We start from the raw sequence: 144179 nt of genomic DNA, 5'->3' as shown, positions 1-144179 counted from the left end.
GCACAGAGCCCTGGCACTACACCAAACACCATGTGTATGGCGCCAGGAGAGTGCAAATGAATGAAGAAGACATGACCTATGGGCTCAGAAAACACAAAGTCTACACAGAGAGTCAGACCGTACCACATGAGTACACTCAAAATTGGAAAGAAAATGCAGAATTCTACGTAGAGATGTGATCATGACTGCAAAGCACTTAGTTCCAGGCAAGGAGACCTGCAGTGAACACTGAGCAAAGGGGTAGCTATCATTATTATTTTATTAGAAAGCTTAATTCCATTAATACTGAGAAAGAGCATGCTCAGGTTGAAGGGGAGTGAGTTCTCAGTCACATTATAAAGGACTGGGAGTCAGGTTGGAGCAGAGAAAACATGGGGCCCATTCCCACCAGACAGAGCAGCTTAAGCCACAACACAGTTGCGGAAGTGGGTGAAATTTGTGCAAGGGCAGCAGGTCTGGCTAACCTCGAAGATCCCATCAGAGAGAGGTTGAAATGAGGGGTTAGCAGTCTCTTTCATGGGTGAGGATTCTCTCTGGTGAGTAGGCAGAAGAAGAGTTTAGATTTAATAGGGTCAAAAGGAACAATCTACCATTGGTTCTTTAAGCAGGCCAGCCACATAATTTTCAGGGCCCAGTGCAAAACAAAACTTTGGGGGCCCTTGTTCAAACCTTATTAAAAATTTCAAGACCATAATATGAGAGAATTAAATCAAGTGAGGACCCCTTCTGAGCCTGGAGCCCCACATGAATGCACCGGTCATGAAACCAGACAATCGTTCAGGGTGTGATGGTGAAAATACTTCCCAAAGCCTAAGATTCTAGCATCTGCTCATGAGATGCATTGGAAAAGAAAAATATTTGAGGTGGAGATACCCACAAGGTGACTCTTCCCTGTAGTTTGTCAAGAGATATTGCAGAGAAAAATTTGGGAGAAATTGACAACAAAAAAGATGTAAGGCATAAAGGACAGAGAGTTTGAAATCACCTCAAGTTAAGCAGGAGGATTAGAACAAGGGAAAATACAGTGGGGGTGCTTTGAACCGACCAACTTATTTCATCAGCCAATGGTGTTATTCCCTCGGTAAAATGTGCTGACTGATGGTCCAGCACATCATGCGTGCTAGCACTAGATGGACACTCCAGAAGGGCAAAGTTTTTGTCAGTTTTGTTCCTTCTATGTTCCCAGGTGTCTGACATATAATAGTCAGTGCCTGGCAAGGAGCAGTCACTAAACAAATATTGAATGAATGAATGAATGAATGAATGAATGAATGAAACTGTGTTAGTAGATTCCTCTCTAAGACACTCCACTATAAATTAATCCCCTTTTTTAAAAATTTTAGACAGAGAGAGAGATAGCAAGTGGGGGAAAGGGACAGAGGGAGAGAGAGAGAAAGAGAGTGAGAGAGAGAGAGAGAGAGAATCTTCAGCAGGCTTCATGCTCAGTACAGAGATTGCTGTGGGGCTCAATCCCTGGGATCTAAGACAAAACCAAGAGCCAGATGTTCAACTCACTGAGCTTCCCAAACTCCCTAAATTGAACTCCTTTATCCTTATGTAAAGACCATTACTTTCCCAAACCTGTTAATGCCACTTGCATTTGTTATTGTAATCACGTGCTTTAATCAATTATGGAAAGCAATGAAGTGTGTATGTGAAGAGAGTTGTTTTTACAAAAGCAAAGTTTTTAAATCACTAGAAAGACTCGGTGAAGGCTGCCAATTGGAGGACATTGTATCAATTAGTTGTGGAAAATGCAACCATGAAAGAATAGGGGAAAATAAATAAAATTCTAGAATTCTGGACCTACGTTGCTTTGCAAGTGGCTCTACATTCTCACTCCACTTTAAACAGATAAAAACTGGAAACTATAGGGGCACCTGGGTGGCTCAGCCGGTTAAGCGTCCGACTTCAGCTCAGGTCATGATCTCATGTTTCGTGGGTTCCAGCCCTGCATCGGGCTCTGTGCTGACAGCTAGCTCAGAGCCTGGAGCCTGTCTTCGGATTCTGTAACTCCCTCTCTCTCTGACCCTCCCCTGCTCACGCTATCTCTAGCTCTCTCTCAAAAATAAATAAAACATTAAAAATTTTAAAAAAAAGAAAGAAAATAAAATGGCAAACTCTAGCCCATTAGAGATGCCTTTCATGCAAGGGAGATCAGGCAGATGGCAGGCAGCAGATTCATGCTCAACAAAGAAGTCTCAGCCCTACATCAAAAGACAGGTGAAGACTCTAATGTATGTGCCACACGTTTATACGATGTATTTATTATTTTTTTTGTGTAATTTCTGCTTTAACTGAGGTTTCTTTGTCTGTTAGTTGTTGGTACCATTTATTGAGTACCCACAATGTGCTGGGCATAGTAATTCCTGCTCTGCTCACCTTCTCATTGATTTGGATGACAACCCAGCCAGGTAGTATGCTTATGCTTAGTCCTGTTTTCTAGACAAAGAATCTAACGCTCCGTTGCTTAGTGAAATTTGTACTTGCCTCAGGGCTACACAGAAAGTGCCAGGGCTGGATATAAACCCAGGATACTCCGGTTTCAAATCCCAGCGTCTTCCTACCACATCACAATTAAGTGATTTGCGCAAAGTAACTGAGGTCTTCCTACTGTAAACCTAATTTACTTTCCGTTACATCAAGTTAACTGAATATTTTAATGAGCTGGCCAACCACTGTGTCTGAGTGCATCAGATAAGAATAAACAAAGGTAAAATTGAATAAATAAGTGAATACATAAGCAAACTCACTTAAGGGAAATAAACCAAAATGTCAGCATAGTATGCCAATGCCCTAATTATAGATCATAATGATGTGTTGTATAATTATCGTTATAGATAATAGATTTATATTTATAATTTAATTTCTTTATTATTTTCCATTTATATTTAACATATATTTTAATTTCTACTGACCCAATTATTTGCATTCCCTATCCTGGGAAGTCCCTTCCTGGTATCAAGTTACCTACAAGGTGAATTTTAATCAGAATGCTGATTGGTGAACATAGAATAAAAGTTGCTTTGGGAGGATATTTTATGCAAACTCTAGAAAAGCCTGATGAAATATGCCTACTCCGTAACCAAATACACTGCTCTGATGACCAGATAATAAAAATCCCAAATTCAGTTTGCTTTTACAACAAAAGTATGAGTTCCTTTGGCCTGGAAAAAGTGATAAGGAACAAAATTGATAAGCTAGATGCAATAGACAGAATGGCCCCAAAGATGTCCAAGCCCTGCTCTGGGGAGTCTGCTGAGTGTGTTTCCCCCATGGTAACAGGGACTTCACAGATGTCATTAAGGTCATGGACAGGGACTACCCAGGTAAGCCCAACCTAATCACGTAAAACCTTAAAAGCAGTGAATTGTATTTTTTTGTCACTCCTGTTTATATTTTCTACATCTCCATTGAATGTTTATTTCTTGTATAATTAGGGGAAATGTTGTGAATTTAGATGAAAAGAGGAAAAGGGAAACAGAAAATATTTCACCAAACTGAAGGACCTGAGAATGAGCAGGTTGGTTGGAGGGAGGCCCAGGAGACGTCAGAACTTTTACTCGTCAGGACTATTTAGGCTGCAAGTGACAGAAGCCAGCTTGGCTCACATGCCCATCCGGGGACCATTGATAGTGTCCAGAGAGTGATGCCCCAACTTTGGTGGTAGAGGAGCCACCAAATCTCCCCACTTCTCCCAAAATATGGGAGAAACAGATACCTAAAGAAGGGGAGGGCCGTTCACAGAAGAAAGAAGAAAGAAGCACTTACTATCAACCATGTCTCCAACCCTAACAGAAAAAGAGGTAAGGTCAGGTGCATGGGGGGGAGGGATCATAATGAATAGTAGGAAGAAGAGTAAAGGTGATGATTAGTTCAAGGACATCTAGGTGGCTCAGTCAATTACGTGTCTGACTTCAGCTCAGGTCATGACCTCACGGGTCGTGAGCTCAACCCCCAATGAAGGGGATGCTCGGAGGTAGGGCTTGGTGCTGACAGCTCGGAGCCTGGAGACTGGAGATTCTGTGTCTCCATCTCTCTCCGCCCTTCGCCTGTTTGCGCTCTGACTCTCTCTCAAAAATAAATAAACATTTTTTTAAAAAGGTCGTGTTTAGTTCAGTTTAAACACATTCAAGTCTGCATGTCAGAAATTGTCTCCAGCATAGATGCTCTAAAGGCAAGTAGAGAAGTAGCGAGATTTGCAAGTCATCTGCACTGACACGGTCACTGAGACACTTGTTACGACTCTTTCTATATCGAGAGACAAAAATGACTTTACTTTTTTTCAGATCACTTTAAACCAAGTGACTGAGAAAGTGAGTACAATGCAGAGACTCGACTGGATTAAGATGGGGACAAGTGTGTGCCTTGTTCCATTTTTCCATTCCATTCTGTCCGTGCTGCCTTCACTCCCAGATATGCCCTCCTCAGGTGGGGGCCAGAGGACCACCAGCAATCTGAGAGTCTATTCCACCAGGTTAGTGACAGCAGTGTTCAGCACTGCCTTCACATCAGTCCCAGAGAAGGTCCTGATGCTCTTTGGACTACCTTTTAGTCACCTCTAGAACCATCTCTATGGCAAGATAGGAAACAATACGTGGATGAGACAGCCCTGTTTCAGATGTCCAAGCCTGGAGCCAACAGGAAGGGCCGGCAGAAGTATGTCAACTGAAAGTGACTGATGAACATGAAAAGTGGGCCCAGAGGAAAGTCCTTCTCTCTTCCCTCTTTCTTTTGACTTCACCCTGGTGTCCATGCAGTATGTGGATCAAGGTGACCATTACCTTCCTTTTTCTTAAATTTACTTATTCATTTTGAGAGGGAAGGGGCAGAGAGGGAGAGAGAGAATCCCAAGCAGACTCCACGCTCAGTGCAGAACCTAATACGGGACCCAACCTCACGACGGTGAGATCATGACCTGATCCGAAATCAAGAGTCAGACACTCAACTGACTGAGCCACCCAGGCGCCCGGAGGTGGCCTATTCCTTCCACTGGGCACTCCATGACTGCTCACTTACTTGCCCAAATTAGATTAGTACATTCACCTCCTTGTCATCATAATACAGGAAGAGGTACTTCATCCTGGGTTCCGGTTTGACACTAGTTCTTCCCTGATGAAAATCTTAATGCAGCCTGTTTTCCTCCAAATGTGTGCAAAACATATTATGTTCCTTTGAACAAAATTATGCAAAGAACCAGATGTTTGCTTTTCATTATCTTACAGATACCAGTTGGTATTTGAATGACCTTACCTGGTTTTTTACTGTCCTTGTCCTTTGAATTCTGTTTGGGGCTGTGTGTTCACACACACAACTGTGTTATTTTTCTCAGATTATTGTCTTAGATTGAACTTGAACATACTTAGTGTTTTGGTTTTCTATTGCTACAGTAACAAACTGCCACACATTCACAGGATTAAAACAACATTCATTTATTATTTTGTAACTTCCCGTGGGTCAGAAGTGTGGGCAGAGCAGGGCTCAAGGGTTTTCTCTGCTTCAGCTCTCACAAGGCAGAATTAAGAGTTGCCTTCTTTTCTGGAGGCTCTGGGGAAGAATTTGCTTCCAAGCTTTTTCAGTTGTCAGAACGTCATTCTTAGCAGTTGTAGGATTGAAGTCCCTGTTTGCTTGCCGCTGTCAGCCAGGAACTGCCATCAACTCTTAGAGACCTCTCTTCACTCTTTGCAGGTGGGTCCCTGTGCTCAGAGCAAGTAACAGCATTTGACATCCTTCTCACACTTGGAGCCTCTCTCTTGGATTCCCTCTTCTGTCTCCTATTTCACAGCATATCTTTGATTCCAACTAGAGACAATTCTCTGCCCCGAAGGGCCCACCGGGATTATCCACATCCATAACCATAATTGCAGATGCAAAGCCTCTTTTCTTGTGCAAGGAAACACATTCCAGGGAGCAGGGCTTGGACATCTTTGTTGCCATTCTGCCCATCACATATAGCTTTTCAGATTCGTTCATCATCACTTTCTCCACTCCGAAGGAACTCCTACTTTTGATAGAAACAGTACTGAATTTGGGGATTCCATTCTATGGTGTCAGAGTGATGTATTCAGTTTGAAGCAGGGATATTTCATCTGGCTTTTCAGAGTTTACATAAAATATCTTCCCAAGGCCAATTTTACTCTGTGCTCACCAATCAGCATTCTGAATAAAATGTGACCTCCCAGGTAACTAGGTATCATGAAGGAACTCCTTAGGATAGGGAATGTAAATAATTAAGTCAATAAAGATAGAAATAAATAAGTATAGGTAAAAAATAATACATAAATGTAAATTAGAAATATATATTAAGTTAAAACAAAATGATGACATTCTGGTATCAACTGGAATTGGTAATATCAGTCAAAAACCAAAAGAATAATCATGTGTAAAAAAAAAAAAAGGATAATGTCTAGGACTTCAAACTTCTAGAATCCTCACTCTGATAGAGTGGCTTAACTGAGGTGAACACATAAGACAGATTGTGTCACCAGGGCCAGATAACAGCCTCATCATCTCTCTCTTCACAAAATTACCACTGAAGAGAGATATTGGAAGATAATTTTTATATAGATGCTGACTGCTAGAAGCATGGAAGCTTCTTCAAGAGTGTCTATCAAGACAGAAACTCAGTAGCCCAGGACCTTGTGAGAAGACACTGGTTATTACTAGGTAGGGATGAAGAGAGGGGTAATGGATGTCCTGACTTGGAGGAATGAGCCTTTCTTATGTAAGAGGTGCTACTATCCTAGCCTTCCGATCTCAGTATCTTGACTGTAATTGCTAATGAGGCCCACTTGGCATCTCAAGCAATTCCTAGGGATGTACTTTATCAATGAGTTTTCACATAAAACTAAAGAATTCCACCCTGCAGACTGGAAACCAAACCCACACACATAATACATGCATATACATTATATGCATACCCATACTTGTGTGCGTATATATATAGATACATATATATTTAAATAGAATATAAGATTCTATGTGGGGGTGTTGTTAATTTACAATTCTTCAGATCTCTGTTGCATCTTTGTGGGCCAATGGGTCTGCATCAGAGTCTTAAATCCCGCCCCTTTTGTATCCATATTATTTTGGTTTTCAAGCAGCCATACTTCTATATTATCATTGATGCTATAGTCCTGGTTCTTTGGCTGGTCTAATAATTAAATTGACATAAGGCAAGTTAATAAGAAAAAAGCTAAATGTAATTTTGCACATAGAAACCCCTCCAAAGATATGAAAGTCCATGGCAGCCAGAGAATTGAGGCTCACATGCCATCCTGAGGTAAGGAATGCGATATGGGTCTGGGGCTTCCAAGTGTGTATGGGGTGGGGTGGGGGTTGTGTGTGGCAATTCGTGGGAAGATAACAAGGGCCAATGTTTAGTAATCAGATGCTTGTCTTGCTGTGCAGGTAATAGCTCTCTTTCTGAGCCAGGCCCCCTTATCTAAATTCTTTAAGGCCAAGTAGTATTCCATTGTATATGTATATGCATGTATATGCTATATATATATATACACTACATCTTCTTTATGCTCACCACTGAAAAAGAATGAAATCTTGCCATTTGCAACAATACAGATGGAACTAGAGGGCACTTTGCTATTCAAAATAAGTCAAGAAAGACAGATATCACATGATTTCACTCATATGTGGAATTTGAGAAACACAACAGGTGAACATACAGGAAGGGAAGAAAAAATAAGATTAAAACAGAGAGGGAGGTAAACCATAAGAGAATCTTGACTACAGAGAATAAACTGAGGGTTGGGGGGGGTGGAGGTGTGGGAATGGGTTAAATGGGTAATGGGCATGGAGGAGAACACTTTTCAGAATGAGTGCTGGGTGTGATATGTAAGCAAGGAATCACTGGGTTCTACTTCTGAAGCCAAGACTATACTGTATGTTAACTAACTTGAATAAAAATATAAATAAATAAATAAATAAATAAATAAATAAATAAATTCCTCAAGGCTATTAAGGGATAGGTAAAAGTTTTTCCTGAGCTTGCTGGCTCTTGATGGCCTTCAGCTCAAAGCAATCCACATACTAAAGGGGTCCATTCTGAGGTGGCATACTCTACTCCCCTTCAACACCAAATACTACTTTTCCTTATTAATCACAACTAAACTTATAGAATGAGTGTTCCCCATCCACTGCTTCTTCGCCTCACATCAGAATTCTTGCAGTACTACTTTTTTTTAAGTTATTTGTTTTGAGAGGGAAAGCCAAAGAACAAGCATGAGCAGGGGAGGGGCAGGAAGAGAGAGAGAGAGAGAGAGAGAGAATCCCAGGCAGACTCCATGCTCTGCATTGAGTCCAACAGAGGGCTCGATCTCACAAATGCTGAGATCATGACCTGAGCGAAAGTCAAGAGTCTGATGCTCAACAGACTGAGCCTTCCTGGCACCCTGTCGTAGTACTGCTTTTATTCCTGTATTTCTCTCTTCAGTATTTCTTTTTACTTTTTCTGTACTTGTTTGTTTATTGTTATTTAGTATTGTATTACTTTTATCACTTGGTAAAAATTTGTGTGTTCTCTGTAGACCCTTAAATCACCAGCTTAGGAAGAGGACCAGCAGGTCAAAGAGGAAAGAAGAGCCACTTGCCAAACTCCAAATGCAGCCAAACACCATGAATATATCATAAAACAGGTCGACTGCCTAGGACTTTCATAAAGCTTGATTTTCATTAGATTCCCCTCCAACTTGTTCATAATCTAGGCTTCCTGCCCTGTGTTAATTATATTTCTGACCCAAAACCAACAAACTAAGAGGCTGCATGTTGTGATGGAGAGTGCGGCTGGACCAGGCGCCAAAAACTGTGAGGTTTCGGGCCAATTCCGGAGCTAACCAGCTGTGTGACCTTGAACAAGTCACTTCTTCTCTCTGAACTGTTGTCCCCTCACTTCTTCAGTGAACAGTTAATAAAATGATGTCTATAATTTCTTCCCAAAATTATGTCGTTCTTTGATTCTGGTTCCCTTTATTCTTAGTATTAATATACCATTAGAACAACATAGTCTACAATTCTTATACCCCATCCTAAGTCCTTATTACTAGTTTTTTTACTAAACATAAATTATTACTCATGAGCTATATAACACTAAAAATGAGCACTACATGCAATTTCAAAAACAATTTTGTTAAATTTATTTGAGGTATGATTCAGCAAACGAGGTATTTAACGTGCCATGGTGAAAGCAAACCTTGCCTTTAAAACCCAGCAAATAAAAACTGGATCTGAAAAGCTGGAGCTAAGACTGGCTGGGGTCCATCATCTTTATGAGAATAGAAGGATTGAGAACATAGCATTTGCCTAAGAACTGGTCAGATAATCTGGATCAAGAGGGCAGGGGGTGGTAAATTGGTGGGAAAATTAAAGATGCATTTTTCCCCAGCTGTTTGATTTTTCACACTGTTGAGTTCTGAGGTTACAGTATGTAACTCAAATATGAAACATCACTGGGAGGAAGGGAACTCATTTAATGTTATGTTAGTTGTAGAATTATAACTAGGTGTAAAGCAAAGAAAGTAGTTATCTATTATTCATTCCTTCTGAATAGACATTTCCTGTCTGTGAATACAAAGCATGACTAGAATTCACTTGCTGAAACTCAGGAATGCTGTGAGAGAACATTTCATTTTCATCTGATCTGACCTTGTGTATGATAATGGAGCTTTTTAAAAATACTGACGCTTGTCTGTTCTCCTTATATTGCACCCCTGCGAATTATTCCTACCCCTGGCCTCACAGGACAGGAAATGAACCTTAGAAGTTTTCGATGACTTGTTCAAGTCATGCCAAACACCATCTCTTTAGGCAATCCTGAAGAGATCTGGCCACAAAACCAGTCAAGTTAGTTATCTGTGTAGCTACATGTGACTGCCTATGTGATATGAAGCATTTCTCTCACTGACATCTGAACCCACTAACTGGCATGTCAGATTGACCAGAAATTAACATACCTCCTTGCTTGATCCAAGCATCTTTAAACCCAAGAAAGTGGCTTCTCTTTAGAGTGGTGGTAGGAAAGAATCCCAGTTAGAGACATTGTACAGGACACAGGTGACATAGGTGCATGGGGCAGAAACATTGGACGTAGGTGGGCCGGCCACAGATCAATCAGACACACAAGGTCTCAGGCTCAACTGCTCAATCGACTGCTCTGTTTCCTCACCATGGCCTTGATCTGAACCAAAGCATAAAACCCGAAGCTGCAAAGAACCTCAATGAACAGAGATAAGACTCCTCTGGGTTTCCGTGTTTTGTTTTTGTTTTCCCCAATTCAGTTATGCAATAAATCAACTTTAAAATTCAGTTTTGACCTAGAATCTAATCTACTCATTTGCTAAAAATTATTAAATCAGAACATAATCTCATTGAATTGATGTGTCATCCAGTTTAGGCCCTCCATAAGTTGATGGCTAGATGGATGGCTACATGGGTGGAAAGATGAATGGATGGATGAATGGATGGATGGATGGATCGATGGATGGATGGATGATAGATGGATATGAAATGAATGAATTCCCTTTCCCGGTCTATAGTTACAGGCTCCAGCTTCTAAAAATGCATAATGTATATCTTCATGTAGATACCCCCTTGCTAAAATCTTGCACTGATTAAAAAGTGCATGTAAATTTTCTCTGATGAGCTTTTTATCATGTTCATAAGAAGGAGAAGTCTGATATAAAGTAGTAAAACAAGAATAAACAAACCTATAATTTGGAGCAGCAGCTCTGGGGACAATAACAAGGTTTTCCAATCTCCCAGATCATAATTAACAGTGTAAAGAATTAAAGGGAAGTTCAGGAAGGAGTGCTTAAACCTTTTTGTAAATTTAAAAACAAGTAATGATCTCCATTGCTGTTCTCCAGGTTTATTCAAATTTGGACAATTAGGACAATTAAACATAAAACAGAGACAGTTCTAAAGAGGGAGCTGCAACAAAGCAGAATAATTGCTGGTACGGGCTATCAAATTTACATAAAAAAAGATTAAAAAGCTGTTTTACATTTAAAAAACAAGATCAGGCAACATCTAAAATAGATAACACAACCCGCTGAGAAAAGCTCTTTTCATCAATAAAGGAGAAGCAAAGGTGATTATACATAACAAAACTAATCTTCTATATTGCTTTAATCACCTAAAACCACTTTAACTGTTTATTTGGGAACTGTTATGTGAAAAAAAATATTGCATGTAGAAGTGTCTAATTTCCAGGTTGCAATAAAACATAGACACCATCAGGATCCTGTTTATCACCTGCTCTCTTCTCCGATTCCTGTCTTCTCTTGGTTATCAAAATTTTCACCAATTACAAACCTACCCATTCTAGAACTTGAAAATTTGCCATGTAATTGGTTTAACAGATGCTTCCAGACTAGCAGTTCTGTTTATTGTTACAGCATCTCATGAACAAAGTAGATTGTAAAACCTTTTCCTTCCTGGACTGAGCATCTATGTGGCATTTTGAACTTTTTTTCAAAATAAAGAACATAATTACCTAAATTTTAATATGTGCTGTAACCAGATCCTTTGCTAATATTTACTCTTATGTGGGGTTTTCTTTCAAGAACAGTTATTTATTCATTAGTTCAGTACCTTCATGATTTGAGCTTAAAGAATCAAAAACACTTAAACAGATCTCAAAACTGGGGGCTCATTTGCCATTAATACATATCATTGTTCCGAAAGCTTCTTGTTAAATCACCCTAGAAGTTAAGAAAAAAATTACAATTATCCTGGCCATAATTTCAGGCTGATTAAGAAAAACAGACAGAAGCTAGAAATTGGGATAAATCCCCATTTCAGTCCATTTATAAAGAAGTAAAGAAATACTGATGATATCAAGAGATTTTAATATACCAAATGATGGGGTTCAGGATGTACTATCCCCAAAATATGGCACCTCGGCATATTGCATAGCTGAAGCTGAAGGAGTCTGAGAAAGCAGATGTAAGAAGGGCTCACTAACTTCCCCCTTCTCCCCTGAAGCAGGTTATAAGACCCTCATTTGGGGGCACCTCGGGGGCTCAGTCAGTTGAATATCCAACTCTTGATTTTGGCTCAGGTCATGATCCCTGAGTTGTGGGATTGAGCCCCATGTCGGACTCCAGGCTGAGCATGAAGCCTGCCTAAGATTCTCTCCCTCTTAAATACAGAGAACAAACTAATTGTAGCTGGAGGGGAGGTGAGAGAGGGGTGGGATAAATGGGTGATGGGCATTAAGGAGGGCACTTTCTGGGATGAGCTCTGGGTGCTATATGTAAGTGATGCATCACTAAATTCTACTCCTCAAATCATAATTACATTACATGTTAACTAACTTGGATTTAAATAAGATTTTAAAATTAAAAAAAAAAAAAGAATCTCTCTCCCTCTGCCCCTCCCCCATCTAAAAAAATTAACAAAAATTTAAAAACCAAAAAGACTCTCAGTTGAGAGGCACCCTCCCTCTCCCCAGAGGGAAGGAGCAACCTTGTCTTCCAAGACCTGGAATCTGAACAAACAGGCCTTGCTAAGCTTTCCTCAGTTTACTACTTTTAGCTCACCTTTATCCTATCATATTTCCCCAGAACATTCAATTCTTTATCAAACGTAGTTTTTAAAAAAACACTCAGGGGGGCGCCTGGGTGGCTTAGTCGGTTAAGCGTCCGGCTTTCGCTTAGGTCATGATCTCGCGGTTCGTGGGTTCCAGCCCCGCGTCGGGCTCTGTGCTGACTGCCAGCTCAGAGCCTGGAGCCCGTTTCAGTCTGTGACTCTCTCTCTCTCTGACCCTCCCCTGCTCACGCTGTCTCTCTCTCTCTCCTAGAAATAAATAAAACATTAAAAAAAATTTAAAAAAAAGATTTATTAATGCATTTAATCGATGGAGAGCCTAGGGGTCAGAGAGTGTAAATACTTTTGCAAAATCACAGAATGTTGGGATGAACCTATGCCTGCCTAACTTTCAAGCCTGTGTACTTTCCCCACTATTTAGGGGTTGAATTACAAGCATAAGCACATTTAAGAAATTATCTGTCATCGATTTTTCCAAAGGTTGAGTTCTATAGTGTCTGTATCCAATATTTAGAAATGTGGAGTATAGTACTTTTGTGGTAATTGATGTGGATTATTTCAGTTCAGAAAAACATGTTTTAAGATTTGTGACAAGATAGCTTTTATAAAATATTTCACAGAAACACCGTCAGATACTATTAGAGGGAGCTTCGGGAGAGTTCTCTCAACCTTTAAATAAAACAAAAACAAAATAAAAGCTCAGTAAGAAGTTTATAATGGTTAACTTTGATTGGGTGTTAACTCTGCCAAGTATCATGTTAAGCAACTTAAAGTGTTTCAACTTTCACAACAAAATCAAGATGAACATTGGGTGATTTGACTCCAAAGCCACACTTCTAAGCCACTAGGCTTCAATGCTGTAAAAACCTACTAAGTGAAAATAATGGGGGAATGAAGTAAAAAGGGATTTTAAATGAAAGTTTAGGGGCACCTGGGTGGCTTAGTCAGTTAAGCGTCCAACTTTCGCTTAGGTCATGATCTCGCGGTTCGTGGGTTCCAGCCCCGCGTCGGGCTCTGTGCTGACTGCCAGCTCAGAGCCTGGAGCCTGTTTCAGTCTGTGACTCCCTCTCTCTCTGACCACCCCTCCCGCTCACGCTGTCTCTCTCTCTCCTAGAAATTTAAAAAATAAATAAATAAATAAATAAATAAATAAATAAATAAATAATAAAAAATAAAAATAAAAAACACTCAGGGCCAGCTGTTTCTTTGGGTCTTCATTTCCTTATGAAGGCTCCCATGTCACATAAAACTTATAGTAATACTAAACATTCATCTCTCTTTGTTACAGGGCCCCCAGCTGGAAACCTAGAAAGGTAGAAGGAAAAAAATGTTTTTCGTCCTTCCACAGCAAACCACAGATAGAACAACATGAATAAAAATAAAATTGAAATTTAAAACAAGACAAGAGAGATTTGACTTTAGTCCTACAAGTTCTCTGAAAACTCTCAAATCTCTCTAGCTCCTGCGGCAAGTGTCTACCGGATTGTACTACTGCATGTGTTTGTGGATCAAATAGCAAGTGTTTGTATGTTATAAAAGACTTCAAATATCTAGCCAAGGTGGGCATCACTCTTTTTCTTATCGAATGAATCCTATTCCCCCACTCATTTCTATTATAAATAGGACACGTGATCCCACAGGAAACAAAGAAAGATTGTGGTTAAAAAAAAAAGATCAGTAAGAAACTGGCCAGCACTGTGGCGTCTCCTGAACTGAGTGGTCCCCCGTGGATCGAATTCCCCAGAAACAGAAAACATCAGGTACCTTTACTATGGAAAGTCGTCGGTTAACACCTCCCCTTATTAGGTCGGTAAATTTGTAACTTCCTACATCGGATTTATTTTAAAGCAACACCTTTAGGGGCGCCTGGGTGGCTCAGTTGGTTAAGCGTCCAACTTCGGCTCAGGTCATGATCTCACGGTTCGTGGGTTCCAGCACCGCGTCGGGCTCTGTGCTGACAGCCAGCTCAGAGCCTGGAGCCTGTCTTCAGATTCTGTGTCTCCCTCTCTCCCTGACCCTCCCCTGCTCACGCTCTCTCAGTCTCTCTCTCAAAAATAAATAAAAGACATTTAAAAAATTTTTTAAATACAAATATAAAGCAACACCTTTAAAGGGTATCACAAAAGCTAGAGGACAAAATAAATTTAATTTTTTTATGTTTTTTATTTATTTTTTGAGAGTCAGAGAGAGAGAGAGAGAGCAAAAGCAGGGGAGGGTCAGAGAGAAAAGGAGATACAGAATCTGAAGCAGGCTCCAGGCTCTGAGCTAGCAGTCAGCACAGAGCCGGACGCGGGGCTCGAACCCACGAACCGCGAGATCATGACCTGAGCCGAAGTTGGATCCTTAACTGACTGAGCCTCCCAGGCACCCCCAAAATAAATTTAAAGACAAGCCAGTAACCCACACACACATAGAATGAAACACTTAGCATAACCAGAACTCCTATAATAACAAGATTCCAAAACTTGAAACCTCTGCTAATATGCGTGGTTGTACTAATGCGTCTCTTTCCTTGGGAATAGTCCTGAAGCACTTCCTAGGGATGAGAGAAACGTGGGATTGAATCCAAGAGAGAGGATAAGCTAAAACTAGATTAGACCCTCAGTTTTGCCACTAATGTTTGCGAGGACTCAGGGTCAGAGACTTCACCTCAGCACGTCTTAGCCTCCCCTTCAGCAGAAGGACCTCGGTGGCTTTCCTGCCAAGCTCTCTGAGAAAATGAAAAGATGAACTAGAAACTGCAAGTCACTCTAGATGCCTTGGATAAAGGTCCTATAAATATTTATTACTCTTGTTACTTTACAGTGAAACATGCTGCAGCCCCAGACACCACTATTTCAACTACACATACAGCACAAACAGGGAGCGAAGACAAAAGCTTGCTTTCACTAAGTACCACATGAACAGGAACCAGTCAGCATCACCCGGGTAATATTTTTAAATGTGCACAATATGCTCATATATGAAATACATAGAAGATACAGCCTGTACTCTAAGAAGTATGCAATATAAAAAGGGAAACGGGGCAAAAACTTACAGAATATTAAAACATATAACAAGAAAAGCTGTAAACAAAAGAACAAACAGTAGATGGCTCTCATAGGCTTAACAATGAGTGAAGGAGGCCAGACACAAAGGAATACATACCGCACGATTCCATTTTGTATGAAGTTCAAGAATGCCGCACCTAGCCTGTAATTAGAAGTCAGAAGAGTGCTTACCTCTTACTGGTGGGTGGATGATAATAGACTGAAAAGGAGCACGGGGTGCTGGGAATGTTCTAGATCTTGATCCAGGTGGCAGTTTCTGGGGAAAATACATATGTAAAAATTCACCAGCCTGCACGCTTAAGATGTATGCCCTTTATGTATGTTATACTACAAAATTTATTTTTTAAAAAAAAAAGAAAAATACAGGTGCCTTCAATTTGAGTACAGCTCTGTGGAATTATGATGCATGAATGTCAGAGGGATGCAGCAGTGACCAGAGTGGCCAGAGAAACAGGGTCCCTCAGAAATTCACTTAGGCTTGTGTGTGTTAAGGGCTTGATTTGGCAAAAAGAAAGGGAGAAGGCACTTTCCAAAAAGGAAGAGCAAGAGGTTCCCAGATAGTTGAAGACAATGTTTGCAAATCATCAAAAATACCACAGACTTAGGACCACAACCCAAGGCTCATGGATGAAAGATCTGGCCAAATGCTCTGAGCAGAGCAAATGGCATCCAGTTTCTATGACTCAAGAATTTTGGTGACATAAGCTACCCGGAGACCGTTGAGGGTCAGAATATTTAAAGTCTTCTCACGCCTGGCCAAAGTCAGAACTCAAACAACTGTTTAGTCCACTGACATATCAGATGCAGTCATTAAAATGACGTCTGTTTATTCCAAGAGCATCTGAGAAGCAGCGGCTGCCAAATCCACTGGGTGCACAAAAGAAGACAAGCACCTTTCTCTCTCCACCTCTCACACTTACCATTTCTCCAGCTGTAAGATCAGGAGAAGGGTGGCCTGAAGCAGAGCCTGAGATGGGAATTGGGGGGGGGGGGGGGGCACGATTTACTGAGGATGTACTCAAAAGAGAAAACTGTCAGAGGTGAAAGGGGCAGAGTGGGGAAGGAGGGTGTCAGAGAAGAGGAAGGGAGGCTGCAGTGCAGCCCTTCAGGCAAGGAGTTTTGCTTCTCTGCCATCATGTCAATCATTTACTATAGGATGGCTGGGGAGGACAGTAAGTAGCCTCCTATAACGAGGCTCCTGTTGGCCTAGGGCTATTCTTTGGAGAAAGGGTTGCTGGGGATAATGTGCCAGCCTGGTAGAAGGATGCAGGCTGGGCAGTGGCCAGTACAGAAGCTACCAGAGCCCTACGCTCATCCTTAAATTATTTCCTATTGGTTGGAGCATCTGGGCAGCTCAGTGGGTTGAGCATCCAACTTCAGCTCAGGTCATGATCTCACGGTTCGTGGGTTCGAACCCCGTGTCGGGCTCTGTGCTGACAGCTCAGAGCCTGGAACCTGTTTCAGATTCTGTGTCTCCCCCTCTCTCTGCCCCTCCGTTGCTTGGACTGTGTGGGTGTGTGTTCTTTCTCTCAAAAATAAATAAACATTAAAAAAATAAAAATCTATAAAAAAAATTAGTTCATGTTGGCAACCAGACCAGCCATTACTCTGTCCTCATGATTTGCACAGTCCCCTTCTCAAGAAATGTGTTTGTTTGTCCTAGCAAAAAATTTCATCTCAATAGCAGAGATGCATGCTGGTTTTGGTGATACTTCACATCCCCTGTGTTAACAGCAAGAGAAAACCAAAATGACAATCATTAGCACTAGGCTGTGGTAATAGGCTCCAGTTTACCTTCAGAAATGAATTCCCTTCATATCCCAGGAAATTTGGGAATGAGAGAAACAAAATGAAAGTTCGGGAGGGGGACAGAGAGTGTCTTCTCTCAAGCTATAAATCATAGAAATTGAATTAGATCATCTCAAATTGAGGGACAAAAAGCCAGTTATAGATCCATTTCACGACACTGGCTGACATGGATTCCATTTGTGACTCACTGAGTAGTATTACTTATTCTGAGTGCTCCTCTGACAATGCAAGCACTTAACATGAAGACATGGGTAATATTACTGGAGGACAGAGGGAAGAGCAAAATCCCACGGTTTGCCTAGAAAGCAAACTCAGCGTCAGGCATATGCATTTCTGAAGGCTGCTCTCAGTGTGTCTGTGAAATTCTACTTTTTTGCATAGCTCAAAATTTATAAGATCCTATTCTCTTTCCAGACGGAGTCAGCACCGTCAAATCATTTTAATCTCAACCTTAGGGCTAAAATAGGCCAAAACTGGAAACTAACTATGTATATGGAAACCGGATCAGTCAGGGATCCAGCCAGGGTAACTGAATGAGGAGCGAGTTAATGAAGAGTTTATTTGTGGGTGTGGGTAGGGTTGAAAGAAACTAACAAGCATGGTGAAGCACCTTGGGGCTTGCACTGCTGAACTGTCACCAACCCTCGGTGAGAGGGGGAGGGAGCTGCCCAGTAGGGCTGAGGCCTGACAGATGTGGCCTCTGGGAGAAGGCTGCACCTTCTGGGAAAACAAGTTGGGCAAATGAATACCCCAGCCACTCTCCTCTCCCACCTACCGATTACTTGTCAATGCCACCCTCGTCTAAATCCATCCGGAAGCCAGGGAACCTAGGTCTGCCCAGTGCAGTCCACACAGGATACAGAGCAGGTTGGGAAAAAGTAGAGAGCAGATCTGGGGCAGCAAGCAGACCGTACCCGACTATTCTGAGCTTGGAGTTGATATCTTTTATAAACATGTTGGAAGTTACAGTTTTAAGGGGAAAAAAAAGTAGTTCCCTTCACTGTATTCCTTTTGGGAAGTGTGTCATTTATTATTGATAATAACAACTACCATATGCCAGGCACTGTACCAGATGCTTTACTGTTAGTTATTTTATGTTATTTAACCCTCATAATAAGTCTGTGTGATAGATAAAATTAGCTTCATTTTGCAAATGATCAACTTGAGCATATAGGGGGCCGAGTACCCGGCTTCACGGACAGGAATCCAGGTGAGACCCAGGACACTCTGACATCAAAGCCTTCGTGCTGTCTGTTCTGCTTCCCTATAGCAGAGACGCTGCCAGCGCTGAAAACATGTTAGAAGCCCTCCTCTGAGTTGCTTCTCAAGTCCTTTTAAAAGCCTTAACCCCGACCCCAAAATCAGTCGGGTTACTTTATAGGCACACGTTTTTAAAAACAAAAGAAGATGGTGATGATTCATCCTCGCCACGCTCACCAGATGTAGGGCCAGATGACGCTTGACTATTTCTAAAAGTCAAATTAGATTCACCCTCAAAGGACTGAGGATATTAAAAGTAAGCTTTGAAAAATAACTCCAAGAAAGAAGTCTCAAAAACAACATCTGTAAGGCCGGACATCTCGATTCAGAAAGGGATGACTTTAAAACCAATACCGGTTTTCCCACAGAAGAATCCTAGACCTCCAAAAGGGGCCCATTGCTTATTCAGGGGAGCCAGAAAATTGTAAACAACCTAAATCTCCCAAAATAGTAATTAAAGAGGTTTGTGCACCACCTGCCTCTACACCACCCCCTTCACCAGATGGAAACCAACAACGGGCAGGGACTGGCTACCTTGTTCAACTGCTCTCCCCAGCTCTGTGCACCGAGCTAGGCATGTGGTAGACCCTCAGTAGATATTTACTGAATGAATGAATGAGTGAATGAATGAATGAATGAATGAACGAACGAATGGAATTCTTCTTCCATCCTAGAACATAACCTTTGTGTAAATATCCTATACCTCAGTGTCATTCTGCATGAAGAAGAACTAATAATGATGAACATAAAGTGTTTTGTTCCTTTGCATATGAGTGCAGCAAATCATCTACAGACTCATCTATGGGAAAGTAAGAAATAAATAACTCCCTACCCATCTCATCCTCTACACTACACCCCCACGCCAGCTTCCCTCTCTCCCTCACACCCTCAAGTGTCAAAACAATCACCAGTTCTGTTTGGCAGACATCAAGCATCCCTTTCTTGCGAGGCCATCCAAAAAAATAATGAGTATTATTACATCTCCTCCACGGCCATATAATCGGGCAATATTAAAAGCGCTAAGAGAGATAGCGTTTTGCTGGTTCACATCTAAAATTTAGACAATCAACCATGAATGCCTCAGGCTGATCACATGCTGGGAGAAGCAATAATAATACGTCTGGCCAGATTTCCCTGCCAACTGGAAAGCCCAGGTTGGGGAGCAGATGTGCTGTGGAGGTGATACATTTGGTTTTCAGTGGGGAGGGTCTGTGGGTCTCATCTGTCTTCCGCACCCCTACTGGTCAGCGCAGAGCTCAGCGCTAGTGCCAGCTGCTTAAGGACCTGCTCTTGTGTGTGTTCTCCAGTCGTGGGGAAGGAGGAGAGCCCCACAGAGGACACGGCCCCACAGTGTTCTGTGACCTGCTGGCACTGCGAGATTTTGCTCACAGGCTCCTTTTTGATGTAGAGTCAACCCTTCCTTTCCCCACAGCCAGGGTTTGGTGACATTCTCTTGGGTGATTTCGGCGCCCCCTGCTATGCTGGGGAAGTCTAGCTCCCGCATGCATTCGGAGTCAGCCTGCAGCAGATCCCATGTCAGCTGGAAGCCACGGATGACCAGCTGCAGAATCAATAGGCCTCTGTCACTGTCACATGAGGGAGACCCCAAGCTTATCAGCGGCATCATGATAAGTACCTATTTGCCTGACATCTCTTCAATCAATAACTTTGTTATTGTTTGCATTATCTGACTATAAGTTTGGTCAATATACCCAGCTAATGGGTAACACGAGCCAGGATTGCATTTCCATTTTTTGGCTTAAGTTTAACTCTCTGTGCGCCAGGTAGGAGTCGCTAAGGGAGCCTTTCCAGCTCTACTTTGCCTTTTCTGAGTTTTATAGAACCTCTCCAAGATGTGAGCTGTCTTGAGGCAAGGAAATTAACGTTGCCCACATGTAACCCAAATTAAATAAACCCTGCCTTTCTTTGCTATTATTTTTATTAGGTTTCACAAGGACGGGCAGATGTGTGTGTGTGTGTGTGTGTGTGTGTGTGTGTTTCCTTTACTTAATGCATTGGAGAGAAGAGAATAAATCTGCTAGCAGGTGGATCTAAATGCACAAAGCAAATGGTATTAGCTGGGTGGAAAGTGTGTATGGGTATAAAGAGGTTTTGAACCCTTCCCCATTATCAGCTCAAAATATATATGATAACACCACAACAAAAATAAATATTCTTGGATTGTGTCACAAATCTGCTCCATGCAACATATTGGAGGCACCTGACCACCATCACGTGAATTGCTGGCAGATGGCCCAGCACATGGCACTAGCTTTAGCTGGCCTCTGACCTTTCTTGGGGTTGCACGCGGCTCTTGGTTGAGATCAGCCCCAAAAGGTTATGGCTAATCATAAAAATAAAATAAAACTTGGAATAACAAAATGTGCCTCACACAGAATGCTTTGACATTCTTGTCACATTAAAAACTATTTACTGGTTTCTCTGGTCCAGATTTAGTGGCAACCCCAAGTACGGAGGGAATAAACAAATTACTCACTTACCAGAATACTGGTAGTATCATCGCCTGTTTCATTTTTCTGCCTCTTGGTGCTTTTTTTTTTTTTTTCTTTTTTAGATGGGTTCAAATAAGCCATTCATACAGAACTGCATTGATAATGGGGTAGGAATACACAGATCACAGGCAGCTTTCTATCTTAATAAATTAATTTTAAAACTGTGCTACAGGAGTTTCACGTTGCTAACTACAGCTTCCTGGGTCGCACCGGGCGGACCTAGAGCGCATCGAGGTTGGCCCCTGAGTTTACAGCTCAGGCCAGAGAGGTGGGCGGCTGCTCAAGCCAAACCTGGCGTCATCCCCGCGCTAGGTCTTAAATCCCTGCCTTCAGCTCCTCTGCTCTCCAGGCCTCCCACACGCCTTTGGACTTTTCCATCCTTATTTCTCCACTTCTGATCTTTCGTCTGTTCATTTCTCTGCTGTTCAATAGTGAGGACGTGGAGAGAAGGGGTAGCATGAGGCAAACATTTGTCCTCTTTTCTCCCTGGCTGTGTCATTCAGACCCCCTTTGCGGGTTGTAAGGGACAGGAAAACAGGAGGAGGGGCATGGGAAACAAGGACAGTGCCAGAGAGTGAAGAATGACATAGGCAATGTGAGGTGGGTGATGCGTCCATCTAGTCAACCACAGGAGGTGTGAACAAACTCCCTGCCCCAACGCTCTCCTTCCCTCCTGCTCTGGCTGTTAACCTAAAGTTCTAACAAGAATTGATCCAGCTAACAAATAGATTCAAAGGGGCTAACAGGATGAATATGGATGTATCATGGGAAATAACGAGTCATGGAAAATTATGAATGGAAAACAAGGGTAATCAATACATGGCTATAGATGTGAGGGAGCAGGTAATGATTCCAAGGACTCACTCCTTTGTTTCACATCATGACTGACAGAGTCCTGGGCTTGCTACCCTAAAATACGCACCTTGGTCTGTTCAATATATTTAAGCTGTAGGAGTTCAAGATACAGCAGGTGTAGGAGGGACTTTCTGACCTCCTCTCCCCCCCGGAAGAAGGCGATACATAAGAGCATCATGTGAGAGGTGCCCTCCCTATAAGAGGAGGAAATGACCATCCTTATCTCCCAAGATGGAGGGACACTGAAAAGAATCCAAACCAACAGACCTTGCCACGTTTCCCACAGCTTACGACACTGAGCTCCCACTCTTTGCCTTATCTGTCTTTCCATGATGCGCCACTCTTCATCCAACCTAGCATAGAAACCCACTCAATTTCAACCATTTCTTCAGCCTTTCATCTCCTTATCAAGACTCTTGTGTTGCATAACATTGATATTAAATAAATATATTTGCTTTCCTCCCATTTATCTGTCTTTGTCACTTTAATTTTCAGACCCAACCAGGGACCCTAAGAGAGGAGAGGAAACTTTCTTCCTTCCCTATAGGACATTTATCACTGGAACATGTGTTTTCTAGATTGGGGCATACGACCATGACCAAAGTTCTAGCATCCCATGCTGAATGAATGGCTTGACTGAACCCAAGTTACTTCTCTCTTTTTTAATTTTTATGTTTATTTATTTTTGTGTGTGTGAGAGAGAGAGAGTAAGTGGGGGAGGGGCAGGTAGAGAGGGAGACACAGAATACAAAGCAAGCTCAAGGCTCTGAGCTGTCAGCACAGAGTCCAACGCAGGGCTCGAACCCACAAACTGTGAGATCATGACAAAAGCCAAAGTTGGATGCTTAACTGACTGAGCCACCCAGGCATCTGAACCCAAGTTACTTCTTTAACCTTCTTATCTCCTGGCTAAAACCAAATGCCAAGATTCCACATTTATGTCTTGCTCTTTTTCTTTTGGTCACGTGATCCTATCTTTAAAGGAGAGGAGACATGCAGAGAGAAGGGTATTGACAGGTGCCACATGATCTCATGTGCCCATGAACCTCAGAGAGAGCTCAAGGAGAAGGAGGGACCAGCTGGATTGTGTGGAATCTTCCTGCACACGGCAAGCTGTGTCAGTAACATAGTCAGTCGGTACTCCAGCCTAAATGCAGCCTGTTCCTTTCCCCTTCTGTGCAGACATGCTTTCCTTTGTTGCCCACCCCACAGTCTACTATCCCAAATTCTAACTAGGTTTCCCCAGTTGTGAACTGGTAGGTTTTAGTTAATGATTTACCCTTTCCAGCACAGAGTTCTGATATCGGACTGACTCAAGGCTTCCCAAGTCCTGGCCAGCAAATAACAGGATGCTGTAGCAATTAAGTTCATTTAAGAAAGTGTGTCCTTGGAGCTATAAACTGAAACACAGCCATTCAGCCTGTCCAGTCATCGTTATACCTATGTTTCTTGCACATAGAATGAATTTGGAAGGTCAAAGCCTCAGTCGTCCGTCTCTGCATCCTATCTCTCGCTTTGTGAGGCTGACAGGGCAGTGCCTGATTCTGGTATATTTGCACTAGTCCTACTAACACATTTCCAAGTTCTCTTGCGCTGCCACATTACTTGAACCAGGTCAACTCTGGGAGGAGAGGTTTGCTTTTCCTTCCTATAACCTCAGCACTGATTTAATTAAGCATCTCCTCCAGCCTCGATTTATAGGCTGGAAAGAGTTCTCGCAGCAGCCCCTCGATGTGCTGTGTTTTTCAATGAGCAGAAATGCAGTACGGTCAATAGAAACACCATTCCGAGTGTCTGCTGCCACCTTGAGAGCAGGTGCCAGCAAGCACATTCATCTCCGAACATTTCATGGCAAAGGGTTAGATAAATGAGCAGCTTTCCTTTGGTAACTTAGCTCAGTGCTAGAAGTTGGATGAGAATCACTAAATCCTTCCCCACCCCCGGGATCCTGGGGAGGGCAAAGCTTTCTCCCAGCCTCCTGCCATGAGGAAATAACCTTTATATCTTATTTTATAAATCACACAGTTTTCTTTCAAGGTTAGAATGAACACTAAGAAAACCCGAACACACGAGGGGAGGAGGGCTGAAGAAAGCCAAGGGGCAAAGAGCGTACTGTCTGCCGAGCCCGTCCCTAGCGACATTTGGTTCTCCCAGCTGACTCCGGAGGCCCTCCCCCAGTTTGACAATCCCAGCCCTGCAACCTGCTACCCGGGAAAGAAAGAAACCACATTTCTCATAGGAAATGCCCTCTCCTGGTCTTTCAAAAGCTTCAACATCCAAATGAAATCTGACAAAAGGAACAAATTAGATAAATTACAGCGCTAAGGGTTTGGGAGTGCTCAGATTAAAGAATTGGCAGCTTTGTTAGGCCAGGGCGCAAGCATATTCTGCAGCCTCGGGCAAAAATAGTTTGCCTCCCTTCGGCTGTCCTCACTGGCTGGGGTGCATTTTCTGAAGATAATGAATGGACAGAGGGAAGTCAACGGGCCCAGGGACCTGAAGAAACCTGAGTGTCCACGGAAGCCAGGCAAGTAACATGCGTGAACGAGACCGGATTGGTAAGAAATTGTATGCAATCTCTCCAGATTTTCAAATGATAACAACTCATTCAATTAAAAGAAAACACACTGTTCCTTTCATGTTTATTGAGCATTTTCTATGTTTCAGGCATTTATAAATCCATTAGAAAGTACATCCTCACAACAGCTCTGCAAGGCAGACACCGATCATGGATGGGGAAAGGTGGGTGTCTAAGAGGCAGGACCAACATCTGCTCACAGCAGATTCTGCATTTTATCCACCACCCCAGACTGCCCCCCGGGGAGTGGGGGGATGTTTCACAGACAGAGAAGCTGAGGTTCCCTGGGGTTAAATAATGTGGCCAGGATCATAAAAGAGCAGGGTGATTTTTAAGAAGAAGTCATCAAGCCACAGAAACAGAACAGAATGTGAAAGAGACCCGCTGGAAAAGAAAAAAGAAAGAAACATAAGAAAAAAGATATATGCCGTTGTTAGACCCAGACTGTCTTGACCTAATGGCCTTGGCCCAAACCACAAGATAAAGATGTTTTATTTAAAAAAAAAAAACTGTGATATTTCTAGCATAAGTAACATTGTTTCTATTATTATTCCTTGTGTTTGAAACCAAATGGTGAAGACCCTCAAAACAGTATCTGTGAAGTTCAAATTTAGGAGCCATTCTGTGATTTGTGTGGGCAATGCTGCCCTCTCATGGCCAACCTCTTCATAACATGACTCTGTGAAGAAAATCAGGACATTTTCTTGTTCTTTATTCTCCCAAAGTACTTTGAAGAATTTTTGCATCCCTTTAGCATCACATATGTACATATAATATATTATTTACATAACAAAATACCCTCTGCACATTTTTATATCTATATGTGGAACAGGCTTATACCATTTTTACATATGTTTTATAGGGCACTGGAGGAAATGAATGGAAAAGAAATCATGGTTCTCCTGGGCTCCTGAATTCAGTTCTCTCAGAATTCAATTCTTCAGGGAAAAAATGTTTTTCTCATAACAGAAAACTTAGAAGAACCTCAGAAACGAAAAATTTTTGGAATGTCTCTAATCTGAACACGATCTAACGGAAATGACTCTCCCTTTCTATTCCAGGGAGAAGGTTTTGTTATATTTGAAGGAAACACATCAGTTCATGAATATATTTTTAGGTGAACACAACTGTTCACGGATGTGAATGGAAAATCACCTTCTAGCTTCCTGCAGGGACAGATCACCTGAGATTACCGAGAAACTGCAGACCAGGAGGACCCTGTCAGGTAAAACCAAGTGTAGACATTGCAATCTTCTTAGACCAAGGGACAGGTCTCAGACCTACTAACCAGAAGCCTGCTGTCTCCAGGCCTCCCCGAGAGGCCACACCTACGCGGGAGCCGTGACGCTGACGGTGGGTAGACAGCAGCCCTAGGGGAGATGTCTTTTTTTTTTAAATGTTTTTATTTATTTCTAGGACAGAGAGAGAGACAGCGTGAGCAGGGGAGGGTCAGAGAGAGAGGGAGTCACAGACTGAAACAGGCTCCAGGCTCTGAGCTGGCAGTCAGCGCAGAGTCTGACGCGGGGCTCGAACCCACGAACCGCGAGATCATGACCTAAGCGAAAGTCGGACGTTCAACCGACTAAGCCACCCAGGCGCCCCAGGAGAGATGTTTTTAATGGAAACAAAATCGGGGAGAATTTTGTAAAGAGGAAGAAATCGGGCCATCATCAGGTTCCCTCTTAGGAACATTTCCAAGTTGAAAGGAAGATTCTCACCCACCAGATCTATTGTTATTCCTGATGGAACTTTAAAAATATTTGAGGCCAACCATGAAGTGTGCCAAGAATACACTGAGGTCTGCAAGGCACCCTTGACTTGCTAATCTACTGGTGTGGACGGCGCTGTGTTTGTTTTTAATCAAGATACTTTCCATTAAAATCCTAGGTTTGATTTTTCCATAAAATCAGGAGGCCTCACAGCACTGGGTGCGTTTTCCCCCTAGAGGTGAGGGGTGACTATCCCCTTTAGAGGGACCATGCACACTGCCATTTGTCACAGGCACCACCTCTCCCTAACGCATACCCAGCCCATTTTATTGATTTATAATACGTGTCTGTGCCTTGCAGTCCTTGTGGTTATATCTACCGTTTTGCTCTGGTTCAGAGAATTGCAATGCACACACTTATTCTCTAACAGCCTCAAGGCTCAGCCTCATGGCAATCCAGCTTGAGGGAGGGAAGGGCCAAGTTTATGAGCATTAATCCTGATGTATCTCTTTTCATCTCATGTCTGCTTTTCCTCCACTATTTCCCTTTATCATTACAACTTCCCGTAAGGGGTTCCAGCATTGTTTGAGTTAAAAATTATCCCTAAAGGACCTGAAGTTTTGGTAAAGAAAGTTTTTATATAAATCTATATTTAAAATAATTAAAACAGACTAATGGAAAGCACATTGAATTAGGAAGTAGAAAACCTGGGATCTTATTCAAACTTCTTTCCCTGATAAACTCTGTGGCATTAAGTAATCCACTTAAACCCTCTTTACCTTTTCATACTTCATAAATAAAAGATAATAATACTTGTTCCTTCTACCTCGCTAGGATTTTGCAACAATAACCATAAATCAGAAGACATCTAAGTCTACAGAAGAAACGTATCTTATATGGACCAAGATACCCTTACCATGATGCAACAGTAGGTATCAAGTAAATCTTAAAGTGTTATTCAGGGTAGACTTGATGAAAAAGGAAGATATATAATCAAATCTTTGGAGAATATACATCAAAATGTTAATATCGGTTCTCTCTAACTGTTAGGATTTGAGATGGCTTTCCCCCCTTCAGCTTAAATTTGCTTTTTACTGTCTTCATTACAAATGTGTGTTAGCTGTGTAATAAAAAAGTATGTAACAAACAATAACAAAAAAGACAGCGGTTGGGAGCAAGAAAATAAAACTTCTTACATTTTTAATTGTAATGGACTTGCGCAGTCATTGATTTCTACTAAAACCATTTGTAAATTTCTTTTTTTTATAGTTTGTGTGTGTATAATGTTAGAACCTTCTCCATCCTAGTACTCGTCTGATCAGAAAAAATCAGGCAGACTGAGCCAAGCACTACGGAAATTTAATCTCTGAGTCCCCCTTTTGCCGCAAAGAGCACGTAAACTTCTGTGTCTGTGCTTCCACATCAACAATGTGGGGTTTCTAATTCTTCCCATGCTCTAATAATTTTGCCCTTTGTGGAGAAACCATCACTAAACACCCAGGTTGAAGATCACTGTACACCGGCGCTTCTTCGCTCAGGGTGATATGGTGCCCCCCTCGCTCCAACAGGGGACGTCTGGCCATATCTGGACATGTTTTTGATAGTAGCACCGGAGGAGGGACACTACTGGCATCTAGTGGGTAGAGGCCAGCGAGGCTCCTACATACCCTGTAGCTCACAAGACAGACCCTCACAGCGAAGAATGAGTGCTGGGGTCGAGAAGTCTTGCTTCAATGAACTGAGTTCATATAGAAGCGTCTTGCTGGACTTACAAGGATGAAGGTTATCAACTTTGTGCCTAATAATTAAACGGGACAGGGACATCTAGCAAGTGTAAATTACCTGCTAGTTTGGTATTTCGTAAAATATTTGCTATGCCTTTTCATAATACCAACTGCTCCCTATCAAATGAGATTATTCCTTCTTAATACCCCATGTATTTGAACTCCGTGGACAGTGACACCACAGGAAAAAAAAATCTGGGAAAGACTCATGAAGAGCTTGATTTGTCACTGTTTACATTTCTCTCTGCTCCGGGAGATGAGAATGAGCTAAATGCTTTGCTGGAATAAAATAAAACCCACACCCACAGCATCAGATAATGCTGTGACAAGACATCACTCCCTTGAAATTCAGAAAGATACATGCTCACCAAGAAATGTGGAAGCTCAGGGTTGCATAAATAAAAAAGAATTAAAAAAAAAACCTTACTCCGAAAAACAGTGTTCCTAACAAAGGAACATCAGCCCTGCACAAGAATTTTTAAAACTCTCAGGTTGGAGTAGAACAAAAGCAAGAAGATATATTTAGACACAAATGCCATAACGGTTTTCCTTTGAAAATCATTCTCCAGAAATTTCTCTAATTAGGCAAATAAAGGGGTTTTAAATGCATCCTCAGATTTGTTTATTAGTGTGGATTATTGTTTCTCTTTTGTTTGCAAACCGTAAGAGACAAAACAGGGTTTCATCAGTCAAGGATTTTATTCAGGATAAAAACTAGCAAGTTATTTTTTGGGGGGTGAAAATTTATACTTGCTTTTAAAAGCCCTATCACCACCTACAGATGAGTTATGAAATAAGAACCAGGAAAAGGGAGAGAGAGAGAAAACTCATGGAAATTTTGCCTTTGACATCTTTGAGTTGAATCCTTGATATTCATTATTAATGTATTATGTTCATAATAGTCATTATAGTCAAAATTTATTTGCCCGATTATTCCCTTCTTAACCCATGGGTCACAGAGCATCTTATTTACAATTCTGGTTCAAAGGAATTTGAAGAAGGGGAACAACACAAAATAGCCTCATTGCTCTATTGATTAACAAGCTGAGTTGGGCCTCCAAACCCTTGACCTCACTTTTTGGATTTGGTGCAACAGTGAGATGAAGATGCATGTTCAAGGAAGGGCTGGGCAGAATGTTGGCCAAGTACGTGGCACTGGCTCTCACATAGTAGCTTAGATACCAGATACCAAGAAAAAAAATAGATATGAGGGTTAATGAAAGCCTGGTAAAATCTATTTCAAACCACCGCGGGTAGGGTCAAGAGACCTAGGGAGAATCCAAAAGGGGACATGAGTGACAGCTGAAGTCAGCATCTTTCCTGGCAGGTCCCATTGCCTTACTTTGACTGGCACCCAGCTCAAGAGCCCATGACACTGGCTCAGGGCATTCAGCCTGCAGGCCTGCTTCTCCAGCCTTCAAGGCCATCTTAGCTGCCCCCGATGTCCCCTCATGCCCAGTCAAAGATGTCAAAGCAGACACAGGCTAAATATGCACAGAGGAGGAAGAGGAGGAGGAGGGAGAGGAAATGACCAGGAAGCACCCATGAAAACATGCATGGGAGAAAAACAAGCCCATACTTCCAGGTGGATTCTATTTTACTTCTAAATCAATGATCGGAAATATTATATAACATGAGTGCCTGGGTGGCTTAGTCAGTTGAGCGTCTGAGTCTTGATATTGTCTCAGGTCATAATCTCATGGTTGATGAGTTCGAGCCCCACGTCAGGTTCCATGCTGACCGTCCAGAGCCAGCTTGGCATTCTCTCTGCTCCTCCCTTGCTCACATGCTCATTCTCTCTCTAAATAAATAAATAAACTTTGAAAAAAGAAATATTATATAATAGTAGATAACTTTTATTGTTTTCTATGTACCAAGTGCTTTCTAAATACTCAGCATATATTAACTCACCTAATCTCCGCAGCAGTTCTCTGTAGTTTGGACCACCATCACCCACTTTACAGATAGGGAAACTGAGGCATATATCTCTGGTTCCAAGCTAGTAAATGACAGACCTGGAAAAAGAAACTGGATAGTCTGAATTATGAACCCATGCATATTCTTCACTGTCTTACGTAGGCACTCACCTACCCAATACCTATACCAAATGGCTATTACTACGTTCTGTATTTTTATACAGAGACTGAGAAGCAGAAAGGCTGTGTGACCATCTCACAAGTGATGAAACAGTGAGAATCCAAGTGTCTAAGGCTTCTATTATGTTTTTCAGCAGGACTGATCATATGTAACCAAACAATTTGATGTAAACACCACTGGAACCAAGTCCTATTCAACAGATACATTAACATTATAAACAAACAAACACAAATGAAGATAATATACCCTTCGTACCAGCGAGATTATTCTCTAATTATTTTATGTACAAGAATGCCTGAAATTGCACCTCTAAGCCCCTCGAGCGCAGAAACATATATTTTGTTTCTAAATATCCTAGTATGCTGACATGAAGTATGCTTGGTAATTACTAGTATAATGAGTCTATCAATCTATCAATCAACCTCCATTTATTTGTTGAACGTCTGCTATTAGATGCATCAGAAGATGGAAGGTCATAAGAGAAATAACCCTAACTTCCATTTAATGGCAAATGGGATAAAGTAAATACTTTAAAAACCAGTAATAGAAGCATACTCCCCCTTCTTCCTTGTATCAAAAGAACTCAAATCTTGGGGACCCCCGGCAGCTCAGTCAGTTAAGTGTCTGACCTCGGCTCAGGTCATGATCTCACCATTCACAAGTTGGAGCCCCATGTAGGGCTCTGTGGTGACAGCTCAGAGCCTGGAGCCTATTTTGGGCTCTGTGTCTCCCTCTCTCTCTGCCCCTCCGCTGCTCATTCTCTGTCTCTCTCTCTCAAAAACGTTTTTAAAATATATTTAAAAAAAAAAACCTCCATTCTATTTGTGGTGGTAAAGTACCTGGTTAAAAGTCCTCCCCTCTCCCGGATTCTCGTATGGATGGAGGTGACCATGCAAGTCAGTGCTGGCTGATTGCTAATGAAAGCAAAAATCACAGGATGGGGCTTCCAGGGGCTGTCTCCCCAGGCCTCTGCCTTTCGATTTGCGATTTGCGATTTGCACTTCCTCCTTGTCTCACTCGCAGGAGCATAAACACAGTGCCTGGTGAGGGAGCCTGGCGACTGGAAGGAGCCCAGGTCCTCGGTGACTTCCTCAGGCACCAGCACGTGCTCCGGACAGCCTGCCCAGATTCTTTGTCAGGTGAGGACATCACCAGTGTTCCTTGTGTAAGCCGAGGAAACCGGGTCTCTCTGCCATGCAGGTGAACTAAATCCTAACTGATGGGGACAGCTTACCGGGTCTGCGCTTTCTCTCCCCTTCCTCGTTTTGAGGAGTACATGTCTTCCCCTTCCACCTTCATGGTCACAGGTAGACATATGAAAAAAAGGAAAAGAAAAACCAAAAGAGGTACAATGAAGCATTCCTAATTGTGCATTATGTAACTTTTACAGGTTTGGCTATTTGGGGAAAGTATCTGGAAAGAAAAACAGATTTGTTATAACATTTTCTTTCCTGCAACGTCCCCCCATCTGTTTATTTTTTACACCTCATTTTGATGAAATCACTGTTCATGCTATTTTCCTCCTAAAGTCTCTTTGATATGAGGCTTTTTTTGACTGATTTCCTACTTGGCTTTTCCAGTTGATTTTAGCTTCCATTTTTTGCTCCAAAACGAACCCCTGCATGACATATAGGATCTTATAGGCCATAACGGGTATGAAACATTATGTAATTTATTCTTAGCATTGATATCTTTATCACTCCTGAATCGTAGCTGTTCCACTAAAAAGTCTTCATAGAACTTCTAAGGAGGTCATTAAAATGACTGCTCAAAAGTATTGCTAAAGGAATCAGCATGCTCTTTCCGGCGTTCAAATAGTATTCTGCTCATGGTTCAGCCTTAAACTCAAATAACAAAGGAAAAATATTTAAGTCAAGCTCAGTATTTGTTAAAATGGTATATATATATAAATATATATATATTTAACTTCACAAAAATTAAAAAATTAGAAAGTTAAAGATAATTTTTAAAGGCGCCAGGGTGGCTCAGTCAGTTAAGTGTCCAAGTTGGGCTTGGGTCATGATCTCACAGTTCGTGGGTTCGAGCCCTACGTCAGGCTCTGTGCTGATGGCTAGCTCAGAGCTTGGAGTCTGTTTCAGATTCTGTATCTCCCTCTCTCTCTGACCCTCCCCTGTTCATGCTGTCTCTCTCTCTCAGAAATAAATAAAGCATATAAAAAAGATAATTTTTAAAAAATTTTACAAAGTTATTATGTCAATATATCCTCAGGCAAACTCTAAAGTCACGATTATATATCTCAAGTAAAAACACCATCCCACTGTATTTAAGTGCCTCATTGTTAAGAGAAAACTTGGTTTGTGATTAGGAATTTATCAGAATGGCTGCTTTATTAACCGCAAGCATGAGGCCTCTTCACCTTTTAATTAGTGCGTCAACCTAACTTTGAATCAGAATTTCTGATTCAAGTAGGCTTGGGTTGGGGCTGAAGGATCTGTAATTTTGACAGGTGCCCAACGTGACCCAGTGGTCGGGGCCAGTTTGGATGATGAGTCCATTCACAACTGGACATTAGCCAGCAGCTATGGGCTCAGAAAATAAGAGCCTTTGTTTTTTTTTGAGAAAGTCATTGACAGTTGGGGCTTATCCTAAGCTGGCTAGAGTTTAGGGAAATACTTCAGTTCCAGAAAGAATATTCCAGGGGAAAAAATATTAAGAAATTAAGAACCTGAGAAATTGAGTCAGAAAACCAAACCATATAAACTGGGCTGTCATGGCAGAGGGGAAGTGTGTGTGGAGTACAGTGGGTCCCCGCCGGGCAGCCTCCTTTCCATATTGGCTTCCCACGGTTCCTGGATACAGTTGCCTGCTGGCTCACTGTGAGGACTGACAATTTGTATCTTAGGTCTCACAATAGTGTGTAAGCTCCTGATGGGGGAGGGCTACCCAGCCCAGCAGAAAGCAGGGGCTCAGTAATTGTCGGTTGAATAAGCGAATCAATAAAAGGTAAACATTTGTCAGGATTCGCTGGTCGACATTCTCTCGGTCTGAACCTCTCTGAACCTCTCTGAAAACACTGAGAGAAGTTCTCCTCTGTCTCTCAACAAGCTCCTTCTATTGAACTGAGTCCAATCTATAGTGAGATTATAGCTAACAAGGGGCCCAATTTAGCGAAACTCTTTTATTTCCAAGCCAAGAACAAATCAAGTGCCTCCAACGGCCTGGGTTGAAAATGCAAAGCTCTAATTTGTCAATGAGAAAGAAATCCTTTTGGTTTTTGAATTTCACATTCTGGAACATATTTTCCCAACCAAGGGGAAATTTCTAGTAACTAACAGGTGCAGAAAGCCTCCATTGTAGGCAAACTTGGGTTTTATCATTACAGGATCATGTTTGAAAATAGAAGAGAATTTTAAGGGGCGCCTGGGTGGCACAGTCGGTTGAGCATCCGACTTCGGCTCAGGTCATGATCTCACAGTTCATGGATTCGAGCCCCGTGTCAGGCTCTGTGCTGACAGCTAGCTCAGAGCCTGGAGACTGTCTTTGGATTCTGTGTCTCCCTCTCTCTCTGACCCTCCCCTGCTCACTCTGTCTCTCTTTCTCTCTCAGAAATAAATAAAACATTAAAAAAAAAAAGAAGAGAATTTTAAGCAGTCTGATACAAATGCTGATTGCTACAAAGCTTTGTGATTAAAAGAACATGAGATTTATCAAACCGTGTGCTTTAATATTGTGTAGTCTCTTGTTTGTTAATCATTTCTCCATAAAGCCATAAAACCAAAAAGACATGATGTGTAGGACACATCTGCGTTATGAAGTCCTGTTTAGGGTAAGTCTTCGCTTCCCTTAATATATATTTGGGTCAGTTAATTCATATAGTTTTTGGTCCTATCTCTGTTTAACACACAACATTGGTTTGGTTTAATAACCCAAGAGAGCCTTTAAATATTTCACAGCTGATGGTCCTGATGAAAACTTAACTCATACCAAAGTTATTTTTTATTTATGTGCTTCCGAGGGTACCCATGGTACTCCAAGAAGCATGGGAAAGACAAGTTTATGCTCTGGGCCTTCTGTGAGTACTTAGCATTTAGAAAGCTGTGACAAGTATGAGCGTGAGTGGCTTTGTGAGTTATTTGGGGTGATAGCCTCCAGGGAAGAATGACACGCTGTCCTGCTTGGAGCAAAATGATTATACAGGTATGGTCACCAGCCATTGCATTTGGAATCAGTTTTCTACAAGTGGTGATGAGCATGTAGGGCACAGAAGAATTGGAGAGGGTAGATGGGGAAAAGAAAGGTGTTTGAACGGCATGACCAGGGCACAAAGGTGCTATATCTGGTCTATTTATGGATGTACTTGGGGAACAGAACCTAATGAGGCGGGTAACATGGTGAGCCTAGATTATGAAGGCTCTGGAAAGGCAGGCCATGGGATTTTAGCAAATGGAAATAGAAGGTTTTCTATCGAAGGTTTCTGAGTACACAAGTGCTGTAATAGTAATCCATGTTTTAATTGAAGGATTACTGTATGTAGATAATGGTGTAAGTGCTCTTGTATACATTGACTCATAGCAACCCAGTGATGTAAGCACTCTTTTCGGTGTCTCATTTTTTAAGTGAGGAAATTGGGCATAGGAAAGCGGTTGACATAGGATTTCAACCCAGGCTATTTGGCTCTAGAGCAAATGCATTTAGTCAGTAGGCTGTCTAGGACTCCTCAGTGTGATAAGTGGTGTTTAAGGAAGGTGAATCTGGGAGTGATATTCAGGGTTACTTGGAAGGAAAAGATGCTTGGTGGTGAGCAGTCCAGTTAGTGTGCTATGGCAATAATTCAAGGCGTACCAGAAGTCGTTCGCATCTTTGCCTCTGGCCGCCTCTCCATCCCTGGACTTCATCCCGCTCTACTAGTCCTCGGCCGATTCCAGACACCGTTATCTTCTGCCTCCTCTTTGCTCTTCTTCAATGCATTCTCCGCTCTGCAACCAGACGATCTTTGTAAAGAGCAAGCCCGAGCAGGCTGGTCCCTAGATTTGAAATCTCATCCTTTCAGGAGCTGGCTCTCATTTTCTTCTCCAGGCCCATTTCCAGGCACCTGTGTCCTTTCGCACCAGTAAATGTCAGCTGTTATTATTACCCCACCACAACCCACTTATCACACCATTGTATTTGCTGAATGAAGAAAGTTAGTGAGTGGGAAGACAGATTAAGAGATGGATATGAGTAAGAGGCAGATGCCTGACTTTAACACTTCCTCCCCACCCATGGGCTTGAGGCAAAGAAATCCAGAGGAAAAGGATCTACCTTTCTATTCCGAGCCCTTGGCAATCTGGCCTTCCAGATCTCGTCTGGCAAATCCTGTCGTTTTTAGCAGCGCCCTTTTGGGGGGGAGGGTCTGTCTCCAGGCCTGTGTCCTGTGCATCTCCCTGGGCCCCTGGCTCCGCTCTCCAGACGCTTGGGGCCTGGCCGCGCTCAGTGCATGTTGCTCCAGCTGTAAGAAGCTGGCCTCAGAGCCCCCGCCCTGCTGCTGCCCTGGGAAGGGAATTCAGATCATTTCAAGGGAAAAGGAGAGGATGATTCAAAGATGAGCAGATAGTTTCAAGATGGTTGACTCAGAGAATGATTCAGAGGAGAAAGCTGGAGGAAGACAGAGGCTGGGCTAGTGAAAGGTAGGGGGGCCCCACAAGGCTGGGCTTCAGCCCCTGTGCCTGACCTCAGGCAAACCACCCAGCCACCCTCAGCCTCAGCTCGCTGTCTCCCTCACTGGGGCCAATCATAGTACCTGCTTTACAGGAGTATCAAGGAGATAAAAGAAAAAGTGGCCCTCAGGCACTTGGCACTATGGCCCAGGGCACCAGGCACCCTCTAAAAGTCAGCTGGCATTGCCTTAAGTGGGAAGTGAGAACAAAAGTGTGTACTCTGTACAAGGGCGCCTGGGTGGCTCAGTTGGTTGAGCATCCGACTTCGGCTCAGGTCATGATCTCACGGTTCGTGGGTTCGAGCCCCACGTCCGGCTCTGTGCTAACAGCTGGCTCAGAGCCTGGAGACTGTTTCAGATTCTGTGTCTCCCTCTCTTTCTGACCCTCCCCTCTCACGCTATCTCTCTCTCTCTCTCTCTCAGAAATAAATAAAAACATTTAAAAAGATTAAAAATAAATAAATAAATGTTAGTGTCTCAGGAGGGCCCCTTTGCACTCTTAAATATTACTGAGGACTTAAAAGAGCTTTTGTTGATATGTATATCTTGTGATATTTATTTACATTACAAAGCAATACCAGAATAAAGTATTTATTAATTCATATAGAACAATAACAAACCCATTATATGTTACCGTATTTTTTAGAAATGAGAAATAATCATTTTTGCCAAGGTAAAAGTCCTTAGAAGAGTGGCATTGCTTTAGACTGTTGCCAGCCTCTTTAATGTCTGGCTTCAGAGAAGATTGTGACTACACAATCAGCGGCACCTGTGCATGTCATGGTGCTTCTGGAGAATTCCATGTGCACTTGTGAGAGTGTGAGAGTGAACAAGGCAAATGACGTCTTGGTGCTCTTAGGAAATACTTGTGGCCCCAACGACTGTCTGAAGGGGTTTCAGGGGTCTTCCAGGGTTCCCAGAAGACACTTTGAGAACCACTGACCTAAAAGAGCATTTTGAAAAAAATCCTTTTTCAATTTGTGAATAAAGATCGTGGCAAAAAATGAGATTACATGTCATTTCCATCACATGGGCAAAAATGAAGGAGTCTGGGAATATCAGGTGTGTCTGAGGATGCGGAACATCAGGAGCTTCCAGCCACTGCTGGGATGTTCATTGTTCAGCCACAATTAGACATTATCAGCTTCTGCTCTGTTCATACTCTACCACTCAGCTATCCCACTTCTGAGGAGAATTGAGGGACAGAATATGGTATCTTTATGTAATGGAATGGTATAATTAAATACGACAAGGAAAGTAACAGGAATAGAACACAGTTGACCCTTGAACAATATAGTTTTGGGCTGTGCAGATCCACTTATATGCAGATTTGTTTCAATAAATACAGTACAGCACTATAAGTGTATTTTCTCTTCCTTATGGTTTTCTTAGTAACATTTTTTTCTTAGTGCACTTTATTGCACAAATATGAATATAATGAATATAGCATACAAAATATGTGTTAATCTACTGTTTGTGTTAGGAAAATCTTCTGGTCCATGGTAAGTTATTAGCAGTTATGTTTTGGGGGAGTCAAATTTATACACAGATTTTCAATGGTGCAGGCCATCCACACTCCTGTGTTGTTTGAGGGTCAACTCTGTTATAATAATAGTAATGTGTTATATTCACATAATAGAATGATACAATTGAAGATAAATCCAGTAGATTGGGGCACTTGGGTAGCTTGGTCAGTTAAGTGTCTTACTCTTGATTTTGGTTCAGGTCATGATCTCATAGTTTGCAAATTCAAGCCCCAGGTCAGCTTATAGTGCTTATAGTGTGGAGTCAGCTTGGGATCCTCTCTCTCTCTCTCTCTCCCCCTCTCATTCTTTCTCTCTCCCCCACCCCTGATCATGCTCTGGCTCTCTCTCAAAATGAGTAAATAAACTTAAAAAAATAAATTCATGCACCCCAATGTTTATAGTAGCACTGTTGACAATAGTCAATGTATGGAAAAGCCCAAATGTTCATCAACAGATGAATGGATAAAGAATATATGTATATATGTACACACCCACACACAATGGAGTGTTACACAGCAATCAAAGAGAATGAAATCTTGTCATTTGCCACAATGTGGTTAGAACTAGAGTGTATTATGCTAAGTGAAGTTAGTCAGTCAGAGAAAGACAAATATCATATGACTTCACTCATGTGTGGAATTTAAGATACAAAACAGAAGAACAGAAGGGAAAGGAAGCAAAAATAATATAAATACATGGAGGGGGACAAAACGTTAGAGACTCTTAAATATAGAGAACAAACTGAGGGCTGCTGGAGGGGCTGTGGGAGGAGAGATGGGCTAAATGGACGAGGGGAAGACACTCGTTGGGATGAGCACTGGGTTTTATACATAGGGGATAAATCACTGGATTCTACTCCCGAAATCATTATTGCACTATGTGCTAAGTAACATGGATGTAAATTTAAAAAATAATAATAAGTAAAAAAGATAAATTCACTGGAGCCATGCTAATATTAATAAATCTCAAAAACAACGTTGAGCAAAAACTGAGTAACCAGGAGGCAAACCCAGAGTACCATTTGTGTCCAGTTTCAAAATATGCAAACAAACGTATATGTTACCGATGGGTACATATGTACGTATGTAGTGAAGCTATCAAATCATGCATAGGATGAGAAACACCGAATTCAGGGAAATGGTCACCCCTGAAGAATAAAGGATAGGCAATGAAATCAAGCAGGAGTTTCGGGAGGATTTAACTATATCTGTAGTGTCTTATTTATCTATTTTTAAAATCTGAATGAAAAAAATAAAGTTCTGTTTAAGCAATTATTTGCTGGGAAAGAGTATGGCAAGAAAAACAAGCCATGACAATAAAAATCAAAACCATCTGGCAAAAGCCTGGAGGCAATGACCGACAAATCCTTCATGCTGACTGCGCCGGCATGGTCCAGGTAGGGTCAGTGGAGTTCCAAAGGCTCATTTGTAGCTGGTTCTTTGACATTTAGCATGGATTTCCCCATAGAAACAGTGAAGCACGTTGCCTAAAGGTCTAGAAGAGGCTGGTCTGCCCGGCGCACAGAGACCCATCAACTTCACAACCTGCCCAACCCACGGAAGGAGCTGAGCAGGGCCGAGAGGCAGTTCCCTCAGAAAGTTAGCTGTGGCCTGGACAGCTGGGAACTGATCCTCCCTGGCAGCCTTGGCCTGACCTTCCTCTACTTCCCTTCCAGCCCAGTTTGGGGGTGGCGGATTCTCACATTTCTGAGCCAGTCAAGGTTGGCGAAGTTAGGATCCCTATTGGGCAGGACAATCTGGGGGGTATATGTTTCTGTGGGTGGATGGTTTGGGGGCCAGAAGCCACAGGGAGGCAGACCTGCCAGCCCAACTGCTGAGTTGAGACTGCTCTTTGTCCTTGTCAGCTTAGAGTCATCTATCACTGACTTTCTGCCCAGACCTTTTTAATTTCCTCTTTTACTGCCACCCTGGTTGTTTCGGGCCTGAGCTTCTCTCCTCTGTTCCATGGAGGAGAAAGCCTCCTGGGGCCTGTCGTACAGTAGACACTCTGCTGCTGGGGACTCCAGAATTTCCTTATAGGAGGGCTTGGGGGTGCTGGTTTGGTTGGAAGGAAAGGTTTGAAGCTGTGTTTATGTACCATTTTACACAAGATGGAGGCAACACCAGTTGTCCCTAGTCAATGGGGGGTGGGGGCTGATGGAGAGATGAAGGTTGAGGCCAAGATACCACCCCTAGCCCCTAGTCTTCTTACCTAACTCAATGAAAGTCAGTTCTCTTTCTTCCTCTCCTCCCTCTTTTCAGGGCCTAAAGTGAGAACTCTGCTTGGGGGTTTGGGGGGGGGGGGGAAGGGAGAGACTAAAAATAAAAGGTGATGGGAAAGTCAAGAATTCTCAAAGAGGAGTGCCTGGCTGGTTCAGTCAGTTGGGCTGAGTCACGACTCTTGATCTCAGGATTGTGCATTTGAGTCCCATGTTGGGAGCCTACTTAATAAAAAAACACCACCACCACCAAAAACCCCCAAAGAACCTATTTAGATTAAAAGAGAAAAAAAAAGAATTCTCTGATAGAGTCCTATATATTGGCCTTGATATTCTCTGAAACATATGTCTAGTTTATCGAAACTACATCTCTATATTACAAGCTTTTATCAATAGCAATAACATATAAAAATAGATACTATTCATCATTTCAACCTAAGTGTTCTCATTTTTGGACATTCCCTTTCAGTCCTTATTACATGTTTGTGTGGCTATAGATTAAAGGGGCACAGACTTATTATCTTAGAATTCCTACTAGTGAATACACTTTTCTCTATGCTCCTACCTACCTGTCACATTTATTTATTTACAGTAAACCTTGGATTGCGAGTAACTTGTTCTGTGAGTGTTCTGCAAGTGGAGCAAACATTTCTAATAAATTTTAACTAGATAAATGAGTGATGGTTTGCAATACTAGTAGAACGTGATGCCAAACAACACATGGTCACAACTGAGCCAATGGTTCTCTCTCTCTCTCTCTCTCGCTGTGGGATTGTGGGTGATTGTCTCCCAAGCTCAGATGCTTGGTCTCAGGCCACGGTGTTTGGCAGAAATCAGTGATTTTTCAGAACGTTGGGAGGTGCCCACAATTGACCCTAGTGTACTTTTTTTCACTTCAAAGCACCTATGGACAGTCCTTTGCTTTTCCATATAAGAGGAAGCATAGGAATGCTTTGCTCCATTCTAGGTCAGGCTGCCTGCAGATATAGGCTCTTTTCTCTGCTGCCTTATTGCTAGGTACATTCAATACAGTATATGACAAGTTTATTAATACTGTGCTGCAAAAAAAGATTCCATTGAGTCAACAGATAGCAGTGATTCCATTAGTGATAGTGAAAGTTGTCCTACACAATAACGCTCCTCTCTCTTGTCTCCCTCACACCAGCCACGAAGGTTTTCAAAGGTAAGTGTGGGTTGATTTACTTTTCTTTATATCTTGTATTTTCCTTATTATTTTATATTATGTTACAGTATTGTAACTATTTTTATATGAATATTTTTGGGTTGTGGAACAAATCATCTGAGTTTCCATTATTTCTTATGGGGAAGTTCGCTTTGATGTGCAAGTGCTTTGGATTACAAGCATGTTTCTGGAACAAATTCTGTTTGCAAACCAAGGTTTTGCTGTATTTTTCTTTTGGAAGTGGCTTCATTCTCCTGCCTACCCCAGATTTATTGAGGTAGAATTGACACATAACATTGTATAAGTTTTAGGCGTTACCATGATGACTTGATATACACATATATATTGGGAAATGATCACCACAATATGTTTGGTTATATATTTTTCTTGTGATGAGGACTTGTAAGATCTCCTCTCTTAGAAACTTTCAAATACACAATATAGTAGTCCCCCTGCTGTGCATTACATCCCCAGGACTTGCATATCTTATAACTGGAAGTTTGTACCTTTTGGCCACGTTCATCCATTCCCCCCACCCCCACTCCATGACTCTGGTAACCACCAATCTGTTTTTCTCTGAGTTTCTCGGTTTTGTTTGTTTGTTTGTTTGTTTTTTAAGATTCCACATCCACACACCTTTTTTCTTAATGCCTAGTAATACTTTGTTGAGTGGATATTAATGGATTAGAAAAGGATACCTGAGTTCTAACTCAGGGAGAACATTAAGATCTCATAGAGTTAATTGAAGTAGTAAAGGCTACAATAGATGTAGCATATTTACAATAGCGTCTTGAGAGAACAAAGGCTAACTTCATGTTAGCTGTTTTTATCTATAACCATATCTTCACCTTTATTCTTGTAAAAAGCCCCACCCATTTAAGGAAAGTCAGCTTCTCCAGGGCCACCTCCCTACCTCTCCGGCCCCCCCTCCCCCCCGCCTCCTACCTCACATTTAGAGACCAAGGTTCACATAGTTGGTAATTCTGGATCTCAGCCTAGCAAAAAAGGACCTAAGTAGCTTCATTCTCATTTCAAGAAAGCAGCTCAATTCACTTCACCTTCTTTCTTTACCACGTAAGAGTTACTTTGGTGACTGGGGTGGAGACCAGAGCAGGTGCTCTGGGATGCGGCAGTTGGAAAAATCTTGGGGCCATGCACTCATGCTACAACAAATATTTTTTAGGCACCAACTAGTTTTTTGAGCCAGGCTGGTAGGCCCTGGAAATATAGATGAAAGATGTTTTCTGCTCTTGAGCTGCTCACTGCGTAGAAAGATGTGAAATGGGGAAAGAGCACAGGTGACGGAATGAACGCACAGCCTCGGAGGTCAAGGAGTTGCCTCGCCCACACTGGGCTGACGCTCTAGCTGAGCTGGGTTTGGCTCCTCAAGGAACTGGTCCATTTAGGCAATTACATTACATTAGAAAACACAGGAGCCAGACTATGAAGGACTCGAGCGCTGTGGTAGGAGGCTTCTCTTCCCTCTCCGAGCAGGCCACGTAAGAAGTTATAAGGCACAGAAGTGAAGGATGAAAAGGGGGGGGATTTTCAGATGAGGAAACTGAGGCTCAAAAAGACTGAATCACAGGCTGGAATCCATACATGTGAGTACAGAGCCAGGAATGGCCCCCAGATTTGTTCAGTCCCATCTTCCTGGTCTTATAATTAGACAGATGAGGGGGTGTGGAGCCATGTTTGATTTAGCCCCACCTCCTGTCTTCAGTCACAGCCTCCTTATTCCATTTCCCAGAGTCATACATGTCCTCGGCCTCTTTAGAAGGTAATCCTGGGTCATAAACTCAAAAGCCCACAATAGACAGGAGGGCACAGGGAAGGAAGAGAACACAGGTTATGGTGGTGTGTGTGCCACATCGGTGGAAGGTGCGGACTGTGAGAAACAAGTCCCTCCATGTCCAAGCGGGCAGCTGCTACTCACCAACCAGCTGTCTCCTGGTGAGAATGTGGGCACAGCAAGATCCAGATTTTCAGGTGAACTCTCAAAATGCCACTCCCATGATGGCATTACACTGTGTAACACTCTGTCTCAGGGACTCAAGAGAAAATCAGTGGTTGGTCCTGAAGCAAGTCACTGTGCTGTAAACTGCCTGGGGGGGAGGAAGGGGAGCACGGGACAGGGCACAACAGGTGGTCTCTAGGAGCTGAGGGGCTCCGTCTTAGTCCAAGGAACCGAACTTCGCCAACAAACCATGTGAGCTTGGACAAAGATCCTGAATTCCAGAAAAGAATGCAGCCCAACCAGCAGTTTGCTCATACTTTTCTGAGACCCTACACAGAGGACCCAGCTAAGCCATGCCCTGACTCCTAACTTACAGAAACTGTGAGGTGATAAATGTGTGTTATTTTAAGCTACCAAGTTGTGGTAATTCTTATACAGCAATAGAAAACCAATACACTCTCTAAGGTCTGCTCTTCTCAGACAGCACTGCCAACTCCAGAGGTTCCTTCTCCCCGGCTGCCATCGACATTTCATCCCTAACCACCCTGATCTCAGCAGGCTGCCAAGAAAGAAATTAGTTGGATGAACTGATTTGCCATTTATGACTTCTCTCCCCCTACTTGGGTGTCTTTGCATTTTGAAAGAGAGGGCTTGGAGAGATACTGGCTAAATCAAATCTACGATTGATTTAGAAGGGGCTGTTAAGTAGGGCAAGACCTCCCCCCGCCTGCCTCAGAAGGTTGTTATCAGGATCATGCCAGTTGGTGTATGCATGTAAGATAATGGAAGATATATATTGGTCTCTGCCCCCCAATTACTGGCACAGAGGTCCTTTGTAATTTCCTAGGTGATCGGAATGTCTTGTGCTCTAATAACATGAATTCGGGTGGACTCCTGGAAGTCTCCTGGGTGAAAGGTAGTCACAGGAAAGTCCAAACCATGATTAGAAACTTGGAGTTTTCAGCTCCACACCCACACCCTCCATTCTCTTGAGGAGGAAGAAGGGCTAGAGATGGAGTTAATCACTGATCATGTCACATGAAACCATCATAAAATCTTCATGTAATGGGGTTCACGCTAGTGAACGCATCCATGTCCTAGAGGGTGACACACCCCAACTCCTTGGAACCCTCCCAGACTGTGCCCTACGTATCTCTTCACTCAGCTCTTCCATCTGTTTCCTTCATCATATGTTTTAATAAACTGGTAAGCAGAAGTGTTTCCCTGAGTTCTGTGAACTGCTCTAGCAAGCTAATTGAACCTCAGGAGGGATCATGGGAATTTCCAATAGCCAATTAGATAAAAGTGGTGGGTACCCTGGGGACCTATGGTCTACGTTTCTTGACTGAGCTGTTGACCTGTGAGATCTGACCCTAATTCCAGGTAGGTAATGTCAGAATTAAGTTAAACTATAGGACAGCCACTAGATGTCAGAGAATTGCTTGGTAGGGATCACGTGTCTGGTGATCAAAGTGTCAGAGGCATTGCAAATGTGATAGCCATGTAACAGTAAAGAAAAACACAGGGAGGAAAAGACTGCATTTTTCTCCTCAATGCGAAATCACTCTGTAAATAAGGAAATATATTTGTAAAAACAAAATGAAGTGATATAGCAACCACAGGTCATTTAAGTCAAAAAGATCCTGGTGCACACGTTCTGATTTCAGCCTTGAAGCTTCACTCCTGACCTTGCCCACATCTGTTGTCAGACCTCTGGTTCCTGGCCACCTCTCAGTTTCAGCCAGAGGCTCCCAGCATCCACGCAGCTGACAAAGGCCAGGGAGGACCGAGATGACACTCACCTCACACCCCAGCACGTGCTTAACGAGGGAGGAAGGGACCTTCGGGGAGGTCACACAGATGTCTGCAGTGTCCTGCAGTGTCCTGACACCAGACCAAAAACAGCCCATCAAAATCTCCAGGCTCCAAAAATGAAATCACGTGTAGAAATACCCAGAGCCTGAGTCCTTCAAACCCAAACAGTCAGAGCCCTGAGACTTCTAGAACTCTCTCTCATTAGCAGGAATTCACTACTAATTCACCTGCAATAGGCAAGGTGTTTTATTATATTCATATGGATAAGAAAAAGCGTGGGAAGGAAGGACAGAGGATGACTTATCCTCTTTATCATCAAACAAACAGGAAAAAAACAAAACAAAAACAAAAACAAAAACACGAGCAGAAATAAGCCATGCCTGTTTTAAAGCCAGGGGTGGAAATCAAGGATCACACAACTGACTGGAGGAGGGAAAACAACCCTCATTCCTCACTTAAATTCCTAAATTGTAGAATGTAGTAAGGATAATAACATAATAGTGATTCTAAAAAAAGCCATGACAATACTAAACATTTACTGAGTTCAACACGTACCTGATGCAGTGTTAAATGGTTTCCATGCTGGCTTGCTCTCAATCCTCAGCACAGCCCTGAAGGACCACTATTGCTTTGATTCAACTGATGAAGAGGGGCGCCTGGGTGGCTCAGTTGGTTAAGTGTCCGATTCTTGTTTTCAGCTCAGGTCATGATCTCATGGTCTGTGAGTTCAAGGTTCGAGCACCATGTCGGGCTCTGTACTGACGGTGAGGAGCCTGCTTGGGTTTCTCTCTCTCTCTCTCTCAAAATAAATACAATAAAACTTTTTAAAAAACAAATAAGTAATTTAAAAAAAAACAAAATAACTGATGAAGAAACCAAAGCTTGGTGAAGTTGGGCAATTATACTAGATCATACAACTAACAAAGGATAGAGCTGGCTCTTGAAGCTGGCTGGGTCTGCGTTCAGAGCCTGTGCTCTGCCCAATTATGGCATCTTGACCCCGGAAAATGGATGTACGCAACTCTGCCTCCTTGACCACAAGTCTGCCCCTGCTCCTCCCAACCTTGCTCTCCCAAGAGCCTTGTCAGACGTGCTTGGAGAAAGAATCCCCTCCCCAGTTACCTGAACCTCACGCTGACCCTCCCCTCTTCAGAGGGAAGGTAACAAGCTCCACACAATAGCTGTCAATATTAACAGCAGCACCAACACCATTGGTACTTGGTCCCCTCCAGAAATAAAACATACCATTTTCAGAAAGTGAGAATCTTCTTTATTGGAGACAATCTAGATAACTCAACTTCCCCTGCAGTTTGGTGCCAAATAAACAAATGAATATAGTCTTGGAAACCGAGGAAGAAATTGTTGGCTTTGCCTGGAATGCTTACCTGGCGTGGCCAGGACTTGACCCAAAAGCAATACTGTTTTATATTGCTGAGGTACTTTTCGAGACTAGATTCAATTGTGTCATCTTCTTTGAAGACTTAAAATTAGCAAGCAAGAGACAATTGAGAGCCAATACGTTTACAGTAGCATCAAAGAAAGAAGTATAGGTTAAAAATTATTTGGTGTTTGCAGCCTGAAATTAACAGTGCGTTGGAAGAATGTGAAGTTTAGGCAGAAATGAGAGCAAAAGCCATAGAAGACATAGTAGCCTCTTTGTGGCAGAGTAGATGATCATTAAATGGACATATGGTACCCAAGAAGGTCAGTGTTGGTTTGATGTTGCTTTCTCAGTGTTGCATGTTGCTGTTTCTCAGAACAGATCTAGTCCTTCGTGTTAAAGGGACTTTCCAGGATTATAGTGGGGAGGTCTCTCTAATTATAAAGAAGGAAGGGAAGAAGCCAAGGATGGAGGATCAGAAGAAAACAGGGGAAAAGGAAGGAAAGAGAAAAAAGAGGAAAAGCTAAAAAACGTGGACTCCAAGTGAAACCCAGTGGGGACAAGTCAAATCTCTGTAACGGCAACAAAAAGACTTTTAAGTTTCCAAGTATGAAACTTCATGAAATGTAGGTGTTAAAACATATAAAACCAAAAAAATATCAGATAGTATATTGGAATTCTTGGTATCAGAATCTGACCAATAATTCATAAAATAATAATTGTGACATTTAATGCCATAGGAAGGAATGGAAGGTCATGGTAACAGGAAATATTATTTTGAATGATATCTGTGCTATGTAGGTAAACTAAATAGCAGTATTTCTAGTTTTTGGTTTTCATAATAATAAATATCATTTGCTGAGTACCTTGTGCACCCATCTCTGTGCTACACACTATTTATAATACTCTATTTGACTTCACCTTCCCAACGGGTGTACCAGATAACTATAATCATCTTACGTGAGAACATGGAAGATGTGAGAGGGTACCTTCCTCAAAGATACCCAGGTAATAAGAGGCAGAGCTGCTCATGAGTGCCAGCCCCATATGACTGGACTACTCTCCAACCTGCTCGGTCACAAGCATCACCACACCACCACCAGCACCCACAAGAGCACCTACTGAGCACTTTACCATGGAGCCTCTAACCCCCACCGTAACCCCTTGAGGTGGTAACTATTGTTGCTCCCACTTTACAGAAAGGAAACTGAATCTCAGGGAGGTTTAGTAATGCCCACTTTCACCTAGCTAGTAAGGTGGTAGAGTTAAGATCTGAACTCAGACAAGCTAACTTCATATGCCAACCCCCTGCATGCTTCAATATTCCATACATTTCAGAAATGTACTTCCAAAAATAATAGGGGACTAGCGTTTCAACGGATGTGAATGAATGGCTTGTTCTATTGCACTCTGCACATGAGAATTAGCATTGAAATCAGATCAAATTCAGTTACAAGTCGTTTAATGCAGAGTCCTGTCTGTTGTGTTTTATTTCCATTTTCCCATTTTGGTGAAAAATGCTGTAATGAGTTCATTGTGATAAATCACGTTAATAGTCTTTCGGAGTTAGAAATTAAAAAAAAGAGCTGATGGTGAGTCATGCTATCTTTCTAGAGCAACAGTACATTGACAAATTAAAAGCAATATTCTAAACAGAAGACAGCGAAGAAGGTGTCTGGAAACGCTTTCCTCCTGCAGGCATTGCAGCATATGCGCATGTGTGGACTCAACCTGGGCCAGTAGGTCTCAGTAACTGATTGGGACTTTGGGTATATTTGTCTGGCAACGAAGAGGAAAAATAACAAACTCTGAAGAGTTCAGCTTCTTCTTCCTTTTCCACTCTCCTCCTGCACCTACACTTTCACAATACATTGGCTAAGATGTAGGAATTTATTTCTCTAACGACCGAGAGGTACTTGAGAACGCGCACATTTTGTGAAACATGGCTTAGTCAGGATGAGGCAGGCTGTGCTACATTAAAACGTGAGCCAGTGACTTAACTCAGGAAGAGTTCCGAGTGCTCCCATGGAGTGCTTTGTCAATTGAGCCACTCCCCAGAGTATCCATCCTCCTTTGGGGACACAGTCATCCAGGCTGCTTCCATGGAATGGAGGTCATCCAGGCTGCTTCACTCTCTCAGCACCAGGCCTGAAAGCTCACACGGGCACGGGGTGGGGGATGGAGCTGCAGGATCCCACCTCCACCGAGGCTCTTATGGGTGCACCGGCTACTCTGCTGACAGTTCAATGGCCGACATTTGACTCATGGATAAGAGGGACCAGAAATGTAGGGAAGCACACCCATGCCTAGCGGGGAATAAATGTCTCACACAGAGCATCATATACATATTTCCTTATTACTACTACCACCGTCACTACTACTACCACTAATACTATCTCTTTATTATAACCAAAGTTTGTTTTATTCATTTTTTTAAAAGAACAAATTTTGGGTCTTATTAATCACTTCCATTAAGACCATTTTGCTTCAATAATTTTGCTTCTATATTTAATCTTCTGCAAACTCATCCATTCTTTAGGATTTTTGTTGCTGTTTCCTTTGTATCTTCTTAAGCTGGGTACTTTATGTTTTCTATTAACCTTTAGGCTATAAATTTCCCTCTGAGTGCCACTTTGGCTGCTTTCTGTGGTTTGGATACATGCTACTTTCACTGTGGTTTCATTCTGAATATTTTGCAATTTTACCCTGACTCCTTCTTTATCCAACAAAATGAATTATTTAGGAATGTGCTTTGTCAATTCTCAAATGTGTAGATTTTGAGTGACTCTCTTGTTATTAATTTATAATTGTATTACATTGTAGTTAATTAACATGATACCACCTATATGATAATAAGAAAACAAGGGGCGCCTGGGTGGGTCAGTCAGTTAGAGTCCGACTTTGGCTCAGGTCATGATCTCACAATTCATGAGTTCGGGCCCCACATCAAGCTCTCTGCTGTCAGCACAGCGCCCACTTTGGATTCTCTGTCTTCCTCTCTCTCTGTCCTCTCCTTCTCACTCTCTCTTTCTCTCTTTCTCAAAAATAAATAAATAAACATTAAAAAAACATTTAGCATGTAATTTCTTTTGTAACCTATTAGTGCTATATTTATCTCACTCTCTAAAGCAAGGTAAATAATTACATTGGGAGCTTTTACCAAAAAAACCTATCACCCAATGCTTCTTCAGACTACTGAGTCTGAATTTCCAAGGGCAGGTCCAGGCATTGTATTTTCACCTGCCCTTCACATCCACCACAGCAACCACATTCACCACTGGTTGAAAACCTCTTCCCCCACGATTTTGTAGATCTGGAGATTGAGGAATTGGGAGATTAGAAAGAGATTGAAGGAGAAGCAGACCAGGTTGTGGTAGAAATGAACAATTCCTCCTGGTCACATTAAGTAACTGTATCTGCTCATCATTGTATCTCCCTTATTGAGTACACAGTGCTTGGCACAGAAAAGGCACTAATAAATGTGGATGATTAGATTAATCATGTTGCCTATGCAATGAGCATTACATAGTGATAGCTAAAGGTCTGTGTAACAGAAATAAGCCTTATTCCATCTTCTAAAATACTAATCAATTGTGAGAAGGTGTGACATCATCTTCATTACTTTTGTATCTTCTTCCCATGCACAATGTTGAGCACATAGTAAACACTTCATAAATATGTCTTAAATGTAATTTATAAACACATGTATGCATTTTTTTTCTATTGCCGCTGGAATAAATTATCACAAATTCGGTGGCTTCAGACCACAGAAATTTACTATCTCAGGGTTCGGAAAGTCAGAAGTTCAAAATGGGTCTCCCTGGACTAACCAAGTTATCAGCAAGGCTACATTCCTTTCTGGAGGCTCTGTTTTCTTTGCCTTTTCCAGCTTCTGGAGGCTGCACATTCCTTAGCCTGTGACTCCTTTCCATCTTCACAGTTATCAAAGGCAGGCCTTTCTCACAGTGCCATTTCTGTTTCTGACCTTTTTTTTTTTTTGCCTCTGCCTTGCTCAGTGAAGGAATGTCGGGATTACATTTGGTCCACTAGATAATCCAGGATAATCTCATTATGTTAAGGCCAGCTGATGAGCAACTTTAATTCCATCTGCAACCGTCATTGTTCTTGCCACGTGATGAAACATACACACCATTTCTGGGCAGGCATAACTTTGTAGGGGGCCCTTATTTTGCCTACCATAACCTGTAAAACAAAACAAAACAAAACCAGGAAGAACAGAGGAAGAAATAATGGGCAACACATGAGGGCAAAATGAAGTGGTAACATTAATAACAATAATAAGTAACAAGATTCTGGAACAAAGCAAAAAAAAATTCTCTATTCAATGCTGCTAATTAAATTTCAAGGGAGCACGTGCACACACATGCACACACACTCACAAAGACACTAATATCCTGGTTAGCTGATGCCACAGGTGGGATAGAATCATTTCCTGATTAGACAAACTGAACAAGAAATGAATGACATTTTGTTATATACAGAACTTTTGCAGGAAAAGTTCCCAAATTCCTTTCTTCCTGGAGAGAGATTATTTCCCTTCCCCCTCATTCCGGCTCACCTCTAACATTTCTGGAAATTTTCTAGGAGGATGGATGAAAGTCTCAACACTTACCTATCTGCCTTAACCCCTCACTGTGCACAGATGGCTGGAATGGAGCACTGGTGGCCTGAATTGCAGGCGAAGGCTGGTCAATATCACCCCCTCATGCAGGGAGGCAGAGAAACCATTCTCTATGGTTACCTAGCCAGTTTGCTGGAGGAAACTTCTCTGCTAAAACTCCATGGAAACTAGTTGTTTGGACAGTGACATTCCCTGGAGATTTTAGAATCAACTTTTTCATCATCCGAAACCTACATCTTGGGAAATCTCTCCGAAATACTGCGCAATGAGAATGATCATACTGAATCAATACTGCGTGAAAAGATAGAACAGCACAAAATAAGTCCTTCATTTCCATGCCTTGGAAAGAGCACTCCGAATGTGACTGTGACAATTGTTCCTGGCTGGGAACCTCTGTTCTTTCCCTGTCCCATGGAGTAGGTAGAATACCAGAATTCTTTTGTATGTTTGGGACATTTTTTAAAAAGGTTTTGGGTGGTTGTTTCTGCTGTGTTGTTTTTGTGGCTGTCTGTGGTCCCTCTTTTGGTTTGAGCTGCAGTGTGGCTTCCTTGAGGAGCTTCCTTCCCCTTGTCATTTGTGGAAATAGTGACTAGGATACCAAGCGAGTTAGAACCGTAAGTAAAGTGAGATTGACCAGGCTAACAAAGCTCTCTCTTACAAGTACATGAAATTTAAGCCCAAGCCTGAGTGTTATTGCATACAGGACTGCCCTTTCCAGCTGGAATGCGTGACTCTTTGACATCTATTTGGCTACTTAGAAGCTATTTTTACCTCTTTTCTATCTTTGCCCTGAATAGGTTAGTGTGAAATAGTTATATTTTGGCAAGATGAAATATTGCCATATCTTTTCAATGTGCCAAAGTCTTGAAACAAGATAAAAGTTCCTTGGTCCTGGGACCAGAGCAGGGAGGATGAGCCCCTTTCAATGTTTCTGACAACTTGATATAAAACCACTGCTGCAGTGTTAACACCCATTAATAGAATAGGTAAGTGTGGTTCACCTGTATGCTGATGTGGCTAGGGACTGGGTACAACACATACACTCACACTGCCTGGAAAATATGGTCATTGTCAGGTTGCTTTGTTAGGGGAGGAGGGAGAGTGTGGATAGAAAAATGTTTCCCTCGGTCTCCCTGCAGCTAGTCTTGAGATATATTTCATAAGCCCCTTCAGGAGGCTTGAGATTCTCTGTCTCTCCCTCTCTCTCTGCCCCTCCCCAACTCGCAGTGTCTCTGTCTCTCTCAAAATAAATAATTAAACTTAAAAATATATACAAAGACACCGTCGAGTGAGAATGTGATGTTTAGAGGTGCTGTACCCACCTTGCAACCCCGAGGGGAAGACTAAGGGAATTGCCAAGAAACTGACCCAGACCTGTGGCATCACAGGGCCACGAGAACAACCGTGTACCTCTAGACATCTTGTTCCATGAACAGAATAAACCCTATTAAGTCACTCACTGTTGGCGTTTCTGTTATTTGCAGCCAAAAGCACTTTAAACAATATTTGACATGTCAACATCCTTCTTGGGAGTGCTTTATTTAGAGCTGAAGGCAAGAAATAAGCCCTCTGAGTAGGAAGTCTGGAGTGTGGAGCTGGGTGGCTTCTGGGGACCAGAGTTCCAGTTTGTGAAAAACGCTGGTCTGAGAGAAGCAGAGACAAAAGACTGAGACACTGAGTCTTGTGGTTTAAATTCTTCTGCCAGTGAATTCCTCTTTTTGCCAAAAATGGTTAAGGTAGAGTTTCTGTCACTTGCAAACAGAAGTCCCACCTGATTGAAGTGTGAGCTCATTGTTGTTTTGTTGTTAAAACAAAACAAAACAAAAAAAAAGAAGAGAAATGGGAGTGTGTTGTGTGAGCATGCGTTCATCTAAGCATGCAAAAAAAAAAATGCGGATAGATGTACTGACAGTGACCAGTAAGACTGGTCATTTCCCTGGGGCAGTTGGAACAGAGTAGGATAAGGCCATATGGATCATTTTTACCTTATGATTTTCTCAATCTTTAAACTTGTTCTTAGCAGCTTGTATCATGTATGTAATTTTAAAAGACTAAAAACTTCAGAAACTCTGAGACAACATGTGTGTGTTGGTTTGTGCCGTTAAATTGGAGATACACGGTAATTGGAAACTAATAGATACGTTTCATTACGAACTGAGAACCACTGCCTACGAAGGACCCAACAAACCTCAGACAGACAACCACACATCCCAATACCACATAAAACTAGCCACAGTGTGCCCCGTAAGGGACTGAGGCTGGGAAGCTGTATCCAATCTGCCTGTTACCATGGCCCCTGACCCTTCCCCCACATACATCATTTCCATTATTTTCCCTAAAATCCAACCCAGATAAGCCCACAATGTAAGTTAAAACAAACAAACAATATAAAACAGCGTGTTTGCTATACAAATAAAAGCAAGTTCTTCCGCTCACCCCTCTCCAGCCCAGTTCATTTCTAGACAGAAAAATTTGGAGCCGCCACAGCCCTGTGAGTCTGTGCGAGTAGCCTGGATTACTGAAGGAGGTGAGAAGTATGCTGAGCCAACCTAAGCACCCAGGCTGCTGGGGTGGGGCCAGGCCTAGAAAGGATGGTATCATGGGAAACTGATACAGCTGGCTCAGCCTCAAGCCTCTAGGTAAATGGACCAAAGCACACATGTAGGACATGACATTCTCAGGGTGGAGATGGTGTCACCAGGGTGAGCACAGACAGCTAAAAGAAAGGTAGGGGACAGCTCTGAGCAATGCCAGCAGGATCCCAAGTGTTGACTGGAGGATGCCAGGAACAGGAGGCAGGGAGAAGACCAGCAAGATCTTGTGTGAGGCCAGGGGGCTGCAAAGAGCATCTGCTGATAAGTGAGACTCGGAATTCCAGGCAGGGACACTGAGGCAGAAGTTCAAAGGTATGAACAGCAAGAGCCATCGGTGCACACTTACTATATGCTGAATGCTTGTATTTCACTTAATTCTCCCAAAACCCCTGTGAGAAGGGAATTAAAAAAAAAAAATTTAATGTTTATTTATTTTTGAAAGAGAGACAGAGTGAGAGTGGGGGTGGGGCAGAGAGCGAGGGAGACATAGAATCCGAAGCAGGTTCTGGGCTCTGAGCTGTCAGCACTGAGCCTGATGCGGGGCTCGGACTCATGATCATGACCCCAGCAGAAGTCGGACACTTAACCGACTGAGCCACCCAGGCACCCTGGGAATTTTTATTATCTCCATTTTTCAGATGAAGAAACTAAGGTAGACAGAAGATGCGTGATTTGCTCAAAGTCACGCAGTCTAGTATATCAGTTAGCTCAGACTGCTGCAGCACAAGACCACAGCCTGGGCGATTTAAAAACAAACATTTTTTTCTCAGCCTTCTAGAGGCTCAAAGAGCAAGATCGCAGTGCTTGGCAAGGTTATTCTCTAGTGGAGCCTGATTGCAGATGGCTGCCTTCTTGTCATCCTCATACAGCCATTCTTCTGTGTGGGAAAAAGAAAGATCTCTGGCTTCTCTTTCTCTTCTTTTTTTTTTTTTTTCATTTAAAAAAATTTTTAATGTTTGTTTATTTTTGAGAGAGAGACACACACACAGAGCGCAGAGGGGGAGAGAGAGAGGGAGACACAGAATCCAAAGCGGGCTCCAGGCTCTGAGCTGTCAGCACAGAGCCTGACATGGAGCTCCAACCCACCAACTGTGAGATCATGACCTGAGTTGAAGTCAGATGCTTAACCGACTGAGCCACCCAGGCGCCCTTCTTTCTCTTCTTATAAGGACACCCATCCTATCGATTAGGGACTCACCCTTATAACCTCATTTAACCTTAGTGACCTTCTTAAAGGCCCTATCTCCAAGTACAGTCACATTGGGAGTTAGGGCTTCAACATATGAACTTGGAGTGGGGAGGAAGAGACACAATTCAGTCTGGAAGAGCTAGCTAGTAGCAAACAGACAGTATGACTCCACAGCCAGTGTGACTCCATGTTCTTTATGTGGGTATATTTTTGTGTCTTAGTGAGATATAATTTAAGTAATATAGTTCAGTGATTTTTTGGAATAAATGCATACATCCATGTGACCCACACTCCTAGCAAGAACTATATACAGTAGTTATCTTGGCCACTACCCTTCTCCCATACTAGCTGCTGGCAGGAGATGCTGCTGTTGGGAGATTCCATGGCAGCCAGGAGGCATTTCTGGTACCGCACACACAAGCTTTGCTCCCAGTAAGACTTGATTCTGAGAGCTCTGTCACGTGATCCTTCCCCCCACCCACAAGGCTCCTTGTCTGGGCCAGCCCTTATCTCTGCTGCTCTGAGCAGAATCCCAGGAGACTGACCCTTGTGAGCTGCGTTTCCCAGGGTATTTGCCCCCGGCCCCCCCCCCCCCCCCCTTCCGCCAAAGGCGGTGTCTCTGGCATCTCCTCTCTGGCTCCAGCTTTCACCAGACAGACCCAACAGACCCAAGGTGGTGCTCCACCATGTGGCCCTAATGCCTCCTCCGCTTTAGTAAACAAGTGTCTCCCCACTATGGCTTCCCGCTGTCACTGTTCTTTGGGTTATCTCTCACCATCCATTGTTTGGCTTCTCAGCTCTTCCACCTCCTGTACAAACAGTTAACCGGCATTAAATGCCCTCTGTTTCCATTGCCGCATGGCCTCTCTTTTCCTGGTTACACTTTTATGGAACACTGATACACTCTCTACTTGTCAGGACTGGCTCAGAACCTGGGGTTTCCATCTAGAGGGTTGGATGGAGCCCACACACAGAGGCTGGAGGCTGGAGGTTCATCACCATAGGCTTCCCCAAGCGGATACGGGGGACGGTATTTACATTTGTTCTGCCCTTGTTGACATCGGGTGGGGCCATCTTGTTAGCAAATCAGCGCTCTCCTCCAATTTATTCATTGCCCATGGCTCCCCTGTTTTTCAGGGGGACCTCTGCAAGCGGTCAAGACCAGAGAGGCTTTTATCACCTGGCTCTTCAGCTATGGTCAAGACACTAAGCCACTAATTGGATTTGCCCGACTGCCACTCATTTTCAAAAACACATGCTCATCTGGGGCGCCTGGGTGGCTTAGTCGGTTAAGCGTCCGACTTTCGCTTAGGTCATGATCTCGCGGTTGGTGGGTTCGAGCCCCGCGTTGGGCTCTGTGCTGACTGCCAGCTCAGAGCCTGGAGCCTGTTTCAGTCTGTGACTCCCTCTCTCTCTGACCCTCCCCTGCTCACGCTGTCTCTCTCTCCTAGAAATAAATAAAACATTTAAAAAAAACAAAAACAAAAACAAAAACACATGCTCATCTCTATGAAGCGGTTGGGAAGAAAAGAGTGACTGAGGAGAGCAAGACAGGACTAGAAGAGCCTTCAACAGCCTCTGGGTATCCCCTGGGGTCCTGCCAACCAGCTTACGGGGTCGGGGAGGAGGCTTAAGAGAGAGAGAATGCCTGGCCGCTCTAATTCCAGTTCCAGTAGCTTCTGGCGAACTCTAAACTCCGCATGGAGTAGATCCCCACGACCACAGCAGAAGGACCTCCATCTTTACTTTGGCTGCAAAACGAAGTCTCATCTTCCAAGAGCCTTTGGCTCTAGGAGGGAGAACCAGGAGGCAGATTGCAGCCCACCTGGCTCACCGCCCCATATCCCGGGACTTCTCCAGATCGGTCACCGCTGTAGGTCAAGTTTCCTTTTCTCGGCTCACCCCACCTAAGTAAGGGGCCGCTGGCCTGGCCCGACTGCAGGGCCAGGAGCCCGGCTGGCAAGGGCGAGGAGGAGAGCAGACAGTCCCCACTTCTCTTTCCCCCTGCGTGATAAATCACTTCAGCCCGGAGAAATGTTGTGAAACAACCTGGCAGCTAATGGGAGAAATGTAACCCAAAAAAAGAAAGAAACGAAGAAAGAATCCTGTTAGTCACAGAGCTTTTCATCTGAACCACCAGGCAGGCCCCGGCTTTCTGCGGGAATAATAAAATCACACTGTATTAGCTCCCTGAACAAAGGCAGCTCCCTCGAATGTAACAATTTGGGGCTTGGGCGTTGGATTAGTTTCCCCTGGGCCATGGCACACATGAAGAGGAGAGACCACGTGCCCTTAAGAAAATCAAAGAGGGAAATAAGCTTGCTATTCAAACGAGGGAAACACAGGCTGTGGGGCAGCTCCCCTCCGCCTTCGGTTCAACACCTGGTGAACAAATAGCACGGTCCCTGCCCAAGCTGGAATTTTCCCACGGTGGGCCGGCAGCTTCAGAGGCCCAGGAGAGCACCAGAGCTGTCTGCTGGATCTTGGAAAATAGGGGCAGAAGGAAGGCCTGGAAGAGATGCTCCATGCTAAGGGAAAATCATGAAAGCTAAAAGTTATTACAAGAGGAAGACCTCAAAGCAGGAGGCTGGAGTTATTTTAGGGGTAAAGAAATACTCTTTGTGGCGATGTGTTTAGAAACACACACACATACACGCGCACACACACATGCACATGCACACACACACACACAGATTGTATGATATCATATTACAGGAACAAAATGTTCTCTCCACAATAAGAAGCCGGTATGGAATTGGTTATTTTAACATCACATAAGCCTAATGCATGTCACCTAGACAGCAGTCCCTTTGAGGTAGGGAAATTGGGGCTTGGTAACTCTATCTTTCCATTCTTTGCCCTCCCACCCTACCTTGCCAAGCGTCTACCTTCAGCACCCCCTTCCTCCAAAGGCATCCAGGACTCTCAGAATTCTCTGAGAAGACTGTTCCTCTAAATTATTCATAATCCAGTGTTACTTACTTCCACCCTTCCTTTCCCGGAAGTATTTGCTACATAAGAATCCGGTGAAAATGAGCAATGCCTGAACACATAATCACTCCTGGTAAAATTTCAAACATTTGTAGAGAGAGATTGCATTGGGGGTGAGGGGAGGGGAGTCTCTTACTCTCAGCCCAAGTAATACGACAAATAAAAATATACTATAAACTTGACCTCATTTAGAGCATTCATTCACAGTGAATGGGTGTGAGAACATTACTTTTTCAATGCTTACTTTCAAAACTTGAGATCACAACTTTCCATCAAAATAGCCATGTGCCTAAAGGCCAGCAGGAAAATATTTATGAATTTATTTCCAAATTGTGTTCTCCTCATGTTTGAACTTTTATATCTACAAAGTCATGGGAAAGCTTTTTATAATAACCAATAAGACTTTCTAAAACCCTGTTTGACCATTCCACACTTCCTTTCTAGCAGTGCACCAAAAAAAATTTTGGAAGTGCCTGGTCCTGGTAAGGATAAAATACAATGAGTGGTCTATGACCATAGTTACAATTATAAGGGATTCCAATTATAAAATTGACATTCTCATTCCTGATTATGTCAGACTATTACCAGACAGCTACAATAATCCCTCTCAAACACATGCTTCTTTTTTTGATGTGACTTTGCCACTTTTTTGTCCCCAGCAGTAGTCAGAGTCTACTTTCTCTCCCCTTGAATCTGGCCTGGCTTTGTGACTTGCTCTGACCAAAAGAATCTGGCAGGAGGGACTCAGTGTGATTTCTAGGCTCAGGACTTAAGAAGCCTTATGGGGGTCCCGGGTGCTCAATCGCTTGGGTGGCCAACTTCAGCTCAGGTCGTGATCTCACAGTTCATGAGTTTGAGCCCTGTGTTGCGTTCTGGGTTCTATGCTGACAGCTCAGAGCCTGGAGCCTGCTTTGGATTCTGTGTCTCCCTCTCTCTCTGCCCCTCCCCTGCTCATGCTCTCTCTCTCTCTCTCTCTTTCTTTATCAAAAATAAATAAACGTTAAAAAAATTTATTTTAAAGAAGCCTTAGAATCTCCATCTCACCTTCTTGGAGCCCCGAGCCTCCAAGAAAGGAAGTCCAGGCTATACTGCTAGAAAGAGTCCCTTGGAGAAGCACCAAGAAGCACCAAGGCGCCCAGCCCCAGCTGTGTGAGTGAAGTTATGCTGCACCTTCCAGCTCTAGTCACAACTCACCAGCATATGGAGAAGACTGGCAAGCCATCTCCATGAGTCGTGCTCAAATTGCAGACCTACAAAATCGCAAGTGAATTAATGCTTTCAGTTTGTTTGGGGGGGGTAGTTTGTTACATAGCAGTAGATGACTAAAACACCAAGCTCTTACAAAAATGACTAAATAGTGTATCGCTATCCAGATTTGACACATTAATGATATTTGACCTCAGGAAGTATAATCTCTCAGTACAAACACGTAAGTGATCAAAGTCCAAATTATGCTCCGAATCAGAGACTGCTCCCCAAATATTCATGCTCTGCATCTTCTAGGATAGTGGTTCTCAGAGGATGGTCCTTGACCAGCAGTAACAGCAACACATGGGAATTTGCTGGAAATGCAAATTCTTGCCTCTTACTAGAAGAAACTTGTGTTTCAACAAGTCATGTAGGTGATTCTGAGGCATTTACAACTGCTATTCTATAAAATAACATTTCTTTGGAGTTTTTAAAAAATATTTATTTTTGAGAGAGAGAGAGAGAGAGAGAGAGAAAGCACATGAACAGAGGAGAAGCAGAGAGAGAGGGAGACCCGAAATCTGAAGCAGGCTCCAGGCTCTGAGCTGTTGGCACAAAGCCCAACATAGAGTTTGAACTCCCAAACCACAAGATCATGACTGAGCCAAAATCGCTTAACTGACTGAGCCACCCAGGCGCCTATATAGTGAAAACACTTCTGATGTTTCACTGCTATATCTGGCCATCTGGATAAAGACTAGGTAAAATGAATGGGTAAGGCCACAACTAAGTTCTGGTCAAGAAGGAGTAAGCAAAAACGGGAAGGGGGCTGTTTCCTTGTCTGTGTCTTTTACCTTCATGCTGACTGGAATTCAGACGTGATGGTTGGAGCCCCAGAAACTGTTGTAGACTATGAGGCGATCCTTGAGAATGAAGCCATGCACAGCAGAACCGAAGGAGGGAGAGAGTGTCCTGATACTAGGGAGCAGCCACATTAGCTCTGGACTCACTCCCTGACTTCCTGAACATGACCAAGAAATTCTCATTTTGCTTAAGCCTCTGTTTTTTAAAGTTTTCTATTCCTCCTAATCAAATCTGACTCTAACTAATACACCATCGTAACAAAGAAGTCCTCCTTCCTCTCCCCTACTGAGATATTCTTTAATATAAAAATGTCTTATTTTCCTTGCTTATCATAAGCTATCTTTTAGATTATTCCTTTAGTTGCTCATTAACTGTCTCCCTATTTGGCCAGAAACTCCATGAAAAGAGTTTTGTTTTCTTTGTCATCGAATCCTCAACATCTAACACACTTCTACCCTCACAATAGACTTGGTGAATATTTACTGAATTGAATAGACATCTAGATGGAAGGATAGAGATAGGCAAACCAGAAATGTCCAGTTTTACAGCACTATATAATGACCAAGCCTCAAAAAAAATCTTTCTTTTAAACACTGAACATCCACCCAAACTACCTTCGCCCGACATCCCACCTCGGCTTCACATCGTAATCTGAATCTGAGTATGAAGTATAATAAATAACCATCACTTTTGTAAGCCTTCAAATGTGCCAAAGGGAAATTTCAAGAGAGGGGCATTTTACATATCCTTCAAAGCTGCCAAGGTCATCAAAAACAAGAAGGCCAGAGAAATTGTCACAGCAAAAGGAGCCTAAAGAGACACAATTACTGGATGTCATATAGTATCCTGGCTGGGTCCTAATACCGAAAAGGATATTACCTACAAACTAAGGAAATCCAAATAAACTATGGACTTTAATTAATAATAGTGTATTGATATGGGTTCTTAGATTGTAACAAATGTACCCACTACTGCAGAATGTGAATAATGAGAAACTGAGCTTGAGGCAGGGCGAGAGGAGGATATATAGGTATATCTATTCTGTACTGTTTACTTTTTTGTGGATCTAAAATTGTTCTAGAAAAATAAAATCTCCTAACAAAAACAAAGACTTCCATATATTAACTCCTGTTATGTGTATTAATTCTCATAAATAGGTACTATGAGGAGTCCTATTTTGTAGACACAAGAGTTCTCTAAATTCAGGGGCACCTGGGTGGCTCAGTTGGTGGAGTATCCAACTTGGGCTCAGGCCATGATCTCCCCGTTCATGACTTCGAGCCCTGCATTGGGCTCGCTGCTGTTAGGGCAGAGCGCGCTTTGGATCCTCTGTTCCCTGTCTCTCTCTCTGCCCCTTCCTCACTCTTACTCTCTCAATAAAACATTAAAAACAAAAGAGTACACTAAGTTTGGTTTCCCCAACACCTTGAGGCCTAAGCTATATGTTTCTTCTGGATCAAAATGTAGTTGATGAAGTTATTTAAATAATGCATATTGATTAATGTGTGTCATCCAGGGATTGAGCTTAGGTAATTCTAAGAAAAGAGTCAAAACTAAGAAGGCAGAAAGGAAAAAAAAAAAAAGAAAGAAGGCAGAAAGCGCTTTGTATCTGCCTACTGAAACTCAGAGGGTGAAGGTAAGCACTGTAAAGAGTGTACAATTCTAATACGTGTTATACTCACATGTTGACAGCACATACACTCCTCCAATGGCTAGAAACAACTGAGCTTGACATCTAATTATCAAGAATAATTATTTAATATGAGGCCACACATGGCACAGAGTGTAAAGAACACATAAATCATACATCGTAAGTTACAAAGCTGATTTGAGAGTGGATTTGTGTCCCAAGTACTGAATAGCTAGGGCTCTATATCTGACGGCAACCCTGGTCTACACTAAAAGAACACCTCAAATGAGAAAGAGCTCTCTGCCACTGCATTCCTTTCTAAAGATAATCACTACAAACTTCCTTAACTACTACTTTGGCTAGCAGAACCTTATCATTTCATTACTGGCTACTCCACTGACCCAAACAAAGATTGGGGCTGGTCAGACTGAAATTCCTGGCTAATGCAGTTTGACCATGAAATGTTATCTGTGCAGACAATGATAAGGAGGTATATCCAGACAGAATAGCGCTTTATTGAAACATTTGTTTACAAAGGTCATTTCCAATGGACTTGGCTTCCTTACTCAGGACCGTAATATAGGTCGAGTCCAATCTAAATGTCCACCTGAAACAATACCCAAGCGACTACTTTGCAGCTGTGATTTCACTGCTTCCCATGGTTCCTTTGGTCTCCTCACTCTGTTTATTCAGTGGAGACATTAGCTCCTTCACAAAGTCTGTCTTAACCTGCTCAGTGCAGGCCATTTCCCATATGCTCCGGTGGAGCCCTGTGGTGATCTCAGTCATGGAGTTTATCAGAGTTTGGTACAATTCAACAAGTATTGAACAGATGCCTTTGAGGCACTGTTCGAGGCACTTGGGAGTCATAGTGAACAAATCAAGGATGGCTGCCCTTGTGAGAAATCTAACAAGCAATCAACTATAATCAATAAGTACATTTTATTTAGTATGTTATATTGCTAAGAGCTGTGGAAAAAGAAAATGTGGAGTGTGTTAAAGGGGGCAGGATGGACTGGGATACAGAGGGAGGTCCAGATTGCTATACTAATTCAGGTGGCCAAGGGAGGCTTGCTTCAGTGAGAACATTAGCAAAGATCCGAAGGAGGTGAGGGAGTTAAGTCTGCAGATCCTGGAGGCGGTTTCCTGGCAGAGGAAAGAGATAGGGCAGAGACGCTTAGGCAGGAGCATGTCTGGTGAGATTAAGAAACAGCCAGGAGGCTAGTGAATCTGGAGGAAGTGCCCAGAAGGGAGTAGGAGGGGAAGAGAAAGGGTGAAGCGGAGAGCATCAATTATGCAGGGCCTGGGGAGGAGGGGCTCATTGCAAAGACTTTGGGTTTCACTTTGAGGGAAACCCGCAGCTAATGCTGGGTTTCAGGTAGAGGAGGGACAGAGAGCTGACTTAGTTTCGCAAGGTTTGTTCAGGCCACTGCGATGACGATAGAACTGTAGTAGGGCCAAGACAAAAGCAGAAAAACCTGTTGGAGGTGATTATAGGTGAAAGATGATGATGATGCCTTAGGCTAGAAAGCAGCAGTGGAAGAAGGCAGATGGGAGCCAGATTCTGGATTTAGAGTCTCGGTGGGGGTGCATGTGGGGTGTAAGAAACAGAGGAGACCCAAAGATGACTCCGGGGATTGTGTTCTGAGCGATTCCTACAATGGGGAAGACCACGGAAGAAGCAGGCTAGGATGTGACATGCAGGAATTCAGGAAACGTGAATTTGACTGCCTGGGAATGCTTTGCGGACACTTCCTGGAAAGAAAGAACAGTGGTTGGCAGGGAAAGCTGGGATTCAGCAGATGAGACATTTTAGGAGTGCCGCATTTGTAATTTCCAACACTTGATATCACAGAAAACATTGCGAGAAAAAACCACGGAAATCAACATCTCTGAGTCAAAAAGAAATTCCAACGAACTAGACTCTGATCATGCGAAAGTTCTACTTTATCAATGGCCTGAGAATGAAACATGATATTTAACAGCTGTCTAAATAAGTCTAAAATTTTTCAATCGGTAGAAAATAATTTTGATGGTAAGAAATTATCATGTAATAGTTTAATTGGCGGGTTTTTTTCTTAGTGACACAAAACTATCTTTTAATTCGATGCAGTGAATGTGGTGATAAGAATATCTGATACTAATTATTCACAATGGGTCAGGGACCCAGGGCTAAGAGACATGCGTGGGTCTTCTCATTCTACCTCACAACAGCCCAGGGACGGAGTTATCATCCTCCACCCCACCCTTTGTAGAGAATGCTCAAAACAGTGGAGAAAACGACTGTTTCCTGTATGCCCCATACGGTCTTTGTGCTTTGCCATTGCTTTCTTGGAAAAAAGTCCTCAGTCTCTTATTTAATAAATCCTCACCTTTGAGAATTTTAAGAATGCAATCTTGAGCATGAATCTTCCATGTCTCCCTCTCTATTTCCCTCAGCCCTCCGATTCTAGTCTCTTGTGTCCTGTGTTTTGGGTATTGAGTTTGGTTCCCTCTGTTCAGGTCAGTAAACAGGCACAGAAGGGGGTGCTGGACGAAGGCAATGAGTAAGACTTTGTGCCCTGCCTAGAGGCACTCAGAGTCTATCTGATTGGGCAGATGGCTACCTGAATGGGTGATAAACTTCCTAACACATGCGAGGAGCTCTGTCTGTATGTGTGCAGCGAGCTCTGCCTACGGTGAAGCCACAGCTCAGGACAAGCCCTCATGGAAAGCAAGGGAGGGTGTTTTTTAAGCTCCTTTGGCTTCATGCCATGCTACGAGTAAGTCCAGTAAACATTCCTGCGCTGCAGCAAGCCACTTAAGGAGTGTTTTGATTATAAGTCTTTTCACATCTTGCATCACGAAGACCACAAGAGCAAACACTATCTGTTTAATCTGGGACTAACAATGACAGGCTAGGTCGTATAAAAGTGAAACTAATAGTATGTCGATTACAGTTCAATTGAAAAAAAAAAAGTCCTGAAACGGATTCAGTTCTGCCTTCCTGGAAGAAGTATGAGAAACTCTGACCCACAAATAGAAAAGCATCCTACTTGTTCATCTCAAAAACCACAGTTACAAAAACGATTTAGCAACTGTGCCATGGAATAGAAATGAGTAACATTTACAGGGTGTTAGACAGTAACATATCAGATGATAACATTTACAGATTCATCCCTTGAAGCTACACAAGATAACTGTACTGGGAGGCAGGGGGATGGCGTCCATCCTGGAAGAAAATCAGTCTAGATAGGGAAACTCCATGAGCCTAGAACAAGAAGTCACCCTGTCAAGAGCCAGCGCTGTGAGCATACAAAATTCTAGCAAGTTCAATTCCATTTCACTGATGTTTATAGCCCTCATCTGTAGTTTGAGAATAGATTACTAAGGGACTTCTTATTTTATTGTTATTTTTAAGTTTATTTTTGAGAGAGAGCGCGAGCTGGAGAAGGGCAGAGAGAGAGGGGGATGGAGGATTCAAAGCAGGCTCCACACTGTCACTGCAGAGCCCAACGTGGGACTTGAACCCATAAACTGTGAGAATCACAACCTGAGCAGAAGTCAGATGCTTAACCAACTGAGCCACTCAGGTACCCCGAAGGGACCTCCAACTTTAAGAGGATCTCAGAACTGTGAAGATATTCATTCCAACCAATGGATCAGGATGAAACAAAGTTGTTTTTTCTGATCTGCAAATGCACGGCCCTAACGATATAAAATCTGCTTTAGCAGAGGATGCATGGGCATAGGTCTCCTCCTCAAAGTTCTGTTGGCAAGAAGATATTTCCTGGAAAAATCAACACTGTGGTTAATGCAGCATGCAGAAACATACACTAAGTCACCATTGACAAGTCCCTTTAAAAAAAGTATGTCTAATACTGAAATACAAGAATTTAGCTGACAGGACCAGGTTCCTTGCTAAGAAAAAGCTACACAGAGAGGGGACACTGGCAATTATGACATTGAAATTTTTAAGGGTTCTTATTCTCATTTGGTGCCTGGTAATGTGTACGGGTGAAAAGATTTAGTCCCTCCTTCCCCATCATCCTTACACACTCAAACAAACAAAAAACTCTCTAAATTCTTCGTAGAAAGGAGGAGAGTCGGGAGAGATTTCAAACATGGGTGGGAGGGCTTTTGAAAATGGAGAGCACCCCTTCCCCCATACCAGCTTTGGATGTTAGTGGTAGAAATACGTTGTGTGAGAAAAAGGAAACTTGAGAACCACTCATTAAGTACCAGACCACAAAGGTCAAATACCTTAATACGGTTAGTTTTAGGATACACAGTGACTCTTACCTCAGAAGCTAACCAGGTTTTGACAGCCTTTCCCTGCTCAGAGATGCGGTGCCCCTCGGGGCAGGGTTTCAACCTCTATATCCTGTACCTGAGTGTAGGTAGTAACAATTCCTGTCTGGACAGGAGTTGGCTGTGTTGTTTTCTAGTGTCACCAAGACAACAGTCATGACTAAACCACAACTAACAGAGCCCAGAAGTGTTTTTATGAAGATACATGTGAACTTCAGCATTAAAATCAACAGAATTACTGACCACTTCATCATTTTTGCTCATATATTGAAAAGAAGTGTCACTATTCTGGAGAAGAAATGTGCTCTGGTGCTTTTGAAGTGCGTCCTGTGATAAACTGTATTTTACTTTATCACAGTAGAGCATCAGTTTTTGAAGCCCCCAAAGACATTTAGTATGGACATTTTCTTTGTTTCCTGTTAATAAGTATCAGGTAGCATGAGCATAAAAACTAAGAAAGAAGCAAGAATCTAATGAACAAGTTAAAAGGACAAGAGAACCTCCATCTTTTTACATTATTATTACTAATGCCTAAGATATTTGACTATTAACATGAGAGCATTGGAGACAAAAATGCAGGATTTGGACAAAACTGCATAAAGTAAGCTTGTTATCCTTGGAAAGTCAAGTGTCTTCATCTCAGGGCTGCTAATGCTGTTTTCCCATGGTTTCTTGGAAAACACAACTGTTTTCTTTGGGTTCTTTCCAGGTGCTTTGTTGAGGGGCCAAGATGGATGAGGAGGAGGATGTCGTAAATAACTTGGCCATAGAAGGATAGGGAGTGCTGACCTCAATATGCTTCCGTTCTTTCTACACAAAATTCTCTGGGTATAATGTGGAGGGGGCAGTAGAGTGAGAAGTATAGCATGGTCATTTGCTGATTGTCCTAGGGCAATAATTCTGAATATTTTCATCCTTAGAGCTTTACTTTTATTCCCTAAATCAGTGCTTCTAACACTGTGGTGAAGGACCAAATTTTTAAAATTTCCAACCTAATGCGGATGTTTGTAAAAATGAATTACTAGAAAAAATTTAAAAACAAAGAATATAAGATACAACTTCCGCACGTTGTATTATTGATTTCATAAGACATATACTACTCTGTTGAATTGCTCTTAAAGTATTTTTTAAATTTATTTTGAGAGAGAGAGAGAGAGTGTGTGTGTGTGTGTGAGAGAGAGAGAGAGAGAGAGAGAGTGTGGAAGGGGCAGGGAGAGAGAGGGAGAGAGAATCTCAAGTAGGCTCCACACTGTCGGCACAGAGCCTGGAATGGGGCTCTATCCCACGAACTATAAGATCATGACCTCAGCCAAAATCAAAGGTCAGTCACTTAAACTGACTGAGCCACCCAGATGCTCCACTATTAAAGTTTATAATAGCTTACTCTCAATTTCTTTACTGGCCTTGTGGCAGACAGGTTAACAAAATTCCCAAACTACAGTTTGAGAAGAACTGCCTAATCACACACATATACACAAACACAGGACCCATGCACATCAGAGACGCAAATATGTAAGGCACAGTTTAGGTAAACTATCCACCTGACAATTTAAATCTGTATTAAATTATTGCATTACATAGTTTTTTTGGGGGAAAAAATAAGCCTCACTTCGTACAAAAAAAGCTAATGAGGAACCGGCAGTCTCTTACCTCACCACTCTGTCTTCTCGTGCCCACTCAGAGAGGCCGGCATCCAACAGGCAAACCTGTCACAAAGCTATCAGTGCCAATTCCTCCCCCTCCCCTAACCTGACCTTCAGCCTGAAGCTCTCTTCCTCCTTCTCACAGCTGCTGTCCTTGGTATTCCCTTCGACTCTCTCCTATCCAGGGGTTCCCTTTCGGATAGATTCTATTACTGTTCAAAATATCTGCTAATCCTGCACTGGGGTGAATTATACTACCTTACCCCCTTCATGGCCTAGGCCATGACTTGTGACATTCCTCTCTATGGAAGGATTGTACATCTCTGCCATGTTAAACTCAGAAGTGACCATGTGAGTTGCTCTGGCCAATGGCATATGTCACTCGAAGGGGGAAGTGTAAGTTCTATTATCTCTCTCTCTTTTCTGTCTGCTGCAAGACTAGTCATAATGTCCCAGGTAGACGATGCTCCATCAGCCTTCACCCCACTGAGATGACAACAGAAATACTTGATGAACACATTGGGTGAGTGCAAGTTAAACTGTTCTGGGAGATTTTTTATGTTCGTTATGACTGTGTCATAATGTAAGCTGACAGATACTCACTTGTTTCCTGGATATTCTTTCTTGGTTTACATGTGGATAATGCATATTTTCTAATAGTTTCCTAAGAAAGTGTTCATGATAGGTAAAAACCTGGCATGTTTAAAAACAGAATACCATATTTGAAGTAATTTTCCCTCAAGATTAGAAAGTATTGATACATTGTCTTTGAGCTTCCAGTGATGCTGTTAAGAAGTCAGGTGCCATTCTCATTTCTAGTCCTCTGTAGTTACCTTCAGTCCCTCCTGGAGCCTTTTATGACCTCTTTTGTTTTTATAACTGGTATTCTAAAATTGTATGGTCGATGTGGCTCAGTTGGTTAAGTGTCTGACTTAGGCTTAGGTCACGATCCCATGTTTCATGAGTTTGAGTCCTGAGTTCGAGCCCCGCGTCAGTCTCTGTGCTGACAGCTCAGAGCCTGGAACCTGCTTTGGATTCTGTGTCTCCCTCTCTCTCTGCCCCTCACTCACTCACACTCTGTCTCACCCTGTCTCTCAAAAATAAATAAAAAATGTTAAATTTTTAAAAATTGTATGGTCATGTGCTCAGACGTGGGCTTTTTGCATCTTGTTCAATCTTCATGCTCATGTTTTTCAAATTCAGGAAAGTGTCTTCAGTAATTTTTCCCCTTAATCTTTTATCCCTCCCCTTTTCTTAAAGAATCTAGTTTTGTTGGGGCAGCTGGGTGACTCAGTTAGTTAATCAGCCGGCTCTTGATTTCAGCTCAGGTCCTGATCTCCTTGTTTGTGAAATTGAGCCCCACATCAGCTTGGGCTCACACTGACATTCAAAGCTTACTTGGGATTTTCTCTCTGCCTCTCTACCTGCTAGCTCTCTCTCTCTCTCTCTCTCTCAAAATAAATAAGTATACAAAAAAAAGCATCTAGTTCTATAAAAGCTATACATGTTCATAGTTTGAATAGTCCACATCACTCTCACTGAATATTTAGCTTTCCCTAGAGATAGCCACTGTGAATTTTTTTAGGTAATTCTTTGGAATTGACCTTCATATCTACACACACACACACATACACACACACACACACACACACACACACACAATTTTAGAAAGACAGACAGAGAGTGCAAGCAAGGAAAAGGGGCAATGGGAGACAATCTTAAGCAGACTCCACACTCAGCCTGGAGCCCAATGCAGGGCTCAAACCCATGACCCTGGGATCATGACCTGAGCTGAAATCAAGAGTCAGACGCTCAACCAACTTAGCCACACAGGTGCCCCTCTATACATATTTTAATTGTGGCAACTTGGTATTGCTGCTTTAGGCATTACTTATGCACTTTACATTATGGAAATAAGGGTTTATTTTCCTCCCTCTCTGCATGCCACCACAAACATGTTCTGTTTCATTATATATCATAATTTTGATTATATTATTAATTGGTGGTTACAGTTTTAGAGCCTTGTATTCTAGATCTACTCGAGCTGTATAACAGTTAATTTTCCTCTCCTGCCCAACTTTTTGCCTTTCCTGGAGTTAATAATTGCATTGTTCTTTTCATTTACGTGGTTGTCTTAAGCACATATCACTCATTCAAAACTCTCCATCTCTTTAACTCTAAGCTCAGTATATCAGACATAGTAGGCTTTCTGTTTGGTTGGTTAGTTGGTTGAGTAGTTTGTTTGTTTCTCTCTTTTGTGCTGCATAATTTCTTTAAATTCACTGGCATACCCCAAAATGGAGGTCCCTTCTCTGCATTTCTCAAGATAGGACAGAATATACTTTCGATAGCAGTTTGTTAGCTGGATTTATAACTTAAATATTTAGCCAAATGTTCTATAGGCCTTCTTTGGTACTCTTTTCCTGGCTTCTGTAAACAGGACGTATTAGGTATGACCTCTAATTCCTGAAACCTTCTGGATTTCTATAGGACAAATAACTTCCTTCTTATTGATATCCCTCCTCCCTCCTGTGGGCACTCAGATATCAGCTTCTTCAATCTTCCATCTGTTACTTTTCTTCCATCCATCCCATCTTCTAAACATGTGTGAATTCTCTCAACTTCTATGGTTTCCTTTCCTGTTCTTTTCTGTCCTTAGGAAGCTGAATTAATTTCTTGCCAATATAACAAATTACCACAAACTTAAGGCTTAAAATGCAAATGTATTATCTTACAATTCTGAAGGTCTGAAGTCTAAAAGCAGTCTTAGTGGGCTAAAATCAAGGTGGTGGCAGAGCTACGTTCCTTCTGAACACTATAGGGGAGGATCTGTTTCTTTGCCTTTTCTAGTTCCCAGAGGCTTCCATATTCCTTGGCTCGTGACCTCATCATCTATCTTCAAAACAGAACCTCTTTTAATTTTTTTTTCTCCCTCTGACTCAAACTCTCCTGCCTTTCTTTTTCCCTTATAAGGATCTTTGTGATTACACCCATATAATCCAAAATAATCTCCCCATTCTCAAAATCTTTAACTTAATTACATCTGCAAAGTCCTTGTCATGTAAGCGACTATATTCATAGGTTTCAGGAAGTAAGACATGGGTATCTGGGGGTGGGTGGCATTATTCTGTCTATACCATAAGGGTTCATACTTTTCTTATTCCTACTGTGGAGTGTCAGGAAAGAACAGAGCAAAAAGCATGTGTTTAATCATCTTGTTTGATCAGGAGCCCAGATAGTATGTGTCCTGGTTCAAATCTCTGAAACTCCCTTCATATCTCTTTCTGAGACAGATGATACATATAAGTAATGAAAGCATATAATAGAAATAACCAAATATCACTAGAGCCCTCAATCCATATTTATGGATTATAATCTTATAATTATAAGATTAGGACAGGCTTGAGAATGCTTTCATAAACCCGAAGTGCCACTGTTTGGGAGAGAAGCTAGCAGAGTGGAAATGCAAAGGAAATGAATACAATGTAAAAAAACAGAACAAAGGGGAAGGAAAAAAAGGTTTCTGGAGAAGGTACATATGATAGGATCATGAAATATGGTTGTTGCTCAGTAATATGGGTGCTGCCCTGGGCCTAGTAGACACAGATCAGAGATGGGAATAGGAAGACAACATTATATATGAAAAAAGAAATCTAAATTTATAATTGGAAGCTCGAGGGGCACCTGGATGGCTTAGTGGTTGAGCATCCGACTTGGGCTCAGGTCATGATCTCAGGATTGGTGAGTTCAAGCCCCATGTCAGGTGCTGTACGGTCAGCCTGGAACCTGCTTTGGATTCTATGTCTCCCTCTCTTTCTGCACCTACCCTGCTAGCTCTCTCTCTCAAAAATAAACATTTAAAAAAATTAGAATTGGAAGCTCTAAATCCAAGCTTCATCTTCAAATTTACAGTTTTATCTTGCTCAAGTAAACCAAGTACTTGGATATACAGGTGAGGAAACTGAAACTCAGAGAAGTTATCTCAGCTTAAATTAGCACACATATGTGAAAGACATAGCATAGTGGTTGAATGATAGTTGAATCTGAGTCATAAAGAAACACCAATTGAAAACTAGCATTATGGCATAGGCACTGATAACATGAAAACCCAAAAGCTAAAAGGCAGATGAAAAGAAAATTATCTTTTCCATTTTAAGCTTACAGTGAACTTGCTTCACCGTAAGAAAATTCACTTTGATGCATGGATATAGTATTCTACAGAAAACCCACTTTTATTCATTCAGCACAATTTTACTGAACTCCTCCAATGTGAAAAACATCATGCTAGATGTATCGCAATGAATAAGGCAGATCTAATCTCTACCCTCATAGAGATTACAGTGCAGCAAGGAACTAGACAATTAAATCATGACAAATAAGTATTATAGGCACCTGGATGGAAACAAAAACGGAGGCACCTAAACCAGACTAGGGTGTTGGTATGGTGGGGAGAACGGTTAGGAAGGGCTTGCAGCTAATGATATACCCTTCCCAGCTCAGCTAAAAAGTAGGAGGTAGTAAAGCAAAGAGGGAAGGGAGTGGTTTGGCAGGTTGTTTCAAGGAGCCTAGTCTGTGCCTAGGAAGCATGATATTGTGGAAGCTGCTTGGCCTGATACTTGTGGCATGTATGAAAATGGCAATAGGCTGACGCTGGGGGGGCGGGAAAAGTGTTTGGGTTACGACGGTACTTTCAGAATGGCAGACTTACACTGAGGAAATCATAATTACTTTGCATTCCTTTCGATGCAAGTTCCCTCCCCAGTGTTCCCTCTACAGTCAGGCTGTGGAGCACAGTGATTAAGAGTGAAACTCTAGAGCCAGACTGTCTGGGTTCACATTCTGACCTTGCCACTCACTAGCTCTAAGAGAGATATTTCTTCACCCTTCTGTGCTTCAGCTCACTCATCTATAAAATCTCCCTAATGTTGATATTCTCCTCATTGGGTTATTGTGAGGATTAAATTAATTCATACAGCCAGTGTTTAGAACAGCACTTGGCACAAAGTAAGCACTCAATAAATCTTCACCTCTTACCACTACTGATTTCAAATGCCAACCACTGGTCCTTTTGCAATTTCTAGGAGGAGAAGAGGCCATTTGACTTTGTTCATGTGGCATTGCGTTCAGTCATAGGAAGCTGAGAATGTAGCAGTACTGGTAGCTCACCACTGAGTCCTCAAAATAGAAATGAAAAGTAGCCAGAATCTTGCTGGTCAGTCCCAGTTCTGACTCTGGGACATGAGAAAATCAGAAAGCTTCAAAGAGGTCCTCATCTCTTTCAGGTTATATAGAACCAAGACAGATAGCGTAGCCATGCTGAAACCAAGGCCCAAAGGAAGGCGGTAGCTTGGGGGAACCATCATGATTCAGGCTGCAACACCGAAACTCAAAATCTTTAATTTATTTTTATTTATTTATTTATTTATTTCTGAGAAAGAGAGAGAGAGACAGAGAGAGAGAGAGACTGAGCAGGGGAGGGTCAGAGAGAGGGAGACACAGAATCTGAAACAGGCTCCAGGTTCTGAGCTGGCTGTCAGCACACATCCCAATGTGGGGCTCGAACCCACTAACTATGAGATCATGACCTGAGCCGAAGTCGGACGCTCAACCGACTGAGCCACCCAGGGACCCCAATTCAAAATCTTTAGATACATCCAGAGGTGATCACGCTGAGGGGGATCTGTTTTGCCAACCAAACGCCTGGAGATTAATATTAAATCCAGAATTTCTGCTGCACTCAGTCAAATATTTGAACACCAGCTGTGTATAAGACACTGTTACAGAGGTTAAGGACACAGCAGTGAAAAAAGAGACAAAAGCCCCTGCCCTAGAGGGATTAGACGGACAATAAACACAATCAGTGAGTTAAGTAGATAGCACACCAGAAAATGGTAGGTGCTTTGGAGAAACATAAAGTAGCTAAGGGAGATAAGAACAGCAAAAGAAAAAAGAAAGGTCAGGTGTAGGGTAAACAATTTGTATCAGGGTAGTAAGGGAAGGCCTCACAGAAATGGGGACATCTGAGCAAAGATCTAAGGCGATAAGGAAGACATGGAAATGTCTGAGAGGAACATGCCAACCAAGTGCACATAGCAACTGTACAGTCCCTGAGGAGAGAGTGTATCCAAGATATTTGAGGAATAGCAAGGTGGCCAACATGACCAAACGGAAAAGTGAAGGGAAGAGTATCAGGAAGTGAAAGCAGAGAGGTAATGGGGCTTGTAGGCTAATGGTAAGAATCATGGCTTCCACTCTGAGTGAGGTGGGGACCTGTGGGATACTTTGGGACAGTGATGGCATGGTCTGCTTTATGTTTTAAAAGGATCCCTCTGGCTGCTATGCTGAAAATAGAAGGAAGATTAAGCGTGACTGATACAAAATCATAGTCAAAGCTGACAGCGGTGGTATCAAAGGAGATGGGAAGAGTGGTCATATATTTTGAAGAGAGCACAACAGGATTTAACGAGAGGATTTGGACATGGGGTGTAAAAGTTACTGAGTCAGCCTCTGCAATGGGCATGACGCCATTGCCATCAACTGAGATGGAGAAGGTTGTAGGGAGAGGTTTTTGAGAGGAGAGGAGATCTGGAGTTCAGTTTTAATATAATAAAATGGAAAGGTCCATTGAACATCCATCCAAGTAGAGATGCTGAGGCATTTGGCTATACAAGTCTGGGTCTGAAACTAGGGAGTTGAGCTTACTTATATCTGATGCCATAAGGATGAAGGAGATCACTAAGGGAGAGAGTACAAGAACAAAAGTTCAAGGACAGAGTCCTGAGATATTCCAATACTAAGAGGTCAGTGAGCAAAGGAAACTGAGAACAGTGACCAGTAGTGTAGGACAAAAACCAGAAGAACATAGTGTCCTGGAAGCCAAGTGAAGAAAATGTTACAGGGATGGGGAAGGGATCACCTGTGTTAAATGCTGCTGACAGGTCAAGTGAGATGAAGACTTAGAAACAGGTCACTGGATTAAGTAACATGGAGAGCAGTCGGGCAGAATGCTGGGGGCAAGAGGTAGTTGGAGTGGATTTAACAGAAAATAAGAGAAAAGGAAACTGGGACAGTGAACATAGAACTCTTTCAAGGGTATTTACCGTAGAGAGAGAGAGAAAAAAAAGAAAAAATAAGACATTCGCTGGAGGAGGAAATGGGAGAGTTGCTTTTTGTCATTGTTTAAGATTAATTTTAGGGGCACCTGAGTCAGTTAAGTGTCTGACTTCAGCTCAGGTCATGATCTCACCACTCATGAGTTTGAGCCGCGAGTCGGGCTCTCTGCCGACAGCTCAGAGCCTGGAGCCTGCTTCTGATTCTCTTTCTCTGCCCCTCCCCCGCTCTGTCTCTTGCTCTCTCTCCCTCTCTTTCTCTCTCTCAAAAATAAATAAACGTTAAAAAATTTTTTAAAGATTAATTTTAAGAGGCAATGTATTAATTTACATGCGGAGCTGTAACTGGTAAACAGACCAGGAACAGATGTTAACAGGACAGCGCTTTCTTTTCTTTGTTGGAAAACTATCTGGAAAGTACGATGAAAACCACAAGATGACTTCATGAGCATTGATAACTTGCACTGATTCCAACTATGAATAGCCTCAAGCATCCCTCTACACTGCAGGGGAAGAACTCAGTAGTTCATAAGCTTGCATTTACTGGGCAAGGGACCTCTCCCTTGACCAGTGCTTGAGAAACTCTAACCAGGCCTTCATTCTTTTATCCAAGAAACATTACTAAGCACCTATTATATGCCAGTTACTAGAGATACAAGTTCAACAAAACAAAACTTTGCCTTTAGGGAGCTCATGGTTCAATGAAGGATGCAGACAAGCATATGAATAGTTACAATATAATCAGTATTAAAAGAGGTACATGGGTACCTGGGTGGCTTAGTCATTAAGCATCTTACTTTGGCTCAGGTTATCATCTCACGGTTTGTGAATTTAAGCCCCACTTTGGGTGAACACAAGCCCTACTTCTCTCACTGTCCCTCTCCCTCCCTGCCCTTCCTGAAATTCTCTCTCTTTCTGTCCCTCACTCACTTGTGCCCTCTCTCTCTTAAAAAAAAAAAAAAAAAAAAAGGAGGTACATGTACATTTAAGGGATAAAAAATGAATTAAAGAATTAACTATTTGGTAGTGGGGATATTTGGGCCATTCAGCTTTTTACCTTTATGCTGTTTTAAAGAGGGATGTTAAAGATTTTAATTGCTTCCTGATATAGAAATATTTATTACATTAAGAGTATGAGACGGGGTGCTTGGGTGGCTCAGTCGGTTGAGCATCCGACTTAGGCTCAGGTCATGATCTCACAGTTCGTGGGTTCGAGCCCCACATTGGGCTCTGTGCTGACAGCTAGCTCAGAGCCTGGAGCCTATTTCAGATTCTGTGTGTGTCTCTCTCTCTGACCCTCCCCTGCTCACGCTGTCTCTATCTCTCTCTCAGAAATAAATAAAAACATTAAAAAAAAGAGCATGAGAAAATTACCAAATAAGAAAACCTTTTATATACCTCTCCATTTAAGTGCAAAAACAACCACGAAAATAAATCTGAAGGGTTGAACCATCTAAGACCATGGCAGACAAGTTGGAAATTCATTCAACAAATATATATTGAACACCTATTATATATTAGGACATGGTTCCAATATTTGAGATCTATCAATGAACAAAGATACTGCTTTTTAAAACTTGTATTTTAGTTGAGGAGCCAGTCAACAGGAAACATAAAAAGTAGTAAAATAGTGTATTTGGAGGCAATAAGTGCCACAGAAAAAAACCTTAACTGGGCATGGAGATTCCAGAAAAATGGGGTGGCAATGGGGGGTGGTTGAGGTGGATGTCAATTTGCAGTTTTTAACAGTATGGTCAAAAAACCCACAAAACTCACAATGAGATGTCCTCTTTCACCCATAAATAAGGAATCGGAGTAAAGGTGGACTGAGGTGGATACTTCAATATACTGCTTAAAGGAGTGTAAACTGCTGTCACCCTTCTGAATAGCAATTTGAAGGAGTTGAGAATGCTTCATTACTTTTGCTCCAGTAATTTTACATCCAGCATGAGGAAGTAACTCTAAGTAAAACCTCATGAATAAAGGCAAAATATAGATAGATGATAGATAGATAGATAGATTGATTGATTGATAGACAGATCATGGCCTCAGTGAGAAAGTGACATTTCAGCAAAGACTTGAAGGAAGTGAGGGAGTTAGCTCTCTCCATATTTAGATAAAGAACATTCTAGGCACTGAAACAGCCCTAAGGTGCTAAGGCAGCAGTGTGGCTGGTGTATGGCAAGGCAAGAAGTAAGGTAACTTCTTTAGAAGCAATTGCAGTCATCCAGGCTAGAGATGAGGCTCTTGTAGACTCGGCTGACTTGCAGTGGAGGTGGTAAGCAGTCAGGTTTGGATACATTTTGGAGGGATAGACAATAAAATTTCCTAAAGGAATAGATGTGGGGGTTAGGGAAAGGGGTGCACGAAGAATTATGCCAAGACTTTTAATCTCGGCTACAAGGATGGGAAGGATGTCACATATAGATGTGAGGGGGAAATTCAGTTCAGATTTGGATACACTAAGTTTGAGGTGTCTGTCAGATATCTACAGATCTCAGATCCTTTTAGTCTCCTTGCCTGTGGGGCCTATGGCCTTATTCTGTCTCTATTGCCACGGCCATCATACCTCAGGCTGTAACCATTCAACAGTGCTTTGCTTCATGTTCGGGCCCACACAAAATGGAAGTATCTGTATTTTGGGAAGGACAGTAGCATTATCACTGCATTGACTGAATCTTGACCAATTCCCTGGAGTCACTTCTTTTCCCTACTCTTTTCCAAGAAATCATATTCCCAAATAAAATAATAGCACAGAGTCTTATGCCTCAGGTCTGCCTTCTGGGGGAACCCAGGCTAAGTCAGCAATCAAGTGGAAGTGTAAGTAGGCACTTGTTTAGATGAGCCTGGAGTTTGGGAGAGTGATTTGGGGGGAAGGTATAATTTTGAAAGTTGTAGCACAGACCTAGTATTTGTACCAACCTAGTATTTGAGAGCACAAAGGAGCGGACAAAAAGAAATGTCTGAAAGAGGAGAGGTTCAAGACTTTAGTACCTTTGAGACAGAAGCAATGTTTTGTTCAGTACTACAGCCCCAGTTGCTAAAAAAGTACATGGCACAAAGCAGGTGTTTAAGATACTTTTAGAATAAATGAAATGGATCACCATGGCCTTGGAGTTATGTAGGAAAGCAAATTAAGTCATGAAAGGTGTTGAAATAGAATAGGCAGGGTTCATGGAACTTGAGTTTGTGGTGAAAGTGAAAATTAGGTTCGACAGCAGAAATAAGAGAGAAAAATAACAGGAAAAGGAAGCAGTGGTTAGAGAGAAGCTCTCAGATATCACTTTCTCCTTGAAGCCTTTTATAATCATCTCATGAGACCTTCCCCCTTTTCTGGATCTCTATCAGGGCACTTCTTTATCTTATCTATATTAAGTCAAGTTATATCCATGTGCTCTTCTCTACTTTCCCCAATATTGACATTTTCAATATTAATTGAGTCAAAAATAAGGGTAGCTTCTAAGTCCCAGAGACAGAAAATGAATGCTGAAAGTTTGACATTCCCAGTTCATTTTTATGGTTCATGGAGATGCCAGGGAAGAACAGATGAAATTGGGAGACTCGATTTCAAGTCTGGATGTACACCCAAAATGTTTAGTAAAATAACTTGCACTTGGATGGAGGATTGAATGAACAACCTTAAGTGAGAACAGAGGCCAAGAGAGCAGAACTCAAGGGGAATCCACGGTTTGAGGCCTGGAGGTCTACAGCAGGGCACAAGCCAATACGGGAAGAAGGCCTGCAGTCAGAAGGCACCTACAAAGTTAGCAAAGTTTGATACGAAGAAAGCACACCTACATGAAGGTCAATGTGAACAGACAGGAAAATTATGAGGAAATTTCTACAAATTATAAAAAAATTACCATTTTGCTGCGTGATAAAAATAAGCCATGAGGCAATAATTCCAAGAATCTGCTATTATTGTAGGGTAAAAAGAGCATGAGCTCCATTTTGAAAATGTCTTTGACACAAGGATGAGCTATGCAAGGAACAGCTACTAAGAGGCAACATTTTAATCAACAATGGCTATCTGCCAAGCATTGTTCCAAGTACACATTCCATCAACGATCTCCTTTAATTAACACAATAACACTGTGACGTAGGTGTTATGATCGTCTTTATTTTACAGATGGGAAAACTGAGGCACAAGAATGAACACTTTGCCCAATGTCACATAGCTAGTAAGTGGCTGAGCAAAGATCTGAAGACTGAAATATTAAAAAACATTGCCCGGGAGTGCACATATTATTTATTCAATAAATATTTAACAAGCACCACTACATTCTAGACATGGTGATGGTGCTAGGGATGCGAAAGGAGGGAAGAAGCCGGTGGTGAACAAGACAGACATAATCCTTACCTTACATGGATATTAGATATAAAGTATGTATGGTGAGTCAGAAAAGAAAGCGAGAAGATAGTTTGGTAGGGGGAGTGGGCAGTAGAAAAGAATTCCAGAGGAGGGGGAACAACATCTGTGTACCTTGAAATGAGAGCCTAGGGTAGGGAAAAAGAAAAGAGCCTGGAAATGAGAAGAATGAGAAGAATAATATGGCTGGAGGGCTGAGAGCTAGGGAGACAGCTGGGGAAGCTGGGGAGAATGAGAAGCCCATATGGTGGAGGGTCTGGTGTTCACGATAAGGAGCTTAGACTGTGTTCAGTAAGCAAAGGGAAACTATTAAAGGAATTCAAGCAGAGTAGTGACTTGATCAGATTTAGTTTTAAAAATATTCCTATGGCTACAGTATGACAAATGGATTGGAATACACCAAAAACAGTTCTGTAGGACCTAGATGGTAGTTATTCCAGAAACTTCAAAGAATGAAGACTGCTTATACTAGAGTGTGAAAAGTGACTATAGAAAAGGAGAGAGGCCACAAATCCAATTTTTAAAAGTAGACAAGTCTAGATGGTTCCAATGTACGTGAGAAGGATCTTAAGTTTCTAGCCTGAACTGAGCAGATGGATAAGATGCCCTTTACTAATCCAAGGGCTATGGGAAGAGGATTTTGGAAAGAATATGACATACAGGTTGAGTTGGACACGGCACAGTCATCCAAACCAAAGTGTAGCAAATCCAGTTAGACCACCTAGAAAAGTGCACATAAGGGCTCAGCTCAGCAGGATCCCAATATTTGGATAATGGAGAAGCTGGCTGTCAAAGCACAATCGGAAAAACAAGAAGAAAATGACTTAAGAGCAGGCAGAGCATATTTGAGTGAGGGTGTGGTCACTAGTGTCAAATGCTAGAATGAGGTGACGTAAGATGAGGACAGAAGCTTGTATGTGACAATTCAGAGCTGCTTCAGGTGAGTGGTAGGGACGGAAGCTAGAATGGAGAGGGCTGAGGAATGCAACACGTGAGAATGTCCACTGGGGAGGAGACAGCAGCAGTCACGGCTGGAGAAAGATTTAAGGAGAGGAATATTTTAAATACATGAGAGAGATAAGTATGGTCAAGTAACAGAAAAGCCAGCAGTGAAAGAAGGGTTGAAAATAAAAGAAGGAGGGGCGCCTGGGTGGCTTAGTCGGTTAAGCGTCCGACTTTCGCTTAGGTCATGATCTCATGGTTCATGGGTTCGAGCCCCGCGTCGGGCACTGTGCTGACTGCCAGCTCAGAGCCTGGAGCCTGTTTCAGTCTGTGACTCCCTCTCTCTGACCGTCCCCTGCTCACGCTGTCTCTCTCCTAGAAATAAATAAAACATTAAAAAAAAAAAAAGAAAATAACAGAAGGAAAGGAGGCCCCTCTTCAGCCCAAAGTCCCTGAGAAAGCAGAAGGGGACCTAGAGTACTAAGAGCAACTCTTTGTAACAGGAAGCCAATAAGGGGTAGGGCTCAGATTTGAACCCTCTGGCTCCGCTTCCTAAAGACAGAGGACAGAAGGAGAATTATAATAGACATGAGCCCTGGGAGAGGACTGCAGAGTTCAATAAAAAGAATAGAGTCAGAAGCGTGGCCCTGAGCGACCTCTGAGAAAGCAGTTTCAGTAGTCGAGGGAACGTTAGTCACACAGTCGGGTTTAGAGTGGGAGTGTGTGGTGAAGAAAAGGGCACAATGGGTGTAAACAGCTGCGGTGGAAAATGGCTATGAAAAGCAGCGACCAGGAAGGTGCCAGAAAAAAAAAAAAAAAAGGCGGGCCGGTGGGGGAGGGGAGGTCATATTTCGTCCAAGAGCAACCTCGGTCTGGACAGGTGGTTACTCAGAGGCGCCCCGAGGACCGAACAGATCACCCGCGGGCCTGGCTCCCCGGCTGCACCCTGCGAGGTGCCCCCCCCCCCACCCCCCGAGACAGAACCGCAGGGCGCGCGGTCGCCAGGTTTCTCCGCTGACTCTCGCCGAGGAGAGGCCGCCGGCCGGGCCAACCCCTCCCACCCGGCCACCACAACGCCTGGGCGGCGAGGGGACCCCGCGTCCCAGCACCTGTCCCCCTCCCCACCCCCATCCCCGTCCCCCGGGCCCCAGGCTTGGCAGCGTTTGCAGAGCCTCCGCCGCGCTTCCTCCCGGCTCGCGCTACTCCGGCCCTGAGCCGCGTTCCACACCCGGCGGCGCGTCGGCCCCGTCTCCGCGGCGTTCGAAAGTTCCCGGGGTCGACGGCGCTTGGGGACCAGGGCCCCGGCCGGCCTTGCCGCAGCAGCCCTGGAACCCGCCGCTTACCGCCGCAGGGGCCGGCCCGCGCGGGGGTTTCCACCGAGCCGTCGACACCCCTAGGGAATTCCCCACGGGGCCACATACATAGACACACACACAGACACACACGCACGCACACACACCTTCCTCCTGCAAATTTCCGCCTCCGGGTTTTTATCCGCCAAAACGGCGCGGATGGGCTCAGACCACTCCTCCCTGCGCCCGTCCCTTCCCACCTTCACCGCCTCCCCACTCCCCGCGGAACGCCTTCGTCTTGGCCGAAGGAGCCCGAAGGCCTTCGGCAAGTTCCGCCTCCAGCGCGGGGGGGCGGGGCCGCTCGAGCTCCTCCGGGCCGAGCTCGGCTGTTTCCGTGCGCGGCCGCTGCGCACTCGGCACTGGGCGGCGCTGGCTGGCTCCCTGGCTGCGGCTCCTCAGTCGGCGGCGGCTGCTGCTGCCTGTGGCCCGGGCGGCTGGGAGAAGCGGAGTGTTGGTGAGTGACGCGGCGGAGGTGTAGTTTGACGCGGTGTGTTACGTGGGGGAGAGAATAAAACTCCAGCGAGATCCGGGCCGCGAACGAAAGCAGTGACGGAGGAGCTTGTACCACCGGTAAGAGGAGCAGGAGGAGGAGGCAGGAGCCGGAGAGAGCCGGGGGGACGGAGGGGGGACGGGGAGGCGCCGGACACCCGCGCTCGGGGCCTTCCCCTCGCAGGAGGGGCCGCGGTAAAGATGGAGCCTCCGCCCGAGCCCCACAACATCGCCGCCGCTCGCAGCGAACAAAGAATAATGGCGGCGGACTGGAGCCAGCGGCGGCCGGGGCGGCAGCGACTCTGCCTGCAGCCAGCGGCGGCGCTCATGGCGGGGGGCGGCGGGCGGCGGGCGGGGTGGGAGCCGGCGGCCGGGGGTGTGTGCGGGCGGCCGGCCGCGGCGAGCTGGCGCCCGCGTTCCCGCCGCCGCCGCCGCCGGGCCGGGCCGGGCCGGGCCGGGCGCGGAGCCGGGAGCCGGGAGCCGCCCCGGGGGAGGCCGCCAGCCGCCTGCCCGGCCCGCCGCTGCCCCCCGCGCCGCCCCGGCCCCCGCCGCCCGCCTCGCCCCCGGCCCGGCCCGATCGGGCCCGGCGGTCCGCCGGGGCCGCGCCGCCGGGGTTCCCGCGGGGGGTGGAGGAGGAAGAAGGCGACAGTTGAGGGCAGAGGAGGTGAAGGTGCCTGCCTTCCCGGTAGCCTCGGTGTCTGCCATGCCCGCTTCGCGAGGGGAAGCGCTGCAACGTCTGACCTACTCTTCTCCCCACTCTCTTTGTGCAATAAAGTTCGAAACCAAAGGTTTCCTCTCGTGCTGTATTTTATTCATGCCCTTTCCCCCCCGCTCGCACCCCATAGGGGACATACTGTTTTCTGTTCGTTTCTGCTTAGTTGAGATGGTGAGAGCCGTGCTTTTTAATATAATTTTTGACTCTTTTCCCTCACACTTTTTTTTTTAAGGAAATGCATTCTTTCGGGGAGGAAAGGGGGGCTAAGAAAAACATATTTGTAAAACTTAAAAAACTGTTGAGATCTTGTAAAAGGGAAGCTGGTGTTTGAAAACAGTTTCGGTTTTAACCCTTTTCAATAAGGTAATAATCACTTGAGATCTATCATTCTGAAACACTTCGTTGAAACGAGTATTGGCCGATGCACTTTTGTTTTACATCACTTTTTTTTTGTATTTTGGGGGCCACCCATGCCAACCGAGTTTGGGTCCTCCAGATCTCTCCCCGCGCCTCCCCCCTCCCACCAAGTTTCCCACATGTCTCTGTCTGAACTTAAGTAAGAGATTGATTAATACTGAATCTAAAAATAAGCATTTAAAAGTATCCAGTGTTTGCCTCCCAGGCTGTAAGTAACCCCTGCAGGAGACCGGCAACAGTTTAAGCCACAAGGCTTGTTTTTCCTTTGCCTGTTGGTAAAAGGAACCGCAGAAAAGTCATTGATACGTTAAAGATTAAAAGACAGTTTTTAAGGGACCTGGAATGTGACCTATTAAAGTTTGTCATACCTTCTTAAGAAGTTAGAATTTCATGCTAGCCTTCGTTTGCATCAGTTCTGCCTTTAAAGGTTTTGGTTTAAAAGATAACTTCGGTTGCCAGCTATTGAAATCTTTTTACACTCGGCTCATTTCCTGATTTAAAAGTAAAGCCAAAAGCGGTTATTTTAGGTGATACAAAAAATGAACAAGTTATTTGTCTTGAAAATACTCACTATCATAGTATGATAGCATTGTGATTGGTACATATAAGGTTTCTCATTAAACATAAATACTTAAACATAAATACTGATCGGTAATAGAAGCACTTGTCTTTTGATTTTTCTGTATCCAAGTCACTTTTCCAAAACCTACTTTACCCTAGTGCAAGTCTTTAAACACACACACACACACATGAAATTTGTCATTGCTGGGAAACTTAATTAAGATGCAATAAAGAGTTTACATAAGGATTGGGAAGATGATTTTATTTCCAAACACTGAAGAAATTATAGCACTTGGTGATGCCATAGATTGCTGTTTGTCCTTAAGGTTTTCTGTAAGCCCGCATCGGTTGAGTACAATGTTTGTCCCTTACAGAGAATGTGTGACAATGACCCTTTGTGAGTTAAAAAAAAAAAAGTGTTCTGATGGATTTTATTCCTCTCTTATCCAGAAGATCTTTTACATTTTGTTTTATTTATAGATTCATAATCTGCAGTTCTTAGCAATTCCAAGTGGAACTTTTCAAACTTTTATATTCATTAATATTTGAATGTTCACTTGGAGCATGGCTCTGAGTTATACTTACGTCACCTCCTAGTCAGTAAAAATTACAGTTAAATCTGCTTGCAGTTTTTTAAATGGACACCTGTATTCAGAAAGCGAATGAAACTTTGACTCAGACAGACTGAAAAATGTTAAAAGGACACACAAAACTGGTGCTATCCCTTTTTGAATGACTTTTTTTTTTCACATGAGAGCCTAAGTAAACTTAGAAACCTGATCCATAAAATGGTACCTTCCTTTCCCTGCTTTCTGACATTCATTTTCTTGATTATATCTGGTTAATAGAAATTTTCCTTTTTATTGAGAAGTAGCTTTATTTGAGCTCTCATCCAAAGACACTGGGCTTTGGTTTTTGGATATAATGTGGTCATAGTAAAACCAAGTATGTGTGCCCCACTTCTCATAGAATTCTTTTTTCACTTTTTTCCACTGTACAAAAAGTGTAACTTAATGCTTACAATGTATCACTGAAACTTTTAATTTCACTTATTCTGTAAAGTAACCTATTAGATAAAGACGTGTTTACAGCGGCCTGTGGCAGAATCTTACTATGAACATGTATTCCTTGATGTGCAGTGTCAGTTCAGTATGGCTACAGAGCTCAAATCTGAATTTAAGAACCGGGAATGGAAAAAAAAAATGCAAGGATTTTGTTTTCTTCTTAGTCATGTGTGAACTCCTATCTACTACAGCATCACTTGAGGCAGTAGTTCATGGTAATTCAAATATTTGGTTAGCGTTTACTGTGACAGAGAATGTAGTTAGTGGAAAGAGCGCTGGGTTTGGACTCACAGGCCTGGGTTTCATTCCTGCGGTTGCCACCACCGTTCTGTACCCACCCTCAGGAAATTTTGGGACCTACGCAAGTTTCTTAAGCTTTCTCAACCTTAGTTTCCTTATCTGTGAAATTAGAATACCACCTAATTTATAGGGCTGTGTGATAATTATAAAGTACCTCCATGGGGACTCAGTTAATGATAGCTATTCATTTTTAAGCTTTATTTTAACTTCCTAGCTGTGGGACCTTCAGATTTCTTCTCCATTCCTCAATTTCCTTTGTTGTTAATATACTATATCTACCTCATAGAACTGTAGATATTATATAAGTTAATGCCTGTTAAATGCCAGGCATTTCACAAGTGTGCATCAAATATTTACTATAATTTAAAAAATTATTCAGTAGTAGTAGTACATTTAGTACACTGGGCCAAAAGCTACAGTGAATCCAAAGATGAATTACACTGTTTTATGTCCACCCTCAAGGAACTTTGGGGGATGTGATGACTAATAAGGCAGAATATATATTTATATCCCCAATTTATTTTTTTTTAGTAATTCATTCAGATAGCCCATAATTCACCACATAAAATGTAATACAGCAGACAATCATGTGATACACCCTCACTCTCATCCCCATTGCTCAAGGCTTAGCAATTTGTCCTTGGACATAATTCTACCCCTATAAAAGGAAATACTGTGTGTACCCCCCCACCCTGTGATCCACTCTTTTTTTTTTTTCCTCTTACAAATGGTAGTATACTAAATAAACTATCATGTATCTTGCTTTTTTTCACTTAATATGGCTTAGTAATTGCTTTATGTCAGTATATTAAGGACTTCGTTTTTTTTCTTTTTAATGAGACAATTCACCGTATGGATGTGCCTGTGTTTATTAACTGATTAGTGAGCTGATTTTATTTTTAGGTCTTGTATGACCTTTTAAACTAAGGGAGTCTGACATTATGCCTTTATTTCTTTAAATGAAAGACATTTCTTTTGAATAAGAAATACCAGTTTCTGACAGGAAGTGGTTATTTGAACTGTCTTACTACCTTTTTAGCTCCAGTTTTTAGAAGTTTTAGTGAAGTGATCCAGGTGTGCATGAAAAGGCAAGTAAGTTGTGTAAGAGTTAACTCACGAAGTGAGTTTAGTCTGAATGTAACTCTTTTTTGAGATTCTTAGACCCTGAACAGACTACTTCTATTATTGAAAGTGTCTCTGTTTTTTCTCTAAATGAGAAATAACACCTCAGGTAGTGCAGTCCTTTTTTTTTTTCCCCCTTAAGCAGACTATTTTCATGTGCGATTACGACCCCCTAATGCTGTTTGGTGTACTGCTTTGTCCCTGTGGTGATTTTTTTCACATTAACTTTTTCTTTGATGATTTTTCTAGTGTTTCTTAGTATAATTATCAGTGAGTTTTATATTTTATATCTAAGTATGTAGGAAGAAATATAGCTAATAATATATAAACAGCAAGAAATAATGAGTTTCACCTATAAGCTTGTCTGCTTAGACTTTATTGCTTAGATGGTGTGTGTGTGTGTAACTAAGTGTGTAAGTCCTTGGTTATCCAGTTGGACCAAGTAGTATTTCAGTTAGAACACAAAGCAAGTTTCAGTAGCTCTTTTTCCTTTTGTGGCTCTTCCAAGTAGCATTTAACTATAGTACATTTTACATGATATTAGTGTATTTATCTTTAAAATACACATGCTGTGTTTTAAGTTGATTAAACTTAGAAAAAATGATAACTAATAATCCAGCAACAGGGACACACATAAGTCCCTTATCTTTCAAGAAACAAGTCATTAAATGAAGTTGTTGTGGTGTCTCATTTTTTTGTATGCTCATGTTGCCAGTTACTTGAGCTAAAGTTTTTATTTTTAAATTTTCTTCATGTTTATTTTTGAGAGAGAGAGACCGAGCCTGAGTGGGGGAGGGGCAGAGAGAGGGAGACCCAGAATCTAAAGCAGGCTCCAGGCTCAGAGCTGTCAGGACAGATCCTGAGGCAGGGCTCGAACGCATGACGAATGGTGAGATAATGACCTGAGCCAAAGTTGGACGCTCTGAGCCATCCAGGCACCCCTAAAGTTCTTAGTGTAAAAATACTGCCTTACTATTATTTTGAGGATTTACTAGTATTTTATGTAAAATATTAATATTTTCTGTTTTTACCTGCAGATTTGGGGAGTTGGAGGTAGATAATTGAAATCTGTAAAGGCAGAAAATTTTCCTTCTGGAACACATATATGGGCTACACGGAATTAAATGATTTCTCACAGTATCCTGAAATCAGTAAATTGTCTTTCGTGGTAGAAGTAACAATCAGGAACTAAATGGACAAACTGATAATGTGAAAATGACTGTTTTCCTCTGCCAGTTTTACATGCTAACTCAGTCATGGTGTAAGAGATTAACCCTGGCCAATTTTCTGAAGCTGTAAGAAGAAAGGATGGTTTCAATCTTATTCTGTACTGTAACATCTGTAAGTGTAGGTCTTTGAGACGTGTTTGAAACTTGGATAAAGAGCAGCCATTGGATTTTCTTCACATTCAGAATGCTTCTCCCCCTTAACATATATGTACTCCTCTTTTGTCTTGCATTCTTAGCTCTGCCAGATGTGGCCCTGTAAAGATTAAGTTCAGTAGTTATATTTTATCTAGAGTTTTACTCCTGTCGTCTAGGTTTTCAGAAAAAAGAGAGGGAAGAGATTAGTCATTCATATTCTGGTATGTATTCGTACAGATAAGTAGAAGACAGTATTTTACATCTCCAGTAATGAAAAATTTCCTTCAGTGTATATTTAATCATTTCTTGGGGCTAGTTACATGAATTTCAACTTAAAAAAAGTAGGACTTGATAAACTTTTAAATGCTTGAGTTGCTTTTTATGGTTGAGGTAAAAGTAAAGAGTTTACCATGAACAAAGGTGAAAAGCATTTATCAGTTTTCTTTCTGCTGTGGGATTAATCTAGGATCTCTGAATAATCTAACAGCAAGATTTGGAGGGTAAAAGGTCTGAGGGATCATTGGTGAGTTTTTTGCCTCAAGGAGAGAAGTAAAGACTGACATTTTGTTGTAGAAGAGAGAATTAAGTGCGAAGTTAAAATTGCTAATGATGGTGTAGGAAGGAGTAGGAGGTAGGTCTGAAAGTTGACTTAACTTACACCAATGGTAATAGGAAATTTCTTTCCAAAAGGTTAGTGAATCTTCTCTGAAACTGAGATTGCTTTCTTCAACTTTGAGAGTATATTTAATGAGTTGGTTGTCTGTGTGAGTTTCTGGTTATGGTTATATGAGAGTACAAATGTAACTAAAAATGTTTGTAATTTAGCCAAAGGTGAATAAGCATTATTTTTGAGGGTTACTATCCCTATTTGTGTGGATGATTGGTAATAGGAGACTGAGAAATATCCCTGAAGTGAAAATTATTGCTTGTTCTGAACTATTTGTATTCTTAAAGGGTATCATTGACTTAAAAGTATCAATAGCAGCCTTGTTTGCTATGACAAATAACACTGATGCTTTGGTCAATGCTTTGCTTTTACTTCCTTTTGCTTACCAGCCTAGTCATTTATTCAGTGAACATTTATTGACCATTGACTTTTTATAGTGAGTGAAATAATCATAAGAAGATTTATTCAGTTAGGTGGGTTTGTAGGTATTACATGAAGTGTTGTGCTAGTTGTTGTAAACAGTGAGGCTGGAGAACCTCTAAGAACCCTATGGTATAGCAGAAAAATTGTGTAAGAAAGGATTTATACATGACAGAATATCCATTTTTCACTACTGTCTTGAAGGCCTGTACAGTTTAGAAGAGAAGGAGTTTGGTGAGGAAAAGTTTTATGAGAAAAATAGAATTTAAAGTGAATATTGAAGAACTTGGATATGTAGAAATGAAAGGGAATGTGTTCTAAGGAGTGGCAAGGACAACCAAAATGAAGAGATGGAAGTAGAATGAGGGATAAGTCAAGAAATGACAACTTTGCATTTTAATTTGAAGCACTATATTTGAGAATTATTTCTTATGAAGAATTTATTATGATGTTTATATGGACATAGTATATTACTCAATCCTCCACTATATTGGGGGAATTCACACTTAGCAAACTTTTGCCATTAAGGGAGGGGTAACTCCTTAATTTTTTGCAGATGACTAAACTGAGCTCTGGAGAACTTAAATGATTTGTTTGCTGGGAGAGCCTTTTCCCTTGAGCAAGAAATAACAGTAAAGCGTAGTCTTCATCACTTTTTTTGTGGCATTATCTTTTTGTGATGAATGTTTTCATGTTTCTAGCTTTATTAATCATTTATTGTTTCTAAATAATAGTCTAGGTATATAAAAAGTTCACTTGGAGGGAATAGTCTAGCCAAGGTATTAAAAAATATAGTCTTATTATCTTACTAATTAGATCTATATCAATAGAAAGACAACCATAAATGGTCAGGTCATGCTTTATTTTTTCCATAATTTGTTGTATTTCTGTCATTTCAAACTGGAAGTTTATGGTTTTCAGTCATTGTTACTAAATATTTTTTGGAGGAAATTTATAGGCAAACTGATCATAAAGATTAGTTTATACTTGCCTAGCTCTTTTATATGTAACACATATTTTACCTCTTATTAGCTGTAAGCTCTTTGAGAGAAAGTTTCTTGTCTGTTTTAAACTGTAGTCCCCATGGTGTTTGTCGGAACACTTATTATGTAATAGGCACGGAAAATGTATTTGTTTAATGAATGATTCCCTCTTGGGATGGTCACAGCTTTGAAAGGTAGGATTAAACACAATTCCCCTGTGGAGTTGCACAGATTAAAGGAAGCAGACATATATATGCCTTCGATAATTAAAACTTACTGAAATTATAGATTTATTTTTTTAAAGCCAAGGAAATTATGTATATAATTTACCCATAGCTTAAAAAGTAGTTTTTCCAGAGTTTTCATTAAACTCTGATGCCTTACTAATACTTTTTGCTTCTGAGACTTGAGAAGTGGCATAAAATTGTATTAATCAAAACAACCATACCGAAATCACTACCGGGTCAGTAAAAATAAATAAATAAATAAATAAATAAACTTTAATGAAAAGGGGCACCTGGGTGGCTTAGTCAATTAAGTGTCTGACTCTTGGTTTTGGCTCAGTTCATGATCTTACTGTTCATGAGTTTAAGCCCTTCGAGCCCTGCTTGGGATTCTTTCGCCCTCCCTCCCTCCCTCTCCCCTCCTCCCCCACTCATGCTGTCTCTCTCCAAATAAATAAATAAATTTTAAAAAAGGTAGTATATCCACCTGAAAGATTGTGCTTCATGTTGATTATCTTAGGAGTAAAGATAAAGATACCCAAAATTGAAGTGAATCTTTTAATAAAACTTTGCTGTTGTCTGTATGTAATTTATCAGCCTTGTAGCTTAACCAGAGCTCATTTTTTAAGTTTTTGAGAGAGAGAACACGTGCATGTGAGTGGGAGAGGGGCAGAGAGAGGGGGGATCCAAAGCAGAGAGCCTGATGTGGGGTCGGAACTCACAAAGCCGCAGTTGGCCACCCAAACAACTAAGCCACCCAGGTGCCCCAGCTATGGCTAATTTTACAGTGTAGTCCAATATATTCTTAGTGCCTTAGGTGCCTAGGCTTTTTCTAGTAAGCAAAACATAATAAAAATGCTTAACATGTGGCTTAATTGTCCATGCAATTCCATTGCCAAATATACAAAGAACTCTTTACATTTTATAATATTGGAGGCTATGTGGTATAGCCCTGCACAGTCTTGCAAATTCCTTGCAGATCTCTCAACGTGTCTAGTACTCCGTCTGTGAAGTCAGAACTGAAACCAGGATTCCTGTCTTATAACTTCTCCTGTAACGTGCCATCCTGCTTCAGGAAAAGTGACTTTTCACTCTTCCATGTCTAATTTGTAAATAATTCACGAAAAATAGCATTTCAAAATTTAGTTCAAAACAGAGCTGTGAAAATAATAAATGTTAAATTATAAACACACTTGGATACTCATTTTCCATTTGAATGTAGTGATTTTCACATGGTCTCTCGGATTTTATTGAGTAAATGAAGAGTAGGCTTTAAATAGTTAACTTCAGGGCATAACTTTTGTGGGTCCTTACAGTTTTAGCATTGAGCTAGTTTATGAATCAACTTAAAATTTGAAGACAGTTTCACTCTTTGGTCAACACAGAAATTGCTTGTCTAAAAGTAACTGCATGTAGGAGGTGTATAATCTTTTTTTTCCCTTTAAAATAATTCAGCTCCAAAAAAATCCATTTAGTGGAACTTCATATGTAGAAGTTTATATAGGATCACTTATTTGAAATGCTTAAGGTGTGCAAAGCTGGAAACATAATACTGGCTAGGAAAGAAAGAGTGGGAAGTGATGGGATAAAATGTTATCTAAAATAATGCACAGTCATGGTTGCTTCCTTGCTAAGCAACGCTGTTTGTCTCTTGGTGACCAGATACATGAAGGCTTGTTTGAAAGCCATCAGTAGTCTTACTTGAAGGCAAACGAGGCAAATACATTTTGCCAATATGTAAAAAATGACTTTGATTTGAGAAAACACCAAAGCTTTTCTGCTGAAAGGTACTATAGGATTAGTCGTAGGATGGCTGTCATCATGCAGTGCATTCCTATAAATCATGTAATGTTTTTCTAATTCACTGTGGTCAGTACTTTCATTGAGAACAGTGTCTTTCTTGGAGTGCACGCTATCTATTTAAAAATGACTTACTAAAAATAGCATTCAAATATTGTAATTATAAAACTGTAATAAATTATAAAATATAAATATTCAACTTAAAGCAGTTTCTCGGAGTTGAGTCCAGTAAACAAATCAGGGAGTTAATTTTATTAAATAAAATTGAAAGGATTTCCTCTTGCTGTACACTGCTTTCTTTTTTTGATAGTGGTGCTTGGGTTATACTGATACTTATTTACTGTTGATACAAAGAATATATAACATAGAATATATAAGCAAATATTTGGGCTTTTATTTTTGTCTTATAAATGTTTAAATCTCAAGTTCAAATCACACAGAATTAACTTCATGTATGACTGTTTTTGCCTTCCTCTAATCTCTAGACTAGAGGCAGATTGATTCTCCAGTTAAGGGAGAAAGATCTTGGTAGGAGCACTGAGTAAACTGTTTCTGAAAACTATGTCAGAATTTACTTGGCTTGGTAAAAGACACCCATTTATTTCAGTTGGTCACATTTCCCATTCATGTTCTTTTTCAAAAAATGTATGTAACTTCATTTTGTTAGAGTGTGATTATTCTAAGCTAATAACATTTTACAGTTGAAGTTGATATCTTTGTTGAGGTGTGTGTTTACATACGTATATACATACGTACACACATTATGTATACACATACAGCATTCGAATATGCTGTTCCCCTATCTGGTTTCAGTGAAGAGATGCTATATTTAATACTAAACGACTATTCTTAGCATCAGAAACCTGGAGCATTGCTAAATTTCCAGTATTGATTGCATACATCTCCGTTCCACTAGATTGAGCATATGATAAAGATAAATGACAAGTACTTCAAAGTTACCAATCCCCAAAAAATGTACAAGGGGAAATAATAGAAGAAGAAAGGCAGTGCAACATAGTTATTGATTCTTGGAAAGCCACAGTCTGTTGTGTAGCACATGAACATGTTACTTTCTTTAGTAAATTAATCATAACACTTAAAAAAATTAAGACGTGTTGGAGTTGTTAAGACTATGTTAGAATGCTTTCAAGCAGTCATAATATCCTAAACGAAATAAGAGGTACAAAACATGTAGAGAGTATTCTGTATCACCCATAGATGTTTCTACATATACTTCTGCAAATTATTTTTAGTAATATATTTGACTATGACAACAAATAGTCATATAGTGTTAAAATCATGTGCCCAGATGTGCCTTTTGCTATGGTTACCCTGGAGACTTCAGAGTTCTGCTTGTGTGATTTCCCTAAATTCCTGGGCTTTGAGTTTAGGAGGCTTTAGCCACTTGCTAGAGGAAGGGTGAGGTTTTCTTTTTTTCTCATTTATAATTAAAGTCATTTGCATTTAAAAAAATCACAGCATGTAATCTTATGTTCTATTAGTTATGGATGTGTTGTTCTTCAGTCAAAATTCTGAATTAAGTTGGTCATAGATTTAAGGAATGAAAAAGTTAAGTAACTAGGTTGTGGAGGAGATGGTTTTCGTTTTTTTATGAAGTTGAACCTGAATAGAATGTTTAGGATCGTAAGGACTGGGGCACTTCTTAACAGTCAAAATATTTCAGGAAAAAGAACAAGGTAAAGATCTGCAGTGTTCATTCCTTTTGTAATGATTTTTAGCAAAAGTGACTTGCTTTCTTGTTTAATGAGCTTTGGTTAAGTTGACAGAGGCACATAGATATGAAAATAATACTTAGAGGGGCGCCTGGGTGGCTCAGTCGGTTGAGCATCCGACTTCGGCTCAGGTCATGATCTCACGATTCGTGGGTTCGAGCCCCACGTCGGGCTCTGTGCTAACAGCTAGCTCAGAGCCTGGAGCCTGCTTCAGATTCTGTGTCTCCCTCTCTCTCTGACCCTCCCCTGCTCACACTGTCTCTCTCTATCTCTCTCTCAAAAATAAATAAAACATTAAAAAAAATAGTACTTTGAAAATAGCCAGAAAATTGTCCCTGATTTGGTATAGTTCTGTAAGGGTGCTGCGTAGGTTAATTAATTAATTAATTAATTTTCATTAAAATTGGTTTATTACCAAATTTTGGTCTCAGATAATTCCCATAATATTGATTTCTATGACAGTTATTTAGAAGCTAATTCCTGTCAAGTTCAGACAGCATGATTTAAAAAATTACCACTAGTGTGTATATGATATGCTGGGTATAGCTAATCTGAGTAGGTGGATTAAATGCTGCTTTATTAATGAGGGTTTCACTGGTCAGCTTTTAGAATCTTGGAAATCCCTCCAACTTCCTTCTCAGCTTTATTTTTTACACAGTACTGCTCACCATCTGATTTATTGTACATTTTACTTACTTTCTCTCCCTTGCTCCCACACCCTAGAATGTAAGTTCCACAAAAGGAAAGTGTTTTTAAAATTTTATTTTGTGTATATCTTTTCCTTCAGTTATTTGACAGTACCTGTCATATTAGTGTTCAGATATGATACCCTAATGCAAGTATAATGTATATACTGTAAATTGTTAAAATTGGAGATGTTGTTGGTTTTACTTAGTTATTTGTGGTGAATTACCTCAGGATATATTGCTCTATAGAAACGAAATTCATTGCAGTATAGAAATTCTAAACCCAATAACTCACTTTAAAGAGACATCATTCTCATTTCTCATTTTGTCCTAGTAGGTAATTGCTGATAGCTTTAGAGTGACTATTCTGTTATCATTTGTCTTCTCTCCTTGCTTCTGTACACAATCTGACACCAGCCACTGATTTACTCATTTCTCTAAAGGCATAGTATAATGTCAGCCTTTGCTCAGACCATTTTTCTTATCAGAAAAGTTAGCCTCCTTCCCCAAATTTATGAATGCTGTGCCCTACCTCAGTGCTTTGAAATTTCACCACTCTCTTGACCGTTGCAGAACATTTTCTTTCCTTTTAAATGTCATGGAAGTACTCATTTGACACTTTACTGGGATGTTTATCTAAACTACATCTTGAAGTTTTCAATGTCTATTGTCTTTACCATATAAAGGGTACAAAAGTGATCTAGTCTTAGGTAAGTTTCTTGAAGCTTTCTAAGATGGAAAGGAAAAATTTCTTTATCCTATTTGAAAATTAAGAAAGGGGACTGTAAAACTATTTAATAACTAACAACAGATGTGACCAGAACAATGTAATGATAAAAGAGACGCTGTCCAACATTGAAAGAGAGAATCTTTATTAACTAGTGTCTGGTCTTGGAGCATTTTTTCTTTCTCTTTTCTTTTCTCTTTCTTTCTTTCTTTCTTTCTTTCTTTCTTTCTTTCTTTCTTTCTTTCTTTCTTTCAGAACTGCTAATTATCTCAAGTTGTATTGCATTCTCATGATTTTATAAATCAGTAAGTGGTGATAGCTCTGTACTAATCCAAGATCAAGAGGCTAGGGGACCTATTCCTAGTGAATCTGTCTTTTTCTACTGTTTAAATATGGCTATATAGTAAAAAATACTTCATTTATTGTATATACTGTTTTATTAAGTGGCCTGCATAATTACGTGTGTGTACATATATCTTGTGCCATTTCTCAGGATCAGAGCATTTAAAACTGGAAGAACTCTTTTAACTCATCCTCCTTGTTTTCATAGACGAGGAAACTAAAATTTCCAGTGACCGCTTGGTGACAGTGTTCAGGCTCCCTTTCCCTACTCCTCATAGCAGCATTTATTTCTCTGATTATTGAGTGAATAATGCTAAGAATCACTTCACTTTTTACTTTTCATACTAAGAGGTAGAACTCTAGAGAACATTATAGCAAAATGGTATATATCTTTGTGAATTCGTTTAAATATTTTTGATTCTTTTAGGCATGACACTTCTGAAATTTGTTACAAACTTAGGGTTTCCAAAGGATTATGTTAATTTTTGGGGAAAAATCATGAAAATTCCAAATCTTAAATATCAGTAACCCCAAATTTTATAATTCTGAACTATTAGACGGAAAGGACACCCCAACTGTCAAGCTGTTACTACATTTTCAGTGCTAAGATCTGTTCTGTTTCTGATGTTTCAGGCTCAGTATTTATACAGCATTCTCCCTGAGCATATATGTACCTGATCTTTTACCTGTTTCATAGCAGTATGCATTCTTTGTTAATTTTGTATTCCTCAAAAGCATTCATTTGTATAATGAATTAATAATCTCCTTTCTTCAAACAACTTTAGACACCCACATATTGCCTGTAGTAATTGATCCTGTGTTTGCGTACTGCACTTCTGGCTAGACTGCTTCTGGGTTGTTAGAAAAATGGAAGATTGTACATGTGATACTGTAACATCTCTTCTCTCTCCATCTGAAGATACAAACAAAAAAGAGCAAAAGTTTTCAAAGTCCAAAAAGAATGAACCCACTTTAAGTGTTAGTTTAGTCTAGTTGAGAGACTTCGATTTCAGTACCTTCATAGTAAAAACCAAAACAATAGTGTCTGATTTAGTTCAGCCAGTGAGTTTCTGATCCAAAACAAATTGTTATTCCTTAAACAATTATCACCTACACTTTGAGAAAAGCACATTGAGAATTTTCAGATGAAAGACAGTATTTGTACTGTTGCTTCAGATGTTGATATCTACTTAAGCTAAGAGTTAGAAAGATTAAGAAGGCTGTTCCCTTCTCTGAAAAAGATTGGTAGTTGCCTGAATGAAAGAAATAATAATAAAACAAGGGCAGTTTAGGTGAGAGAATCATATGTGTTGAAAATGTCACCCTTTTGTTTTTGTTCTTTTCTAGTTGGGGAGGGAAGAAGAATGTAAATCACATTCTTGTTTTGAATGTGTCCTTGTAGCTGTAATTATTTAACTAGTGGTTTTGTTTATTATATCTTGTTTTCTGCAACAAAAAATTATAATGATGCCCCATATGTTAAATATCAGAAAAAAGTAAGTAGTCCTGATGTTGTATAGTTGGGGGGTGGGGGGGATATATGATCCGTGCCTTAGATTGCTTTTAATCAAATGGGGGATTGAAACTATATAGATGACAGCACAGGTTAAAAAAAAAAAAAGGCCTGGAATACAATGTTTTAAAAATGGTTGGTGTATACTCTTGTCTACAAAAGAGGTATGATAAATTTGTATTTACCTTTCTTCTCATTAAAATGATACCATAGGGGAGAAGACGGAGACAAGTTTCTGGATTTCTGCCCATACTTAGCTTGACTCAGTTCAGTCTTGTCCTCAAATGGATTCACTTGCATGGTCTTGAGATTAGGTGGTTTTCACATGCTATTTTCTTGTAGACCAGAAGTATGGAGAACATTTAGGATACAGAAACCATTTTGTTGTTGATGTTGCTTTGTTGTTAATGTCTTTCTTAAATTTTTTAGTTTAAAAAAGCACAGATTGTAAGTATATAGCTCAGTTATCCCAAGTAATAATAAAGTTACTTGATAATTTTAAGAACAGTATTTCTGCTGTTTAGAAATATGGGATGAACAATTTAGGCAAGATTTAAATAAAAATAGTAATTTCATATAAAAAATATCTGAGATTTAAAATGTTTTTTCAACAGGTATCTCAAAATCATGATTGAAATACAGTTTTTAGTTCATAGTTTTCAAAATGTTGTTTATGATTTCTGGTATTAAAATCTTTTAAATTGTACAAGTAATCCTGAAATAATACTGATGGGAAGAAAACAAAATACTAAACTATATGAAAAGTACAAGGTGAAAGTCGTCATCCTATCCAGTTCCACCACATCTTCTTCTCTTCAGAGCTGCAGCTTACAGTTTAGTATAGAACTTCCCGTACCTTGTTCGATGCATACACAAATGTTCTATAACAATTTGACTTGTTTTTTTTCACATAAATGGAATTCTCTTTTACAGTGCATTCTGTCCCTTGCCCTTCCACTCAGTTTGTCTTGGAAAGCTTTATCTGTTGTTTTTTAGAGTTCTCTTTTTCATTGCTGTAATTTTTTGAATGGTCCTTCTGATAATGGATACTTGTTTCCAGTTTTTTGCTGTTAAAAAAATAACTACAGTGAATATCCTTGAACATATATCTTTGTGAACTAGTCAATAAAGGAGGAATTTCTTATTGACTAGTAGTTTCTCTGTATTCTAGATGTTATTGTATCAATTATATATGCAGATGTTTCTCCCTATGCACTTGCCTTAGTGTCTTTTGTCATATATTTTGTTTTAAATAATTATGTAGTTGAGTTTGTTGATCTTTTCATTTGCAATCTCCTTTGTGGATTCTATATTTCTAAATTATTTATACTCATTTCCACAGAGATATTTTTACTTCCATTTTTTAAACTATCACTTGTAAAACTTTTTCTAGAACCCTGTGCTGTGAATGGTGGCAAAATGTATTCGTATATGATACATTACAATGGCATGTAATAATCACATAAGGATCAGTCACAATTATGATCTATCAATTTCAGAGTTATAAAATAAATATAATAAATTCTGGAAAAGCATTGGGGCTTTTGTGTTATTTATGGAATCATCGTAGGTAGTCATTTTTAATAAATTCATTTTTGACAGGTAATATGCCAGGCACTAGATGATAACAGTACACAAGTAAAAAGTAATCCCTTTGATTGTGAATCCTTTAGGCACAATTATTACCATAAATTTATTTCTGTTATCAGAAATCTCTCTTCTGCACATATCTGCTGCTGCTGCTAGGAATTGTTCTCGCTTACTTTTGCTGCCATTCAGTGCCAGATTACCCAACAAATAAATACACCAGCAAAGCAGAGTCCCAAAGTAAAAAAGAGCAGCCTTGATTAACTTACTCAATTTTATTTCCTGTATGTGTGCGTGTGTAGTATTGCACACTACACATTGGGTGAGAGGTCAGAACACCAACATTGGCAGTGTCTGGGGCCTCTAATTTGGCTCTTCGGTTGTTTATCCCACCTTTCTATCTTGGTAAGTAGCTTACAATTTTCTACTTTTTCCCTATACTAGGGAATACCCTCATAGGAGGTACCATGAAGCCGATATCTCATATACCGTGTCATCAGCTTTCTTCTACTCGCTACCTTCTTTCTATACCTGATTAGTTTGGAAAAACTAATTTGGAAAAATTATAGTTTTACTAGTACCTTCCTCTCTTTGTTATTAGAGGAGATTCATGGAAGGGAGGAAGCCCTTCTTCCTTCTGGATGGAATACTATCCCGTTAGGAAGACGTGACAGGTGAAAAGACAGTTTGTTTTTTTTTTCTTTTTGAAGGAACTAGAACTTCTGCAGCTCAGCAGATTTGGATGAATTTGACAGTATTTCAGCTCCGTAATTTTTTTAAACTAGACTTGAGTGCATTTGCTAACGTAACCAGCACATATACCTATTAATAACCTGAAATTTGCCTTTGAAGTCACAAAAGCACAAAGCACTGTAGTGCTTGTAACACTCTTCCATATTATTGTAGGTAACTAAATGACCATGGAATCTGGAGCAGAGAACCAGCAGAGTGGAGATGCAGCTGTAACAGAAGCTGAAAACCAGCAAATGACAGTTCAAGCCCAACCACAGATTGCCACATTAGCCCAGGTATAAAATACTTGGAGAGATTCGAAGTTCTGTCTCCCCCAAAAGGAATATGTTTTAGACGAGAAGATTTAGTTTTTATTACAGAGATAGGCATAGAACAAGCAGAGACAGTCTTAGGATATCAAAATTCCTGTTTACTTAGTATTAGCCTAATTTTAGAAATGATACAATTAATTTAGTAACATAACAGAAAAATGTATGTTTAAACACTAGTTACCTATTAGTAGTGACCTGATTCAGAATAATGACATTTTAATAATGGGTATATTGTCTCTCTTAAACAAAGGAAGAAAACCCAGTATGGTAAGTGTTTTGTTTTTGTTTTTCATATCACAGATTTATTTTGGGGCATGGGAATTTAGATAATATGAGAGGCTAAGTTTTCCATGTGCTTAAACTAAAAAAATAGGATAAACAAATAAATTGACACACAAGTAGATCTTAAGAATGATAATGGTTTTTGTTTCCGGTGTCATTTAAATATAATTCATGATTCTTTCATTTTTGTCTTTGTCTTAAACAGTCTGTCTCTAGGTTATATTCTCTCATCTTTATTTTTTGTTCTGGTGTATTTTTCCCCAAATAGTTTATTTTAGTAACCATTATTCGCATGTAAGTGAGAAAGGTAGTTAATATAAAAACCAAATAACAGACATAAACCTACTAGATAAAAGAGTGTGATACTGCCTCTTTCTGATAAAGGCTCCTGAGAGAAAACAATCCTAGCAGAGGCTCTGGGATGTTGAACTTCAGCTTCCTGAAGAATTTAAAAGCCCTCTTAGGGGAGTCACGGAGCTAGAATGGATCTTGGAGAATCGGGGGATAACCACAGACAGCTACTACACGAAGCCAGAGTATGGGCCAGATACTGGGTCTCCAGCAGGAGAGAGTCACAAGGAGTGGGCTGCTTTATGTTTTCTCCTGATTGCTAGGGCCCACGTCCAACCCTCAGGAGTTAAGGCAAAGCAGAATATATCTGGGGGTGTAGTGAATACTTAGATGAGGCAGGTGCAGAAATAAAGGGGGAAGAGCCAGGGCTTCAGCAAAACATGGTTAAGGCAAACATGCAGAGATGAGAGCCTGGATTTACCCAACCATTTGGCCTTCTAGTAAAAAGAAGGTACAGTGCCAGCAGGGATCAGTGAGGGATGATAACCCTCCACTCACCTACTTATCTGTCTCTTGGGTGGCACTATTGTGTCTGATCTGGTTGTCCTCTGAGTCTGCTGTATAATGCATTCCTGGAAGTTCCTTTCCCCTTACTGTCTTTCTCTTACCAAGTTTGTGTTCTTGATATAGTAAAGCATCTTTTCTAGTGTTTTCTTAAGCAAGTTGGGGTAAAGAATTCTTGGTAAAGAAATCATTTTCACATTTTGAAGGCCTTGATCCACAGCCACCAAGTAGTGTTGCTGTTTGAAAGGACTAAACCACTTATTTTCTCTCTCTGGTATCTTCTCTCTGTTCACAGTGCTTCACCATTTCATTATTAGGGCTTTGGTTTAAATAGTTCTCATCCGTTGTGCTATATATATATTCAGTGGGCCCTTTTATAGTGGAAACTCATGTCTTTGATTCTGGGCAATTTCTTTAAGTTATTTGGCTGAAGATTTTTTTCTCTAGGATCCTTGTGATCTAGATGCTGTACCTATAGGATTGTTTCTCTAATTATATTTTTCCCTCCTTGTTCTCTTTGTCTTTTTGCTTTCTTGTCTGGGAGATTTCTTCAGCTTCATCTTCCAACCCATTTGTTGAATTTTTATTTCTGCTGTCATGTTTTCAAGAGTTCCTTTTGTTCTCTGAATAGTCCTTTTGTGGAGTTTTGTTGTTGTTCTCCCTTTGTGTTTTAATAGCATCCTGCTTATGTTTCATAAAGGCAATATTTTCTTTCATTTCTGAGAATATTAATTAGGTTTTAAGTTTTCTTCTCCCCTGGGGCACCTGGGTGGCTCAGTCGGTTAAGCGTCCGACTTTGGCTCAGGTCATGATCTCACGGTTCGTGGGTTCGAGCCCCGGGTTGGGTTCTGTGCTGACAGCTAGCTCAGAGCCTGGAGGCTGTTTCAAATTTTGTACCTCCTTCTCTCTCTGACCCTCCCCTGCTCATGCTGTCTCTCTCTCTTTTTCTCAGAAATAAATTTAAAAGAAAACATTAAAAAAATTAAAAAAGAAAAATTTTCTTCTCCCCACATAGATTTTTCTCTGTATAGATTTTTGCCCTTCAATTTGTTTTGGTCTCCATCTTTCATATCAGAAGAAGCTTTCCTCAGATGTTTTATAATTTGTGCTTATCTGCTCAGTTTTAAAGTTTTGCCCACAAAACTGTATTGGAAGCTCTGGATGTGTTTGGGGCCTAACGCCTGTAAGTTGTGGGCTTCAGTGTCAGGTGATTATGGCCTTCCCAATGTCAGTATCTTTCAAATCTTTATTCAGTCCCTTGTCATTGGTTAAGTTCCTCCGGGAAAGCTTTGCTGATCTCTTGCTTATAGGGTAAAGGCCTGGAAGGTAATTGAGAGAAGAAGACTGAAGGTTAGTTACCCCACCTTCAGCAGTGTTTGGTGTAATTTCCTCTATCTAGAAATTAAATCTCCATTTTTCTGTCAGCATGGGGTAGATTAATTATTCTTCCACAGGGAGTTTGGGAAAGGGGGTCCAATTGCTTCTCAAAGAGCCTTCAACCAGCCTTTATTTTCATCTCTCCCTTTATTCCACCTTCCAGGGTGACTTAGATCCTGAACCTCTTAAGGATTTTATAGTACAAATCCGGCTTTCTACCTCATGAGTTGGCCTTTTTTATTACCATTCATCATCTACTTTCCAGCCTCCAAGAACTCCTCCTGTTACTTCCTTTCTCATTCTTTGCTCATGTGATTATGCCTGTAAAAACAAAATCAATTCTGTGAAGTTTAATTGGAGATTCAGGAAGGAGCAAAATTAATATGCATATGTTTAATTTGTCATCTTTATCAGGCAGGCATCTAGGATTGACTAGAACAGAATGACATGATGTTTGAGTGTTAGGAAAGCTAGTTTTCTGTTCCCATTTGTATAGTTTTAGGTTTTTTTGTTTTTAACTACAGCTTTTTTTCATTTGCTCATCCAGGCCCTTAACACATACATTATACATTTTTATCTTTTCCTTTAATAAATCTGATACTGGTATTTTTTATTTTCATATTTAGTACCAGAAAATATAATAGAAATTGTCAAATCCATCTTTATGTGATCAAGGAACAGAAAAAAATTCAGCCCAACTAGTAAAGGAAGAAAATCAATCTAAAACAACGAGAGGCCTCATTTTACATTTGGAATTTACAGAGATTTTTTTAAAGTGGAAAGGAAAAAAATAATCTTGGTTTTGACTCTGAGAATGTAAATTTTTATGGATTTAACTAAAGTAAAAGGATGACCATTACAGCTTTCTTGTAAGAGGCAAATTTGAAAACCTAAATATATAATAATAAGGAATTTATTAAAATATGTAATTTTCTTGTGCAGCCATTAAAACCACTAAAGAAAACTATTAATGGTATGGAAAGGTATTTATAATGGATTCAAAAAACAATGGATTCCATGATAGTGTGTTATAAAAACACCTATATCTAAAGCAAAAATATTAACAATGATTAGCTGTGGGTGGTAGGAACATAAGTGATTTTTATCTTATTTTGTGTACCTGTATTGTTCATAAACTTACAATGAGAGAAGCCATTATGTAGAATGATCAGGGTAGAATAGGGATTATTCATTGAGTTAGCTTATTATATTTAGTGTGTAAAATAGAGAAGAAGATATAATAATTGCTTCAAATATTAGAAGAGCTTTTGTATGGAACTAAGAGGAGATACTCTTGAGTAACTTTGCGATTCTCAAACATGCTAATGGAGACAGTCCATGGATCACATTTTGAGAACCACCTAAAACTAGATGAGATTTATAGCAGCCAGAGAGAAAATGATTAATAAGGAGGGACTTCCTAACTGTCCAAAGATGGAGGCTCATGGTTTTATTTTTTATTTATTTATTTATTTTTCTTAATGTTTTATTTATTTCTAGGAGAGAGAGAGAGAGAGACAGCGTGAGCAGGAGAGGGTCAGAGAGAGAGGGACTCACAGATTGAAACAGGCTCCAGGCTCTGAGCTGGCAGTCAGCACAGAGCCCGACGCGGGGCCCGAACCCACGAACCACAAGATCACGACCTAAGCGAAAGTCGGACGCTTAACCGACTAAGCCACCCAGGCGCCCCGAGGCTCATGGTTTTAATCTCTACTTTCTTAGATATCAGATCAGCTCCGCTATCCTCCTTCACTCTGCCCCCAACCACCCCAAAGCTTCTCCTTACTTCTTGTGTTCTCTATTTGAGTTAATGGCATAGTTTACCAATTCTTATCTGAACATGAGAATTGTGGGTCATCCTTGATTTCCTTTCTCACCTCCTTCAACCAGTCATTCATAAAGCCTTTTCTAGTCTGTCTCTTGAATTTTCATTAAATCACTTCTTTCATTCCCCTCCTTACCAAAACTAATTCTTTGCTTCTGGCTGTATCATCTCTCATCTCACCTTAACTACTATATAAGCTTTCTCAATCTCCTCATCTCCACTTTTTTCTTTCTCTGAAATAAATGTCTTTCATACTGCCACTGAAGTGATCTATCTAAAATGCAAACCTCACCATGATACTCCAAAGTTCAAAAGCTCTTCAGTGCCTTTCCCAACCTCAGGAAAAAATGTGGGTTCTTTAATGTGACACATAGGTAGTTTTTCATGACTAGCTCATCTGGCTCCAGCCTGCGTTTGTTAACAGTGCTGTCTCGTCCCAGTTCCTACATTCATAAAGTAACACACTTAGGTGGTCTAGTAGTACTGACTCTTATCCATCCCTCTCTCCCTGGAAGTCCGTGTCTCTTCCCTGAGAGTCATAACATACCTAATTTATATTCTTTGTTTCAAATTCCACATTCTTCCCTCTCTTCCTCTTAGGTGCCATTGGGTAGCTCTCTTCAATGTGTTCATTTTTCTTTTGGCAAGCCCCATTACTTCACTGGATTATATTTATGTTCTTTTCTCTATGCCTTCACACATGTAACTTGGTGATTTTCTTCATGTTTGTAGTTTCAGTTCTGTCACTGCCCCTGGCACATGGGTCCCCAATAACTGTTCACTGAATGGACAAAAATACTGAACCCTTGAATATGTTCAAGCATAAAAACAATACACACCATCTAATAGACATATATGACATAAGAACCCTTTGAACCTGGGTATTGACTTATTAAAATTGCCTTTCTGCCTCAGGAGAAAATTAGTTTCTTTTATATTCCCTCAATTCTGTTTTTATTCCTTTAAGAGAAAAATAAATCCTTAAAATACTATCATACCATTTTGATTTGGCAGAGTAGAAACTTTCAGTTTATAATACATATTAATAGTTTCTCACTAACGAAAGGCATACTTGTAATTAGTTTAAAAGAGAAAACTATGCTATATATTTTAAGATATATATTTGTTCTAGACTTAGAGAAGTTTTGCCTAAGTTTGAGAGCAGGTATATTTTAGAATATGGCTTATTTAAACACATAATATTCTGAAGACTTTTATATTCCTTCACTGCTATCATATCTCTTGACCTTGGGTAAGTTACTTAATCTCTTGAGCACTTGATATTTTTGTCTCTAAAATGGAGATAATCTTTATTACCCAGTCTTGATTTCTTTGAAGAGCAAAAGGAGAAACTGGACATGAAAGCAGGTAGGAAAATGTAAAGCGCCATACAATTAAAGTGTATTTAGTATTCAGAGGAAGTCTGAGTTACAAATTTTGATACTACATTAAAACAGTGTTTTGGTGGGTTTTGTTTTGTTTTTTGGAAGGATTCGAAAGGGAGGGACATTTATGGTCTTTTTTTTTTTTTTTTTTTAAGAACACTAAATTTAATCAGTTTCACGCCACTGAAATACTTATCAAGCAGAAAGGTCATCTTTTTTCTGCTAAAAAGTTGCTTCTTATTGAGCATGACTACTTCTAAGGAGGTATCTGTGATGGTAATCTTTTTCCATGTTCAACACCATAGGTATCTATGCCAGCAGCTCATGCAACATCATCTGCTCCCACCGTAACTTTAGTACAGCTGCCCAATGGGCAGACAGTTCAAGTCCATGGCGTTATTCAGGCGGCCCAGCCATCAGTTATTCAGTCTCCACAAGTCCAGACAGTTCAGGTATGTGTATAAAAAGTTCTGCATCTACTTTCATAACTGTTGTTTATAGCCATATCTGTCTCTTTTCATTAGTTACAAAAATAGGAACATACCTAGTTGAGAGTTTATTTTCCAGTAAAGGAATATGCTGCATCTGTATAGTCACCTTATGTATAGGAACATATATACACAAGAGCAGACCTAATTAAACGACTTTTTCTTAAGATACAGAAGAAAAAAAATTGGGGAAATCATTAACTACATGAGATAAAGTTGAAATATTTGGGAAAGACTAAGGCTGATATACCTTAGTTCAGGAAAATTGAGATACAAAAATAATAACTTAGTAATTACTTTCTGATCATGCAGTTGGAAAAAAATAAACCCTTGTCAAAATTAATAACCTTACCTAAGATACTACCTGAATTTAGAGATCGTTTAAAGCATTGTAAAACCAGCTATGTCTATGCATGTAAGTTAGAGTATATAACTTTGAAATAACTATATATTGAGAAAGTTCAACTTAAGGGTCAGTGATTACACTGTTACTTAATTCTTTGGAGACCTTGTTCCTTTGGATTGAATCTGTAGGGAGTAAAGGGACCCAGAGCTCCACAGGTGACTACTTAACTGGAACCTAGAGCGATAGACATCTTTGCAGTGAGCTTATTGAAAGAAAAAAAAAAAAAAGACTTGAATGTTCATTCAAGTAGGCCATAACCCCAGCCTCCCATTTCATATTTTTTGCTTCACAGTCTTCCTGTAAGGACTTAAAAAGACTTTTCTCCGGAACTCAGGTGAGTCCTAGGTCCTAGATTTGGAGAGAACTATTTTTAGAAAGGAAGGTGAGAAATTATTCTTTTATGTCTCTGTCCTTCTATAAACATGCAATTAAGGTTTGCATAAAGATCTGAGAGATCTAGGTCTAGGCCAAACTTGTTACCTGCCCAGCCCTTAGTGTATCCTTCTCTCCTCCAAGTGGTAGTCCAGCATAACTTGAACACCTTTGAGAAAGGAAGCTCTGTCTTCTGAGCTAAACAGTCTGTAAATAGGGGTCATTGCTGAACTATTCTCCTGTGGTGAACCAGAACATACCTTTCTAAAACTTGTATTTAGTGGTCCCATTTCATCCTCAGAAACTAGTTAAGCAAATTTAATTCCTTTTCTGTTGGACCACTCCCTCTCCCTTATCTCCCACACCCTTCCTACTTTTTAAAAAAAATACCCAGACTAAACAAATGTCTATTTTTCTACAGCCATTTATTATATGGTATAGCTTTGATTGCTCTTTACCATCCTTTCTATCTTCCTGTGGATGAGAGCTCTTGTGTTTTCCTTGAGTTTGGTAGCCAGACTGATTGATATTTGTAGAGGCAGAAGTGCCTCCTTTGCTCTGGAAGTGTTCGATTAATGTCCTCAACAGACATATTAGGGACATATTAGATCCAGTCAGCCATATTATACTATTGAGTCATTGAGCCACTGTTCCCCACCTCTACTTCATTCTGTCCTGGTGCTTTTGGTTTGCTTGGACACTTATGTGGAGGAAAAATGTTGTCATGTGAAATCATCAAGTTAGGGGCGCCTGGGTGGCTCAGTTAAATGTCCAACTCTTGATTTTGGCTCAGGTCATGATCTCACAGTATGTAAAGTTGAGCCCTGCATCAGGCACATGCGACAGTGCAGAGCCTGCTTGGGATGTTCTCACTCCCTCTCTCTGCCCCTTCCCCCATTTGTACATGCTTTCTCTCCCCCCCCCCCAAAATAAATAAATAAACTTTAAAAAAATCAAGGTGTATGAATTTCCATAATGAAAGATACTGGTAATGGAATTTGTTAACAAGATGGAGACAGTATTATTGCAGTGACGATGGAAGTATTTGATATTTCTGTGGAATCACACTGACTGAACAGTAGTCTCCTATCCTTTGCCTTGGTTTTTATTTCATTGAATGCTACCTTACTATTTACTGTGCCATTACTAATTCTCCACTCATATATTCTCGACAATAGTAGAAAGCACCTGATCTGCTAGGCAGAAGTCATAGATTTCTCACTTTTCCTTTTTCACTTATAGTAAGCGGTTTTTCTATAAAGAACACACCAAAATTACCAAATTTGTTAAGATTGTAATTTTTGGTCATAATATGTGATATAATTATTGATTATATTTTTAATTTTAATCTTTGTGACAGTAGTAATTTGGACCTGAGGGTTGTATGGCTATTAACTTTATAGAAACATTTAGTCATCTTTTCAAGAGCACATTTTTCCATTGAGGTGAGCTATGCTTGTAATTGAAAGCCTGAATTCTGTGAATAGAGAGACACAAATTGTTTTTATTTAGTTTTTTAATTTTTTAATTTTTCTTTAAAGGAAAATAACCATGCCGAATATATTAAACTTTAATGGTCATTTCAGCTGGTTAACAATGATTAGTATATTATTAATTAGGAAGTAGCTTACATCAGAAGAGATGTTCAAACAAGAAGAGATATGGTCCCTCAAACTTCTAGATGGGAAAATAGGAGTATTGTAGAACAGCCTTTTCAAAATAAACAAGATACATTCCTCTTGATGTGAGAGTAAGATATTAGCATCTTTTTATATTTTTAATCTAAAAATATTTAGAAGTTATGCTATACTCGTATTTCATATATGGCTTAACATGAGTCCCCTAACTTCATCCTTATATATATCAAGTCTCACAGGTTATATCAGAATCCCCCCAAAATAATAGGAGTTACACAAATGTATACAAGTTAAAAGTGGCATCTTCACTTTTCCTTTGTTAGTTTTGAGTGCATTTTTAATATAGTGCAGTTTAAACGTGTCAGGATTTATGGATTTTGTTACCTTAAATTATTAAATTCATTCCTTCAACAAATTTTTATTGATCACATGCTATGTGCCAGTCACTGTTCTAGGTGCTATGAAAGACAGCAGTGAACAAATAATACTTCTCTATTCTCATGAAGATCACATTTGAGCGAAGAGAGACAATGAAAAAATAAAATATGTCAGGTGAGGATAAGTCCTGGGAAGATAATTAAAGCAGGGGAAAGGGATAGAGAATGTGGAGGGAAGGGTGTTTTCTTTTATGTAGGGTGGTCAGGGAACACAGCGAGTGGAAACCAGAAGCCAGTGCAGAAGGCTAAACCATACCAATAGTAAAAGCAAGTCCAAAGGCTTAGAAGTAAGAATGTGTTTTACATATCAAGGAATAGTAAAAAGATGTGGCTTGAATAGAGCAAGAAAGAGAGAGGTTGGATGAAATGTGCTTGATAATATGATGGGAACAATAATAAAAACCTTGTATGCAACACTGGGATTCATGGCTTTCATGCAGCAAAGTACTTAAGAGTTGTCTAAAGTAAGGATGAGTTACTTTTGTGATTTTTACAAGACAAGTGTTCCAGAGTCTCTGATCTTTTCAGTGATGATAAGCAAGGATTTGCAAGGGATATATTACCTAGCAGATATTTTTGAAAAAAAAAACTCTCTTTCAATTATCCTGGGACACAATAACATTTTTGAAAGAAAGTTGTGCTGTGGAGAGACCATTTTGAAAGAAGTTTGGAAACGTATTCATAGTTTTTTGTTAAGTGCAAACAATATAAATTTGTCACCTAAAAACTCGTATCTATATACTTTTAAACCCTGGAATAGAATTCTCTAAAGTATTCAGGAGTTTTCTAGAGTTTGAGTAGTAGTTGAACTTATTTGTTAAAACAAATATAAAATTGTAACACCTGTTATTAGCATGCAATAACTGAGAGCCAGGGAGATGAAAATATATTAGGTAAATCTCATCAAAAGTTTGTATAATTGGTAGATGAAAATGAAAACCTATTTCGTGTTTAGTAAGCCCAGCCAGAAATGCACTTTTTCATGAGTTCTCTATTTCAGCAATGGCATGTTTTAAAAAGCCTAAGCTTAGAATCAGATGTTTGAGTCACTGTTCTAAAATATTAAATGATTTTTAATGAAGTGTATTAAATTACATTTAATAATATTTAATAATCATTTGAAAAAACATCTAATTTGGTTTTGGCACTGTATAGTTCATTTTAAAATTTCAGATAACTTCAAAATAGGAAGATTTTGCCTTCTTACTAATAGGAGGTGCAGGTTTTTAATAAACTAAAAGAAAGTTGAGGAATACAGATCCAAAGCTTTACATCTCACATGGTGGTTCGGCTTTTTGACAATGTCTCCACTTCTAAGTGGCCAAGGTTAAAGACCTTTATAAGGAGCTAAGGAAAGGATTACTAAGAGAAGTGACAAGAGGTAAGGACTAGAAGAAGAGTCTCTGTCACTGGAATGTGGTAGTAATCTGTGATACCTACAATTGGAATAGAATTTTTCATATGGTTATTTAAATAACGTATTAAATACATATTAAAGTATAATTAATAGTTTATAAAAAGTTTTGACATGATTTTTATTAGTCTCAGAAATGTGGATCCAATGTGTGTTTTGGATTTTTTTGGTTTTTGTTTATTTTGGTAGATAGTCCATAGGAGTTGGCTTCATGGCTCTTAAGTTCTCCCTGGATAGTATTCCCAAAGAGGAAATGTCAGCACTTGTGATTTTTATTGAGTAATTTTGAACTGTCTTTATATTAAAATGGTTGTAATCACTACATAGTGATAAGCTAACCTTCTTACTGAATTGACAAAATCTTTTAGATCAGAGGAAGGGAAGCTTTTCTCCTGCTGAAAGCAATAGAGCCACTGAGTTTGGCGGGGAGTGCGGAGGGGGTGGAATCAAAGGCCACGTTAAAAAAAGCAAGCATTAATTTATTTCATTTTACAACTTCCCTATGGGTAGTTTACATAGTATGTTTTAAAACTGTTGTTTTAATGACCTTCAACTTGGAAGAGTATGCCTAAGTCAACTATTTGTCCTTTAAAGAAGGTTGTGAGGAATGAGGGTCATGAAAAGAAGGCAGAAAGAATAGAGGAACTGAGGTTCTGAGAAGTATTAATGAAGGTAAACACTTGTCATACTACTGTCCACTTTGAGTTCAGTCTTCTTGTTATTCCTTGAAATCCTAACGCTCCGCTGAGGTCTTTTCATAGCTCCTCATCTGCTGTGCATCTGGGAAGGTGCAGAGACTGTGCTGAGCAGGCTGGTTACAGCAGCTACAGATTAGTGGGAGTGTTCTCTGTGCTCCTTTGGCAGTAACTGTAGCATTATTACTCTGCAGAGAATCTCCATCTCAGACTAAACTCAGTCTTACGCATCTTTTTATCTGTCGTTTCTGGATTATTAAATATTGCCTGTTAATGTGTAGGTCTTTTAAGAGTATAGTTCTTACATTTTAAAGTGTTTGGATGGGGCACATTATTTTATTGTAGATTAATTTTGTGAAGAATTTCTAGATTTAGCTAATTTCATTTGAGAGTGAGTGCCTGTTACAAAGTGCCCTGTCAAAATGAGTCCCCACTCTCTAAAACCCATAGGCCCAGGCCACATACAGAGAACCTGTGGGATTTCTCAGGTTCTTGTGACTATGTTTTTTCTTATTGCAATTGCCCTAAATTTTGACATGGAGCTGAGCCACACAGACTCTTTTGACTTCATTAAACCTCATTCTCACTCTGATAGCATCATGCACACCTAGTACAGGAAGGAACAGAAGGCCTAGAGACTAGAGAAGCTTGGTGGTATCCTCTTGACAGACAGGCTTACCTACTAGGTGAGTGACCTACTAGTGAGTCTGAAAATGGCCTAAAAACACCTGGGTTGCTGCTTCTGACAAAACTGGTTTGGGATTGGAACCAACAGGATTTTGATGCTGGTAAGGATGTCTAAAACTGAGATGCCAACTATTGACAGTGGCTCCACTGCTTCCTAGCTTTGTGACTTGGGTGAGTTACTTAACCTCTTTGTCCCTTGAGCTCTTCTATCTATGACATGGATATAATAATTGTACTTAGCTAGTACCTGATGTTACTGTGTTAGTGAGCACTGATATAATACGTGCGTATGCTTTATCGTTGTACCTGGCACATAGTAAGTTCTCAATAAATGCTAGTTGCTATTATTATTATTATTATTAATCATCCCACGTAAAATCTTTGTTCAACTTATTTTCAGTACTTTTCAGTCCAGGAATATTTTTCTAGAAATACAGTTCTATACCTTGAGTATAGAACTTTTTGAGTTTTTGCTTTATAAAGGCTTTGAAAGTCTATATGTAGACTTAACTTGTTGGAAACAACATCTGGGGGATCGCCAGTCTTATTTGTACAGCTGTAAATATAGTCACGTGTTTAACAGTAAATGAGATGCTTGTATAGTCACCAAATAGGCTTATGACCAAATATTTAGTCATTTATTCTTTTCTTCATGTCAGAAGTCTTATTTCACTTGGTAGTTTTGTTCTAACAACTGTAAGAAAACAACTGACAATAATAATGCACTCAAGTAAGATGCATTCAAGATTCGTTACATGAAGTCCTGAAAGAGATAAAGCTGAATTTGGATATCACAAAAGTTCGGTTTTGACCAAAAAATCATAGCTCTAACTCTGATTTCTATAGAATAAGTAAAGGGGAGAAGAATGTCATTGCTGTGGTTGTCTCCCATAAAAATTGATTTTTTTGTGCTGAAGCATGTGTAAAGTGTACATACATCCTTTCATATTTGATTTTTTCTTAAAATTCATAAACACTTTATGGGAACTAAATTTGATTATCAAGATAAAGTTCTTCTTTATTTTCAGATTTCAACTATTGCAGAAAGTGAAGATTCACAGGAGTCAGTGGATAGTGTAACTGATTCCCAAAAACGAAGAGAAATTCTTTCAAGGAGGCCTTCCTACAGGTATGGAATTTATTTATTTAAAAAATTTTTCTTTGATGTTTTTATATTTGAGAGAGAGAGACAGAGTATGAGCAGGAGAGGGGCGGGGGGGGGGAGGGGTAGAGAGAGAGCAGACACAAAATTCGAAGCAGGCTCCAGGCTCTGAACTATCAGCACAGAGCCCGATATGAGGCTTGAACCCACAAACTGCAAGGTCATGACCTGAGCTGAAATTTGATGCTTATCCAACTGAGCCACCCAGGTGCCCCTAGGTATGGAATTTAATAGTTAAAAGATTTAGAAGGAAAGATGTCAGGAAGCTTTAGATAGTTGCAGATGAAGAGATGTCAGAAGACCAGTTAGCTGCTCAATTCAGGACCGTATAGATTACTTCTCTTCATCTTGAGTTACATCTCTCAAGTTGACGTTTATCACACAGAATAAGAGAACTTTTTACTCTGAATAGTCCTGGATAAAAATTTTTTTTTTCTTTTTCTGTGTCTGTTTTTGTAGACTGTGCCAGCTGCTGCTTTTCTGTTAAAAAGTTTGGAATATTTGATAGGATTATAGCATTTCTAGTTTGTCATTTCTGACACTACACTATTTATCTACCTAGCAACACATTTGCAGACCATTTCTCCTTCCATGGTATTTAGTAAATAACTGTTCATTAATTTAATCCTTATTGCAGGGTGATGCTTTGCTGATATTCCCTAATTTTAGGGACACCTTGCTATAGTTTTTGTGCTCAGCTGTAGAAGTTGCCTACCCCATGCCTTGCCTCCAATATGGACCCAAACCATTTTTTCATATGTAGAAACTGTTTCCATACTAAATATCTCTACGAAGAACAGTTCCATAAATCTTCGTAAGCTTACTTGAGAGTTTAATAAATTTCAAACTTCTAGTATTCTTTCTTGTTATTAACCTAAAGTATTTCTGTTTTTCAAAGGGATGGTTAAAATTGTTTTCCACTTGCCTCCTATGCTAGCCTTTTTCTCAGTTAAATGAAGGATCCTAAATGAATACCAATAAACAGATTTTGAGGTCTTAAGAAATTTTATGTTACCAAGTATGTGTTGTATGCATTTATGCTCATGACTTCTTTTTTTCTTAAATACAACTAGTTTTAGATTTGAACTTTGAAATATGTCCTGTGTTAGTATTTAACACATTTGATCCTGAAGCAAATCCAACCAGGTGTTGACAAGCCACTTGGCTTCTCTGTATATAAATTCCAGGCAAACAGTTGTAAATAAATTCTGTAAATTCTAATTGTAGACCTTATAAAATAAGAGCTTTATGTTGAAAGAAAATCTTTTGTTGTAGATTGTATCCTAGCAAAGATCACTTAAATAGTAACACCTTAATTCATAACCAAATAGAAAATGCCTGAGATACACATATGCAGAGAAATGACTACATTCATGAAAGATACTGTATCTTCCTTTACAGTCATTGTGTATCATTTTGTTTTAAGCCTATAAATTCTTGAAACCTAGCTTTTATGTCTTGACTACAACAAGATCTTTAACAGAGTCCTTATGATGTGCTTGTAAGATTGGGGAAATGGGGATTAGTTGATAATTCAAGATAAATTTTTCTTAGAACAACCCAGCTTTGTAGTGATTAATTAATACCCAGAGGATATTCTTAAAGTGCTCTCATTTGGTCTCACCTGGTTTGGTATTTTTACCAGCAGTTCACCTGAAAAACAGAAGCCACTCCTATCACATTTGCAACTGACAGGACGTTATGGGAGAACAATCACTTTGAAGGATCGTAGCAGCCAGGGGAAACAGACTGTCAGTTGTTGGTGATAATTCCAAAATTTCTGAACTTAAGTTTAAAATAAAACCATTTCTTCAGGTGCAAGATTCTAGATTAACAATTTGTTTTCAGGGCACCTGGGTGGCTCAGTTAAGCATCTGACTCTTGATTTTTGCTCAAGTCATTATCTTGGTCATGAGATCAAGCCCTCCCTGCTTAGGGTTCTCTCTCTCCCTCTTCCTATGCCCCTCCCCACCGTGTACGCTTGCACTCAACCGTGTTCTGTCTCTCTCTCTATCTCCCTCGGGGGAAAAAAAAAAGAATTTGTTTTAAAAAGGTAATTATGTTCTTTAATTATCATTAACAGATATCTACGGTTACCAAAAAAGCCTACATTGGTAAAAACCTAATGTCTAGACTAAGAGAAGGAATTAATCCCACTGCTCAGACCACATCTGGAATCTACTTTAAGAGAAAATGAATTATATCTCCATGATATAAGAATGACCAAGATGGTCTGGAGCAACAGTATTAGAAACTGGAAGGAGACGACAAAAATGGTTACTGGTTTCATGCGAAAGAGAAGTAGATTTATATGCAGGTCTAGAGTAGTAACTTTTAAACTTTTATTTTTTTACCACAATCTACAATAAGAAATATATCTTTATAGTTTTCTCTCTGGATACATACTATTATCCATATTCATATACATATAGGTATATATATACAGGTACACACATATACCTACCCATATATGGGCATCTGAAGCAAATAATACAGCAGTACTTACCCGTATTATGTGTGATGTTCAGGTGTTTTTTGTTTTACGTTGGTTATAACATACATAACTGTTTTCATGGCCCACATATGGGTTGTGACCTAAGTTTGAAAAATGTTGCTCTAAAGACCAGTACTGTTCAAAATGTGACCCACAGACCACATTGACAAATGGGAATCCAGTTAGAAAGGCAGATTTCTCAGGCCCCTACCTGAGAATCTGTGGGGTAGGGACCCAAGAATCTGGGTTTTAACATGCTCTTCAAGTGCTTCGTTTCAATACTGCAGTTTGAAACGATGTTCTAGAGCAATGATGCCCAGAGTGTGATCTTGTGACCAGCTGTCAGTCTGCAAGCTGTTTATAATTGTTGTGCTTCTCGTTCGCAAAGAGGTAAGGGAGAGAACATCATCCTTACGATAAGACTAGGAGTTTACTAAATGAGAACAGTCAGATGTGGAAAAGAATGAGTAAGAAATCTTAGTGTATGTGCTGCCGAAGCGAGCACTAAGAAATATTAGAAATGAGAAATACAATCAATAGAATTAAAAAAAAAACAAAAAACAATAACCAGTAAGTGGGATAAACTAGACACAAGTAGATGAGAGAATTGGCAGACTGGAAGGGAACTGAGAAAATAACTCAGAATGGAGACCAGAAATAGGGAGAAAATGGGAAAGACTGGTGAAAAGTCATGAGGGAATAGAGTGAGGTGCTCCAGTAGAAGCATTTATAGAATTCCCAGGGGAAACTGGGCAAAAAGAAATATTGAAGGAGATAATAGAATATTTTCTACAATTCCAACAAAGGTAATACATGGGTAAATATAAAGGCTAGTATTATTATGGTTTGCTTATTACTCTGTGATTAGAAAGACAAATGCATAAAACCAGAATTCTGTACTTGTTAATGAGCACATGGTATATGAAAGTGTAACTGTGACAATAACAAGATAAAGGGGCAGAGGTTGGATGGACTGTTGAAGCTGTTAGGTCACACTGGTTTGTTAGAAATTTAAGATGTCAAAAATTACTTGGGTTGGGTTTTTCCCCCTCTTTGTTTATGTTACTCATTTGAAATATGGTAAAGTTAATATGGGGTGGGTTGGTTTTTTCTTTTGGTATTCCCTTTTATGATTTTACCCCATCCTTGTTGATATTATTTTTTAATATATGAAACATTAACATGGTTCCAAAAGTCATAATTGTACAAAAATATGCAGGCCCTTATAAGTGCCCCTTCCCAATTTTTTTATTTTCTTACTCTCTTACCCATTAAACTCTATCTGGTTTATCCTTTCTGAGTTTTTTCTTAAATAGAAGAACAAACATATTATTTCGCTTTCTTTCTTATATAAAACATACATGCTATACTTCTCACCTGGATGAACTATAGTTTATTCAGCCATTCTCCAATGTATTGGCATATAGATTGTCTCACCTGGATGAACTGTAGTTTATTCAGCCATTCTCCAATGTATTGGCATATAGATTGTCTTCAGTATTTTGCAGTTATAAACAGTGCTACCGTGAATAACCTTACTTGTATGTATTTTTGTACTGTAGGAAGTGTATCTTAAGGATAAATTCCTAGAAGTGAGATTGGTGTGTATACATAGTTTTGGTTACGTGTCATCGAATTCATTCCATAAAAGTGTTGTACGCCAGTTTTATACTCACAGCAATCAGAGTGTCTGTTTGCTCACAGCTTTTTTACTTTTTAACAATCTGAGAGTCGAGACATTTAAAGTCAGATATTTTTTGGCCTTAATTTATTTTAGTGTTTATTTTTGAGAGCGGGAGCGTGTGGGGAGGGGCAGAGAGAGAGGGGAACAAAGGATCTGAAGCAGGCTCTGCATTGACAGCAGAGAGCTTGATGTGGGGCTCAAACTCATGAACCATGAGAACATGACCTGAGCCAAAGTCAGATGCTCAACCAACTGAGCCACCCAGGCACCGTGTCTAAATTTTTAAGAATTCTTTATATATTGAAGATGTTTCTTTATCTGTAATATATGTAAACATTTTCTTCTAGTGTTGTTGATCATCTTTTATCTTTTGACTTTGGTTCTGATGTTCTTTGCCCTGCAAAAGGTTTTTTTTTCTGTATTATTAATCTCTGCTTACCCTAGATTTTGAGTGATAGGCTCCCTTTACATTCAAATTAAAGAGAAATTCATCTTTTTTTCTAGTCCTTGTAGGATTTCATTTTGACACATTGATCTCTCATCCGTTTATGGTTCATTCTTGTTCTTATATTTTAAACTGCTGTCCTATACTTGCAGCTCTCTGCTTGTGTTCTTTTCCTGTTACTTGTATTTAGCCAGTAAATATTAATATTTTAGTTAATACAGTTCTCTCTTTTCCTAGGAAAATTTTGAATGACTTGTCTTCAGACGCACCAGGAGTGCCAAGGATTGAAGAAGAGAAGTCTGAAGAGGAGACCTCAGCACCTGCCATCACCACTGTAACGGTGCCAACTCCAATTTACCAAACTAGCAGCGGACAGTACAGTGAGTAGAAGATATTTCTGCTTTGGAAAGCGAGACAAAAAAACTAATGGCTGCATTCTCCTTAAAGGAATGCTGCAAGTGCCAACTCTTCTCTCAGTCTTGGGTGCCATTAATTTCATTTCCTTTACTGTTTACTATGCAAAGTTCTGGAACAGAAGTATTTTCTTTTCTTCAGAGTTTTTGTTAGGATTGCTCCAGCACCTTAGCCCTTTAGGTGGTCCTTTGTTTTGTGCAGAACACCAGGAGAGTTTTGGAAGTGTTTTGAACCACTGCTTGAAACTCTAGATTTTAGTCCTCATGTGATAAATGATGTGAACAGAGGACGTACTTTTTCAGATAAGATAACCATTCTCTGATTATGTTTAAGGATAAAAATGGTCTATTTTTATTAATTCATCTTCTGTTTTAAAAGTAGCATTTTAAAATCATATTTAATGTTTCGTGATGGGGTTAAGAGGCTTGGTTATAGTCTGCCAACACATTCAATCATTATTCTTTTTAATGTAAAAGGTAATAGGGTGATTTATGATAACGTAAACATAAGGACTGCCAAAAATGGAGCACACTTGGCCTTTTGGCTCAAAGAAAGCAAAGATTTCTTTTGCACAATTATCAAAGTTTCCATTTCTGTCATGTCTCTATCTGACACTTAGGTCTCTCTTCTTATCTTTCACCCAAATCTGTTTGAAAGTACTTTTCGAGTTCTGCTTTTGTTCGATCAGAGGCATTTGTGTAAATGGTGTGTTTTTCTATCTTTTCCCAATATCTTTTGCCTCCTTACGTGCCTCACACTTAGATTTCTTCATGTTGATTTGTTCATTAAATCCAGTACTTCCTAGGGGCGCCAAGATGGCTCAGTCGGTTAAGTGTTCAACTCTTGATTTCAGCTCAGGTCATGATCTCGCAGTTTGTGAGTTTGAGCCCCATATCGGGAGTGTGGAGCCCGCTTGGGATTCTCTCCCTACCCCTCCTGCACATGTTCTTTCTCAAAATAAATAAACTTAAAAAAAATTCCATTACTTGCCATTACGTAGTTTTCCCCTCCCTTTCTTCCTTATTACAAATTAAATGTACTCATTGACACTTGGCTTGTTGCATTTCCTAATGCCCAGGGACGGTCTGTGTCAGGAATGTGTATAAAAGTTTGACTCCCAAGGTAAGAGTTTTTGCATAGCTCAACCTTTGTTTACAGTTGCATTCCAACTGTATTAAAGCAGACTCCTAAGTAGCAAACTTTTTAACTCTCCTGAAGCTTTTGAAAGTGAATAGAAGGAAGGCATTTTTTTGACTTAGCTTCTGGTCCACACTACGCTTACTGGAGTTCAGTCATCTTTTTTCCTTCTTGAGTTCTTTGTTGGCAGAGATAAACAGGTACCATCTACCTACATGTATGTGGGTTTTTAAAACCTTACATATACCAAGTAATTTGAATTATTCAAGATGTGTGTTCTAACACATTGCTACATGACATTTACTTTTCTCTGTATTTCGACAGAAACCTGAGGGATACAGCATACTCTTGTTAGTAACAGTGATTTAGTTGTTGCAGGGAATCTCACTTGAGTTAGGAAGCATGTTCTTTAGAGAAAAGACATACAGAATCTCAAATAGGGAAGTGAAATTTAGAAATGTAGATGTTTAATTTGGCATCCCACTCTGTTCCAGCAACTGAAAATTGCTAGCTTTAGAAAGTTAATACTTTGAGACTTTTAAAATTTTATTACATTATCCATTATTCTATCTTAATATACACATATTTCTTTGATGGAATTGATTTAACATTATGTTCTTGATTGTCATTAAGAATCAATATAATGGGGGCTCCTGGGTGGCTTAGTCGGTTAAGCGTCCGACTTTTGCTTAGGTCATGATCTTGCGGTTCGCGGGTTCGAGCCCCACGTCGGTCTCTGTGCTGACTGCTAGCTCAGAGCCTGGAGCCTGTTTCAGTCTGTGACTCCCTCTCTCTCTGACCCTCCCCTGCTCGTGCTGTCTCTCTCTCTCTCTCTCTCTCTCCTAGAAATAAATAAAACGTTTTTAAAAAAAAAAAAAAAAGAATCAATATAATGACTACTTAAACATATACAACATTTGTATGTTTCTTAACTTAATCTTTTTCATCTCTTCCCAGTAATAAGAGTTTGGTATATATCTTTCTATTCTTTTTCATTCTATTTATACATAAATATGTTATGTACAGTATTTTTATACAAGTGAGACCTACATTACTTATATACCATAAAGAAATATATATATATATGTGTGTGTGTGTGTGTGTGTGTATATATATATATATATATATAATTTCTTCAACAGGTATTCTGTTTCATTGTATAAATATAACTTTTATTTAAACATTCCCCCCCCCCAACACACATTGATAAACATTTAGGACATTTCTACTGTTTTAAACCATGAGACATGAACATTCTTACATGTGTAGTAGGGTCTCAGTGGGATAGCATCCAAAAAGTGGAATTGTTGGGGCACCTGGGTGGCTTAGTTGGTTAATAAGTGTCTGACTTCAGCTCAGGTCATGATCTCATGGTTCAAGCCATATCATGCTATCGCTGTCTCTCAAAAGTAAATAAACATTTAAGAAAATTAAAAAAAAAAAAAGTGGAATTGTTGAATCAAAGCACATCCTGCCCGATTTCCCTTCCCAGTGGCTGCACCAGTTTGTATTCCTTCCATAAATTGGTTATTTTTTTAAATTAATGCTGTTAGTAGTTTTATCCATTACTTAGTTCACTATTCCTGATAAAGTCTTTTCTGAAAAATTCTTAGAAACACTGGTGTCTATCATTTGGAACTTAAATTTTTTTGTTTCACTGAATACAGCTGTAACCCATGATGTTTTCCTAGTTACTTCAGCTCCTCAGAATCTCAGTTGAGTTTATGTTTCACTGTATTCTTCCTCTAGATTTTCTGGGAGGATCTCTGTGGTAGAGACACATCAGTCACTCGACTTCTATCTTTTTCTTTTTGTTTTAATGAATTTAGTTTTATTGAAAACCACCCCAGATCCTTTTGGAATAATTAAGTATATAAATAAATATGATAGAGGAAAACATGTCTGATAGGATCAGATGTCTGTTTTCAGAGTACTTTCATATTACATGACCTCATTTGATTTTTATAGTTGTACTTAGTGTGGCTAGAACCAGATATTTTTACAGAAGAGATAACAGATTCAAGTAACAGTGTATTGATAGAACCTGGACTAGAACCTAAATCTCCTGATACCTAGTTTCCTACTTCTTTTCTCCCACCTTGAGTTCCAGTGGTATGTAGCCAATAAGAAAGCTATGTGTGTTAAATACAGTGGAATTTGCTTATTAACTCTATATGAGAAATTGTGGTTTGATTGTTACCCTTCTGATTCTTTCAAGTTACCTGCAATTCTAATCTCAGTAAAGTTCTTACATATTCTTTTCTTCTAATTGCCTAAGATAAGTAAAACAGAATTAGCTAAAGTGGATGGATTGTATAAACTAGTATCTTAATTTCCAACTGGTATCATTTATCATTTGCTAAAGCAAATCATATCTACTTACTGTTACTATTTCTTGACTGAACAGTAGTTAATCAATGTCCCTTATACAGATAACTCAGCACATTAGTTTCTTAGAGCTGGCAGATAATTGATCCCAAGTAATTCCCTTCTAACAGACAAAAAGTAAAATGCATAAGTCAGACATGTTGACTTAGTTAAAATCCGTTATGCAATTTTATATGTAATACTGTGATTTTAGTCCTCTTTCTGGAAAACTTTTTTAAGAGGGAGAGTGTCTAGAGATGATCCAACCACCAACTTGATGCTGGTGGCTAAAGGATTGCTTTGTTCAAAAAAATAATAACCTACTTCTGTCTATTAACTTTTTCCATCTACTATAATATAAAGGTGAATTCATTTTTTTTAATACAGTGGAATATCTTTTAGTATGAGCCAAAGTTGATTACTTCATAACAGGTGAATGACAAGTGTGGTTAATTAGTGAATAATCAAAAGGACCCCGTATGAGATACTTGGATATGTAACAGAAATAGCAGTTAAATTGATTTTCTAAATGATGATCCTGAGCACTAATTTTAACTTTGCGAGATACCCTGTGATAAATGAGTTTCATAGGACATATCAGTTGTTGCACCGAGCAGACATTTGTTATAGTTTATGCATTGCTAGCTGAGTTAGAGAACGGAATGCGCTGCTGAACTGCTTTATTAATTATGCATTAAAACAGCCATTTATTGGGTGCCTTTTACTGCCCATTTCTTTGCTAACTATGTGAAAGTAGAGAAGACAAATCACATTTCCTACCTTTAAAAAATGTATTTACTAGAGGAACAGTGAATATTAAACAATTAAAATATCACACAATTAAGACTAGAATAAAGGAAGTATGGATCACAAAGTGGTACTTCCTCTGAACTAACCACTTAGAAGGAAATTTAACATTTTTTTCATTTATTTATTTTTATTGTTGGGGCGCCTGGGTGGCTTAGTCGGTTAAGCGTCCGACTTTCGCTTAGGTCATGATCTCGCGGTTCGTGGGTTCGAGCCCCGCGTCAGGCTCTGTGCTGACTGCCAGCTCAGAGCCTGGAGCCTGTTTCAGTCTGTGACTCCCTCTCTCTCTGACCCCCTCCTGCTCATGCTGTCTCTCTCTCTCTCTCCTAGAAATAAATAAAACATAAAAAAAAAAAAAATTTATTTTTATTGTTAACAGGTATTATTATAAATTATTATATGGTTCATAGACTGCATTTGTATTATAGCAATTGGATATGGGTTTCCTGAGCAGAAAGTTGCTTGAGTATACCAAATCCTTGGCAGTATCATTTGCTATAATAATTTCTCCTAGATTATGTCCTACACATTATTCTACTTTTAATTGAGTGTGTCGTAAAGTCTTGTATGGTATTAATTAAACTGATAACCATAAAATCCATTGGGTTTTAGTTGCCATTACCCAGGGAGGAGCAATACAACTGGCTAACAATGGTACCGATGGGGTACAGGGCCTGCAAACATTAACCATGACCAATGCAGCTGCCACTCAGCCGGGCACTACCATTCTCCAGTATGCACAGACCACTGATGGACAGCAGATCTTAGTGCCCAGCAACCAAGTTGTTGTTCAAGGTAAGAGAATTCAGAATTCACAGGTGTGGTAAATTCTTTGAAAGGTTAACATTTTATAAACTCAGATAAAAGTAAGTATGATACTGCAGAGCACTATTGAAAGTGTAGTTAATTTTTTTTTTCATTATAGATAATGTTCTCCATGAACTCTTCCATTATTCCAGTTGGACCCAAATGTCATGGCATAAAAACAACTATTTTCAGTTTATAACCTCTTTAACACTTTGAGCATTTGGAGATAGGAGAAACAAGGGTAGGTTACAGGGAAAGACCATGAAATCAGGAGTTAGGAAGGCTAGATTCTAGATCTAACTGCATAGATTTGTTATGTGATCTTGAGTAGGACTCACCTCTCTGTGCCTCATTTTTCATGTTATTCATGTGTCAAATTAAGAGTTTCGTTACTAAATCACTGCTAAGAATCTTAGGAGGTTCTGGGCACCTTGCTGGCTCTGTTGGTAGAACATGCAACTCTTGATCTAAGGATTGTGAGTTCAAGCCCCACATTGGATATAGAATTTAGTAAATAATCTTTCTCTGCTTTATACTCAAGAAATTTACATCCTCATTTCTAAGATCATCTTTTTTTATTTCAAATGAAAGCAGTCTGTTCTGAAAAATTTTATACCAGTATGTAAGTCTACTGGTCTGTAGAGAAGTAGTAGTAGTTATTAAATCCTTGATGAACTATAGAAATAGCTTTTTTTGTTTTATTTTTTTAATTTAATTTCCTTGTTTTAGGAATCTTTATGGATAGGAGTTGACCATTTTTCTTGGAATCCATTTGAATACTAAGAATATGATTTATGCCAGATTGAAATTTACATATTGAGGAAATAATTTTTAAAATCTGTTTCTTAAAATATTTTTATTAATAATATATTTTGCTTCTGTTAGGTAATGACCATTATACCCCTTCACCATGGATGATAATTTTTTGAATAATCCTAAAACATCAACTAGAGAGTCATCATTTGTCTAAAAGCCCCTAATGTATTTACAGAATATATTCTATTACTAAACAAGTAATATTTGAAGAAGATAATATTTTGTTTATTAATGGGAGTAAAACACCTTTTCACTTTACATGCAGGTACTCAAAAATTGTAAAGCAGGATGTCAGTGAATTTGAATTCTGAACGTCAGTTTGAAGATGGTAACATGTTTAGTATATAAATCTTTTCCACTCAAGACTACACATTTTAATTGATATTAATAACTAATATGGGTAATTTTATACAGCTCTTGAAATACTCTCAGCGCTAGGTTCTTTATTCTTAGGAAGGCATATTCCTAAGCTGTTTTTAGAAGCAGTTTGACAAATGATGATTGTACTTCTTTTCACAAGTGATAGATCATTTAGGTAAAAACATAAACCTCAATTTATTTAGCTGTTAGCTTTACATTAAAACAAGTAATGTAATTGGCATCAAGTGGTACACATTTTCATACTTTCAGTTTTGTTTCAATTAGAAATTTATAATAGTTGACCATAATGCTTTATTTTCTCTTCCATTTTGCTATTTTATGAAAAATCATGGTCGTTTTTATGTCGTGGCAAGAGTCTACTTGAAATTTTTTAATATGAATTTACCAATATCAAAGGAAGACATTGAGGAGTATACTCTGTCTAGGAGGATCATCCAAGCTGTGCCCTACTTACCTTTTAGACTTAAGGTTGGTAAGCATGTTAACAACAGAATAGATCTGCATTCCAATGAAAGATAAATACAAGACCCAGAAGACATAGGTGAAGGCCTCTTTCACCCAAGTGTCTATACTAATAAATATATTAAATTGGAAATTATTTGTCAGTAATGACCCAAAGAGTGCTGATTATTTCAGTGTTGTAGTTACAATCATGTTCCTTATCTTCCTGTGCAATCCAAAATGTATGTTTAGATTGATGATTGACACACATAGTTTTACCAAGTCACGGTGCTTCAGTGTCTTTACACCACGTTCATGGTTTTTCTTTTCAGCTGCCTCTGGAGATGTACAGACGTACCAGATTCGCACAGCCCCCACTAGCACCATCGCCCCTGGAGTTGTGATGGCGTCCTCCCCAGCACTTCCTACACAGCCTGCTGAAGAAGCAGCGCGAAAGAGAGAGGTTCGCCTCATGAAGAACAGGTACATACAACGCTGCACTTACTAGATTGTGGGAGGTCAGGTCGTCTGCAGGTACTGCCAGATATGTGTCTTTTAGATCTGTTGATAATATGACCTTTGCGCTGAATTTATTTCTGGTAGATTTGATGGATCTTGCTAAAACTTATTTATTTAATAAGCTGCACTTATGAAATGGCTAAAAGGATTATCAGTCAATCTTTACTCATAGTTTTCTTTTATGTAATTTCTCCATGAGAGATTGAAGACACAACTCTGCTATATTTTCACTATGCTGTAACCAACTAGTTAGGTTATTTAAATATTGTTTCTTTTCATGACAAGTATTATTTGAGAAGATAAGAGTTTCAAGTATGTATATGAAAATTAAATGTTTCATTTATATTAAATTATTTGTAATAAAGTAAATGTTTGATGGCCGATGTTTTAATGAATATCATCTTTAGTGAAAATTAACAATTTAACACCTAAAGATATCTTCAAAAATAGATTAACTCTAAGAACACCTTGTTCTTAGAAAGTTAAAACTGGTAATCATAAACTCATTAAATAGTCCTGTTTGAACAAAATAAAGGTGAAGAGGAAAAATATTTACCATGTAAATATTGATAAAAATAGAGTGGATTCATTAGTCTTCAACAATGAAAATGCTACACATCAAAATCTATGAAATGTGGGTAAAGTAATTTTCATAAAGTAAATTCATAGCTATAAGTAGTTTTGTCAGTAAAAAGCCAGGAAAATGTTTTTATTACATTTACTTTAGTAGTTTTCATTTTTTTAGCTTAGGATTTAATATGGAAATGATTTTAAGACAAACCAAAGAAAATGAAATAAAGGTATATATAAAGATCAAAAAATTTGAGGGGCGCCTGGTTGGCTTAGTCGGTTAAGCATCTGACTTTTGGCTCAGGTCATGATCTCATGGTTCGTGGGTTCAAGCCTCGCGTCGGGCTCTGTGCTGACAGCTAGCTCAGAGCCTGGAGCCTGCTTCAGATTCTGTATCTCCCTCTCTCTCTGACCCTCCCCTGCTCACGCTGTCTCTCTCTCAGAAATAAATAAAAACATTAAAAAAATTTTTTTAAAAGATCTAAAAATTTGAAATAGGTGAGAATATTCCTCTGCTGTTCATCCCAACATTTTTTAAACACTGTGATGAAGTGAGAGAAATGTAGGGATTGAACTTAGATAGTCTGGAGTCAAGTCCTGGACTGTGCTTTTTGCTGTGACTTTGGAAGAATACATTAACTCTCTCAGCTGCAGTTTTCTTCTTTGCAAAACAAGATTCCACCACCTACCTAAAGGGCTGCTCTTTAGGTACAAATATCATTCTTCTGAAAGCACTTAGTAACTATAATGTTCTATTGAAATTTTTCTTAATGTTTATTTATTTATTTTGAGAGAGAGAACAGGGGAGGGGCAGAGAGAGAGAGGGAGAGAATCCCAAGCAGACTCCATGCTGTCATTGCAGAGCCTGACACAAGGCTCAATCTCATGAACCATGAGATTATGACCTGAGCCCAAACCAACAGTCAGACACTTAATTGACTGAGCCACTCAGGCACCCCTTGAAATATTTGTCTTTATGAAGTTTCCTGTTTCTGCTCAGTTCAGCCTCTTTTGTTTCCAAAATATTCTTAGCTATTGTAGAGTGTTAACAAATTACATCTAAGCTATGAGAAATGGCAGGGCTTTTTCTGGGATATTAGGAAAAGAGTTCCAAATAAGCCAAGTGCCTGATTTTATTTGTGCTCCATCAGTCTGTGATTTTCCTTAGGAATTATAATAATAAACAGAAGCATTAAAATCTGCATTCATTTAATGTATTTTAAAATACAAATTAAACTGTGTATTTAAATCTTTTCAGTTTTAAAATGTTTGTAAAGAAATGTTTAACCTTTCAAAAACTAGAAGTTCAATTAAGAAGTCTTAAGTAAAGGCTAGGTCGTGAAATTTAAGACAGTAGTACTTACTAAAGAAGCCAGTTCTAATCAAGACACGGCAGAGCAATCAGATGGAAAATAAACCCTCTTGATGATAAAAACAACAGAAGGACTTCATGTTGTGACTATGCAGTTTGGCTCTGTGGGACAGGAATGTTTCCCCTCATATAGAAAAGACTAAGAGGTGGTGTAATTAGTGGGTAAGAAGGCAGCGCTGTAACTTCTTGTGTGCCCTCTTGTATAGAGCAGAGAGCTGCCCATTAATGAAAACTTGTTAATTTGGCTGGCAAACTAAACTTCCTTTTTTCTCTAATTGATGTCTCGCCCCATCCTCTCCCATCCCCTTCCCCCCATTTTCACACACACCAAGTTAGGGACAGGGCACACATGGCTACAGTTCCTAACCACCTTTGCTGGCTTGTGATCTTCAGGAAACCTACCTGACGTACCATGGACTCTTTAATAAATAAGTGAAATCTCCCATTGAATATGCTAAGGTTCCCATTTCCCTTTATTCCCATGTTACTGCTGCTGCTACTTTTCCAACTTCCATTCATTAGAATGTGGCTTCAGTGATCACCATACCACTCTTTTTTTTTTTTTTTTTTAACATTTATTTATTGTTGAGAGACAAAGACTGTGTGAGCAGGCGAGGGCCAGAGAGAGAGGGAGACACAGAATCAGAAGCAGGCTCCAGGCTCTGAGCTGTCAGCACAGAGCCCAACACAGGGCTGGAATCCACGAACCATGAGATCCTGACCTGTGCTGAAATTGGATGCATAACTGACTGAGCCACCCAGGTGCCGCCCCATACCACTCTTATATCTTTAAAAGATACAAATTCCTTCCCACTTGGCAATCTAGTATTCTCTTTTCATTTCAGTTTACCTTTATGGAATATTTGACACTTTTGTCTACTCATTCTCCTGAACTCTTCTTTGGTTTATTCACCTGGTTTTCTGACTACTTTTGAAGTTTCCCCTTGGAACGTTCATTCATATCCATGTATTTATTTAAGGTATAGCCTATATGCTGCTACCTCCTAATTGTATATTCTGGCTTTGACCGTTTTCCTGAGTACTATTTATTAAGGGCTAGTTTATGCTAGGCACTGTACCTAGCTAGTTTCTTTACATATCTTTAGTTCTACCTACAATGAGTAGAAGCTTATCTCTACTTTACAGAGGAGCTGTGGTTCAGAGAGAAGTTAAATATCTTGTCAAGGTCACACCTTTTATGAACTTGGTGCAGGGGTACCTGGCTAGCTCAGTCAGTAAAGCATGTATGTGATTCTTCTTCATCTTGGGGTGTGAGTTCAGGCCCCGCATTGGGTGTGGAAATTGCTTAAAAATAAAATCTTTTTTTTTTTAAAAAAAAAAGGAAATTTGGTAGAGCTGAGATTTGAGCCTTAATGTCTGGTGCCAAAGCCTGTGGACATGCTGCTTCTCAGACTCCAGCAGGCAGCTCTCTGCTGCTCTGTCTCTCAAACCAGTGTGCTGGAGATACGCAGCCTCAAGAAGTAAATATGGAATGCTCTCTTTGAATGTTTGTCACAAAAATTTGAGCAAAATAAACATTTGTAAGGTAAGACATTTAAAAAAAAATTCACACCAGCAGTGCGTTTTTGGCCTGTGTCCCCAGAATCCCCATTTTAGTTTGCTGTGCCATTAAGGGTACTTCTGTGGAAAAGTTAGAGCAGTGCTGTCCTCCTAAATGTACTCCCTGGGATAAGTGTCCCTTATGTAGCTCAAACACAGCCTATCTTAAATTGAACTTCGATGAGAACATTTGTGATTCCCCAAATTCTACACCGTCCAAATTACCATTTAGTCAGAAATGAAGGTCTAAAAGAAAGTATAAATGGTTATTAAATTAATTTTTGTTGCTGCAGTAACAATAACAAAAACCCCAAATCTTAGTGTCTTGGAACAACAAAACGTCTTCCTACATTACTTTTGACAGCTAAAAGCCACTGCTGTGGCCCTCTTCCACATGCTCCCAGCTAACAATGGAACGCCTTTTTGCCAAGGGCTGTCACTTTTGTAGCAAAGGGGAAAAGTCAGTGCTTTTTAAATCATCTGCTTGATGGTGGTGAACGTGGCACCCACTTATGTTCCACTGGCCAAATATAGGCAAGGACAAGCCCAGTGAGTGGAGTGGGGATGTGTGTTCTTCATTTGGGGAGGGAGGAATAAAAAATTCTGAAAGTAATACAGTCCACTATCCTTTCTGTATAATTTTAGAATGCAGGAGGATTTTAATAGATTTCCTAAAAGCAGAAGGAAAAACATATAGGTTAAGTAGGTTTGACTGTATGAAAACATAAAACCTCTGTTTAGCCAAGCAAAAGATACAGTAGCAAAGCAAACTAGAAACATTTAATAAGTCAGAAGAGAGTTAAGGATATGAATAGGCAGATTCATAGAAAATGAATTAGAAATAAAGCAAAAAAATTTTTTTTGAAAAATTCCAAAGGGTATGGTATGTAAATTAAGGTATATTCATTGTACACATTGTATACATTCAGCCGCATACAATCAGCCTTTAAGAATGAAGGTAGATGTGGGGGGGTGCCTGGGTGGCTCAGTCAGTTAAGCATCTCTTGGTTTCATGATCATGGTCATGATCTCACAGTTCGTGGGATCCAGCCCCACATCAGGCTCTGTGCTTATAGCTTGGAGACTGCTTGGGATTCTCTCTCTCTGCCCCTCCCCCATTCATGCTCACACACTTTCACTCTCTCTCTCTGTCCCTCTCCCTCTCAAAATAAATAAACTTAAAAAAAATAAATTTAAGAATGAAGATAGATGGTATTTTTATTGAGATAGGAAGATGTTCATAGTGGAAAAAAGGTTACCAGAGAATATGTATAATCCCACTTTTGTTTTTGGGGTTTTTGTTCTTTTAAATTTTTTTAGTGTTTACTTTTGAGAGAGAGAGAGAGAGCGAGCACCAGCAGGGAAGGGGCAGAGAGAGTGGGAGACACAGAATCCAAAGCAGGCTCCAGGCCCCGAGCTGTCAGCACAGAGCCCGATGTAGGGCTTGAACTCATGGACCACGAGATCATGACCTGAGTTGGACACTTAACTGACAGAGCCACCCAGGTGCTCCCCACTTTTGATTTTATTCTATATGTGAAGCATGCTAATTATAAAAGCACATTTGGAAACATAAGCTAAAAATTCAGTCATCACTAATTATGCCACCCAAAATATTAATTCTGGAGTATAATTTTTTTCCTAACATATATGTGCAAAAATAATATATTTTTAATGTATAGTTCTTAATTTTTTATTTTTAAATAATTTTAGGTTACAGAAGAATTGTTGAAAGTATTACAGAATTCTAGATACTCTTTTTTTTTTTTTTAATGTTTATTTTTGAGAGAGAGAGACAGTAGTGAAAACAGGGGAGGGACAGAGAGGGAGGGAGACACAGAATCCGAAACTGGCTCCAGCCTCTGAACTGTCAGCACAGAGCCTGATGTGGGGCTTGAACTCGCAGACCACGAGATCATGACCTGAGCCAAAGTTGGACACTTAACCAACTGAGCTACCCAGCATGTCCTTATTTTCTGATACTACAAGATTGTTCAGGTTCAGCTTCTCATTTGTGTGTCCTGCCTTAGCCTTGGAACCAGCCATTTCTTCCTAAGTTCTAGTTCCTTTTACTGGAAAATAGTATATAGAAATCAAGAACAAGGCATCACATATGCTCTTTGCTACCCGGTTTCACACTTCTGGGCCCTATCAAAAGGCAGTGTTACTAAATACATATTTGTACTAGCCAGTGTATGCACACATATAAATTTCTGTATCTGTATATTACTAAAATAAATATGAATTCATACTAGCCTCTCTGACTCTAATTAGTAGCCACAGGGTTCATATTAGCCTTCCCTACTTTGCTTCTTTGTAACTTCTTTCTCTGACTAGAAACTTGGTTTCCCATTTAGTGTATTTACAGATTTGTTTAACTGTAGTAGACATTTAAAATAGTTAACTGAATTGCTAACTTGTACACCCATGAGAAACAGATTTACCAATTACAATATAATATTTATGTACAGTTCTTTTTGTTTTTAGCCTTAAATACCAGTGTTTTCAAAGCTATTTAGTTAGGCCTGTTCCTTTCTTCTCCACCTTCTTCAGTGAGGTTCTATCACACATTTGTAGTATAGTTAGATTTGTCACCGTCTTCATTCAGCTCTGGGATTGCATGTAGATTACTTTTTATGCTGTATATTTCTATTGGTTTTGACAGATGTATGGTACCAAGTTTCTACCCCCACAGTGCCTTACAGAACTGTTGCACTACCCGGGAAAGAATCCCATGTGATACCCACTTGGTAATCCTCTTCTGCCCCCCTTCCCATACTCTGGAAACCACTGAACTTTTTTCTATCCTTTGGATTTTGCTTTTTCCAGAATCTCCTATAAATGGAATCATCCAGTGTGTATGTAGCCTTTAGGATCTGGCTTCTTTCACTTAGAATGTATTTAAGATTCATTGATCATTTTGTGTGGATCAGTAGTTGGTTTTACCCCCCAATATTGTATTGTACGATTATATTGTGGTTTGTTTGTCCATTGACCTTGACGTTCATCATAGTTTCCAGTTTTGGAGGATTGTGAATGGAAGTTACTATTAAAATAGACAGGTGTTAATAGGAACTTTCAGTTCACTTGAGTAAATATCTATAGGTGTGCTGGCCAGGTGGAGTGGTAAGTGTATACAAGAAACTTTGTTTTTCAAAGTAGCTGTATCATTTGGCATTCCCACCAGCAATGTGTGAGAGTTCTAGTTGATTGTATCCAGTGTTAAAATTTACGTTTTACATTTAGGTCTATGATCTCTTTTGAGTTAACTTTTGTATAAGGTGTGAGGAGTGTCAGGATTTATTTTTTGTGTATGGACATCCATTTGTTCCAGCACCATTTGTTAAAAAGATTATCCTTCAATGAAGTCTTGTTGTACTTTTGTCAAAAATCATGTATCTATATTTGTGTGGGTCTGTTTCTGGCTAGCTTGTTTCATTGATCTTTGTTTTTATCCTTTCACTGATGCCATGCTGTCTAGATTACTGTAACTCCTAGTAAGTTTTGAATTTGATAATTTAAGTCCTCCAACTTCACTCTTTTACAGAATTGTTTTGACTGTTTCTTTTTTCCTTTGCATTTTCATACAAACTTTGGAATTGGTTTGTTGATTTCTATGAGAAAGTTCTCTGGGATTTTGATTAGGATTGTATTGAATTTATAAATCAACATTTTAACAAGTATGTGTCTTCAATTCTATGCACACAGTTACATTTTTTAGCATATAGACCCTACATATATTTTGTTAGCTTTATACCTATATACTTCTGAGTTTTTGGTTTTGATTTTCCTGGAGGGTGTAGGAGACTAGTAGGGATTTGATTCCTGATATAGAAAATCTGTGTGTGTGTCTCTCTCTCGCTCTCTCTCTTCTCTCTTCTGGTTAGTCTGGCTAGAAATTGGGGCGCCTGGGTGGCTCAGTTGGTTAACCATCTGACTTTGGCCCAGGTTATGATCTCGCAGCTCCTGGGTTCGAGCCCTGCATCAGGCTCTGTGCTGATTGTTAGCTCAGAGCCTAGAACCTGTGTTTGGATTCTGTGTCTCCCTCTTTCTCTGACCCTCCCCTGCTCACGCTGTCTCTGTCTCTCTCAAAAATATGAAATAAAACATTACAAAAAAAAATTTTTTTAAAATCTGGCTAGAAATTTATCAATTAATAAAAATAGGCTATGTGGATTTGACCCATGGGTCATACGTTGCTAACTCTGGTCTAACCCTAGTAAAAGACAAACCAGAGTAAAAAACCAAGACCTAACTATACACTACAAGAATTTCCCTTCAAATACAAAGCATAGATAGATTGAAAGGAAAGGGATAGAAAAAGATAGACCATGCAGATAGCAATCAAAAGGAAGCTGGAACATTGTCAGGGATAAAGAAGGACATTGGATAATGGTAAAAGGATCTAAAAAGACATACATATGTATGTTCCTAACAGAACTTTAACATACAGGAGGCCAGGGCTGATGACAGTAAACAGAGAATTGAACATAAACAGAGAATTGAACAAATCTGTAATCATAGTTGAAAACTTGAGCATTCTTTTCTCAGTAATGACAAAAAATAAAGATATAGACAACTTGTATGACATAACCAATTATACCTATTTAGCATTTTTATGACACTTGTCAATTTAAGAGAATAAAAATAGAGGCACCTGGATGGCTCAGTCGAGTCAGCATCTGACTCTTGATCTCGGCTCAGGTCATGATCTCATAGTTAAGAAATTTGAGCTCTCTGTCAGGCTTTGCACCATCAGTGCACTGCCTGCTTGGGATTCTTTCTCTCCCTCTGTCTCTGCCCCTCCCGCACTTGCCGTCTCTTTCTCTCCCTCAAAATAAATAAATAATTTTTTTAAAAAAAAGAATAGAAATAATATAAAGTATGTTCTTGGCTCATAAAACATCTGGGGGGCACCTGGGTGGCTCACTTGGTTAAGCGCCGACTTGAGCTCAGGTCATGATCTCCCTGCTCGTGGGTTCAGGCCATGAGCCTGAATTCTGTGCTGAACTCTGATCTGGCACTGTGCTGACAGCTCAGAGCCTGGAACCTATTTCAGATTCCATGTCTCCCTCTCTCTCTGTGCCCCTCCCCCACTCATACTCTGTCTCTGTTTCTCCCTCAAAAATAAAATAAAAACATTAAAAAATGTTTCTAAAAACATCTGGGAATATCCCCAATTGTGTAGAAATTAAGTAAGTATCAAACATTTCTAAATCTATAGGTCAAAAAGGAAGTTGAAAGGAAATAAGAATATTTTGAACTAAGTGCAAATTAAAATACGACAAAAATTTGTGGGATACAGTTCAGTCAGTGCTTATAGGGAAATTTATATCATTAAACATTTACGTTAGAAAAGAATCCTCTATGTCCAAGAGGTTGGCAAACTGTACCTCATCACCTGTTTTTATAAAGTTTTATTAGGGGGCACCTGGGTGGCTTAGTCAGGTAAACGTCCAAGTCGTGGTTTTGGCTTAGGTCATGATCACAGTTTGTGAGTTCGAGCCCTGCGTTGGGCCCTTTTTGGGATTCTCTCTCTCACTCTGCTCCTATGCTCGCTCTCTTTATCTGGAAAATAAATTTATAAATAAACTTTAAAAAAAAAGTTTTCTCGGAACACAGCCATGATCGTTCAGTTATGTGTCATCCATGGCTAGCCGTTTGCATGCTACAGCAGCAGCAGTTATGACAGAGCCCATTGGGTCCAAAAAGCCAAAAACATTTACCAAAAAAATGTTTGCCAACCTAACTTCTATCTTAAACTAGAAAAAAAAAGAGCAAATTGAAGTCAATAAAATTGAAGAGAAAACCAATAGAGGAAGATCAAGGATACAAAAAATTGGTTGTTAAAAAAGGAAAAGTACAATTGATAAACTTCTTTGAAGGCAAAAGAGAAAAAAATCAGGTTGTTGAGAATTATTGAAGATGCTGGAAATAGAAAGAATAAGTGAGACAGAATAAAAGTATCATGTGGAGGCAAAGAATTAGGTCAGTGAATGGAGGAGGATGTTGAGACACATTATGTGAAAGAACTTTTTTCTAAAAATATTCCTATCACATCAGTTTCAGAATTTATAAGCCATCTGTTTGCATGAATGCTTAAACTCATAAAATCCTGTTTCTATACTGGAAGAAACATTCAGTGGTCAATTTAATCTTCACATTATGTCATCAGTCCAATCCACTGGGAGAGTCCTTTCTTCTGTTTTTTAAAAAAAATACTTAGCTAGAAGTTTTTGAGAAGCTTTAAGAAGCGTTCTCCAAGCTAAAGATTTCTTTAAAATTTTTATTTAAATAAAGTTCACTTGTATTTTGTATTCTACTCCAAAATTACAGTAATGCTTCTTTTAACACGAAAATGCTTGCCACTTCTCTGACCCATTAATCAAAATTGGTGCTTTAGAATGACGTGCCACATTTATTCCCTGATTTTGCATCCTCCTTAATACCAACCTAACAGTCCTGGTTGGAGATATCTTGATTAGTCCTGTTTTTTAAAAAAAAAAAAAACAGATGAAGAAACAAACAGTTCTTGCATGGGACCTATTGGAAGCTACACAAATAGTTTCAAAGCCAGGATCTGAACCCAAGATTTCTGGTTTTCAGTTTAGAATTCTTGCTAGTATATCATACTATATCCAGATTTGTATCCGAGTTTATTTTAAACCATGCCTAATTTGAACATTGTTCTGCAAGACAGTGTGTTACTTAAAATTTATTTGGTATTCTCCCCACCTGGAAAAAAGTATACTCACATGCAGTTTAGGACATGCTAGTTAAAATTGCTCTTTGGAGAGCGTCTCAGTTCACACTGGTATATGGAAAGGATCAGAGGTCTTACGTTAAAGTTCTTACATTAAGTTCATTTTCATAGCCCAGTGTTCCTTTTTTTTTTTTTTTCTTTTTGAGAATCCTAGTCTAATCTTTCACAACACTGTAGTAAACTGATTTTGGTAGCAAAAAGGAGATATTAACCTATAGGACCATGTTAGTTTAGCTTTTGGAAACTAGCATGTAGGTAGAGAATTCCTATGAGCACTGTGGACTGTTAATTCTCAAATGATGGAGAAGGAAAAACCAAGGAAAACAAGATGAGTCAGCACTGGATAAAATTAGATTTGTAAATGTGTATATACATAACACATGCTATTTGTTAGAAATCACCACGTACAGAACATTCAGCCTGACCTCTGAGTCATTCCCACTGTAACCCTTTAGGTCACTCTTGGCCTCATAGCACTTTGAGCTTGTCGCCTTCACTGTGCAGTAGGATGTTAGGTCATTTTAACTTCGTTCCAAAAAAATTTTCACCAGTGGTACAGTGATGCAGTGGATCATATATTGTCCATATCTGTCATGGATAATACATCATTAGGTACAGCTTTTTTTATTCCAAAAGTCAGCTTGCTCCTTTTTTTCTGAACCAATAGGCTATGTGGGCATGAAAACTTTAGAGTTATATAGAAATAGTCATTGCTAACATATAATGTAGTAGCATTTAGGAAATACCAGCTGCTAGTTCATGTACTTTTTAAGATTAACTCCTTTAATCCTCATAAAACTTGTGAAGTAGGTAATACTATCTGTTCTACAGTCGGAGAACTAAGGTTAAATAATTTGCCTGTGGCTATATAATTGATAAGAGGTTAACCATTTAAACCTAAGAATCCGGACACTGATGCTAATATTGCTCTGGCTGTACTACCACTGTTGTAAATGAGGGATTAGAAATTGCTGCTGTTTTCCATTGTTTAAAGACTGAGGACCTTTTTGCTTTCAACTCTTCTGTTTACTTACTAGTAAGGACCTACCTGTGTCAGTTCCTCTGCTAGTGACTGAGGATATAATATATGGTCCTTATTCACATAGAGATAAAAAAAGAGTTTACTAGTTTAGCCTTCATAGCTTGCTAAAAAATATTTTATTATTCTTAGTGTTAAATTTTTTAAATTAATTTCGTTAATTGTAAAAAACTTAAAATTTACCATCTTAACCATTTTTAAGTATACAGTTCACTAGTGTTAAATATGTTCAGTGTTGTGCAACAGAGCTCCAGAACTTTTTACCTTGCAAACCTGAAACTCTACTAATAGTAAAGCAGTTTCGCTCATTTTCCCCTTCTGCGAGTCCTTGGCAATCACCACTCTACTTTCTGTTTTTATGAGTTTGACTACTTTAGATACATCATATAAGTGGAATTCACATTTGCCTTTTTTGTGACTGGCTTATTTTGCTGCATTATGTCCTCAAAGTTCATCCATGTTGTAGTGTGTGATGGAATGTCCTTCCCTTTAAGGCTGAGTAATATTCCATTGCGTGTATATGCCACATTTTAAAAAATGTATTCATTTGTTGATGAATACTTGGGTTGCTTCTGCATCTTGGCTATTATGAATAATGCTGTTGTGAATGGAGGCACGCACCTATCTCTTCAGTATCCTGTCCTGTGTTCTTTGGATATATATCCAAGAGTAGGATTGTTGGATCACAGGGTAATCCTATTTCTCATTTTTTAAGGAATCACTTTAGTGTTTTCTGTAGTGGCTGGGCCATTTTACATTCCATCAACAGTGCACAGGGTTCAAATTTCTTCTCATCCTCGTCAACTCTTGCTATTTTCTGTTTTAGGGGGTTTTTTGTGTGTTTTTTAAATAGTAGCCGTCCTAATGGGTATGAAGTGGTAAAGTTTGATGTGACCCATTTGTTTATTTTTGCTCTTGTAGTCTGCTTTTGGTGGCATAGCCAAGTAATCACTGCCAAATCCAGTGTCTTGAAGCTTTTCTCCTGTGTTTTCTTCTAGAAGTTTTATAGTTTTAGGTCTTAGATTTAGATCTTTAATCCACTTTCAATCAGTTTTTGTACATGGCTAAGTTAAGGGTCCAACTTCATTTGCTTACAAATGGATATACAGTGTTCTCAGTATCATTTGTGGAAGAGACTCAGGTTGTTGTTTTGGTTTTTTTTAATGCCCCGAAATGATGAGTTTGAGAATTTTCTATTTAATTTATGATGTTTTGCACACTGATATTTAGCTTTAGTATTTTCTTAGTTATTGATATTGATAGAATTTCAAGTTTTATAGGTATGAGGCAGATCATATCAATAAACAGTGATATAATTTTAAGTGCTCATTTGGCCCTTTGGGTTGTTTGTGGGCTTTTCACATTCGGGGTTCTTTTTTAATCAAACTTCTATGGTATATTAAAATTTTATATGAGGCAATTTGCAGGTCATTCTGTATACTTTTTTCAAATGCCTAATCTATATTAAAATATTTGCTGCTTTGAGCTAAATAGCTACAAGTACTCTAAGCCAAAATAAATGATGCAGAAATAAATGTTGCATAATTTTTCCTGTCCTTTTTTGCTCCTAGGGAAGCAGCACGAGAGTGTCGTAGAAAGAAGAAAGAATATGTGAAATGTTTAGAAAACAGAGTGGCAGTGCTTGAAAACCAAAATAAGACTCTCATTGAGGAACTAAAAGCACTTAAGGACCTTTACTGCCACAAATCAGATTAATTTGGGATTTAAATTTCACCTGTTATGGTGGAAAAAGACTGGCTTGGCCTCAACCAGAAAGACAAAATAAACATTTTATTTTCTAAACATTTCTTTTTTTCTATGCGCAAAACTGCCTGAAAGCAACTACAGAATTTCATTCATTTGTGCTTTTGCATTAAACTGTGAATGTTCCAACACCTGCCTCCACTTCTCCCCTCAAGAAATTTTCAGCACCAGAAATCATGAAGAGACTTCTGCTTTTCATCCCCCACCCTCTTCAAGAAGTAATAATTTGTTTACTTGTAAATTGATGGGGGAAATGAGGAAAAGAAAATCCTTTTTAAAATGATTTCAAGGTTTGTGCTGAGCTCCTTGATTGCCTTAGGGACAGAATTACCCCAGCCTCTTGAGCTGAAGTAATGTGTGGGCCGCATGCATAAAGTAAGTAAGGTGCAATGAAGAAGTGTTGATTGCCAAATTGACATGTTTTCACATTTCATTGTGAATTATGTAAAATTGCTAAGAGATAGACCCTCTAAAAAAGAATTTTAGTATGGTGTTGAAGAAATTAAGAATGAATTCGAAGTGCTTTCTATGTACATTCTCTTCTTCAATACTGACAACTTGTCCTTGACCTTGACCTTCTGTATTAACTATAGCTCTTCCATAGGGCAGTTGTTGCTTCTTACTTCAGTTCTGTATGTGTTCAACATTTTTGAATACATTAAAAGAAGTAACCAACTGAATGAAAAAGCATGGCATTTGAATTTTAAATTAAATTGAAGTAAATAAAAGTACAGAGCTTGTTTTAGTTAGTACTAAATTCTTAGTAAAAAGATGCTCATTAGTAAACCAGCCCCTTGAGTTACATAACAAGGTTTTTAAATAAATGTTTTTGTCATCGCCTTCAAAAATATTTATGTCACTCATTTACTTAAAAAGATATTTCTAATTAAACTGTTCCCATTTGCACTTACATTATGCCACCAACAGGAAAGCCTTCAAGATGTTAAATAAAACAAAGTTATCTATTTGTTTATAAAATGTTATGTGTTGTAGAAAAATACTGATTTTGAATCTTTTCCATATTAACATACTTTAACAGAGTATCTCTAGTGAGTTTTTTAATGAAAGAAGTTGTAAGGATATAATTATAAAAAGTACAGATGTACACAAGGAGAGTTATTTTCTTCCGATGTATTTGAATGACTGCTGTACTACAATATTTGGACTGTCATTCACACAAAACATTTTTTTTTTGGTTTTCTCCTAAAAAGGATAGTTGTGCTTGAACTTTCCAATATGCTGTAATAGCCTTTGTTCTTCTGCAGAGGAGCTACCTGTTTTAACCCCACTATACCAGTCTGTGTTTATATGTATCATACATTGTTTCTGATACTACTAATTATTAATTACTCATTCACTAAGCTTGATATGTCTTTATAAAAGTTACCCTTTAAAAGAAAAATAGGACTAAGGTAGATTTTAAAAATTGGAGACTGACATAATGTTAGATATAATTTCTCATTTGAGAAGGTTATTCCTTTTGAAAGAAGAGTGTAGAAAATTAATGCTTTATACTTCGTCATGGGTTATTTTAAAAAGTTAAGTTTGTTAATGTGTTAACAAAATATGCATATATGGGTGTTAATTGTTGGGTCCATTTTGAAAAGTAAGGTTTTTAATATTTGTAAATGGTGTATTTTTGTTTGTAACAAACCATTGTCTTTTTTCAAGGATGAACAAAGTTTATGAAGGAGCATCATTCTAAGAATTGAGTGATGTAGTCTTATATTTGGACAATTCACCAGATTCTCAAGAAGGCTTTCAAACGACTATAAAGTTTGATGTTTATCCTGCTGAGCTAATGGGGAAAGTTGTAGCATAAAAATTATTTGTATACCAGCATAGATATGTCATTTTCCAAAACTTCAACAGAAACCAAGCAAAATCACAAATCTGTTCACAAACTAGAATTCTTTCTTAATGAGTGAAAATGTTTGAATGTCATAAACTTTATAAATGAACATTGCCTAGTATTTAGCAAGTTGTATTCTCCAAAGTAAAATGTTTTCCAAAAGTTGAGGCATTCTGTTTAGCTAGAAAAGTTGGTGGTCCTCTTAGTCCCTGATAAATCAAGGCAATCACATCCATATTAGTTGGTTGAATTAGGTCCTTTGTACCTTGAAGATGATTGCACTGGTTTGAAGTCAGTTACTTGATGGTGAGGTAAGAATGTGTTCTGTTGCTAAATCTGTTTTAGACCCTTAAAGAGATTTGAAGATTTCAGTTCATACAGATAGAAATTAAGCATCTTTTGTGCAGACTTTTTTTTAACAAGAATTGGCAAAAAGATGTTTGTTTTTAAGCATGCAACTTTGAGAATCTTTATTAAGGAAATGACATAATTTTAAAAAATCTTGTAGCCAAGAACATATATGGCCACATTACCAGTAATAAATGCTTTTTTCTTTTCATATTGGCCAAAAGGGAATGAAAATGTCATCATAGGAATCTGTACATATGCTACTGATTTGCCTAGAAAATAGCAAGTTTGGTATCGCTTACTTTGCAAATATAGGGCCATGTGGCACTTTTATCTATAGGACAGATTAACTCTAATAAAAATGAAATGGGAGGGATTTATTTTTGATATATTACTCTTATGAGTTTTCAAACTTTGATAGTGTTTAACTGAAAAGTGGTTTAGAAAGGGCTAGATCCAATGTGTTCACATTAAAAAATTGATATTAGATATAATTTTAAGTTCATTCTTTTTAAACTCAAGTACCATATTGGCAACCATCATATTGTCATAGGTGCTCTGTTCATTTAGATATTATTGGGGGGGGGAATGGCATTTGTATAATATATGTGTACATATATATAAATACATACAGTATATAATCTGAAGCTCTGAGAGCTCTTAAGTCAGGAATGCTGAGTATTATAGTATATTGAGGTCAGATGAAATTTTACATCTTTGCGTGTTCTGTTGCATCCCTTTTGATAGTTTCTTGGACTGCATTACTCCAGCACTCGTGATTGATTTTTGTCTTCTGATTTTCTTCCAAGTATTTTATTTTCATTGTTAGTTTGCTTTGGCTTGATACTTTCATGTATGTTACTAGTCACTTGAAGACTCTCCTGCCCCCAAAGTATTTGGTTTTTATGCTTTGTCTCTGGCAGCTATAACAGTGGTAAGAACATTTTGAAGATAACTTCTAAAAGGTACCACTGGTTCTTCAAAACTCATCCTGGGGGAGGAATTTTGGTGTTTTCATCTGAGCAGGGATTTTGTCAGAAAACATGTTTTGATGGTAGGTCAGCAGCAGTGCTGGGATCTGAAAGCACAATACCAGTCAGGCAGGCTGTCCGATCAGAAGTCATCTGGCTGAAGTCTATCTCTGTCTCTCAGGCCTAATCCCTACTATCATTTTGACCATTGAGGTGACATGTGGAATCATACAAAGGCTTAGGAAGAAACAACCAGTTTGTTTAAAACCAGGATGCTTTTACTTACTTGAAGTGACTTTAATCTAGATTTCTTCTTTACATTTTAAAAATGTTTTTAATTTTGTGATCAGCTACAGTCAATTAGCATAAATTGGTCTCTTTATTTTGAAGAACAAAAAGGCTGCTTCATTTTGCAGGATTAAATAAGGCTAACATAAAGTTATGATTTTGAATTAAAGTGGGTTTTTAGAGCAGTCATTACATACCTTTTCAGTTATTTTTAAGAGGCTTCATCTTGTTGCCTTTGCGGCTCTGAAAACTTTTGGTATACTTTTTCCTGTTGACGTAATACAAAAGTTGTATATTTATTTGGATTATATTTACATTATATTCTTTGTAAATGTTTGGTGTAACTTGCACTTTTAAAAATGACCCTGTTGGGTATTAGCAACTTGAGAAGTTCCCTCATCAGTTAATTGTCAACTGGCTTTTTATGTCTTTCTCCTCTCTTCAAATCATGTGACTTTTTTAAATGGAAAATTTCATTAAAATATTTTAGCACCTAAAGGCTAGCCTTATAAATAGATGTAAAAGAAAAGTAACAGGAAATTAGATTTGACTAGCCCAGTTAATTAAAAGATGAGTTTGAACCCAATGGGATTCTTTTTCATCATGGATAAAGATAGAAGGAAAAGCAACTTGAGTAAATCGATACTCATTTCCAATTTTAAATGAGACTCTATTCCCATTCCAACATCACTACTTTCTGTAGGGTGCCAAGGCATCCGTGAATTTATCCAGAACAGTAACATCGTTTTCAAGGCAGTTAATTACCGTCATCGTGGAGACCACATGGAATCATTTGACTATGGTTTTTTCACTTTAAACTGGCTTTGTTAACATCAGAGAAATACCTAAATCTGACTGAGGTCAGGTGAGAAGGGAAAGTGCAGTGTGCTTTGGTAAGCCGCCTGTAGGTAAGAGTCAGGGGTTACATTTGCTCACTCACTTGTACAAAGCACAACTAGAACTTTTGTTGGATGGTTTGCATACATCTTGAATACTTTTAATGTTGATATGTTAACTTTTTTAAGTTGACTGCACAGTCACTGTATGTACTAGGAACTGGTTTCCTGGACTTTCTCGAATCAATGGCTAGGAGGGGCACTAATCCCTGAGGGGTTGAACATATCATGAAGCCGAGTCAGTATGGAAGAATTTCAAATAAATCAAACAGGGTGCTGACGTTCCATCTGTCTCATGTGCTTGTGATAAGTTCATACTGATCAGTGAATGTAGCTTAAGCCTTTGTATGCGTCCTCAGGGGGCAAACTAAGAGGGACCAGATACCGTTTGAGTGGAGGGATTATATTTCAGGTGTTTTAGCTTGAAATTTATTTTTTAAAAAAATAAAAATAGAAAAAAAAATAGAACAAAGCCTGTGAAGCAAGATGATATTATAAACAGGCAGAGTTGTTTTAGCACAGAGAGAAAATACTGACCTGTCTGCATTCTGGTACTGTGGGTGCAGGTCCTAGCTGGGTATATAACCTGATACGTTTTTAATTATTCTCACCAGCAAGTAAAAGGAAAATGAACAATCTTTGGGAAATGTCCTTGAAAGGGGGCAAACGGTAAGAAATTCAGACTTTACCTCCTTTATTCAGGCATTATATGCCACTTGCCTACAGAAGTACAGCATTTCCAAGCTTCCAAGGAGCATCTCAGAAATGTATAAGAGGCAATCTGAGATAGTTGTTAAATTGGTAGGGAAGGAGGAAAATCCCTGCAGATGGTAATCTTACATTAGTCGGCCAAGTGGAATAATCTTATCATTGTGTTTGGGAGGTTTTATTTTCTTACGTTTTTAAAATTGAATTGGTAAATGCTTTATAGACATTTTTACCCAGGTGCCACTCCAATTTGTGTATGTAATAAAAATTATATTAAAAGTGGGGAATAATTTGTCAACATTGTTCTGTGTGTATGAATTTATTAGGGGTGGCAAAGAGGAGTGCTAGTTAGCAGTTTTTCCACATTGAGTCGTCCCCAACTTCTTTGTCCACCTGTCACTTGTCCTCCCCACCCAAAAACGGAATTATTTCTAACCTAGATGTATCACTTGAAATTTTTAGAAACAAAATAATCAGGGAAGTTTCTAGAGAGAAAGATGGTTTTTGTTTTTGTTTTAGTTTTTCCTTGAGGATTGGGGTAAAGAATACCTCCCCCCAAAACTATCAGCACAAAACAGGGTATTGATTTTTAACTCTGATGTTACTATTGGAGTTGAATACTAAGTAAATATAATGAGGGAAATACATTTCTAATAAAATTCCCTACATTCTAGAAACAACCCTGTTTTAATTTTTTTACCTGAATCTTTTTGTGCTCTATCTGTGTAAAGAGAGAAAATGTACTGAGTTATAATGCATTTTATTAACACTATGTACATAGTAGCTGCTTTGTGTTCAGAATGGTAGCAATTGCTTTGTATATTAAAGTGATCCTTGTGAATTTGTGAAATATTGTCAGAAAGTGCTTTTTCTTACTGTAATCTTTGTGGTATCAACTGTCCTAATGCCCTTTTTACACACATTTATGTGCAGTCACATAAACATGCTTTTAAAAACTCTGTAAGTCTCTTTTTTGGGGATGGGATCTCTATATTTTGGTTTCTTCCAGTCGTGTTAAGCTGTATTTTTCTTGGACTTCGGTTTATTACTTTTGTTAAATGAGCAAAGTTTATGTTAGAATATATCACAGGCTTGTGTTGCACAGCAACAGAAAACTAATTTGAGCAACCAGAACATATCTTCAGTTGTTTAATTCCACTGTATTCCTCATTTTTAGCACAAGATTTCTTTGTTCAGTAAGTCTGAACAGTGCCTATTTGAAGATGTGGAGATGTTACCGCCCTATTGAGGAAACCGATGGAGACACAGGACGAGCTGTCTCCAGTGTCATGAAATGCATGTTTGCATTGGAAGAACAGTAAGAATAGCTAACTTCGCAGGCCCCCTTGTCATTCTAAAGGTCTGTGATCATATAAAACAGGAGATGGGAGGAGGTGTGGTTAATCTGCTCTTTGCTAAAAGGATAATAAAAGATTCTCTCCTATTGATTCAATTTCTGAAAATAAGCAGTTGCATTTATTCTAAGATTTGTTTTAATTGCCATGATGTATTTATTAAGCTTGTTAAGCCTGTTGTACTGAAGGAATTGCATACATTTTATTCTTTCTCTTCTACAGTGTGATCACTTAACGTTACTGTACGGACACTTGAGAGTGAAAGGGTGATGTTAATAGGGCAACAGGTGTAAAGCAGGATTGTGCTGAGCAAATCGGGACCTTCAGTCACCGTCCTTGTAACCCGTGTCCAAGTGCTTGAGTCTCCAATAAGGGGATCAAGTGCCTATCTTCTCTTTATCCATACCTTTGTGGTCACTTGCTTATTTCACAAATACTTGAAGACACACTTGTGAGCACTAAGTCCCTGTCCTCAAGAAGCTCTAAGACACCGCAAAAGAAACCATTCTGTAACGTTCATATGATTTTAGCTCTGTGCTAGACTCTCCCATTTGTTATCTCCACTCAGATTGCACAACAGAGGTCCAAAACAGAACTTCTGATTTCTCCTCTGAATCTGTTCATCTTTCAGCTGGTTTTTTCCATCTTCTAAATGATGCCACTATTCCACTAAACTAAACTGCTTAAGGCCAAAACCCATAAAATCAATCCCTTAATCAGTGTTATCCTTCCATTGTACATTTTCAGTTTCTCCACGTCTTTCTTTTGCACATTGACCAAACTGGGGCTTAGAATTCTGGTGAGGCCCTAACACGTGAAGAGAAAA

General features: G+C 39.8%; 1 protein-coding gene and 1 long non-coding RNA gene across 5 annotated transcripts; one reads left to right on the top strand and one right to left on the bottom strand.

Annotated features, from left to right (window-relative positions):
* Positions 1 to 49954: 49954 nt before the first annotated feature.
* Positions 49955 to 53569, bottom strand: LOC120220403. Its single transcript, XR_005525567.1, has 2 exons — positions 53535 to 53569; positions 49955 to 50155 (listed from the first exon to the last, which is right to left on the bottom strand). It is a non-coding gene; the product is annotated as an uncharacterized LOC120220403 (long non-coding RNA).
* Positions 53570 to 81128: 27559 nt separating this feature from the next.
* On the top strand, positions 81129 to 142955 carry CREB1 (cAMP responsive element binding protein 1). 4 transcript variants are annotated; one of them, XR_005525570.1, is made up of 10 exons: positions 81129 to 81325; positions 98376 to 98497; positions 104563 to 104709; positions 105444 to 105485; positions 111422 to 111522; positions 116416 to 116558; positions 121516 to 121698; positions 123681 to 123831; positions 136743 to 137310; positions 138607 to 142955. XR_005525570.1 is itself a non-coding variant. In XM_039217497.1 (9 exons), the coding sequence occupies exons 2-9, from the start codon at positions 98384 to 98386 to the stop codon at positions 136885 to 136887; spliced, it is 1026 nt and encodes a 341-aa protein (XP_039073428.1). In that variant the 5' UTR covers positions 81129 to 81325; positions 98376 to 98383; the 3' UTR covers positions 136888 to 142955. The 4 variants fall into 4 exon arrangements, 3 of the variants coding, with proteins under 3 accessions (XP_039073428.1, XP_039073430.1, XP_039073429.1); XM_039217497.1 differs by having other exon boundaries at positions 136743 to 142955; XM_039217498.1 differs by having other exon boundaries at positions 81137 to 81209; positions 136743 to 142955.
* The last annotated feature ends 1224 nt before the right edge of the window (positions 142956 to 144179 follow it).

Source organism: Hyaena hyaena, unplaced genomic scaffold (assembly GCF_003009895.1).
Source record: "Hyaena hyaena isolate Hyena2069 unplaced genomic scaffold, ASM300989v1 scaffold_698, whole genome shotgun sequence".
Taxonomy (NCBI): domain Eukaryota; kingdom Metazoa; phylum Chordata; class Mammalia; order Carnivora; family Hyaenidae; genus Hyaena; species Hyaena hyaena.
This window is presented reverse-complemented; position numbering and strand designations above follow the sequence as displayed.

Bases quoted from the DNA above. Each gene is read 5' to 3' on its own strand.
- CREB1 (XM_039217497.1), top strand. From the start codon at position 98,384: ATGACCATGGAATCTGGAGCAGAGAACCAGCAGAGTGGAGATGCAGCT. The intron at 104,710-105,443 runs GTATGTGTATAA...TTTGCTTCACAG, and splicing joins CACAAGTCCAGACAGTTCAG to TCTTCCTGTAAGGACTTAAA. The intron at 116,559-121,515 runs GTGAGTAGAAGA...ATTGGGTTTTAG, and splicing joins AACTAGCAGCGGACAGTACA to TTGCCATTACCCAGGGAGGA.